The sequence below is a fragment of the Crotalus tigris genome, unplaced genomic scaffold (assembly GCF_016545835.1).
Source record: "Crotalus tigris isolate CLP2741 ecotype Arizona unplaced genomic scaffold, ASM1654583v1 scf7180000017591.2836849, whole genome shotgun sequence".
NCBI classification, from domain to species: domain Eukaryota; kingdom Metazoa; phylum Chordata; class Lepidosauria; order Squamata; family Viperidae; genus Crotalus; species Crotalus tigris.
Window position 1 is genome coordinate 1,218,093 of NW_024096497.1, and position 144,179 is coordinate 1,362,271.

The following is a 144,179-nucleotide window of genomic DNA, read 5'->3' on the forward strand; positions in this document are numbered from 1 at the left end:
CTTCACAATTACAAATTCACTCACTTACAAACCCCAGCTTGTAGCAGGGTGCACACAGTGTTATTAAAGTTGATAAGATAGACTGTCTTGAGGCCAGCCCTGCTTTTTTATAAACCAGTTTCAAAGGGACTTTCACTCTAAAGCTTCATTTGCCATCGTGCCAAATTTGTCCTAATACTGCGTATGCTGAAGAATTGCTTCACACACACATTAAGTTGTAATATTAGTATGGTTTTCCTTAGTATGTTGTATGAACATGGTCACTGAATTCTCCAAAGGAATTGGATTGAGCTATCTGAACTCAATCATTTGTAATTTAGACATTAAACCATGTTCAAACTAGCAAGTTTATCATTATGTGTATGAATGGCTGCATCTCTTGCTTTTACTTTCCTTTCTTCCTGCATGGGAGGATCCTGAGATTGCAGATATGACATTCCCATGTTATTTCTCTAGAGAACTGCTAGACCTGCATTTACTCCAGATTATAACTGTGGTTTGTTTTAACCTCAAATTGGTAGCACATTTACATCAGCTGACGTGCAATAAGAGAAGCACCTGCCTGTTAAATCTATAAAGTTCATGCTGGAAAGGTATAATTAGAAAAATGTGTGTCCTATATCTGCTGGTCAATAATTCTCAAATGTGTTGCAAGATGACCAATAAAAATCAGTTTTATTCCCCTTTGCTGGACGCTGTGCAGGAGAAGCAAAACAAATTTTCCACTAAGGACACAGGGATTTCCTCATCTGTCTCTCCCCATTTTTAAATAATTGATTTATATCAAAATATGAACGAATGCTATTAAGCTTTAACTTCACCTGAAAGGGTAGTAGTAATAGCAATAGGTGCCTTGGATACAGTCTCAAAATAACTGGAGCACCATTTGAATCACCATCAGACAATTGCAAAAGGCTGGTTTACTTGGAACAGCTTGTATCCTGGGACAATACAGTACTTTTAATATTATTTAAAACTATATCTCCCTAGCCCAGGGGTAGGCAACCTTGGCTCTTTTATGACTCGTGGACTTCAACTCCCAGAATTCAGCTCAGGAATTCTGGGAGTTGAAGTCCACGAGTCATAAAAGAGCCAAGGTTGCCTACCCTGCCCTAGCCAATGTCCTTAGGAAGGACTGGATAGGTGAATAAAAATGCCAAATTCAATCTGAACATCTGGCTGACTGTGCGATCAACAATACGTAGTATGATTATGCCTCATGTTTTAAATAACTGTCTCCTATTACATTAAGAATTCCTATTTGGCATTAATTAATGTTAATTTTAATTAAATATGATTAATATGGCTACCCCTCCTTCGTGTATTACTAATAATTTTCTTCTTGCATCACATTCTAAATTACAATTTGGCAGTAATTTTTGGAAATGTTCTTTTTGTAGAGGAAGGTGAGCACAATCCAACATGTATTTGTGTGCCTCTGCCTTAAGGTTGCTCCTGTAATTGCTGCGCCCCCCCTCCCCCCCCCCCGCCGCCGCCAAAAACAAATCTTTGAATCAATGTTAATAATAGCTGTGGGGCATCTAATTCCAACTACATGACTTGTGTATTAAGCTAAATGATCCACTGATGGTCAGCACTTAAAAGGGACCTACTCTATGCATTACTTGTCATGCTGAAAAAGAAAAGGGATACCAGGATTCTCCAATAAGATGATGATGGTGATGATGGTGATGATGATGATGATGATGGTGGTGGTGATAATAATAATAATAATAATAATAATAATAATAATAATAATAATAATAATAATAATAAAGTTGGAAGGGATCTTGGAGGTCATCTAGTCCAACCCCCTGCTCAGGCAGGAAACCCTACACCATTTCGGACAAATGGCTGTCCAGTCTCTTCTTAAAAACTTCCAGTGTTGGAGCATTCACCGCTTCTGGAGGCAGGTTGTTCCACTGGTTAATTGTTCTAACTATCAGGAAATTTCTCCTTAGTTCTAGGTTGCTTCTCTCCTTGATTAGTTTCCATCCGTTGCTTCTTGTCCTGCCTTCAGGCGCTTTGGAAAATAGCTTGACTCCCTCTTCTTTGTGGCAGCCCCTGAGATATTGGAACACTGCTATCATGTACCCCCTCGTCCTTCTCTTCATTAAACTAGACATACTCAATTCCAGCAGCCTTTCCTTATATGCTGTAGCCTCCAGTCTCCTAATTATCTTTGATGCTCTTCTCTGGTCAAGTTTAACAGATAACATGACTGGGAGGAAGGAAAGAACCCAGGAAAACATCTGCTTCAAGCACAAAGAGTAGTAGGCCCTTTGGAAAGAGAAAGCTTCCTTTGATTTCAGACTTGTGGATGGACTACGATGGCACAATGGTTAGAATGCAGTATTGCAGGCTAATTCTGCTGACTGCCGACTGCCAGCAGTTCAACAGTTCGAGTCTCATCAGCTCAAAGTTAACTCAGCCTTCCATTCTTCCAAGGTCAGTAAAATGAGGAGTCAGATTGTTGGCGGTAATATGCTGACTCTGTAAGCCACTTAGAGAGGGCTGTAAAGCTCTGTGAAGTGGTATATAAGTCTAAGTGCTATTGCTATGATGTAGATTCGTAGAATCATAGGAAGGAAGAGACCTTGGAGATCTTCTAGTCCAACCCCCAGCACAGGGCAGAAGTCTTTATATCATCCCAAACAAATGGTTGTCTGATCTTTTCTTGAAAACCTCCAGCAAGAGTCAGGAAACAAACTATCCCATTAATTAATTCTCACTGTTAGGAAATTTATCTTAGTTCCAAGTTGTATCTCTATTTAATAGAAGCTTTGGAAAATAAATCCCTTCCTACATCTCTGTGGCAGCCCCTTGTGTACCAGAAGATAGCTCATTCTTCTATTCATTAAGCTAGACCAGGGGTGTCAAACACAATTTCATTGAGGGCCTTATCAGCATTGCAGTTGCCCTCGGGGGTCTGGGTGGGTGTGGCCAGGATGGGTGCGGCCTACTGGGTGGGCATGGTTGGAGTGGGTCTACATCACGTCAAAGGTGCCTGTGTGGGCCTGGGCAGGAGTGGGACAGATCTGAGGTCTCTGGCAGAAGGTGGTGGGACCAGGGCAAGTGCCAAGGCATGGTCCATTTCTTCATTCCTCCCAAAGAAGACACCTCCCCAGCATGCACCTAGGGGGTGGGGCCGACATGGCAGGGACTGGTTCCTTGCTGTTTCTAGACAGACTTGTGGAGCTAAGATTGAATGTGTTTCAGCATAGATGGCAACCACAAAATTGTACATTGGCTCCTGGCCATTCCCTCACTGTTTCCAGGATGGCTTCATGGACCACATGAAACCACTTCACGGGCTGCATCCGGCCCCCGGGCCTTGTGTTTGACACGTCTGGGCTAGACATACATAGTTCCCTTAACAGTCCCTTGTACAATTTATCCTGCAGACCTCTAATCGTCTTAGTTGATTTTCTCTGCACTCTTTCTATGAACTCAACATCTTTTTTTGTGACCAGAACTGGGTGCAGTATTCCAAGTGTGGCCTCACTAGTGCAGTATAAAGCAGTAGTATGACTTCTTGTGATCTTGATGCTATCTCTCTGTTGATGCAGCCTAGGATGCATTAACAGTTTTTGGTAGCTGCAGCACACTGCTAGCTTATAAAGTTATATTTCTCCACAGTCATTATTGTTGAGCCAGGTACTTTCTACACTTTCTACACATATGCACTTTCTACACATATGCAGGTCTTTTATTTTTCCTGCCTACATGCAGGACCTTACTTTTCTCACCACTAAACTGCATCTAGTTAGCTAGGGCCCAATGTTCAGTCTGTCAAAATCTTCTGAATCTTGAGTCTATCCTCCAAAGTTTGAGCAATTATCCCCAACTTGATGTTATCTACAAATTTGAGCTCTCCTTTTATCCTTTCAGCTAGATCATTGATGAAGATGTTGAAGAGAACTGGTCCCAAAAGATAATTCTGGTATGCCAATGCATGCCACTATCAACTGTGAATTTATCTGTCTGTCCCATATTGTTCCATCCTACAAGTAGTTGATTCAATAAGGCATCTACTTCGTCAAATGCCTTACTGAAGTCTCTATACCTGCTACATCCACAGTATTTCCCTGATCCACTAATTTAGCCAGTTTATCAAAGAAGGCATGATCTGTTTTCACAAAATTTCAGAATTTTCCCAGGTATTGATGTCAAGCTGTAGTGTCCTGGATACACTTTTTTCCCTTTTTTGTAAATTGGAATCACAATAACTCTTTTCTAGTCTTCAGACAGTTCCCCTGTGCTTCAGGAACTGTGAAATAGTTTGTTCAGTAGTTCTGAGATCACATCTGCCAGTTCCTTCAGAACCCTGGGATGTAAACCATCCAATCCTGGTGAGAGTGAATAGGTGTTTTCTTACCATTTTCTTGATTATTTTGACCTGCATTCCTGTTCTCCCCTAGTGCTGCTTTTGGTAGTTTAGACTATTTTTCCTTTTGCATGAAGACAGTTCTGGTTTCTCCCTACTACTTGTCAGCTTCTTGCCATCTTCTCCCAGTAGTGGATTAATCATTTGCTTGACTTTTTTCTTGTTCCTTACATATTGAAAGAAACCGTTTTTGGTTATTCTTTTATATTTCTTGTAATCCTTACTTCATTCTGAGCTTTAGCCCTCCTGATTCTGTCTTTGTAGATTCAAGCTATTTGCTGGTTTTCTGATTAGGTTATGTGTCTCTCTTTCCATTTTTTATTCTAAAAATAGTCTAAAACAGGGCTTTTCAACCAGTGGTACGGGTACTACCTGTGGTACATTGGCATCTGGCAAGTGGTACGCAACCATCCTAGAAAAGTCGAGGACTACCTGTACTTCATCACTTTTTTCCTTTTTTGGGGGGGGTCATCAAGTTTTTGACACCTTGTTAGGCGACTGGTGGTACTCAGATATTGCCATATCCTAAAAGTGGTACAATGGGTGAAAAGGTTGAAAAGCCCTGGTCTAAAACACTATTTTAGCCTTTTTTCCTTCTCAGTTTGTTAGAGAGTTCTTCATGCACCCAGGCTGGTTTTGTTTGGAAGCTCTTGTTTGTGGAGATTCTCAATCACCCAGGTCATAATTATCCCAAAGGTGCTTTTTCATGAGGCAACTGGAATTCTTTGTTTTTCTTTGAAGACTTTTGCTTCTCATCCAAGAAGCTTCTTAAGGTCTAGGCTCTTGTTTTTCTTTGAAGATCTTCCACTTCTCATCCAAGAAGTTTCTTCCGCTCTGAGCTCTAAAGAAGCTTCTTGGATGAGAAGTGAAATGTCTTCAAAGAAAAACAAGAAAGTCCAGTTGCCTCTTGAAAAAGCATCTTTGGGATCTGGAGGCACTTATTTCTCTTTCTCTTGTGTCTTATAGATCAATTAGCTGATTGGTCTTTCTGACTCATTCTCCAATGAGTTGCAGGCTATAAGTGCATTTGTTAACTTCTGTTCCCATTGAAGTCTTCTTTAGGATTCCTTTTTATTCTTCCTTAAAATAACAATAATTAAACCAATCTGGAGCTTTTCATAGTTAATTTTCACAGTTAATTTTCCTCTTTTTGCTCTGCTCACCCTTCATGATATCACAAAATACATCTTTTCCATCATTCACCATTTCAAATGTTTGAAGGGTCAAGATCTCCCCAACTTTCCAAACTTAGGACTAATATTCTCTTTTATCTATAAACATTTCTTCCATTGTTTCGTTGGTGCTGGGATTTATTTATTTAATTTTGGGGGTCATATTACTTTGGCTTCTGGGGGCCTATATAGGAGATAGCAAAATTAATGGCTAGGACTTTGGACCAGAAACACAGGCCATAAAATGAGTGAAGTGTGGGGTACGTAGTTCAGAAATCCTGAGCTTGGCATGACCAGAATCTTAAGACTGAATGTAAAATAGGATAAGCTTAACTAGATTTTGTTCCTCTTGGTGCCAGGTAACTTCCACTTTGACAGATGGGAAAAAGTAGGATCTAGAGTAATGGCAGTGAGAGTTCCATAGGTTTATAAGAAAAATAGTACAGGTCGTCCTTGACTTACAACAGTTTGTTTATTGACTTTCAAAGTTACAACGGCACTGAAAAATTGACTTATGGCTATTTTTCACACTTAGGATTATGGCAGCATCCCTATGGTCATGTGATTTACATTTGGATGCTTGACAACTGACTCACATTTATGATGGTTGCAGTATTCCTGGGTCATGTGATTCCCTTTTGCAACCATCTGACAAGCAGTCAAATTAGTGTGACTAGATTATGCAGTGATTCACTTAACAAATGCAGCAAGCAGTCATAAAATGGGGCAAAGCTCACTTAACAAATTTCTCAATTAGCAACATAAAATTTGGGCTTCACTGTGGTCATACGTTGAGGGCTTATATCAAGAAATTATGACTAGAATTTCCATTGCTAAGCTAGTTGGTTGTTAAGTGAGTCACCTTTGATTAGTTTGCAGTTCTTAAGTGAATCACATGGTTGTTAAGTGAATCTGGCGACTCCCATTTACTTTGCTTGCCAGAAACTAACAGGGAAGATCACATGACTGTGAGGCTGCTGTAACCATCGTAAACACATAATGGTTGCCAAGTAGCCAAATTTTGATCACATGATTGTGGGGATGCTGTGATAGTCATAAATGCAAGGACCAGTCCTAAGCTTTTTTCAGTGCCATTTTAACTTCAGTCACTAAATGAATGGTTATAAGTCAAGGAGTACCTGTATTCAAGTGAACAATCAAGAATAATTATAAAGTATTATTTGTCAAAACCAGTCTTGATTTTGTTCCTTTTTGAACAATAATATTGTTGATAGCATACACAGTCAATGAATGAGTGAGCAAATTCCTATTTTCTGGGGAATATTTTCTAGAAGATAGTATTTCTAGAATATTTTCTAGAAAACAATACAGGTAATCCTTGACTTACAGCCATTCTCTTAGCAACTGTTCAAAATTATGACAGACCGCCCAAAAACTACTTATAACCCGGTTCAGCCCATAACAAACAATGGGTTTGCTTAATGACTGTAACATTTGTATAATGACCACTGCAAAAAAAATGGTCATAAAATTTGGGCAATCATGTGATGACCTGCTTTATGACTATCATGACTTATGATCACAATTGGCAGGCTCCACTGCAGTTGTAAGCCAAGGGATACGCTAAGTACTCTTCCTTCTTGAAGCGTTAAAATAGGTGTATTATCACCAGCTGCCTTGAAGCCTAACCCCAACTGTCTGCATCCAGAGGTTCTGCTGGGATAGAAAGAGTTTGCCTCCAAAGCAGACCTGTGAACCTTGCAAAAGATGCTCTTCTTTACACTTCAAAGAAGGAAGTTTCACACTGGCACACTTTTCAGAGCCTCTGTTTCACATCGTCCCATCCCTTCCCCTGAGCTTCAGGTGAAATGTGGGAAGCCAGGGAGGCTAAGACTGCTGAGATGATGATTGAACAAGAAAGACAGAAAAGTCATGTACACACCCTATAATGAAATCTGTGCATGAACTCCACCTATGAGCACTTCATCAACATTTTCTCCCTTTGAAAAGAATTTTTCAGAACAAGCTCTCTTTCAGAAGAATTGGAAGGATAAAAATGTGGAGAATGCATGCATTGCATTAATGATCACAAATTCACAACATTAATAACACAATTCACTGTTTTCTCTGTTAACAACACATCGACATCATGTTTATAATCTTGTGGTTTTATTCAAGATCTCTGACACATAGCCTTTAACGTTGCACAGAATTATAGCCAGGAACATGCTATTGGTTATAGCTAAGAGAGTGGAATAGGGACAGTGATGGTATGATTGAAAGTTACTCATTCCTTGAAGACTTAGAGATCTTTCTGAATTGGCAGATTGTGGCACTAAGGAAAGTTGCAATGGGGTTAGAGGCAAAATTCCTCAACTTGACCAGAGGCTTTTTTAACAAATAGCAATCTGGTCTAGCAAAGCTGAATCCATATAACATTTGGCTTTCATGTATGTTGTAATAATATGTGAATAATACCTGGTTTCTTGTGAGAAGAATATGTATTTGTGCAAGGTATGGGCTGCTGAGTTTAGTGCTGCAAATACTTCCTCAGTAAGTGAGCACTGAAGCCAGATAGTCCTCCTGCTGGGCTGGTTGCCATCTGTTCATTCATCCAGCTCAAACCCTGAGATTACATCATGCAGCTACTCTAGTATTTCAAAGCAAGCAAAGTTCAAAATCAGATCTGGTTTGCCAGAAGGCACATTTGTGTTCAAAGTGGGGATTGGTTTTTGTCTCTTTCTTTTCAGAACTTCTGTTGAAAAAGAGGACTGACTTTATGTAGGATGATACATCAGGTCAACACCTGAAAAGCTGATTTAGATGGCTTTTTGACCCAGGAAACTGTTTTGCCATCAGCTTGCTGATCAAAGCAAAACAGACTTTCTGTACTTTGTTCCATGTAGGATTATTGAATTAAAAAGGTTAGATAATGAGCATGTGAACTCTTGACTTGGAGAAATTTTGGCAAAGGGAATTGTTCTCAGAAGCAAAACAAAGGACACTTATTTATTTATTAAAAAGGTATATCAAAAAATCAAATAGCCATCCAGATTATTGCAGATTACTGCATTTAAATTCAGAACTCAGACTGAATACCAGAAAAACGGAGGAGGGAAGAGGAAGGACAGATGGATGGATGGAAGGAAGGAAGGAAGGAAGGAAGGAAGGAAGGAAGGAAGGAAGGAAGGAAGGAAAATACTATTTTTAGAATCTCATATCAATTGGTCAATTACTGCCAGAGCCATAGTATAAACATAAGGATGTGATGCATCTGTTCAGATCAGTAAAACCAACATCCTGTTCAAAACACTAATAAATGGAAATGTGGTTGCAAACTTCTAAACAACAAAACCTGAAAGTGTCCCTCCTGTCCCTTGTTTTTACTCTCCTTAAAACTAGGAAGCGTCCCTTCTGAGACACTTTCTCCACATCAGGCTCAGATTTCATTTATCAAACCATTGTCGAGACTACAGCGTTTCCTCCTGTCTCCCAAGGTCAATTTCCATTACAAAGGGTCATGCAAGTCAAAGCCAAAAATATTTCTACTTCATTGAAATAAGGTGTCTGCCAATTTCCTGTATATCCAGCTTTGAGAGATAGTCAAACTTCAGAAACAGAAGGCTGAAAGAAAGATGGTTAAATTTTATTATTCAGATATATTTTACATCATTCATCTGAGAACTCACATTCATCTGAGACTCACTGCAGTCCAATTTCATCCTCACAACAATCCTTTCAGGTACAAAGAGATAGCAACTGTCCCACAGTCACCCAGTGAGGTTCCATGATAGTGAATTGAGTTGTAGATCTCCCAGTGGTAGTTCATTAATTTAACCTCTAAGCCAAAGAGAAGACAACCTATCATTAGATTGAATGATATTTATAGACTGAATAGTCACATTAAGTAATAGATCTAGGGCAGATTATGGTAGACCAGCATTTATGGATAAAAGAATTGCTATGCATCTTTATGGAGGAGGAAAGTTTTGTTGCATAGAAAGCAGGTTGTATTAAATGAAGATTTACATGCCAGTCTAGTAGGAGAGACAGTTTGTCCTTCGCCTCAGGCAGCAAACTGTCTTCTCCAGCTTAACTAGGAACATGAATGACAGGACTTGTGAACAGACATAAGTTACATAAGTGTAGATTTCTGCTAAACATTAGGAAGAACATTTAAGAGTAAGGGCAATTACTTCTGGGAAGTCTTCAAGCAGAGCCTGGGAAATCATCTCCTGTTGGGCAAAGCTACATGAGAATTTGTAGCAAAATTTGTAGCCAATTTGTTTGGTTAGTTGGAAGGAAGGAAAGAAGGAAGGAAGGAAGGAAGGAAGGAAGGAAGGAAGGAAGGAAGGAAGGAAGGAAGGAAGGAAGGAAGGAAAGGAAGGAAGGAAGGAAGGAAGGAAGGAAGGAAGGAAGGAAGGAAGGAAGGAAGGAGAAAGTGTGTGTGAGAGAGAGAGAGAGAGAGAGAGAAAGAGAAAGAGAAAGAGAAAGAGAAAGAAAGAAGGAAGGAAGGAAGGAAAGAAAGAAAGAAAGAAAGAAAGAAAGAAAGAAAGAAAGAAAGAAAGAAAGAAAGAAAGAAAGAAAGAAAGAAGGGGAGGTGATGGAGCAAAGGAAGAAAGGAAAAACGATATTATTTTAAGCACCTCTTATGGAAGTATCTGCAGTGTTACTGTCAAGAGATAAGAATAAGACTATAAAACATCTAATCAGATCACTAAACTAACATCCCATTCAAAAACTAATAAATTGTAAAACTAGAAAAATGTTGGAATCACTTAGCAAGGGAAAATATTTCCAAATGTTATGTCACATCCCCAAATCCTGGGCACTTTGTATTTTGGAAATAGCATTTCTAGTTCATCCTTTTTATAAAAATGTATTTTTTCATACTGAAAGATGGAAATGACTTGTAAAGAATACATCCACATTTTTAAAAGTATGTTATTAGTAGTTCCCTCATTTATACTTCCAAAAAGTGGCTGAAATAGCATTGCAGCCAAGAAAGCTTCATGCTATAGGAAATTGCTAATTGCTTGTTGCAAAGCAAGAAAAGGAAAAATCATTGCTATTTTAAATCTAAACAAGCAAAGAAGAAGAAAATCATACACTATAGAGATGTTGCTCTAGTGAACTAAGGATCTTGAAGCTTTTTTTCTGAATTTTTTTTTTCACAAATAATCACTTTGCAAAGAAACAAAATCAACACTCAGAAAATCAAAACCTTTGAACAGATAGGTTCCAGACAGAGGAAATGTGCAGATTTTCATGTAATTCTAACATTATTTAAGTTAGTTTTTTTATTTATCTTCATATCAGCAGCCACACACATCTCCAAAGACTCTCCAAACTGTGGATATGGGTGCTTCTGAGTTTTAGGAAACAAAGGATGTGTATGGATAAGCAATGGTGCCCACAAGATGGGACCCCAAAAGTCAAGATGGTAACCACACAATGGTGAAATCAAGGCTCCACTTGTATTTTATGTGTATCACATAAAAGATGTCTTGGTAGAGATACTAGATATACGTTGCTACACCCAGATGTGATAGACGGGTCCAGCATTCTCAATTACAAGGATTCTAAAAGGGTTTTTTTGTGCATGCAAGAGGAAGGAAGGAAGGAAGGAAGGAAGGAAGGAAGGAAGGAAGGAAGGAGAGAAAGAGAGAGAGAGAGAGAGAGAGAGAGAGAGAGAGAGAGAGAGAGAGAGAGAGAGAGAAAGAAAGAAAGAAAGAAAGAAGCTATTATTACCATATACATTGGCATCTTCATATTATCCGTCTGTCCGTCCGTCTGTCTGTCTGTCTGTCTGTCTGTCTTTCATCAGTTCCATCCATCCAAGCTGTAAGTTCTTGGGTATTTGACATCTGCAAATTTTATGTAAGTAGAAAGAAAAAGAAAATAGGAAAGCTGTACAGAAAGGTAGAAAAATTGAAGTTATTATTACCATGTCTATCAGCATCTGCTAATTATCTACACATATACAGAAATACACAGAAGTGCACACTTATATACATCCTCCAACCAGGGTTTGTATTTATATTTTAACCTATACAATACCCTTTGTATCTAAAAGTAGCAAATCTCTAAAGTCTAGAGGATCACTGAAAGCCAGATGAAATTGCTCTGGAGGATCAGGCCAATTAAAACAACTTTTGCCTATGTCAGAGATGGGATTTAGTGCTGATATAGTTTGAAACACGGCAATTGTTGGTGTGGGGAGGGGAAACCTTCATTCTGCATTTCAGGAACTTGACAGGAGTCTTTGAAGTTTTAAAATTAAAATAGTGAATGCAAAAAAAAAAGTTTACGCCATTCCTCTCTTTTCATTTACTTCTCTGGGCTTTTTTTAAAAAAATTAAGAATCAGTACTTCTTTCTACAGGTTTTCACAAGGAAGATTCTACATTAATTAACTGTAATCTTCAGAGATTGTATTTTCCTCAAAGTTTTAAAAGCTAGCAGGGGGTTGTGTTGAGGCAGAAAGGAGATTATTAAAACTTTAATAATGTGTGTCTTTGAACCCTCCCAAATTCTTTACAGTTTTTCCTCACATCTCTACCCTGGATGTTTGAATTTAAAAAAATACCAATGCCAGCAAATTAAAACTATTTGTTCCTATCTTAAAAGTGGTTGGAAAAAGAGTATCTAGAGTTCATGAGGATCTTGACAACAGTAAGTGCTGCTTCAGACAGCCATGTTACATAGTTATGCACTAGTCTTGAGTTGGCAGAAAAATATGTCAAGATAATTTTGCCACTCCTAATGGCAGAACAGCAACATAGCTGTCCTTATAAGCTGATTGGAGACCAGGTTAAGGGGAAGGATGGATGGGAAAACTTTATTTCTTGTACCATCAAACAAGAACAACTGGCAAGAAAACAACCACAGATCACAGGTGCAAAGAAAGAATTGTGCAGAGCAGGACCTTCAAGTGAATTCCATCCTAATCCATCCTATCACCTTCCATTGTCCTTGTGGCCAGAGAGGTAGGTTATGTTTGACCATGGCTTCTGTTCAGAATAACCCCGTGACAGGTGCAGTGGATGGCACAGAGTGGTGTGGGTGGAACAAATTGAATCTGAGCAAATAACAAAGATACAGACTGGTGTAGACTTTCATGGCTGGTATCTGTTGAGCAGTGTTGGGCTTCAAGATTTAGTGATCATCAGGAAATCCTTTGCTTAGACCCGAGATAGGCAACCTTGGCTCTTTTATGACTCGTGGACTTCAACTCCCAGAATTCCTGAGCCAGCCTACCCCTGGCCTAGACCATGACATCACCGTGAAGTCTAACATTGCCCCAAATAATGAGAATCATCTCTATAGTACATAATATTGCTAAACTAGCATCTCTCCTAAGTAAGCCAAGTAATTGTAATGCATTACACAGATACTCATTTGAACTATAGTGATAGATAGTGGTCCTGGGAGTGTTGGTCAGCAAAAATGGCAGTTATATTGTTTGTGCACAAATCTTCAAACATAAAATTCAAAAACTGAATGAACAGAATTAAAAAAAATATAGCCACATAAAACTTATCAGCATAACTAGCAAAAACCATTATTGCAACCAGTGTTGACAAGAACTGGCAGAACCTGCCTTTTTTTCCTAGCTTATATTGGGTGTAGCACAGCCCTAGCACCTTTTTGAAAGGACTAGATCTGTATTTTAAACATGCCTTTACCACTCTTTTGTGTTTAGAAAACATGTTTGCATGGTGTCCACCTAGGAGTGTAATGGTCAGGTATTATGTATGCAGATAATTATTCAACCAAAATGGTACTGAGCATCTGTGAGTCATCCTAGAGGTGGGTTTTTTTTCCTAAAGACAATGGGACTTTCTTTTCTTTTTTTTTAATTTGAAATATTTTGCTTTTCAGTTTAGAACTGAAGAAGTTTCTTGGATGAAAAGTAAAATGTTTTAAAGACAAAAATTCAAGAAAGTTCAGTTGCTTTTTCAAAAAAAAAAAAAAAAGTGCCGCTTGAACAACCATGACCTGGATGATTGAAGAATCTTCATAGACAACATCTATGGTCTAACAGATCTGGAACACAGGAAAAGAGAGACACATATCTGGGTAGGATCAAATAGTAAAACCATTCTTTGAATTATGAAACTCCCAAGTAAGTTTCCAAAGGAAGTCCCAAAGATGCTTTTCCAAAAGGCAACTGGAATTTCTTGATTTTTCTTCTTGAAAATAAATCAAAACATTTTGAAGGGAGAAAAACCAAGAAAGTCCAGTTGCCTTTTGGAAAAGCACCTTTGGAACAACCATGAACTGGATAATTGAGAATCTCCATAGACATTGGGGATCCTTATATTGTTTGCTTGTATCTAGATTTCTATCTATTTGATAGAATTATTATAATGATTTTATAACTTAATACTTGGAGAGAGAAGAAACATGGAATACCATAAAGAGTCCTAAGTTGTTTGGAATAGGACTACTGTCTTTTCCAAGCCAGCATGCTATTACATCATCTCAGTACCCCATTAAAAAAAGTGATTCACTATCAGAATCACCAGCTTTGGTTTGGCACCTTGCCGGTGTTCCATCATCATTGGGAAAGGGAAGGAGGAATAAATGGGCAATTTATTCTATACTTTTATGGCGGGAAATGAGAGGGGGGGAATTGACAGTTGAGGAAGAACAGAGCTGTTTGGAATCTGGTTCATGCTGGTGCACTGACATCTTCAAGGCCGTTTGCCCTAAATGTGGAATTTCACCAGCCCAAACACCTCAAAGTTTCCCATAATATCATGGTAGTGCTAGATTGGCTACACTCAGATGGATCATGGGGAGAGGCTCAGGGAAACGAGGGTTTTAGTTCTGTATTGGCGTGCAGGAATTTTAGATTCCGCTTGACTCTCCTGCAGTCAGAATCTCTTAGTAAAAGTTCCTTTTCACCTCAAACAGAGTTAAAAGTTTTATTTCCCTAAGAGATTAGACTGGGGCAGGTCTGATACTCACAGTGAGTAGAAAGATCCAAATTTCCATGTGAAATTACAAGGTTATTTCATGAAAACGTGTGAGTTTTTTCCCCCAAGTATTATTTAAAATCACAATTAGTTTGGGAAAGTGTGCTAATTCTTACAAACACTGTGTCTTATGCTCCTATATTGGAAAGTCTGGGTTTAAATCTGCTACCCATGGCCAACTATAATACATTTAATTACATCTCCTGATTTCCAAAAGATAGACAATGCCTCACAAGACATCCAGATCATATGTGTGGTTGCAGAAGGCCTGAAATCTTCCCCTTTTTATTTTTTAAAAAGAAATCTTTAAAGAATCTTTAAAATACCCTATGGCAGCATCCAGAACTGTGCAGTCACTCAAAAGATTGCTGAACCCAGGATTTAGAGCAGGGGTTCTCAACCTTGGCAACTTTAAGACTTGTGGACTTCAATTCCCAGAATTCCTCAGCCAGCTTTGCTGGCTGAGGAATTCTGGGAGTTGAAGTCCACAAGTTTTAAAGTTGCCAAGGTTGAGAACCCCTGATTTAGAGTATGCGATTTCCTTACTTATTTCATAGTTGTGAAAAATTGAAGCTAGGAAAAGAGAAGGCAAGTCACTACAGTTCCCTGAAATATATCAGCCACTGGGACAGCCCATCACAAACATGGGAAACTCTGTTCACATTCAGACAAGGAGAGGGAAAATGATTGACAGCAGGCGTTCTGTGTTTCATCAGATTTGGGGGGAACTAAATACCATTATGAACCATGAAGCCAAACTCCCATAACAGCAAACTTGGGAAAATAATCAGGAGATTTAAAATGCTGGTTCTGGAATGTAATTATAGAGTTGGGTTACCACCCATTCATAATTTTTATGCACAGTTCATATTTTAGGAACTCTGCCCAAAGTAAGTAGAAAACTTCATTATAAACAGAGTTTGTTCTCCCTCCTCTCGTCCCCCTTTTTGTAGGTTTTATAGACAGACAACCATTTTTTGGAGAGCTGGAAGTGGTTTGAGAAACATTTCACTTCCTATGGATTAAGATGCATTTCTTTTAGCTAACTGTGGTCTTTGACCAAGCAGCGTTGGCAGGCTTCTCAAGCAATATCTGCAAAATCTATTTACTCAAGCAAAAATGAGATGAGTAAATATTTTATTGTATGTGCTGTGATCTCTCATACCATCTTCAGTTCAAAATCTGGAGGGGGAAAAAAGCATTTTCTCTTTCCTTCCAAGTAATAACCAGCAGGAAAAGAAAAAAGAAAAAAAGAGGACAAATGGAATTCTCCTTTATTGGAAGAGGACAATGGAAGGAAAAATTTGCATTGCATGATGCTACAAAATTGTCTGTTATATTTGTAATGGGTTGTCACATGTGCCCTAAGATAGTGATGATGTTAGACAGACTTCTCCCTTCTATATTTCCATCAGATCTGCTGGCTATTAAGTTCCATAATTGTAGCCAACCTGGAGAAATTATGACAATTTAAACACATAAGTCAGCAGTTCTCAACCTTTTTAATGCCGCGACCCACAACCGGTCGTAAGTCGAGGACTACCCAACCAGTCATAAGTCAAGGACTTTCCCTGCCTGGGAGTGCCGCGCATGCGTGGTGCCGCCCCCTGCGCCGGCCAAGGCATAGCTGGCAAGCGGCAGAGACGGAGCAGGCCGACCACTGGCTGGGACACCAGCTGGCCCAGCCCGAGGGAGGTAAGGCACCTGCCGGGCCCCACGCGTGCCAGCAACCCTCCCTGCGCCTGCTAGCCTCCCACCTCCCAGCCCTGGCCCTCTTTTACTTACATTTTTAGTAGTTGCTCAGCAGGGAGGGGTAGAAGCTTCCAGACAGCTCGCCTTCGCTGCAGACAACTTGCAGCACCATTTGCAGAATGGGACTTTTGGCGGGCTCAGCAGGGCAGAGACAGCCTGGACAATTCCTATTGGCTTTTGAAAGCCAATAGAATTAGACTCTATTCAAGAGAGTCTATTCTATTGGCTTTCAAAAGCCAATAGAATAAAAGGGAGTAGCACAGCTAAGGAAAAGGGGGAAAAAATGGCGGACTGCGTTGTTTGGCGACCCCTGTGAATTGGTCATTCGACCCCAAATGGGGTCCCGACTCACAGGTTGAGAACCACTGTCATAGGTTGTGAAAAACTGCATGAAACTTTAGCAGCTAGTCTTCTAGTACCAATTACATAATCATCTCGATAATATTTGGCATCAATATAGCATTCAACACTGTATGCATTATCATACAGCACTCCTTGTAACAGCCCAGGAAAGAGCAAATTTAATCAGCCTGTTTGCAGGTGTATGAGTCAGATTACCTTAGGTTACAAACAAGTTCTTAAAAAGAAAACGGGGGTGTGTGTCTTTCTATATAGTTTAGATGAGATTTCAGTTTTTGCTCCCTTTATTCAATACCTACTTGAGATGTACATTGTCTACTCACTATGGCTGACTCAGACCTATTAAAAAAATAGGTACTTTTCATTAACATCCCAGCTCTTCTGTTTCTCCTAAAACCTGCTTCTCAGTATTTGTCTCATCACTGAATAAATTTAACAATCACATTGCCAAAATGTTGATTTGCATTGCTAATGCATTACTTCCTGTATCTCTTCTAAGCCTTATAGAAGACTTATGCAATAGGTTGATAAAATATAAACAAGCTCGTAAAAACAATCAGATTGAAATCACACAAATAAATAAATATAGCCAGCAGTCTTTTCCTATAATAACCACTATGACTATGGGAATATACCAACAGATAAGATTCAGTAAAAAATTTTCTCCCACTCATCTTGTTCAGCAAGCATTGCTCAGAGATATTTTGCTTTTGATTCTGGATGCAATGTATAGCCATCACGATTAGTATTGATTGATGCCCAGAGTTATGCTGCCCAGTGAGGTGGGCAGCATATAAATTAAATAAATAAATAAATAGTCATAAAATTTTCTATTCCGTTTTTAATATCATCCAAAGTTGGTGCCCATCATTATATTTGGGGTAGTTACTTCCATAATTTAGACAGAACACAGAAGTGAGAATTTCCCACCATTCCTGATTCTCAGTGCAAATTCATGGGAGGGGGAGGAGAGAGGAGGGAGTTTGGGAGTTCTAAGTACAGTAGTCCTATCAAACACAGAAATAAATTCCAAATTCATTGCAAAATTGATTGAAAAGCTAAGGAACCTAAAGGTCACCTGTACTGAGAATGTGAGAAACTGAAACGAGTATTTTGTGTTTAAAAAAAAAAAAAAAAAACAGAAGGCAGAAAAAACAAAAGCTTTAGGACAAAAGCTGCCTTGACTTTAATTTTCCTCCAACTGCCTCTAAGATACATGTGTCATTCCATCAGAGAGGAGAGATCTTTAATAAAAGAAATTCTATAGACAACTTTTCTTTGGTCTAGCTGCCAGCAGTCTCCTGGAGGGAATAAATAGGAAGGAAATTAAGACTGATTTCACACTGTTGGAGAGGAATGATCAAACACAGTAGTGTTCCATTGGTGTGAGCATTGCTTCCTAAATAATTCTTTTGATCCAAAAGTCTCCAAAGAAATGGGAGGATTTTTTGGGACTTCCACATGTAGAAGAATCCATCCAAATATGGTTCTATATTTCAAAGGATCAGATAGATCAATAATTGTAACCTAAGGCAAAAAAAATCCTCTTACCTAATTAAGACATAATCCCTAAGGTTATTCCAAATATAAAGGGTTGTGTGGATTAGGGGTTTTTATACTATGGATTTTTAATATTGTAAGCTGCCTAGAGACCTTATGTGAGAGCACCCATTTAAATTAGTTTAATAAATAAATAAGAGATTTCTTACACAATTCTTGTTTACTGGGTTATTGATTTCAAGGGACAATAAAAATGGAAGAGAAAATACCAATAATAAATTGTAGAAAGAAAGAAAAAAGGTTACTCTTCCCAAGTCTGTTAGGATTTCAAAAGGTCAGACCTGATCCCCTAAGTCGGGCCTAAGAGAAAGCCAAAATTGAGCATTAGGGATTTAATATATTCCTTAATGGCAGCACCAATTCCCATAAAGATGGTGGTTTTGTCTAGTTCAAAAATGCAAGATGGAGGTGATGCTCCTGTCATGATAACTCAGTCAAAGGCTGCTCTATCATCTTTTCACTGGAAGGAAGGAATTTGAGATCTTGGTTTTGTGCAAAATACAGAATGCAAGGGTACCACACAGATTCCAATTCTTAAACTCTTTCTAACTCTTCCTTTCATGTTAATTCACAGTTGTGTGGGGGTGGGGGTGGGGGGGGCCGAACTTGACTACAGTAATTAAAGGGGAAAACACAACAAACCCAGCTCAAAGATATCAATAAAAGCAATACATTTTCATTCTAATTGATGCCCATAGAGGCTTCTAGACCCCTCCTATAACACTCTGCTGGTGTGTTATTTCATTAAATGAATAGCTGACTTGCACAATAATTACAACCTTTCCCTTGCTCAAATTTTCTTTCAAGTTTACCACCTCCCTGAGATGATAGGCTTGTAACCTCTCTCCCTCTCAGCCACTCGTCTCCACATTTCCAATCAAAGAATGCCATTAAAAACATAGTCTGATGTTATCATGCTCTGAATGGGGGTAATTTGGTACAGAATTAGTAGCTGTGCCTGTCAATTTGAGCTTTATTTCATCTTCCAATCCAGGTGGCAATCTTGATTCCTTAATTTTATGGAAGAAACACACTCCAAAGGATGAGATGTGAAGTTTCTAATGAATTTTGTTTAAGGAAGAGAAATTAAGCCACCTAAGAAAACTACAATTAATGGTGTAGCAAATACCAAATGCTATATTTACCTAAAGTCTGTAGACATCATTGCTAAGGATGCCTTTGGAGGATTAGCCTCCCAGCCAATTTGAAAGAAACAGGATTGTCCCTGCTGCTAGTAAATGTTAACAATTTTCAAAGGCATAAATCTTATTCTTTTTTTGGCTGCTCTGACCATTGACCTCTTCACATGGCTTCTTCTCCACCCAATTTTGCTTTCCCCTTTCTCTTTTTACCCTTCTAGTGAAGCCTTCCTTACCCACTGGAACATTTCTCCTTCTGTTTTTCCTTCTTTCTGCCATTTCTACTGGAAGAATAGACGCCGAAAGAGGAAATGCCAAACCAAAACAATATCAATTGTGTTTCAGGGATGAGAACAACTATTTTATTTTCTCATGCTGAAGCAAGAGAAGAAGATGCTGAAAGTTACCACCACACCTCAAATCAAGTTAATGAAACATTTACAGCAGCTAGAGTCACGTATCTGTATATAGTGTACTCAACAGCATGCATGGGAAGAGGTGTAAGAAATCAAGAATGATAAAAGCATCACGAGGCAAGTCACATCATAGTCTACATATAAAAGAAAAACTTGCAGCCCAATTCCACAAAACCTTTTTTTCTCCTTCAGATGAAAGCAACAATTTTGTGCAGAAGTCCACATATGCCTGGCTAAAAGTTCTGTCTATTTCCTATATAAGTTCCTGGAGTCCATTTAAGTTCACACCTACTGCTTCAAGTTCCTATCCCATATGGCAGTGTTTCTAACCTTGGTCACTTTAAAACATGTGGACTTCAATTCCCAGAAATCCCCAGATCGCCTTGTGGCTAGAGAATTTTGGGAGGTAGGGTCCACATACCTTAAAGTTGTCACAGTTGAAAAACACTGCAATAGGGTCTCATCTAATCTGTTTTTGATTGTAACATCATAAATCCCAAACGAGCATAGCTGGGGCTATAAATGCTATTCCTGAAATATTAGCTTTCAACAAGTAGAGTGGGTTTTCTTAATATTAAGAAAAGACTATCTGATTGATTGATTGATTGATTGACTGATTGATTTTTGCCAAGAACATTTGAATGTACATTCCAAACTCTGTGAAAAATCAATAGCACATGATTCTCTGCCATTTTTGAGATTCACTATCAAGCTGTGTTTTTAGTCTGGATCCAATGGCTTCTGAATCTTGTTAATATTGCACAGAAAGAAAAGAAATATTTTGCAATGGAATGAGTTTTTGAGGCAATGTAGTAGGTTAATGTAATTTACAGATGCAGGAAATACCAAACCAATACACACCCACACGCTCACATGTCTATATATATCACATTGTTTCAGAAATGAAAAAGTCTATGTTATTTTCTAGTACTGGAGCAAAAGAAGGAGATGCTGAAACACATATACACACCAACTCAAGGTGATGCAACAGTTGTAGAAAAAATAAAGGAGAGTGCTGGGAAAAATTTAAACCCAAATTATTATTTTTCTGCTTGAACTAACCACTCGCTTCTTTCTAAAACAGTTTCACTTCTGCTGTCATCACTCCCTGCCGCTAATTAACTTGCATCTGTTTTGCAGTTTGAAATTTACAACACTTGCCTGCTCTAGCTATGGTAGTTTGCATCTAGCACTAAACATGTGTTTGTGTTTACTGCAGACAAGGTCTGAATGCTTTTGACTTCTAACAGCATGTCTTTCATGTCCCCAGCAAGAGAACATTTATGAGAAAAAGACTGGGTTTGTTAAAAATGGTGGAAAGTGGATCCACTTAGATGCCATTCCATGACTGCAGCTTAGTTACATGTGAGCAACTAACAGCAATATCTGACTGTTTCATTGCCACTGGAAAGCAAGTCTGTAGGACAGTGGTGGCGAACCTATGGTGTCTAAAAGGTTCGCCATCACTGCTGTAGGAGATTCTGCAAAATATTTTCTGGAAAAATTACAAGAACAAATGATCAAAGTGAGATATTAAATTCAGAGTCAACACTAGATAAAATAGCCTTGCTCCAAAGGAGTGCTCCTTCACCATTGCTGGAAATGAAGGAGGTACGGTCTGGAGGGTACATGGTTGGGAAACGTTGATGTAAGAAAATACAGCCCATTTTTTTGGGACAGCTATTGTTATCAATGTTGTTGGTATTAATATTATATGTCTATGGCAAATTATTGTTTTGCTTTACCAATTACTTAGGACATAGGTCTCCTGATAGAAATACGTATCTAAAATATCAGAGGCAGATTATATGGGGAGATTTAGCCACAGTTTTTCCAATCTTAATCATATAAATGACAATGTTTTAGGTCGGTGGGTACAAATTTTTCTATTATTCTCCCTCCCATTGTAAATAAACTGATATTCAGCCTATATAATTTTGTTAAATTAACACTGAATTAAAATTAACATATTTGGAAGTCAGGTTAGCATGTTATATATAATTCATGCCTTGTAACTAAGTCCATCATTATTTAAAACATGCTTCAATAATTTAATAAGTTGTAGTGGGTTTTTTTAAAGAGATGAACATGTAAATGTAGGCTCCTTCAAATAAAACCAAACTCCTAGTAATCTCATTGAAATATTTGTGTTAGTCAGCAATGCCTTCTTCTAGAATTTGGATGTCTTGGTCTAACCCACAATCCTGGATTCCTGGAAAGCTCCCACCCAAGTGCTCATCTGCCCCAATCCTGCTTATCTTTTCAAAGTCAGCAAGGATGACTACATCCCTCCTCATAACAAACAAATAATAGTCATAATTTGTGTCTGTGTGTACCTATCTAAATCAGTCCTTGAGTTCCAACACATTTCAGGATAACTGAGTGGTAGCTTTTGCTTTAAAAAAAATGTTATTTCTACAAAGGTAAGCTCCTTCTATATTTTAGATTTTGGAAGCAGGTTACTTTCTCCAAATCCATCTCCAAATTTCAGGAGATTCAGAAATCAATAGGAAAGTGAGAAGGCTGTTTGTCTTGGGTGGGGCACTTGCTCTCTTTCTTTCCTTGTGGAGTTGCCCCCATCAAGTTCACAGTCAAACTATACATATGGTAGATACGTTGTGAAATATGCCATGGTGTCACTTCATTATATCTGAATGAGAGCCAGTTTAGTCTAGTGGTTAAGGCACCAGGCTAAAAAGCAGAAGATTCAAGTTCCACGTTAGTTATGAAAAGCCAGCTGGGTGACATTGGGCCAGTAGTGTTCCAATATCTCAGGGGTTGCCACAGAGAAGAGGGAGTAAAGCTATTCTATAAAGCGCCTGAAGGCAGGACAAGAAGCAACAGGTGGAAACTAATCAAGGAGAGAAGCAACCTAGAACTAAGGAGAAACTTCCTGACAATTAGAACAATTAACCAGTGGAACAACCTACCTCCAGAAGTGGTGAATGCTCCAACACTGGAAGTTTTTAAGAAGAGACTGGACAGCCATTTGTCCGAAATGCTATAAGGTTTCCTGCCTGAGCAGGGAGTTGGGCTAGATGACCTCCAAGGTCCCTTCTAACTCTGTTATCAGGTATTTATTCTGTAACTCAGCCCACCTCATCTGCCAGGATTGTTGTGTGAAAATAGCAGGAAGGTGTGTTGAATATGTTGAACATATTAGAAAGAACACCTTGAATTATCTGTAAAAATAATAAAGGCAGGATGCAAACAAACAAACAAAATTTATGGGTAATGTTTTCCCCCACCAGCCCAGAGAAAAAAACCTGCAACAGGTTGTCCCTCCAGGAAATCCCTCCAAGGAGACCAAAGGTTCATTTAACTACAGAAGACAGGCTGCTTGTGTGAATAAGATTATCTGCTGTGGATAGAAGCTCTTGGAACTAAGTTATTTAATGTGTGAATAATTTATTACATGCAGCAAAACCTTTTGCCCTTTATTTGACTGTGGTCTTTTGCTTGGTTCTATTTTCAGTTGCCCTCCATCCTTAATGAGTGAATGCCTGGATCCCCCCCCCCCTTTTTTTTTTTTTTTTGGTAGACAAAGAACAGAAATACTCTCAGCAAGAATTGCTGATGTGTCTCTTCAGCTTCCTGTTCTCTCTCTCATTATCCTGTATTTACTTTTTCCATGTTGCTTTATAGAAGCATATTCATTTTCATAATTGCCTTGCCATGCCATTTTTCTCCTCTTTTCCTTAAATAAACATGCAATATTTCATTTTCCTGAAATGATGCTTAACATTTTTAGGAATCTACTTCTAATTTACTTACAACACAGGTTTGGCCAGATACAGAGCAGGGTGGATATGCCTTTTGAATTATAGAATAGCATTGTTATTTAATCTTCTCAAACATCTTTCTTCTTCATATGAATTTAATGGATTGATTAAATGTGCATGTTTTGTTTATGAACAAAGCAGAAACAACTTTTCTTGGGAAGTTGTTCTCTTCCTTTAAAGTTTTTGCTAGTAGATGGGACATCCATGGGAGAGGGTCAAAATCTGCACAATGACAGATGTGATGTTGTGGTTGAAGTCCTGTCCCTGCAATCCATGCTGAACTTCTATCCAGGTAGAACTTCATTCACCATGCTGTGCCTGCCATCTGGCAGATTTTGGCCCCTCCATGGACATCTCTGTAGAAGATACTGAATATATTAAAATTTTAATTTGCAAAATGTTACCTAATTATGAAGAAATATGTTCTCATTGGTCAAAAATATTTATATAGGAAAGAATATGGGAAGTTGACATGAACTAGAAGAAACTCAATCTACTTGGTGACTTAAGTATATGTTTGCTATATAAATACACATTATTGGAAGTGATCTCTTGTTAACAAAGTGTGCTGTGATATATTCTTTACATTCAGCATGAAGGAACTTCATTTTGCCCAGCTAAATTCTTCCATTCATTCTCCATTCTTGAAAAGATCAGTATTGTAGTGCACTGAATTTACTTTTAAACAATAAAGTTATGCCACTCAGGGATTTTCCATGACAAGAAATATGGGGTTTCCAATGCTCATGTTTGGACCCTACTTGGCTAGTCTATGGATCACACCAAATCATATTAGGCTGAGCTCCAAATGATCAAATCAGGATCCAGAGAATATTCTAGATACACTACACACCTCTCTTATGGTATCTGTCCTGATTCACAAAAGTGCAGTACAACTGCAATAGGACATTTGCTACTAGTCCCCTTTAAATGTTAAAATTATCATTGAGGAAAGTGCTTTCAGGTCAGTCCTGACTCTTGACAACTGCATGGATAAGTCCTTGCACTTTTCTGGCAATATTTTCAGAATTAGCTGCTTTTGCCTTTGTGTTCTGGTGGCTGAGAAAGGTGGCTGGCCCAAGGTTACCATCATTTGGTTTTGATTCTAAAGCAGGATTAGCATTTGCACCCTCCCGGTTTCTAGCATAGAGCCCTTAACCTAGTGGTTCTTAAACTGGTGGTCATTACCCCCAAGAGGTAATTTAGGCTTATCATAGGGTTAATGGAACAAGTTGTAATTATTTGTCTGTGAGTGCACCAACAAGCCTGAGACTTCAGCTGCTGGTTATAACTACAGAAAATGGGGTAATGATGTTATTCAAGACTGGGTAAAAGGTGTAAATATGTGGTCATTAATATGTAAGCAGTTATGTTTTGATCCTTAATCACCATGGAATAACCTAATTCTGAAAATAGCAGGAGGAAATGGTTTACTAAAATGGTTGGACTAAACAGGAGGCCAATGCTTTAGATTGATTGGTATTTAATGATTGTTTTAATGCCTTTGAAAAATTGCACACTGATGTTACCCTCCTACAGTTTGCATTTTACAATATACATCACTGAAATACGTACTATTCAAACGATATGGAACAGATGCTTTTGCATCCCCAGAGGGACTCGTAATGTTAGGATCCTTAAGACCTGTGGTGCTTGAACAGGTACCAATAATTCAATTTTACATTATTATTATTATGTGCCACTGTGTATTGCTCCTAGCAACACATAGCTTTCCCCTAATCTGTTCTTTCAGGTCCTGAGTCCTAAGTCTGTATCTGAGTCCATTCACCTGGTTGTCCTCTTCTTCTCTTTCCTTTTACATTTTCCAGCATTAGAGCTTGGATTTCATATGGTAGTTAAATGATGGTTAGTATTAATTACATCTCTGTGAATTCTAGAATGAAAATTTGGAGTATCCAGGCATGAGGAAACAATGAGTTGGGCATTAAGAACTGTGAAATAACTTAAAATTTTAAAATGAAATTATTTCATCTGGAAATATTCTGTTTACCTCCTCCCCAAATAATGTTTAAAAAGGAATGGAGATTGGATTTTTTTTTCTGTGTCGGCATTATAAAAAGTGTGAAAATTTCTGCAATTCATATGATCTAGTCTTGTCCCAGGTTTAGTCAAGTCATGGAGGATGCTGGCATGCCATCCAAACTGATCAGTACAATAAGGTTTTGCCTACTTGTGTTGGAAAGCCCATACACTAATCATGAGTGTATCAGGAGTAATTAAAAAAATCAAAATGGCAGTCAAAATTTATTAATCGAAGCTCTGCCTGTTTCTTATCTTTATTGCACTTATGGTGCCCCATTGAACTGCTCTGATTTCTTGCACCATCCATTTGATTATCTGTGGGGTCCTTTGTGCTCTCTGAGCTTGACTGTTTTCTTGCAAACATTTCATTACCCAACTAGCACTGACATTACCTAGTTGGGTAGTGAGATGTCTGCAAGAAAATGAAGCGCAGAGAGCATCAAAGTCACCACAGTTTAATCCTTAGCTACAGATATTCTCTTGGTAATTGTCTGCTTACCTTACAGAGATCTTCAGCTGGCACTTATTCTGTAGCAGAGGTATTTGTTTATTTATTAATCAAATTTATACACCACCCATCTCACTGTCTAAAGGAGGCAAATTCCAGGCAATTTACAATCAAAAATCTAAAAAATCCACCTTATGGTCCACACAAAAATAAACAAAGTTAAAAAGACAGAGAAAATGCTAGTTTGGTATGTTACAATCTTTGTGCGCCAATGGGAAGCATATACTGGCTAGTTCAATGGGCACAGAGTAATCCACTTTGAATGATTGAGGCAGGAATTGGACACTAGTATTATACACCTCTGTTTGTGAAACATGTTTTGGTTCATTAAAAACATAAGGAGCCTGTTGAGTGGCAATAAATTCACTGCTGAAAGCCATGGAAAATAGCCAGTAAATCAAAGTTATATAAATCTTAGGAAGGGCTCTGTGGAAAAGTATACCACTCCACAGATGGTACTAAGCAAAGTAGCTATTTCAGAGGAAGTTTCCTGCATTGTGTGAAATACATTCAGAGGGGAAAAGACAACTGACAGGATAGCTGAACTATTAGCTATGTTAGGTATTTCTTGTTATTCGCAGTGGAGATGAGAAAGAGGGTTCCACATGCTTGCTGGGACCACATTTAAAGAAAGCTATTAAAATAAGTATTCCAATAGCAATAGATATATAGATATCCAATAGATAGATAGATAGATAGATAGATAGATAGATAGATAGATAGATAGATATCCGTGTACAGCTCCTATCATTTCATAAGAGAAGACAAATACAGGCAATCCTCATTTAACAGTCATAATTGAGAACAATTTGGTCATTAAGTGAAGCAACCTCTAAATGAAACTGAAACAGTATGTATTTTAATTTTTCTTATTTTATAGGGCTGAATCCTGAAGTTCAATTGGAGAAAACCACTGACTGCTATTCTTCAACATGAGTTTCAGGACATGAATGTTGGGTTTGGACTATTTTATCAAAGACAATTCTAAGTATTGTCTAATTGTTCTAGTCTTGAGTTTGGTTTTCCAAACTGACAGCTTTACCCACTTCCTCCTAAACAGCACTTGTTTCTAAATGTTTATATATAAAATGATTGTAAGGTGTTTTTTTAAAAAAACCATTTTTATTAGTCCACACAATGCACAGGTGACACTTCATCTGCTCTTATATCTCTATCCTCTTTAATTTGTCCTTCCTTCCTTTCTTCCTTCCTTCCTTCCCTTCCTGTTAGCTTACAGCAGATAGTTAAATATGTACATAGTCTCTATTTACAGTGCCTACACTACTCTAGCACTAGAGCCTGTAAACATTCTCTCCCCTTTTTTCTGTGTGTTTGTACACTCATACTTGGAGCATAAGTTACCTTGAAATGTTTTATTTTGAATAGCAAGTATAAATACTTAAAATAAAATTTTACCACTAATAATAATCCTGGAAGATTTAGCTAACAAAATGCCTTTCAGTCTAGTTTTGGAGAACAAAGGTTTTGTGTTCAATAGCCTGCAACAAGGGGAGAGAAAAAAACTTAAGCTGGGGTGGGGGCAGCTCTCACTCCTTTGTCCTAAAACAAGGAAAAACAGAAACTCCACCTTGAAGCTTTCATGCACTGATGCTGATCCTTTACAAGAGAATTAATCTGGACTGAATTTATTGGCTTTGGCAGCTGTAAACACTGGAATACCAAGAGCCAGCCAGCCCCAGATTCGCCACCCAGATAAGTCTGCCCAGCGCCCCAGCTACCAAAGGAGGCTGGTTATTTTCAAGCTCCTTGCTCAGCTTGTAATCACTCAGTGTTGTATTGAAACCAGATTTACTGGCCTTTTTGAGGAGGGGAGCTTTGTGATTTCCACAGCAGACACAGTTGGAATTTTCAGAAGGTCAACCCACCCCCACCTCACCCCACAACATACACAGGATAGGGACTTTTTAGCAGAACCAGTTAGGCAGGAGTGAAGAAGAGACAGACAATTGCTGAGGAATCTGGAATTGGAAGACACAAGTTATTGTTGCTTTGGAAAAGAAAAACACAAAAATGAAAACAAGAGGTAGAATTGAGAAAGGGCCACTAAGAAGACATGCAGTTATGCTCATTTGCAAGCAAGTCACAAGAAGCTCGATAGGGCAAAAAAATGTTTTTCAAGCCCTGGAATTTAGTTTCTTTGCTGAGATACCCAGCTCATGGACATGAAAATTCACTCATTGTATGCAATGTCTAGCACTATTTTATATCAGTTCAGCTTAACTGAGGAAACTATGTAAGAGGGCAATCTAATAGATTAGATCGAACTCATGATTACCTCCCATTTTATGCCAAGCACTCAGTCTGTATTTAAGAAAAGATTTGCTCTGTTTTAGACCATAGGACATCTTGTTTGATCTTAGCTTTCCTATGGTAAATTTTTAAAATGATTACAAATCAGCTTCCACGCCTTCTCTGGATCTGCAGAACCCATGGATACAATTATTGTCCAAACCACACAATTTGCTTTTTAAGGCCAATGAAAAGCCAGGGAAGCATATAGTATCATTTCCCACCAACCTCTTCTTCATATTGTGATGCAGTCCTTGTGCATAACAGCATAGCTTTTTCAAGCTTCTTTTGATCTAAATGCAGAAACGGGCATTTAGAGGTTCCTGTGAGGGAACTTTGAAGGACTCAGGCAAAAATCTGATGGGAAGAATTGCCCAAGATCTGGAAATCTGTGACACTAACAATGTAAACTTCATGGTACCATATTTTTTAAAATTTTCCAAAACCTTTAAAATTACTTAATGTGGTCTGTATGTACTTTGGGATTTTTAATAGGTTGATTCAACTCATTTTAATGTTGATTTATGTTGATTTTACCCATGCTTTTGTATAGTACCTTTCTTTTAAATATTATATTTTAAGCATATACTAATAAAGTAAAATAAAAATAAAAATCCACCTCCAGTTCCCAAATTTAATTATTTGCTCCACAGCTGGCAGTTCTACTCCATAAGAGGAATTGTAGCAAACCAAAATGATGAAGGCAAAGACATCACCATGTAAACTGCCGCCATTACCTGTCTGGGACAGCTAGGTAAGCCCTGGTATTTGGATTGTGAATATTATCATATAATGATGTATGATTCTCCTCCCCCTCACTTTCCCATACACGCTTATAGGGGATGGGGAATCTGCAGCCCTCCAAGTGTTGCTAAAGTGGGACTCCCAACAGCTCTAATTAGCTCAGCCAAGGAACCCTTTTCAGGATTATCCATTCTCATGGCTGGAAACGGAGTCCCGCGGCTAATTCTAGAGCAGTGGTTCTCAACCTGTGGGTCGGGACCCCATTTGGGGTCGAACGACCATTTCACGGGGGTCGCCAAACAAGGCTGTCCGCCATTTTTCCCCCCCTTTTCTTTGGCCATGCCCCTGGCACCCGGTGATGTATAAGTGGTTGGGGGTCACCACAACATGGGGAACTGTATTATGGGGTCGCGGCATTAGAAAGGTTGAGAACCACTGTTCTAGGGCTTTCTCTCTATGTTCAAAAGATGCAAGATTGTTTGCGTTTCCAGACTACACAGTGACATGATGTTCCAAAAGGCACCTTATTTTGTATTCAGTTTTCTACAGGTACTATTGCTAGTGACAAAACTACAAAAAGGAAGACTGCAATAATCTACCGACCCATCTAAAAGGAAAAGCCAGTGAAATAGATGGCAAGCCTGCCCTACTCAAAGCAAAAGATTCTCCTGAGGCCATGAAGCTCACATAATTTGTCCTATTCTGTCCAAAGCAAAGTAGGCTTTGATCCACTTCTACCTATAAACATAGTCAGACCATAAAACCCAGGTTGTATTGTCCTAAAACCAAGCAATAAAGCTGTTCCAAGATACAATCCGGAGCAATTATCTCTTGTTCTGGGGGTATGAAAAATCCATGAACAAGCCTAATTTTCTTCCTGACTTACAGACTTTTAATAGACTTTTTATATACCGTAAGTCTTGACTGATGGCTTGCAAGCCAGATCCTGTCATAGAAATGCTTTTAATAAGTGTTCTTGCATTACAGTTAATTGTGTCATCTGTAGTCTGGAAAGAAGGAATCCTACTCATCTTTCTCTGAACAATTCTTATTTCAGTTTTGGCCCATAATTTATTTAAGAAAGATTATTCATGCAGCAGCTAGGTGCACACAACCATTTTAACGTAAAATGGAGTTATGCAGTTTGTGGTTTAGCATGCTATGCAAACTAGGTTAGGTTATATATTTGGGTTGGTGAATAGAGTGGTTGGAAAGGCTGAGCGCCAAAGAATTGAGGCCTTTGAACTATGGTGCTGGAGAAGACTCCTGCGAGTCCCTTGGACTGCAAGGGGTTCAAACCGGTCAGTCCTAGAAGAGATCAACCCCGACTGCTCTTTAGAAGGTCAGATCCTGAAGTTGAAACTCAAATACTTTGGCCACCTAATGAGAAGGAAGGACTCACTGGAGAAGGGCCTAATGCTGGGAAAGATTGAGGGCAATAGAAGAAAGGGACGACAGAGAATGAGGTGGCTGGATGGAATCACTGAAGCAGTAGGTGTGAACTTAAATGGACTCCAGAAGATGGTAGAGGACAGGAAGACCTGGAGGAATGTTGTCCATGGGGTCGCGATGTGTCGGACACGACTTCGCAATCAACAACAACAACAACCAACCTAAATTGTTTCATTGTTGTCTGTGTTAATGCATGTATGTGGGGGAGGGGGGAAGGAGAAGCTGTATTAGCTTAGTCTTGATCTTACCCCACAAGTTACTATTTAACCATATAGTTATATGCAACTAATCACGAGCATTTTTTCCAATATCCATTAACCTTTCCTGACAAGCAATGCCAAAGATCCAAGACTGTTCAATAACTTGGATTTTTTTTGGGGGGGGGGAGTAGAATCTATCCAATTTAATCAAAATATTCTGTGCTAGAAATCTTAGGAATTATATTTCTTCAACATTAGAATGTGTACTCAGTATGATGCAGAAATTGTAATATTTATCTTTCAAGCTATACCCCCCCTTCTATACATAGTAGAATGAATTCATCCATCTTTATCGCCAGAAAATCAGTGACTGACAGAAGAAAACTCTTTTGATCATTTGAAAAAGAGGATGCACATTAATTTATATGGGCTTACCAAGTTGAATAGTTGAGTTTATCTGCCACAAACCATATCAAAGATGAGTGGGAAATCTACATGGAAACTGTTAGCTCAAGTTCTTGTTCCCTAGTGCGATATTTCATCCACAATACTACAAAATAAGTTTCAGGCAAAATATATATCTATATATTTGTGTGGTTTTTAAAAAAATCTTTACATCAGAATGTGCATACCATTTAATAGTATAATTATTCCCCCATTTCCCTACAGCTCAGACAACTGTGGTAACAGCACGTACAAGTTCTCAAATTGGCTTTCATAATGTTAAAACAAACAATACATCAGGTGTATTTACTCTGTGCAAATAAGATCTTTTGGAATCCTTCAAAAGACAAATCCAATGTTCCATCTGCAGACGTCCTTTTCTTCTTCTTCTTTTGACTAATGACTGTAGGCTTCCCTGCCAACCCTATATAAAGTGCTCCTGTCCAGCAGAACCCAACAGCCTTTGAAAAAAAAATCCTAGTAATTTTAAGGACAACATTTATATATATATATAAAGCAAAAAAGAAGTGATCACACAAATTCCAGCTTTCCATGCCCTCCATACATGCCCCAGTGGACTAGTGAAAGTATTCTGTCATTACTGAGATCCGGCTGTCGCATCTTCTCACAGGTCATGCAACAGTTCTCAAGACCAGTGACAGGCACCATGCATTCCAAGTCTAGCTTGGCCATTTGTCCTTTTTTGGAATGATGTCCATGGAAGCTGTAGTGTAATCTTGAGAGCATCTGTTGCCGCTGGTCCTGCAGTTGTTTGTTTTCGCTTCTGAGCATACGCAATGCTAACATGATGAGGAGCACCAAGATCAGTCCACCTGCGATGGGGACAGCAATGACAGCAGCCCTGAACCACAATTCCTTTGAGGAGGTAAGCTCCTGAACTTTAGTGAGGAGGTTTCGGCTGTTGTCATGTTGGTATCTGCTCCCTTGTCCTGCAAAGAAAGAGGAGGAAAAAAAGGAAGGATGGCAAATTTAAAAACTAGTAAGCCACATCTTCAATAAATATTCTAGAAAAAAATCCATTGTTACTCCCCATCATTTGAAATTAACATAGATATTACAGAAGATCCTTGATTTATGACAGCAAGGAAGCCTACTCAAGCTTTAAAGTGGCAGTTGTTAAATGAATCACTGTGTTTGTTAGACAAATGTTGTGATCATTAAGTGAACCCATTGCTCTCTATGGGGCATTCTTGCATTTAAAAAAAAATCATAAACTGCAGTCCCATGAATAAATATGGGCCAGCTATCAAGAAAATGCAGTCACATAACCACAGGGACATTTTGGAATGTGTGAGTATTTTGGGGAAGGGGGCCCATCATAACTTCCACTGGTTAACTACCTATAAAGGTTTCCCTCTATAATTTGAGTACTAACCAGAACTTGATGAACCTAAAGCTTTATTTTTATTGTATGGCTCCAGAAATACTAGGGAGGGGTGCTGCATCCCCGTTGTCCTATTTGAACAACAATGCACCTCTGTAAGTAGAATTATAGCAAATTGAAACAAGAGGGGATTCCAGTTCCATCTTCTCCAATAAATTATAGATATACCTTACTGAAATGCAAACAAATTATATACCTAAAACAAATGTGCTCATTAGAGATGCAACAACTAGCTGGAGCAACTTGATCTCTTCTGCACAAGCAAGAATCCCAACATAGTTTAGTGAGTCTGTAAGTTACTGTCTCAGCCTGATTCGATTAGAATGATAAATTAAACATGTGAAATGCTTTGCAAATTAAGAATGCTTTAGATCGTATTTTAGAAGAATTTGAACATGACACTACAAAGTATTTTAGCAGTGATTCTTTAACTATAAATAATTACATACAGCATAAAAGCACAAAAGGAATTGAAAATCCCTAGAATTATTTGTTTGGAGCTTATAGTGAAGCTTTATAGTAGATTATTAAATTTATTTTCTATAAATTAGCACAAGTATAGATTTGTGTCTCTTCAAAATTATAAGGCTCCGCATTTTCCTAATTAAATTAAGCTTTTGTTTTATCAGCCCAAAGACAACCAATTATGACTACAGGTATTAAGATGTTTTTAAAACAAAAATGACAGTTTCTATATGATTTATATAGTTCAGGACTGAAATAAAATTAAAGCAGATCTAATTGTCACAGAGAATATCTACAATATTTGGTTCCTAAGTTGACACCAATTTGATGATAGATGAGATTTTGCTGAACACAGCAGCTCATAGCTACAATATTCAATTCAGTAATATCAAAATTACAGTTTCACACTCTTTTCCCAACTTAATTTGTGATTTTCTTCATGATATAAAGTAAAACATCATAATGTAACCCATATGAAAATCCAGATATTTAGAGAACAGAATATGCAATTGAGGAAAATAATCACTAAATTTGAAACAATTAAGAGGCATCCTTGAGGACTGCAGTTTAACTAATGTATTCTTCCATTAATCAAAACATCGCTTATGATGCTGGGGATACAGAATCAATTAAATGAACTTCCTCAATCTGTAAAGCATCAACAGAGTTGCATTGCAAGGTTTGTTGAGTCAAAGGAATTATTTGTGTATTGTTTTTCCTATCTCTGATCCTGTTTCAGCACTGATTAGGTACAAGGAACTGAGATCCATTGTTATAAAATTAAAACTTCCTTTTCATTAACATTTACACATACTGTAATTAATTTTAGTCTAATAGTTTATTTTACCCAGTCTATAATGCACCACATTGTGATGAAAGCAAGCACTCCACCCAAGACATGGATCCTCTGGCAACATGTCAGGTAAGATACAAATAAAAAAGCAAAGCTTTGTGTCTGATGCAAATGCAGATGTAAAAGCTTTTTGGAAAAGCTTTTTTCTGCCACATGCTTCCTTCTCCACCTTTGCTTAAGCCTAAAATCATTAGTAGGCTAACAAGATCTTGTCTGTTGCCAATATAGGATAAGAATGTGACTTACCCAATGGGTCACCTCTGGAAGTAGACAGAACATCATAGAGGCCTCTGTAATTGCACATATCCTCATGGCAACACTCCAGCGTGGGTATGGCAGTGCCAGAGTGGTTTTGGGCTATGTCAACTTGACAAATATCCAGGGTGCTTGCAAAGGAGTCCAAGCAACCATGAGTCAGTGGAGAATGGCTGTTTTGTGGGTCAAGCAGTCTAGAGAAACAAGCACTGAGCTCCGATTTGCACATATAGCCTGTTGCAACACAATGTGCAGCATCACAGTAGCATCTGATTTCACCTGTTACAAAATAAAAAGCAAAGCTCTTTAGCCAACAGGTATTCAAAAAGTACTTGCTTTTATAAAAATCTTTGCCAGGGATTGAGATACTTATCAATGTATACAGCAATAGAGTTGCATAATTTGATCATTATGAGCCATCAATCCTAGGACCACATGGATAATGGCAATCTATTCCTAACCAGTTGTTTCAAGTATCCCAAGGTGAAAGTAGCATAACTGTCCTCTTTGAAACATTTCTAGGTCAATTTATACAAGCTTGGTACTTTCATGATACATTGACTACAGTTCTCAGAATTCTTGGTCAACAAAATTAATGGTTCTGAGAGTTGTAATCCCAGAGCAACTAAAGGGGAAGACTTGACTTGTGTGGTATGAGCAGGATGTTAGAACTTCAAGATATCATAACTGGATTTCAGTTTTTCCACCACAAATAAGCCATCTATTATTGGCACACCAGCATGAATTAATGATGGTCAACAATTAGACCATCTGCTAATGGCTACCAAGTATTTGAGACTGATACTAATGTGAAATAAGTATAATGTACAAATACTAGACAAAGTATAAAGAAGCCGATGTATCAATAGTATTTGCTATTTCCAAACAACAGAATCTGTGACATACCACCCAATCAAACAATGGAACAAAGAACTCTGACACAAATAGTGTCAGAATAATGAGGGGCTTTATGAAAAGAATTTAAGGGTTTCTAATAACACTAGAAATATACACATATACTCCAGCTGTTGAACACCAGTAGCAGCTTAAGCTCTCATAGCAATTACATACAGAGACCAAGTTACTCACAGTATGTCTTACAAAGCAGGTCAAAAATCTGTTAAGCAGGCCATTTACGTATTAACACTCAGTATTTCTACCTGAGCATAGGATTTGCATTCCCTGACTATTATCGCTCTGCTATATGGTAGATGTTCCATAGCATCCAGCATTAATTCTAAGATCCATCAGATTAATTTCAAAGTTAACAAAATATGACAATATTTTATTACTGAAGGCACCAGGCTAGAAGACCAGTACTCCTGCCTTAAGCATAAAAGCCATTTGGGGCCAGTCACTTTCTCTTTACCCATCCCACATCACAGGGTGGTGGTTGTTGTTGTTGTGGAAAAAACAGGAAAAGGAAAGAATATTAGTTATGTTCTCCACCTTGAGTTATTTATAAAAATAACAAAGGTGGGATTAAAAAATTACATACACACAATGGACACTGCATTCCTCACAACTATATATCAGTGCATAACAAATGAAAAAATTCTAAAACAGAGACAAAACCTACGATCATCTTTCTGAACTTAACTGAGAACTTTGCCCCTAAGGAGATATTGAGAAATTTATCTATAGGACAAAAAGAGAAGCATTAGATTCAGCAGAGAATCTTGTTTCAAAGAGGAATTTCTCATGTAGAAGTGCTTTTTACTCCATTTTAAAACAGGAAATTTTATTTACAAGTGTAGTTTTCCACTTGCCAAAATCAACTTCCTTCGATGGAAGGAAGGATGCAAGGGTAAAATTAAACTTTCCTCTACCGCTACCAGCTCCTCATTCACTCAATCCACCATGTGGTCAAAAAAGGTAAACACTTAACCTGAAAACCCTCTGCTCTTAGACTAAAAGAAAAACGCACAGGAAACCACAAAGATTTCTAAAGGAAGTTGAAAAAAAAGTTCCCTTCATAAAATCATCTTCGTTTCGTAGTCTTTAAAAATGAGAATCATTTTATTATACACAGAAACTGTTACTCTTTTTAAAATATATTAGTTTAAATCTGAAAAAAAGTATGAAAGGAAGTTGGAAGAAAAGTGGTTTATTCTCAGCTTTGAGAAATTATCATCATAGCAAGAACTATATGTTTTTCTTAACCTTCTTTAAAATCAACCATAAAGACACCGAATATATTTTATTCAATAAAAAGGCTTTAGAATTCTATTTTCCAAAGCAGTTTAGAAATTACAATGCACACATCCATGCACATCTTACTAGAGAGAAAGAAAATACTTCAGCAGACCTATTCTTTTAGGAGTAGATGTAATATCAAGTCCACTGAGTTTTAAGCATCGTGTACACTTGTGTGTATCATGCTCCAAAGTCTCTGCCTATTGAATTTATGAAGTTTAAAAACAACTAACATTTGGAGAGCTATTTTAACAGAAAACATTTCACCTCTCCTTTGCCTGGAAATGTTCATTTGGTAAGCAAAACAACCATTAAGATTCTTCAGTCAAATGGATAACTGTGACAAGAAAAAAAAGAAATTAAAAATAGAAGGTTGTATACAACACGGGTGATATAGTTAAAATTATCAGTATCAGATCTTATTCCTGATGTTCTAATGATAGTTAAAATTATCAGATCTTATTCCTGATGTTCTGATGCTAAAGTCCAATTTTCCTAAACTTATCTTGATCTTTTCTCTTTCCCTCAGAGTTTTATCCCAATTTTGCATTTCCCCCTAAAGGTCATTTAAGCAAATGTTATCTAACAAACAGATTCAAACAACTGAACATCTTACACTGACAATTCATGGATAAATATAAAAACACTTAAGAGAGAAATTCTACAAGAGCTCTTTTCCACAAGCTGTCTCAGAAAGTAACATGCAGAGAAGAAACAAACCATAAGACCTTGTTTCTGTTTTAACAGCTCATATGATCTTGTTTGAAAATCTTGTCTCTTCTCTGATCCAAAATTGGCTCTTAAACAAAACCTGATAGAGCAGTCATCAAGTTATTACAGTTCCTTTTAATTACTCAGGTTATCACATTTTTTAAAAAACCTTAAAACCTTTCCAATGGAAAAGAGCAAGAGTTTTGTAATATTGTATTTGGGTGGGTGGGGGGATAGTTATTACTTTCGGAACTATGCAAAAGGCCAGAAAGGGTATTTAATATTTTCAACAGTGAACAATGCCCTTTCTGTTCACCTCTTCTTTCTTATTACTGTATGTAGCTATTAAAGAAAAATGTCTGCTTTTAGTCAAGGTGGCTTCAGGAGAGACTGCAGACTTCTCTTAAAGCGTTTGAAGTTGACAGCAGCCAGAAGTCTGTGATCCCCTAATTATATCATTATCAGGCACATAGTTTCAGTATCTGCAACTGTACATTATTCCCAGTCACTCCATTCTTAGTCTCTCTTTGATGGGGCCAGAAAACTTCCCTCTGCTGGCTTCAAGGGCTGTTATTTGGGGTTAATTACACCCTTCTTTCCAAAATAAATAAATACTATAGCACATCAACCCTGTGCTTGCTTATCCTTTAACCTCCTCTCCATGAAACATGGCAATTATGGGACACGTCAACTTTCCCATTCTCTCCTCTCCCCTGCCTTGAACGGTACCTTTTATTTCTAAAAAGGGAGGAGGAAAAAAAAACATTTTATGCTGACTGTAGTAGGAACACCTCAAAAGTCTGAACTTTTGCGATTTGCCTGAGAAACAATTTGCCCTTAAATGCTATCAGCCTCACAAAATCGCTGAGTGGTGTGCAGTTAATTTATTTCAAGTTAAGCCTCTGGCTAGCCAACATCAAGGAAACTGGTAAGGGATGGTAGTCTGGAAAAGGCTGGATCTGCACATTGTACTGCTTTGTGGTTGTGCCATAAACAACCATTTATGGCATAAATCCTTGGCAGGCAGGTTTTCCCCTAAGCCAAAAACAAAGCAAATTATGTCTGACTACAAGCCTGGATCTAGGTGGTTTTTAGATGGATCTGCCCTTGCCCCCCCCCTCCCCCTTCCAGAGAAGCCCTGAAAGAGAAAAGAGTGCAGGATCCTCCTCAACGACAGGAATCTCTTGCTCAGCCTGATTTGGGAGGTGGAAATGGGTGAGAAAGTGACTCGCTTCTCAGCTCCAAAGAGCTAAAAAAGTTCCAAAGCGCATCAAAGATGGCCTAAGCCAGGGGTAGGCAACCTTGGCTCTTTTATGCTCTGGACTTCAAGTGGCTCAGGAATTCTGGGAGTTGAAGTCCACGAGTCATAAAAGAACCAAGGTTGCCTACTCCTGGCCTAAACAAAACATTTTGACAACCGCTTGCCCCGAAGGTTGCTTCGCATCAATGAAGGGGAGGGGGCGAGGAGGGAGGAAGCTACGCGGGAGGCGGAGAGGGAGCGTAGGAAATCCAAGCCTCGCCACCACTTCCAAGAACAGGCGAGCTTGTTCTGGCCTGCGCGCCTCGGCCCGGGAAGAAACCCGACACCCGCACAAAGCCTTGGCAGCACTCTTCAAAGGCCGCGCTGGGCCCAGCACATGCAACTCGCCAGCCGGGGAGGGAGAGGCCGAACAAGAGAGGCCAGGCCGGCCAAGGGGAGGGGAACAGCCCCGGGGAAGTGGCGAGGTTGAACGGCTGGCGGGATGCTACTGGGCTTATCCGCTGCGAAGGCGGCCGCTGCCATACTGGCAACCCCGACTGGCCCGGCAGGAGCCACTGACGGGCTGCAACGTACAGCGCAGTCCCTTTCCGAAGACCCTTCTCCAGAGCGACTTCTCGCCCTCAAAGTTTGTGGCCTGCGAAGGGGAGAGGCGGGAGGCCGGATTCTCCGGATTTTCCGTTCCTCGGAGCTTTTCAAGTCGCCGCACTGCTCCGCTCGCCTCTTAGCAGGACTTCTCGCCAGGGAGCCCGGCTGGGTTCGTCGGGTCCCGCTAGACAAGGCGGCAGTTCTGCGGCCTTGGGGGATCCCGTGGGGATGTCCGTGGCGCTACAGGGTTGCGCGCTTCGTCGCATCCATCCTTGACAGCAAGTCCTGTTGCCCAGAATTGCAAGGTAAGGCCGCAGCCTTGGAAGCCCTTGGCTGGCATTAAAAGCCCCCCCAAGGTTGAACAGGTCTACACAGGAGGCAAGACCTTCCCGCACTTAAATTACAACCCGGAGGTGCGGGTGAAGCCTGATTTCAGATCCTCGGGGCTCCTCTCCCTCTGCCCTACCTATCAGCGTGGCCAGTTTCTCGGGGCCGCCTCTTTGATCGTACTCAAAATGCCCGCCACCTCCCCAGTCAACTCCCCTATGATTTTCCCAGCCGCTTTTTAAAGTTCTTCTGTGGAAGCGACCGTCGGGTTGAGAGTTGCCCAGAGGAAAGCGCATCCTAAGCGTTCGGTGTACATTTCCTTTTTTCTCCAGGGGTTGCCCTAGGTCTGGGCGCCTTTTGCAGTCTTGCCGCTTTATCTGTCATGTGGGCGCGTGCAGAGAGCTTGAAAGCCCCCAGTGTTGGGCAAGTTCGTCGGACTAAGGCACCACCACTGCTTTGGCACGCAGGATCCTGGTTACCTTCACTCATCACAATTAATCCAATTCTCAGGATTCGCACCGCGCACCAAACTAAATACGAACCATACCGATTGTGTTCCCACCATGCGCTGAACGATGAAAAACCTTAAGTTAAAAACAAGTTGGGCATGGTGGGAAACGCAGACTCTACCCTGGACCGCGATTCACCCGCTGGTCGGCGAGCCTCGCACCGCCCCTAAAGACCGAGTGGTACATCGGTCCTCAAAAACCCACTTCTCTCACTCAGCACCCACTCCGCAAGCGCGTTTCTTTCCCCCTGTTCTTTTCGCTCCAAGACCGGCCCCGCCACGAACCCTCCACGCTCCAAACCTTGAACCAGACTAGGAAAAAGCGGCATCTCCACCCCCGCGCGATCGTGGGAGGTTCCCCGGAATGCCTCGTCCTTCCGAAGTACCCCGGCGCTGGCGCTCACCTTTAGTCAATAGGATGGCTATGGCGCACAGCTCCAGTTGTAGCCAGATGAAGAAGAAACTGGAGTGACGCTCCATTGAGGACCCTCCTGTCTGGCTTTTTTTGCTGCCGGACGTACCGAGATCGCTTCACCTTGCGACACCGCAAGGAAGGGCTCCGATCGGACAACGCATCGACCCTTCCTAAGAACGAACCGTCTTCTCGTGTCGGCCGTCCTGCAGTCCCAGATTCCAGCAGGGCCCGCCGGACCCTGGAAATGCAGGATTGGCAAGGAAGCCCCTTCAGCTGCAACCACACCGGGCGTACGGAGAACCGATCCTCCGGCCGCTGCAGCGCTCTGCCCGCGCAGACCTTGTTCCTCGCCACTTTCCTAAAGCCAGCGCGCAGGGGAGACAGTACGGCGTCCCCACTCCCCTTTACGCCCGATTCTTGCTCTGTAAATAATGCGTCCGCCCCGCCGCCTGACCCCACCTCGGTCCGCCCCTCGCCCCGCCCATAGCCATTGTAGTAGGCGGGCCGAGGTGGCGCTCAAACTAGCGGAGTTTGGCAAGCGAAGGGTGGAGAGGCTGACCCTGGAAGAAGGTCCGTTCTTACTCGCTTTCTTCTGGGTTTTTAGGGTCAGAATTTAGGATCGTGCAAATGGGCAGCGACGATTAGTTCAACGAACGCCGCGTTGTGGGAAAGGCATGCTCTGTCCTTTTTTTGGTTTGTATTGTTTTAACTTGGGGGGGGGGGTTCAGAATCACCCTGCGCGCCAAGTTCTGTGCCAGGAATGCCTGCTTCCGACGAAATAAAGCTCGCGGATAGGTTTTTATGGCCTAGAAACCCATAAAATGAAATGAGAGATCACAAGGCAGGTGGGGCTATGTGGCCAAGAGAACTAAAGGGGAGTGGGAGGTGGGATGAAGAAGAGGTTTGGCGGGGAGCAGCTCCCTTGGGAAGTTCCACCGGTGCCTTCCCTTCCCTGGAAAAGCGACGGGAGCTTCCCCTCCGTGCGTCCTTCGCTTAGGATCAATAAATCCTCGTCAGACGGACGGTTTGACCAGCAGGAGCCTGACCACTCCTTCGGATAGCTGCTCCGGGAGTAGCCGGCAGAAGACAGTTACTGAAAATTAGCAAATGCAAAAGCAGCAGGCGCCAGCAGGGCGACGCAGACAGAGACTGACACTCAATTATACCCCCAACAGCCCCAGCACACACGCAGCCTGGGCCTGATCAATATCAGCCCCAAAGCGATCTTCTTACTGAGTTGCTAATTCATTTATTAGAGAACTCTCATGAAACAGGCAGGCGAGAATTTCGGTCTTTCTTTGTGCAATTTGTTTCTCTTAACAATTTTCGATTTGCAATGTTGCATTGTCCATCCTTAATTGTGTATAGGCAAGCAAATGTACGCAAGCACATATAATTCTGATTAAAAAAACATTAAAATTCTATATGTCTTTGACAAGGGAGAGTGAGACCCACTCACTTCATCGCGCTTGCCATTTTTTTATCTTTAGGTTTTATTGATTTAATTGCAATTTCTTTGATTATTGCGAACTGGGCAAAACCATTTGGTCAGCATACAAATTTAAATGATTATTATTACGTCTACTGCAATTCTCAGATTTCCCTGAGTTTTACTCCAGAAATGTATTTACCAAGTCTTGGGAATCTCTTTGGGATACTGTGTGATAGTTATATTTTTATTTATTAAATGTATATGCTGCCATCTTGGTATCAAAGTAATAGGTGGCTTACAAGACAATAAAAACAAAAATATACCAACATTAAAACATTAAAATTAGTAGGCATTGGATCAAACTAGGAACTGGTACACGAGAAGTATGGCGATGAGATCTCCTCATTTCATCAAAACAAGACCCTTCTCATTACAATTACAATGATGGAAGGATCAGTGAACAGATTAATAGAGCATGTAGCTATGTATGTGCTTCCCAGTCAGTTTTTGACTCTTGGCAATTGCCTGGATGAGCCCCTGCAGTTTTCTTGGCAAGTGATTAGCCATTGCCTCCTTCATTAGAATTGGGAGAAAGTGACTGGCCCATGTTCATCCAGCTGTCTTCATGTCCAGGAAACCTGGTTCTTGTTGTCTAACCTAGTGTCTTAACCATTACACCAGATCGGTTCTTTCATGATACACAAAAGGGAAACGGGTGCTTAGATAGCATGACTGTGACCACCATCTTGATTTTAAATCTGTGTGGAGGCACCTGCCATTCATCCCTTCCCTGCAACCCTCTTATATTCAAAGAGACAGAAGTCTTTTTATTTATTTATGCAATTTATCTGAATGTAGGATGGATTTTAGGTGGCTGACATATTGGTATTGCATCGAACATTGTCATAGATGCTTTGGAATATAAGCATTTTGGCGGTGCTTCAAATAAGTTTCTGATGCCTCCTTGATTTCTGATAGAATACAGTCAAAGGAAACCATATGCAAATATTCACTGAGTTAGTGCAATAAAATCTTTGAAAGAGGCTTCTTCAACCTTTTTTTAAAACAACATCTAAGCTGAGATTACAATTGTCTATAAAACTATGTTGAACAGATCTTAATGCCTACAATGAATCTTATAATCAGTTTCAGGATAAAAGGAAATAAATGTGACATGTCACTGGTACAAGATGGATTTTCTCTCCACAATATGGACACCCACCAAAAAGATTCTTTTTTATAAGAAAAGTTTACATTTTTCAGGTTATATTACACTTCACATACATTTTGTCACTTGGGCTCATTTCAGTGTTCTGTCAGCTAATCTAGAAGAAAGATACAGGAGATTCCCTTAATGCAAGGGTGTCAAACTCAATTTCACTAAGGGCCGCATCAGCATTGCGGTTGCCCTTGGGGGGCTGGGTGGGTGTGGCCAGAGTGGATGCAGCCTACTGGGTGGACGTGGATGAAGTGGGTGCAGCCTACTGGGTGGGCATGGCCAGTTCTACATCATTTGGGTCAAGGGTGCCTGTAGTGGCCTGGACAGGAATGGGAGAGATCTGAGGGTCTCTGGCAGAAGGGGGTGGGACCGGGGCAAGTGCCAAGATGGCCACCACAAAATTGTACATTGGCTCCCGGCTGGCCTGGGCCAGGGCCAAGGCAGCGGGGGCTGTTCCCTCACTGTTTCCAGGATGGCTTCGCGGGTCTCATGAAACCACTTCGCGGGCTGCATCCAGCCCCCGGGGCCTTGTGTTTGACATGTCTGCCTTAATGGACCATTGATGTCTCTGTAAGGGTGGCCAAGAATAATTATTTAACTCGTTGCCATCCATTATGCATCTTAGAGAGACATTTGTTGTACGCTGATGCATCTATTACTATTCATTATTATTGTTACCATTCATTATTTCTGGGCAATGACTCTTCCATAGGTTATAATGGAGCCCAAGTATGCGGGCAAGCGGTAAGTTGACTAGAAATATTTAATATTTTTATTTTTAATCTTATTCTCAGATACCTGAATTGGCTGTTCAAAGCCTTTTTAAGCAATATATATTAATTGCTTTAATTTGATTAGATATTATGATAGGGCTCAGATTAGGAAACAAATTAGTTTAATTTCCTTTATTAATTTTGCACATACCTTTTGACGTCATCACTCAATATTTAAGAATATTGACATTCAATCCATGAGAATATCCCTCAAATCTCTCTTCCTTTGAAATAATTTCTTCAGTGAATTCTTTTTCATCAATTGTTTTTTAACCTGGCATTAAATCTGATCCATACCCAGAGAAGATCTTGCTGGGGAGATCTGTGCAGAATAGAATTGACAGCACCTGGCCTCTAATCACATGCCACGTTATTACAGCCCATATTATTGCAGCCCATTCATACTCCCCTTTAAAAATAGAAATCCCTTAAAATCTGTCTTGCTTCTACCTGAGGAACAGGTAGAAGATGAAAGAGTAGACCGTTTTATCAACCTTTCTTGAAGTTGGTTTAGCACTAGGAGACCACAAGTGAAAACTGGAAATCGGCCATGGGACTTCCACTTAACTGAAATTTTGAGTCTACAATATTCTCTTGTACTAGAAGTTCATACCAGCTTCAAAGGGAAAATGAGTATCTGACATTGAAAGAGGTATTACATTCTTTGCATTGCCGATAGCCTCTTTCCTTTGTTTTAACCTCGCTGTACATTGTATTGCAACATCACACTCAGATTGTATCAACTATTGTATCTAGTTGATTCAAATTAGATTTTGAAAACCATCCAGTCAACAAATGATATCCCTTCCACTCTCTGTCCTGAAATTACATTTCTGGAGCCTGTATATTAGATTTAGCATAGATAGATGAACAGTTGATAGATAAGAAAAAGCATTCCATACCATTCTTTCTAATCCTTGTTAGCCAAACCAGTTTAAAACAATTATCTCCTATAGAATCTCCCCAGTTGATCTAATCTGATAGGGAAGACATTCTCTGGGTCCAATTAAGCAATGCCATCTCTCAGGACCCCTGAAGCACACACACACACACATACACACACAAACACACCTCCCCTCCAGAACTGTGAAGACCTGACTTTTCATCCAGGCCTTTGGTGAGGGAGAGTAAGATCTCGTTTCATTCTATCTTGTTTTATTTTTTTTCCCTCTTTTATCAGTTTATTGTAATTTCTTTGTTTTGAGTTTCGATTATTGTGAGGCCCTCTAAGGATTTTTAGTACTTTCCCCAAAAGTGTGTTATGATATAACATATAAAAAACAGGTGAAACTTGACTACACCAATGTGGTTGTCATCTTGAATGTTTTGATCACATCCTACTGATGTCCACACATATCTCAGAGAACTTCAAAGGTTATCTAAAGTTTATTATACTTTTTTCTCCTCCTCCAGGGCTTTGCAAAGTGCCTTACAAGGAACCAGAATTGCATCTAGAATTTTAGCATGTGAGAATATACTTGCAAATTTCGTCCTCCTAAAATCTTTGCAAGCAGATGGATGTGTAGGCATATACACAGATGCATTTAGATATTTATTTTATCTATGCCTCCTACAACTGAATAATACTGAATCATCTATAAGTTGGTGGCAAAACATTTTGATCCACCCATCTTACATCCATCTCCATTCTGCTTTGGTGGAGCATCTGGGTTTGGGTTAGGTAGTACTTCCCACTGCCACAAGCCCCTGACTATGGCTTCTCCTTCTTATTGTAGTGGGAAGAGACATGGATTCTCCCAGCGTGAACAATTTATTTAGCAGTAAACTGAGCCTTATGATAAGATCAGCAATAGATCCATTTATCTACATGTTGCCCGAAGACATTCCTTTCTATGATTCCTCCCAGCAATTTAGCTTCTTTTTTTTAATTCACAGATCTATAAAAGTGTTGCCTTAACCATTGATGTGATCCAGGTAAGCTTCCAGGCAAATTCCTGGGTTAGGTTGCCTAGAGCAATGTTTCTCAATTTAAGCAATTTTAACAGGTGTTGATTTAAATTCCCAGACTTCCCCAGCTAGAGTGCTATGGAATTCTGGGAGTTGAAGTGCACACATTTTAAAGTTTCCAAAGTTGGGAAAGAGTGCCCTAGATCAGTGTTTCCCAAACTTGACAATTTTAAGGCATGTGAACTTCAACTGAAGTTGAAGTCCTCATGCCTTAAAATTGTCAAGTTTGGGAAACACTGCCCTAGATAATCTTCAAGGCTTCATCAAGTCTTTACATCCTATAACCTTATGACAGTGGTTCTCAACCTGTGGGTCGGGACCCCATTTGGGGTCGAACGACCATTTCACGGGGGTCGCCAAACAATGCAGTCCGCCATTTTTTTTCCCTTTTCCTTAACTGTGCTACTCCCTCTTATTCTATTGGCTTTTGAAAGCCAATAGAATAGACTCTCTTGAATAGAGTCTAATTCTATTGGCTTTCAAAAGCCAATAGGAATTGTCCAGGCTGTCTCTGCCCTGCTGAGCCCGCCAAAAGTCCCATTCTGCAAACAGTGCTGCACCAGTTAAGTAGTCCTCGACTTACGACCGGTTGGGGGTCGTGGCATTAAAAAGGTTGAGAACCACTGTCTTATGACTATGGCAGCAGTCTCCAAACTTTCAGGTTCTGTGGCCTGGTGGCAGAGGTGGCATGGGAGAGAGGGAATGGTTTCACGTGAACACATTGCTTGTGCAAATGCAGGTTCGCATGCTCTTGTGCTTGCCCACTGCTTACATGACACAGTTCCCAACAGGCCGTGTCCCGGCTCCAGGCTTTGGCCTGGGGGTTGGGGACCTCTGGACTATAGAATGAAGCAAATATATTTGTATTTGTAGAAATGGAATGAAACAACTTTTAAATATTAACTTTTTTCTTAGCATTTGTTTTTCTGATAAGCATCTCCAAGCTTACAAAATACACTGAGCTGCTTTATATATGATAACTAATGCTAGAATAATCTATACTTATTCAATCTTTTCATTAAAGTTTTGGGAAGGTATGCTTAGGAAATATGCATCAGTGTCAAAATTAACTCCCTATCTAAAAAAAGTAAGTCTGATTCTAATTTTAACTTAATTTGGAAACCATTTACTTCATAGACATAAATATCTTTCTCAAAGGTACTTTTTCAAAAGGCAACTGGACTACGGTACATTCAACCCAACATTCAGGTTTCTTTGAATATAAGACTTTAAATTCCAAATTTTGTCTGACTAGTCATAGAGTTAAGGAGGAATATTTCAAATTAAAGAGACATTCTTGTTAATTCCTATTATTTTGACTAATAGTTCTTTTCATTGTGGATGTTTTGTGTACCTCTGACTTAACAATATTAGCATTAATTCTTAAAATGCCAAATAGATATGTGGTTGTATTTCTTCCCATTTAACACTGCTAGTAACAATAATAGAAGAATGTTTTTCCTTCTTTTAACATTATGCAAATTAAGATGACCAATCATCCTCCTTTAGGGAGGACAGTCCTCCTTTTGTAAGTTCTGTCCTCTCTCGAAAAGTGTCCTCCTACATGTCCTCCTTTTCAATATTTGAAGACTAATCTGTAAATATCTGTATTTGATCGATGCCGATCCGATCCATTGCGTGTGATATGACATATGTATTTGACATGACGATTCGTCAAGGCTCAGTACAGTGTGGCGAGACGCGATTATGAGACACATGCACTCCGCACAGGAGAATTGCTTTGAGAGAGTACGCCGCACGCAAGTGGCTTTGTTTACTTCTTACGGAAACATGACATGGCACACACACACGCATTAGACTTACTTTTTTTTCTTTCAATTTATTTGTGTCCTCCTCATCGTAAAAAAGTTGGTCACCTTATGCAAATTATTGTGCAATTTTGTACAACTTTAATATATTCTCTTTTCATTTTTCCTCTCTTCCCTTCTACTTCTTTTTCTCTTTTATTCTTTTGTTTTTAGTAGTTTAAAATGCAAACATAAAAAGAGGCCCACTTAGATTTATGGGAAACAAATTTGAGTTTCGGCCCAGGAATGTTGATAGACCAAACTCAAGGTGCACAAAAGGCAGAATTCGATACAGCCATTTAAAAAGGCACAAATACAAGATAATATGGGCATCTATGTGCCCTTATCCCAGATACATCACAAGCACCAAACTGGAGATGGAGTATAAACAGAGATAATGAGCACTCTGGCCCTGTTCACCACCTCTCAAAGAAGGCAAATTTCAAGAAGATCCCTGAATGAGCAGGTCTCACCTGGCTGTTCTGTTCTTCCAGCTGAGCTGAGTGTACCCAGAGGCTCTTTGTAGCCACCTGCTCAGCCAGCCTCAGAGCAACAAAGCCCTCACCTCACCTTCTTGTTTTTGTCCTTTGAAATCTATTGCAGGGAGGATTTGCTCACTGTTTTATTATGACTGCTATTATGCACTCCCATTCTGCAGCCAGCCCATGGATGTAGAAGATAGCAATCAAGTTTATAAACTATTATAAGGACAGCAAATGATTGCTGCTGACCCCATCCAGTGCAGCATTCTCTGGCACACCCAGGCCAAACAGAGGCCTCTGGGCACCATGCTCTGATTCCCCAGTTGGTATTTAAGACACATTGCCCACAATTCAGTGAGTCACAGATAACCATCAAGACTAGTTACTATTGATAGCCCCATCTTCCCTTGCATTTGTCTAATCTTCTTCTAAAACGTTCACAGTGTCTGGTGGTAGCAAATCCCACAGTTAAATATGCATTGTGTAAAGATGTTTATCAGATCACTTCTGTCTAGCTGCTGAAAAGGACCATTCAGACTTCCCCTGCAGTGAGGACAGATGCCAATAATCGATCAAACTTTTCTGCAGTTTCTTTGTCTTTCCTGAGTACATGTTTAATGTCCTGTACTTCAACAATCTGAATATCTCCTTGCCTAGCCGGTTTCTAAAGCGTCTTTTTTTTTTCTTTTTGTCAAATGCTCCTGTGTCTTTCTACATATTTTACTGTATGCTCTTGTTTCTTTTGTTAGCTTCTGTATGCTTTTTTAAAAAAAATATTTTTCTGGTTTGTGCAAAGCTTCCAACTTTGAGGGAGGCTGCCCTGTCTCTAATTCAGGTAGTTTTCGACTTATCACCACATTTCCATTACTAAGCAAGGCAGTTGTTAACTGAGTTGCTTCTGATTTTAAGACCTTTTATGCCATGGTTTGTAAGCAAATCATTGCAGCTGTTAAGTGAATATGTGATTGTTCAGTAAACCGACTTTCGTCATTGACTTTATTTGTCAGAAACTGACAGGTAAAGTTGCAAATGATAATCATGACCCCAGTGGACTGCAACTGCCATAAATATATGCTAAATGCCTGAATTTTTACCCTCTGATGGTAGAGTTGCTATGATAGCCATAAGTATAAGAACTGGTCCCTGTCACTTTTTTAAGTACTGTGTAATTTTAAAAAATCACTAAACAGATGGTTGTAAGTTTAGGACTTCCCATACAATGTTTCTCAATGTTTGGCAGCTTGAAGATGTGTGGCATTCAACTCCCATTCAAATCCTAGCAGGATTTCTGGGTGTTAAAAGTTCATGCACTTTTAAGTTGTCAAGGTTGAGAGACGCTGCTCTCTAATAGTTTCCCTCTGACCCTGTTCTCTCTTTTTTAGCGAGGAAATTACACAAAGACATAAGAATGAAAAGGGGCTGATAGATCCATGTTCAAAGCCAATAATCTTTTTAAAGACGATTCTGACAAAACTTTAAAAATGGACATGTTCATTTGATATAGTGTGCTTATAAATGTATGTATAGTCTCAGACAAGACAAAGTCTGTAAATCATTTTCTCCATATTGTCACCAAAATACATATCCATAGTTGTCTTGTTATTCCACATTGATTAAGGGAAGGGAAGAAATAACACTAACATGATCAAAGCCTACCGTACTCTTTGTATATGAGGGTGACAACACTTACACAAAACAGGCAGGGCTTCAATTTGCTGTCCTTTGCCATTTTTAGAACAGGGACTCCCCTTAACAGAAGATTCACACCCAAATCGTACATCTTTTCCCTAAAAAGCATCTCTTCATTTGGGATCATTGTTGTCATCAGAATTTCTTATTTTACTTTTGTTCCCAAGACAGTAGCTTTATCTCCTCCTAGATCTTATTTTAAACCTGCTTGCTTTTCGTGCTGCAAAACACCAATGACTTGAACAACTAAAAAAAAAAAAAAACTAGGGCACCCCACAGTTATTCTTTCTATCATAACCCAAGCCAGGTGGCACCTTAGGGCAGTAAACTGGAATGAACCAGGGCTGGAGGCGGGATTAGGGAGAAGGAAAAAATGTCTTGGAAAAGATAATGGCAAACTATCTCCACATTGTTGCTAAGAAAACTACAAAAAAACTACCCCAAAAAATATTCCACTCAATATGAAGATTTTACTTTGATGATATATTTAACAGACATCACTGACAGTTGTCACCACATTTTCCCATCTTTCAATGAAAATTATAATAGCAAGATCAACAGACAAAAATAAGGAAAAAGAGAGCCAGCTTGGCTTAGTGGTTAAGGCACCAAGCCTTAACCACTAAGCCAAAAGAGGCTCTGAGTTCAAGTTCTTCCTTAAGCCAGGAGTAGATCTCTCTGGACCCAACTCACCTTAAGGGTTGTTGTGGGGAAAATAGGAGGAGGAAAGTGTGTTGGATATGTTTGCCACCTTGAGTTATTTGTAAAAATAATAAAGGTGAGAAATAGATCAAATATAAAAAAATGTTCCCTTTTTTTTAAGATCATAAGAACACCTTATGACAATTTGCTCATAAGCTACTTCTGAATGCTGCCAATCACCATGTCAGAATTGTGAACACAGATATTTCCTTGCAGTGTTGGTCAAGTATGGGGCTTACTTATTATTTAATTATTATTTATTTTGATTTAGAAGCCACTGAACTCCATTGTTTTATTATTCATAAATCTCTCTGGCTTGACACTATTCCAGCACCAATCTATTAACAGGGATACTTCTAGGGGACTTTTCAAAGAGCCCTAAACTTCCAGAAGGTGCTAGAGAGACCATATCCTGACTGGCCCACAGGCACAGAGCACCTCAATTCGGGAAGGAATTCAATGAGTGGAGTGGCCCAATCTCAGACACCAGTCAGGCCTCAAAAACAACCTACTTTGAAGGAACCTGGGCAAAGTTTGACTTGAGCATGTACCAACTAACACAACCCTAGTGCAGTGTTACCAAGTTACCCCATGCACCCAGAAACCCAGTATATTATTTTTCTGTAGCCTTCAATATTTCATCCCATAACTGGGGGAAAAGATTAGGGCTTTTTCATTGCTCCTCCAGGCAGCCTCCAGAGAAAAAACAAAGGAGGATGAGTTTCCAGAAACTTTTTTTAAGGGAGGGGGAAGATCTTATTCAACAGGTAATCAGGTAGATAACGGGAATCTGACTGAAGGACTGAATATGCTTAAGCAGAATGATTAAAATATATGAATATAAGTAAAGCGATTTTTCCGTGGGGAATCTGCCTCACACAGCAACATTCTTTGTTACTTCGGAACATCTACAGAAACCCTTGTAAAGGAAGAAAGAAAGGAATAAATGTCTGTGGAGTCAACGAAGGAAGGATTATAGTTCTTCAAGAAGAGAAATGAAAATATCTGGTGCACTATCGCCATCTAGTGGATTCTAGAAAAAGGGGAACTGATGGCAATGAGACCGCAAACTGCTGTAAGAGCTTGTCCAGTAACATTTCTCTTGTTTTAAATACTAGCCCATTTTTCACACACGCAGTTTTATTTCTAACATTACAGCCTTCTGTTACTGGTTAGAGCCTTCAACGTATAGAAAAAGTAAGAAAATCTCTGGGACATCACTAATCAGCACTGTCCACATTCTGTACCACCTTGCATCCCATGAAAAAGCCAAAAGTTTATAGCTATCTATAGATGAATTCACTTCTAAAAATATTAGCCTATCAATATAACCTGCTCTCAGCTAAGGCAATACAGGTCATCCTCCACCATTTGAGGTTACAACGGCACTGGAAAAAGTGACTTATGACCAGTGCTTTTTTTGTAATAATAAAAAAAAAAGTGCCAGAACTCACACACATCATACAACCTGCCTTGCCTACCCTACAAGATTCCATCCCAAAAAGGTGCCGGAACTCCGCTCTGGGCATTCTATGAGAAAAAAAGCCTTGCTTATGACCATTTTCAAACTTACAACTGTTGCAGCATCTCCGTGATCAGGTTATCCCCTTTTGCAACCTTCTGACATGCAAAGTCAATGGGGAAGCCATAGCTTAACATGTTACTAATTTAACAACTGCAGTGATTCACTTAACTAATAGGCTAAGAAAAGTCGTAAAATGGGGCAAAACTCCCTTAACAAATTTCTCATTTAGCAAAATAAATATTGGGCTAAATTGTGGTCATAAGTTGAGGACTTACCTGTATTAAAGAAAGAGCTTTGGCCATTAATGTCTAAACCAACACTGAGTCTCTTGCAAACATCAAATTGTTGAAATGGCTGGGCAAGAATATATTTTTAAACAGAAAAATACCTGACAGGTTTGACTTAGGACCATTGGGTAGCCTTTACCTGTGCAAAATTTGAGCAGCTGTATTTTATGGTTAAATGTGAAGTGCCCTACCTCAAGAGAATGTGTGCATGTAGAGCACGGTATAGAAGATACATATCTGATTCAACTGCCAGTTATGTCCCAACAAGGGCCCAATATTTATGGACACTTTTTTTATTACAGCTGATGCTCATTGTTTTTTCATATAGTCAACTGAATAATCAATAAAACTATATTGTATGATAGCAATGCTTTTAACAGACTTCTTCTAATGACTTAGATTAGTTGTGATCATTGATAGACATAGGAATTATTAGATATATAGTTCATCTTTTATTCAGGAATGCAAAGTGATATACATAGCTCTTCCTTCTATTTTTTTTCCCACACAGTCCTATACTGTACTTACATGTTATGAACGTCCGTACTATTGCCTTGGAAACTCCACTACAGGCCCATCTCTCTGTTGTGTTACATGCAAAATCATGCAATCAATTATAAACCAACTGATTATTCGCCTTTTGAAAGAAAGTAACTTGTTACCCAAATTTACAACTTTTTTCATTGTAAAAATATTTGGACTGCATGAACAAAAGTAATTGTGTGTCCTCTTTGCTGATTATGTACTGTAAAATTGTTTAATTGCTAAAAACTTGTTTTGCAAAATAACACTGACAATGTCTTCGAATGGTCATCCATTTGGCAATTCCAGGTTTCAGTTAAGAAAAGTTCAGTTTTGCATATTGGAAAACAAAATCAGAATTAAGTTAGGTGGTATTGATCTAATACAGTGTCCGTGGACTGGTACCGGTCTGCAGCCCATTGGGAACCAGGCCACACAAGTGGCGGGAGAGCATGCGAATCTTCATTTGCACATGTACAGAACTATGTTGCATGCATGAAACTATCTCCTCCCCCCCCCCCGACTGCTGCTATGGCTGCAACTGCCAGTCCATGCAGCCAGAAAGGTTAGGCACCACTCATCTAATAGATAATCCTTCCCTTAAGAACCTGAGTGTACTCATCCCCAACCATTTGTGTTCTAAAGTTTATTGTTAACAGCATTGCTTAAAAAGCATTAAAATTGTGGACTTAATTCTATGAATTTTTTTTTACTGGAAATATTGTATTGCTTATTAGAGCTTATAAAACATACATTAGGCCAATCCTAGAATACTGTTCAAATGTCTGGAATCCTTACCATATATTGGACGTTAATACAATCAAGCGAATTCATAAGTACTTTACAAGAGAAGTCTTGGATACTTTATGTTTCTAGGCTTGAAATTCTTAGTTTGTATAGTTTAGAACTGACACTTGCAGTAAGACTTAGGTATTGTGTACAAATTTGTACATAACGCTTTACCTGGAAATGACTTTTAGTTTTAATCATATAACACATGTGAACCACTTTTAAACTTCAATTTTTGCAACAGAATTGTCAGTCTAGATTAGAATATTTTACCTGATTCACTTGTATCAGCCATTGATTTTAATCCTAAATTAAGTTCTGTGGACCTCACTCCATATTTAAGAGGTCCCTAAGGGAGCGTATGTAAGTGCACTGGCATGTATATCATCGCTGTCACGTTTTGATTTTGTTTGAATTTGTAATTTTTGCTTGACGAATAAAACAACTACGCCTGGCAATTCCTGGGATTTGCAGATAGTATCAGCTTTCCTTTTGCTAGGTTACAACTTTCCATCTAGTATAGTTAAGTTTATGTTAGAAAGGCAGATCATGATTCCTTTGATAGGAAGCTGGTACCTTGTATTACTGGCCATTAATTTTAGTGATAATTAATACAATGGTATGCAAAAATGACCTAGGGCAGGGGTAGACAACCTTGGCTCTTTTATGAATCCTGGACTTCAACTCCCAGAATTCCTGAGCCAGCCATCCTGGCTCAGGAATTCTGGGAGTTGAAGTCCAAGAGTCATAAAAGAGCCAAGGTTGCCTACCCCTGACTTAGGGAGACAGGAGGAAGAAGCTGTTAGATAAAGGGGTAACTGAGCCTGCAGAAAAAATAGGGGCATGACAGAGGAACGGAGCTGGAAGGGACCTTGGAGATCTCCTGCTCAAGCACTCAGAAGGCCCCCCTCTCTAGTTTCTTGGGTGATAAAGGGGAAAGGGAAGAGATGCACTTTCAGATTTCTGTTAATGTAATTTTACAATAAGGATAGAGATAGTAATTTGGGGTGTGCTTCTTGTCTAGATTATCTTGCAAGGCTGACATTAAAGTAATAAAATAAAAATAAATGAAATGAAGCACTACATAATAAAGGACAAGAGGCTGTCCCACCGAAACTGATGCAGCTGGGAAACTAATTTTAGCTTAAAGAGCAGCTGGACAAAAATTCAATTCTACATTTTTATCTGAAATTTGTCAATTCTTTCATCTTGAGCATGCCTATGCAAGGACCCAGAAAATTGAAACAGAATCTTGCCTTCAAAATCAATGCTTAACAGCTTGTGACATTTTACTGCTTACAAAATGATCGTGTGCTATCAAGTGGCTGACTGTTAGTAACTACATAGATTTTCTCCATGACAATCTGTCCCTAGCCTGCTTATTCAGGTATTCCGATGGTGCATCCATCCCTACTGTAACCTTTCTTTAGATTGTCATCTTCTTTCCTTTTACCATTCCCAGCATTATAGGCTTCCCCAGGAAGGTCTGTATTGAAAGGTAAAGGTATCCCGTCCAGTTGGATCCAACTCTACAGGGCAGTGCTCAACTCAAGTTTCTTAGCTGAGGGAGCCAGCCTTGTCCAAAGACAATTTCCATGGTCATGTGGCCAGGATGGCTGTATGTCAAGACACACGGAACACTACTAGGTAGTTACAAAATATATAATTATAATAAGATAATGGAGGGGCTTCCTTTGATTGGGCAAGTATGGTGTCTTAAGGACAATTGAGGGGGCTGGGACTGTTGGGCTAGCTAAATAGGAATTGGTCAAATATCACTGACAATATCAAAAACTTTTGAAAGTTGACAGATACATTTTCTAATCTAAGATGAAATCCACAAGACCAACATTAAATAAAAAATAAATAATTGTAACCTGAAATGCCAATTGTCAGGAAATTTTATCATCACCTGAAATTATATGAGATTTTGGACAGGAACACAAATTTGTGATATTAAGTGATTGCTTGAGATTTTGAACATTTTTAAATATTAAAAAGGTATTTGTACAACTAGCTAGTGCAAGGCATGCAATCTGAATCAGTCAGAGAGCTAGTTTTTGTTTGGCAGTTCACTTACCAAAAATCATAATCACAATACAACACTAAAATTTAAGGAAATAAAAAGTGCTGTTTAACAAACAGAGGAAAGAAATTCCCAATTTGTGATTGTGGAAATCTGAAGGGATTAAAAAAAAAAATCTCTTTTTCCTCCTTAAAATATTTTAAATTAGTATTTTTTTAGAAAAAACAAAGATGGAATAGAGCAGTTTTACTGAACATGACGTATTCCTGCCTCTTGATGGACTGCTTCTTTCAGAATGAAAAATTACAATTTTTCTAGTTAATATCAATTACCAAAGACAATTTTGATTGGCATGCTTGTTCAAGAGAACAGAACAAATCAACAAAACTTTAGAATGGGAAAACTCCTCTTTGCCCTGTGAATCTACTCAAGATCCACAAAGATCAGAACAGCACAAAGAAGCTGACCCATAAACACTGTACACTTCTTTATTGAAACACCAGAATTCAGTGTATTAAACTCTATTTTAACTACATTAATATTTCCATAACTTATATAAATTATTTCTTACTAATCTGTTATACTGTTGCATTATCACCCACCTAGACGCACTTTTAATTTTATAAATCAACCACTTTCAATTTTCATAAAGCAAACATGATTTTATGAACAGATCAGGTTATACATAATACATTTTAAGCTCTTAAAATAAGAAAGTGATTGCAGATTAGTAAACAGTGCTAAAAATAAGTTTGTTTCTTTGTTTTACAAAAATAGCTTTTTTCTTTTCTGGCTTTAAAACTTTTGGAAATATTACATCTTCTTTGAGGTCTCTATCAAGAGAAATCATTTTATAGAGTGTTTTCATTTTACAGTGTTTTATCAATAAGACAAAAAGGTAAGACAACAGATTTACAAGCAAACAAGGAGGCATACATAAATAAGCAGGATTCTGTTTTTCTGAGATAGATGCATCTGTGAATGAATTTTAAGTCAATACATCAGCAGTGGCACAGCTGGTTTGCAAGTTGGCCATTTTTCCGCATGACTTAAAGTTCTAAAGAGACAGATAGGAATGTATGAAGACTTAAACAACAGTTATTAATTTTTTTTTTTGGAAATAAAAAACCCAAATTTATTTTGTAGTAGCAATAGTTTCTTTTTTATTTTTTTAATATACTTTAGGAAACAATATACAAAGCTGAGCTTTCCCACCATTTTCAAACAGTGAGACACTCCAATTACACAAAGTCAGCGTTTTGTGATGGCTAAGAACAGCAGTCAGCACCAGACTTGAACAGTTAGCTACAACACAAACATCCTTTCAAATGAAAAGTCATAATAGCAAGACAGGTAAAAACCAGGAGTTAACATATGACAACTGTTGGGAGTGTCACTGATCCTTGTTGAATGTCATTAAATATTTTATACACAATTACAATTTTTTTAAAACAAAACCTCCTGTGAGGACTTATTTTTAATTAAGTAAAAAAGTATTCAACAAGAACAGCTTTGATGAAGAATCTCCAAACAGTCTAAATTGTAATATGTTATCGATCAAGGAAAAGAAAACCAGTGGTTTTTTGTTTGTTTCTTTGTTTGAAAACATGTTTATTACAACAGATACAATTCACATCTGACTAGCTTTTTCCTTCTTTCCCTCCCACAACTATGTTGACATGTTCATCGGGCTATTTCCTTATAATCTGAGAAAGGGATGTACCTTCAAACACATATGCCCAGTAGTAGTATCAGTCCATTCTTTCAGGGTGCAAATGGAAATACATTTCAATAATTTATACAAATAAGTGGGTTATGCTCAATCACTGCAATTTTAAGCTACTGTACAGGAATGAAAAGATTATAGAAAAGTGCCATAGCAACAGTGCCTTATGAAAGGAAGAAATTAGAAGAATTTTTTAAAAAAAACTAATAAAATCAGATCTAGGAATTTAAAAGGAAAATGAACACAGAAAATTAAAAACACTGCTCTGTAAAACAGAAATGGAAAAGCACTGCTGTTGATTAGGTGCAAGTGTGGAAACAGTTGTTTCATGATATTTTGTACATTACCCTAACTGTTTCAAACTGTTGCAGCTTTGAGACATAGATCACCTGGTGCTTGCATTGTATTTCAGGAAATGCAAGATTTCAGAACGATAAATTAACTAAAAAAGAGAGCTAATTTTGCAGATAGGTTTACATGTAAAAGGCTAGGTATTTAGCCATCTCAGCATTGATTAGTTTTGGATGTCTAAGCTCTGATACACATGGCTTCCCATGGCTTCACTCTACAAAACATATTTACAACGTGAAGAATACATCTACAAGAAATCTACATTTCAAGGGTTTTACAAATCACCTTGTATTTTAACCCCGAATGACTTCCTTCCTTTCTCCTTTCCCATGTTATTTTGTATTGCCCAACTCAACGGTCCAAAGTCTACGCAAATGCAGCTGAAAAAAGTTAAGACTGGGCAACTAGTTTTACAGTCTTGTACTTAAAACCCATGTGCAATTATTCAATATTTCACACCATGAAGGAATTCTGATTCTTTAGTTTTTCAAGTTCTTTAATTTGTTGTCTCAAAAAGAGTATCCTATAAAAGAAAATAATATAATTAGCATCTGAGATACCAAATTGATTCTTCAGTAAGCAGTTATTCTGTGATAAACTTGTTTATATGATTTTTTTAAACTTTTTTAAAAAAGGATAAAATTCTTGGGCCTGGAAATGATTGACATACCTTAATGGTACACATAATGGACTAAATTATTGTTCAAGATCCGGAGCACACAAGGGTACCTTCAGTAGTTCAATGGCTGTGGAGGGAGGTATTATGCCTGTTTCAGTCAGCATCATCCTGGTGTTAAATTTTAACAGTTCCTAGCCCTTGACTGTGCACTAGGGAATCATCCTCCTACATTTATGTAAAAGTTGTACAAACAAACATAACTGAAAATTTAGCAAATCAAAAAAATGCATCCAAAATGAATAATTACCTTTGCTCACGCAAAGTTGCTTGAATTTCACATACTCGAACTAAAGATCTTAAGTTTTTTAATTCAGTACAAGTTTCAGACATATGGACACTTCCTGTATTATGAGCTTCTTCACGTAATCTTGATGCCTAAAAAATTAAAAGCAACTATTCAGAAATTTATTTCATTTCTATACAATGCTGAATGAGAACTAGAATCCCAAAAATAAGAGCAATACAAAGCCCTAAACTGCTGTGTTAAAGTTAATTATACAACCATATTGTGATACTACTCTGACCTGCCAATTGGGATAGACTTTGGGATAATTACAAATATGATTAACATAAAGCAATCACAATAATATTCCTATCACCCAACATGTTCTTCAATGTTAATAAATAAACAAAATGTAAGTTTGCTGCAATCACTGTTTGTTTTATTACATTTATTTGGCTGACATGAAGTAATCTTAAATTCTCAAACTTTGAACTGAACAGGCAAGAGCCAAGGCAAGGCACTGGAGGGAAGACTGCAAAGCCAGACTCAGAAAAGAAATGAAGCCAAGCTGTGTAATTTTGGGATAGGCATTCTATCTCAGAGCTTCACTTGTTCAAAATAAAAGGACGATTCAAATAAAAAGAAAATATGCACAAAAAGTCAAATATGTGGTATTTATAATCAAGTATATATAGAATATATAATCAAGTATATATAAAATATATAATACTCAAACCCCTAGGACTAATGATAGGACAACTACATACTGCAAAGAAAGATCTGAACCCAATAACCTACCTTGCCTTTTTCCGAATGAACCACCTTCATAACTGCCAAGTTGTACTGCTAGAAAGAATAAAATCTCTCTTCCTATCCCCTTCTGAATTCAAGCAAGCCTCTCATGACATAAAATTTTCAATTCTTTGTAAGTTTGGGATTATCACAGAGAATTTAGTCCATTCAATCCAATCCCCTGATCAGTCAATAAATCCAAATTAAAGTATTAGAGACAGATCACTGTCCATCCTCTCAGTATATTCAGGAAAGGTTCCTTACCTCCTTCCTGAGTGTTAAAATGCTCTTAAAGAAAACTTAGATAGGAAGTTCTTAAGAAATGAGAAACTAAAATTTGGGATAAAATCATGTATGTCCTCAGAATCTATTTTCTTCTAGAAGATAGCAATTTGAGCTTTCCGGATGTAATCCACATATTTCCAAAAGTAAACTTTTCAGAATAGTAAGTAATTTGCTATGATCCAGGAATGTTCTGGTTCCATGGTATAACAAATTAATCTCAGAACTTCCAAATCAATGTTTCCTGGAATATTCTGGCAGATGTATACACATCTAAGTAAAAAGCACAGTTGTAAACTATTCTAGTTGAGAGGAAGAAGAAAAAACAGAAAAAGAACATGGTGCTTATTGAAAAACCTAAAAGCTTACTAAACATAAAAACAAAACAAGACAATATTCATGCAATAAGGAAAAGGGGGTTAAACTAGGTCAGCAAGAAAGAGCAAAGGCACACCCATCTACCCAAACTAGATAACATCATCAGTTTTGTTTGTTTCTGTCTTATGAAAGTTTAGCCAATTATTATTTAATTAATCTTAATTAAGTAAATTATAGCTTAGCATTACAAATGAGCCCAGCAATTATATGATTCTATATCAGTGGCCCAGTATGGCTCTAAGATTAACCAGATTTTATTTTATATCTGGATTATTCCAACCGACCTGCTGTGCTGACATATGCTGCTCATTCAATTCTGCTTGGTTTCTCCTGCCAGTGCAAGATTCCCAAATCATACACGGACTGCTTAGCATTAGGTCCATGTGAAATTACAGATTGGTTATCAAGATCAATCTTCCCCTACAGCCTCACAATATGAAGCAGAGGACCATTGACAGAAGACCTGGAAATACACTAGTGTTACCTGGATCACCTGCATCACATATAATTTAATAAATATTTATATAAACAGAATTAGAATGAAAACAACAGTTAACAACTCTAGGTTATATAGTATTTTTTATATATATAAAAAAAAAACTACTTCTGCTGCTTCTATAGCCTGTTTCTTCCCATCCAAAGAAGTTATTCTAATCTCTCTCCATTTCTAAAATGGAAAGTAGAAAATTATGAAAAAATATTAACAAAGAATGCTTACTAAATATTATCAGATACAGGTAGTCCTTGACTTACAACAGTTTATTTAGTGAACATTCAAAGTTACAACGCCACTGAAAAAAATAATTTATGATCATTTTTCGTACTTTTGATCATGGTCATTTGATCAAAATTAAGATGCTTGGCAACTGATTCATATTTATGATGTTTGCAGTGCCCTGGGGTCATGTGATCACCTTTTATGACCTTCTGACAAGCAAAGTCAAAGGGGAAGCCAGATTCATTTAACTACCATGTTAATAACTGAACTGTGGTGATTCACTTAATAACCGTGGCCAGAAAGGTCTTAAAATGGAGCAAAACCCATTTAACAATTGTTTTGCTTAGTAACAGAAATTTTGGGCTCACTTGTGGTTGTAAGCCGACAACTACTTGTACACAAAAGTTCTAATAGAACTGATCTACAACACACAAGAAAACCATTGGATGTATAATCACCTGTTTTTCTGCATGATCTGCAGGCCATCCTTGCACATGCTTTATAAGATTCTCATTGAAATGGCCTGCCAGTGTAGGAGTTAATGAACATGTAGGCCGTCCAGATGCATTCTGTGGTGCTGTTGCATTTGAAGCACTTGTATTGGAGGTATGATTTGGACCAGGAGATGGACTACTATAAGAAAAAGAATGAACTGTGTCACTGTCACATTAATTCATACAATTTTCAAATCTTCTATGTCTAATATATTTTCCTACTACTTTGCCAGCCACTAATGGACATGCATTTATTTATATTATATTTTAATTACCCAAACCTTTTTTTAAATTTATGCAGGTTATACTGAATTATTTCAATAATCACTGTCAAAATTTTAGTAATTGTTGATTTTAAACACTGACTATCCTTACAGAATCATCAAAGAAATAAAAGTTATTTGATTACAGGTGTATTTTATACATTGCTTTCCATAAATCTTTCATTTGAATAGTTGAAGAATAGTTTTTTTATTTATTCCATTTAGCGCTTTTTGAATTGGAGTGGCATAGCAATAGCAATCACAATAATCCTCAGATTTATATACTGCTCCATAATGCTTTACACCCCTCTCTAAGTGGTTTACAAAGTCAGTATATTGCTCCCAACAATCTGGACCCTTATTTTACTGACTCTGGAAGGATGGAAGGCTGAGTCAAACTTGAGTCGGTCAGGATCAAACTCCTGGCTGTGAGCAGAATTAGCCTGCAATACTGCATTCTATCCACTGAGCCACCACGATATAGAAATATTGATAATAAAAAAAACAGAAACAGCAGCCAAAAAAAAGCAGTTTTAGAAAACTATCTGGACTTACTTTTACATATAAGAAAAAAACAATATTACCATCTATCAAATTGCTGTTTCTCTGAAGGGTACATATTTACTATTGTTAACTCCAGCATCCACCTTCTTCCTCTGAGAAAGAGTTGGGAGAAGGTAAAACATGTGGCTTAGTAAGACGTGTAGTTTCTTTGAAATGTATTTAAGTCAAATTGTCTCTTAGGTTGTACAACAAAGTTTGTGTCCTGAGTTACTTTAGACCCAGTTTACTATAGAATGAAGATGTTGGGAATTATTTTCATAAAAATCAAGGGAATTTTTGGGAAAAACCTTTCTCTATAATGTTTTAAAAATCTTACATATAGCTCTCTGATATGTTCAGCTATTTAGTTGTTCAAATAAAAGTGGAATCTGAACATTTATTCTACTGCTTAGAAACAAATGAAATGGTTTTTATAAATTTGATAATTCAGCATACTTTCATTCTGTATTTTACAATTAGCAATATTTGGGCTCAGAGCGGAAAATGTTTCTGATTCTGATTCAAATGTTTAATATAAGACTGCGCAAAGCACTTAGACAAATTCGTTTGTTTAGGTCCAGCTTACTGGACCTCCTTGTATTTTTCCAGCCAACTTATGTCATGTAAGAAAAACATTAACAGATATTGGTGGTTAAATTGCAAATTTAGTAATATGATTAGTAGTCTGCAGGAGAGATATTTCTTCTAAGAAACAGAATAATCTAATAAAATAAGAAAATATAACATCTACAATTATTATATTAGCAATGCATAATTCAAACTTTAATTTAAAAACCCTGAGTAAAATGTGTAGATGAGAAAATATGCCATCAAAATGAGTATATAATATAATCAACATTTCTAGTACAATGCACAATGAAATCAATGCCTAATTAATTTAAATTTACCTTGAACGCTGAAGACTTCGAGGAGAAGCAGGTTCATGACATTGTGGTTTATCAGCAATCACAGGTTGCTGAGATGTTGACTGTAAAACTGGTCCTTGCTTAATACCTGAAGTAGTAACCTGAAGTTCAAAACTTGATTAGATACCCACATTTGTTCAAACAGCTATAATCAACAGACTGTCCTTCATCAATATTTATGCCAGAATAAAATAAGCCCTACTGTTATATAATATTGGGACTCTTGTTAAATTAATAACAAAATAAAACTTGCCCTGAGATGTTCTGGCTCCTTCTGATAAAAGCAATCCTGATAAATGAAGCTAGAGCTGAATGTTTAATACTATGATTTTTTGGTTGCTATAGTAAGGCATCTATTTAGCTCCCTTTGGCGGTATACTGGGAATACAAGAGCCTTAGGAACTTGTGAACATTCAATCACCAATTAAGATCCATTTGGTATGAATAATTACTGATTTAATATCACCTAGAGAAGCTACATGAGCTGGACTCTATATAACAATCTTGCCACAGTTCACCTATTCAAATGCCAGACACAAGACTGCATCTTTTGTTGCTCATGTTAAAAATCAACACATAAATAGGAACACACTAAAAATAAATAAAGCTAGATTTTTCATCCTTTAGAAACCAATTCATACAGTTAAGATTAGCTGGCAAAATATCTTAAAATATTTCAGTCTTTTATTTTATACAACAAATATTACAATATAGAAGGCACTAAAATATCATTGAGAACATTTAAAATCTGCAGATGACATTATGGTAAAACTTTTAAGAAGAGAGAGATTTTAAGATCTGGACACAATGGGCTGAAATTAGGATGAAATTTAATAGAGGGAAATATAAAGTCCTGCACTGGGGTAAGAAGTATTAAATTCATATGCATACAATGTGGAAGACCAACTTACCAACTTTTTAAAAAAAAGTTTTGAGTGTCCTTGTCAACTACAAGTATAAACCACCATGTGATGATTTATAATTCTATGAACATACTGGAGACTAACCATAATAGAGTTTTATTCTTACAACATTAAAGCTTACCTTTGGCTGTGATGATACAGGAGGTGTACTAATCAAAGGTTTCAAAGGAACTGTGTTAGTCTGAGGCGTGCTTATTCTTGGAGATACATATGATCTTGGTGATGAAGCATCGGATGTTAAAGACATTGGGGACTGATTAGATGGTTGAGCTGTGAATAAAATCATAACAGTGATTTATTGCTTATTGACTATTTTTAAAGAAACAGTATTTTATGACAGTTAAGTCAGGCAATCCTATAAATAAATTTGCTGCTGTCATTAACATAAATAAAGTCAAAGCAGGCATTACTGCATCAATCAATCAACCTTTATTATAGTCACAGTCCAGCAAATTTACTGCATCAAAGAATGAAAATCTTACATTAGCATGACATACACAACTATTTGTGCTGCAACAATAAGTAGGATTTAGGAAAAAACTAGGCAACTCATGCCCTGTTCAGTCATTCTTCCAGATATATTTTCTTAACTAAGCAAAGAAACAGAATGCTCATGGGTGGGCAAAAAAGCAGTGGGAGAGATTTTCTGTCGGCTCCCCTTGTGAGGAAGCTGGCAGGGAGCATCAGAAACCTTCCTTCCTTCCTTCTCCCTTGAATTCCTACTGGTTCTTTTATTTTGTTTGTGGAAAGCTTGCAAGGAGAAGGTCAGTAGAGAAGCCAGCATGAAGTTGCAAGGCTGCTGCTGGATGGGAAGAAATGAGGACTGGGAAACTGTCTCAGAACACTGAAAATGAAGATCACGTGATCAGCAGCCTATAGCACTGAAGCAGCCACAACCTTCCCAAAGGCTATTCCCTCAGAAGTCATGTATCCCAGATTTTATAAGTTAAGTTAGTCCATTTGGGATATCTCAGCTAAAAAATTATTATCCTATGATGCATTGTTTCAATCGGTTTAAAAGTCATGACAACAAATGCTTTAGTAGTATATAGGTAATTTGTTTTCAACAGACTTTTTGGAAACAAGAAGTACATAAATTGCAGCAAATGAATAAGCAAACAAATGCATGCACTGATCTACAGTTAGCTTTTTATGAGAGCAATCTCCATAACTTTAACCTAAAACACTAAGAACCACACACAATGAATAAAAATCAAATTTCTCCTTGCATATTAACCATATTTAGAAAATACAGCTACAAAAAACATTCTGTGCCCAAAAACATTGAGCCATAGGCAGTCTGTACCAAGATTAAAAATCTGGGCACAAACCTGAAATACAGGTAGTCCTTGATTTATGATGACAATTAAACTCAAAATTCCTACTGTTAAGCAAGACAATTGTTAAGTGAGTTTTGCCCCATTTTACAACTTTTCTTGCCACAGTTACTAAATAAATCACTAGAGTTGTTAAGTTAATAACACAGTTAAGTGAATCTGGCTTTTCCACTGACTTTGCTTGTAAGAAAATCATAAAAGGTGATCACATGACCCAGAGACAATGCAACCATCATAAATATGAGCCAATTGCCAAGAGTCCAAATTTTGATTATGTGACCATGGAAATGCTGCAACAGTTATAAGTGTGAAAAACAGTCATCAGTCACTTTTTTAAGAGCCGTTGTAACTTTGAATAATCATTAGGTTGTAAATTGAGGATTGTTAAAAGAAGGGCTTCAGATTATCTTCTGCCTCCTCTGCTTATCTTGATCTAAGACCCTTAACTGGTAAATTTGAATTTCTCTCTAGTTTTGATACAACTCAAGCATTACAACTGAATATTTGGGATAAGATAAACATGATTTGGGCTTTACTTCAGTTATTATTTGGCCTATTGAAATCCTGGCAATTATTGAGATTTCTGTACTTAATGCTACAAGATATGTATGTAGGTATGTAAAATAACAACCCATTTATTTATGAAAATCTTAACAATATTGGACAATCCTGGTTTAACGATAATGGATACTTTTAATGGAGAGATTAAGATGAGTCTCCTATATTTTTATTGCTAAGCATCAACTCAGCCCTATAAAAAATATTTTAATATTCTTTTCAAACTGAACAAATCTGAAATATTTCTCAAGTGCTTCTTGGAAATTTGTTGAGCTAAAGTATTAATTATTTAGTTGAGCTGGTGCAGATATTATTATTGCCAGTTCTGTTTCACAATAGTTTTAGTACTGAAGAAATTCTAAAATGAAATCTTTTAAAGAAAATAAATAAATCTGATAATAATTGTAAGATCTGGGGAATAATGAACTTAAATTTTCTGGTAAACCTGTGGAGAAATCACTTTAATAATTAATTCTCTATTATTTTAAAATGAGATTGATACAAAGAAAATTTCTTAACATAACATAAATTAGATACAATCTTTTATATATGCTGGTATAATTGTCTAAAAAATGAACATCTATATAGAAATAGTAATTCACATGGCTGAACCAGCTATAACTGCCAGCTCAGGACTGAAATAAATAGGGTAGATAAGGCTTTAAATCAATTTTTCTGTGTTAAGGATAGCTATATTCCTCGTATTTGATATCTATAAAAATATGCAGAAATATGGATTTCTAGGGCATAAAGATTGACTAATATAGTAGTCATACAAAATTGGGAGGATAAATCTACAACTGATTTGCAGCAACAGATCACTTTTGTGTCCACATTTAGGTTTTGGGGCGGAATGGGGTGCATCTGCTTTTTTTGCCAAAATGGCAAGGTGCAAACTTTTCATTGATAAAAGTAAAAATATTTTCAAATTATTCTGTTTACAATGTGACTTTCTAGGACTCTTTATTCTTTAATATCATGGTTACTAATCTTGAAACTATATTGATAATACTGTTGTGTATACTTTATATATACAAGTAGTCCTCAGTTATTAACTTCTCATTCAGTGACCATTGAAAATTATGATTGTGCTGAATAAGTGGTATTTATTATTGGCCTTCCATGTTTTAACTGCTGCTTTGCTCCCATTGTCACTTGGTCATGATCCAGGCATTTGGCAACCAGTTAATAGTTACAATGGTCACAGTATTCCATGGTCATGTCATCACCATTTGTGACCTTCCCTGCCAACTTCCCACAAGCAAAGTCAATCTGGAAATTGGCAAGGAAGGTTATAAATTATTCCTGTTTTTTCTTCTGAGGAACCCCACTATAGAGTATGACATCCCAGAGAGATCTTTCTCCGTAGCACACATTCATTCTGCAGCACCCTTGGCACTTACGCAGCACAGCAGCAACCCCTCCTGAAATACACTCACTACAGCAATCCCGCATCTCAATCTATTTGTACTCACCTACCAATAAGTCTGCTTGCCAGCTCCCTAGGCCAGTGATGGCAAAACTTTTAGAGACCGAGTGCCCAAATTGCAACCCAAAACCCACTTACGCATCGTCAGGTGCGGGTGGGTATGGCCCATTGGGTGGGCGTGGCTGCGGTGGTAATGACAGACTGGGTGGGATTAAAAAGTTCAATCAATCAATTCCAACTTTGCAAGATCTTTTTTTTCCCGTGAGAAGTTGAAATTGATTGATTGAACCTTTTTTTTTTTTTTGCACACGGCGGCAGAAGCCTAAAGCGAAAATGTTTTATAAAACCCAGCTGAAGGCCTAGGACTGGGGCGACGGCACGTGTGCCCACAGAGAGGGCTCTGAGTGCCGCCTCTGGCACCCGTGCCATAGGTTCACCACCACTGCCCTAGGACTTGCAACTTCCTGTCAGCTTTTCTATTAGCTTTGCTTGTGGGAAGGCAGCAGTTAGTCACAAATTATAGTCATATAAGGTTCCCACTTAACAACTCACAACCCTCACTTAACTGTTGGCAACAGGGATGGCTGCAATTGACATTGCTAAGCATGATACAACAGCATCATTTAAAACAAATTCCAGTCCCAATTATTGTCATTAAGCAAATGCTACCTGCATGTTGTTTTCTATTAATTAGATTAATATAATAAAAACTACCCAATCCAAAGTACTAGAAGCATCTGAAAATATAAATGCAGTGCTTTTTTTGTCACAGAACACACAGAACAGCATTCCGGCACCTTTTTTTGAAGGGAAGAACCGGCTCCTTCTAAACTGCCAGCACGAGTAAAGCTCTGGCTCGGTGAAAGGAAGCTGCCCGGGGAAATCGGAAGCATCAAAGATCGACCCGGAAACACTTCTGTGGCCCTGAAAGCAGACCCTCTTCTCTGCCTTGGTTCATGGTCCTCCCCCCGCCGCCGCTGCCTGTCCTCACCCCAATGTTGGCCACAAGGGACTAAGACTGACTCCTAGAGCGAATCTCTTCAAGTGACCAGGTGCGCTCCTAAAGCAGTAGCATCACTGCCGCCTTGGTCACTCTGGGCTCCGGATGAAGCCTCTGTGTCGAGGAGGAGGACAAGGTGGCAGAAGACATGCCAGCTTCAAACAAGCACCCTCTCAAAAGCCGCAGCAATGGCATCCGTCAGCTGACGCTGCTCATATGACCTGTACCTCAGAAGCTCCCTAAAGCGGTTCTCTTCCCACCCCCCGTAAAGGGTTTTCGACTGGAGCCAGAGCTGTGCGTGAGTTCTGGCACTTTTCTTTTTCAAAAAAAGCACTGTATAATGCATTTTTTCTACTGCATAAATAGTAACTTTATTTTAAACTGAATTACCATGTTGCATAGACCACTGAACAGATATATTTTTCATATACCACCAGCCCTTTGAGGTAATCTAAACCTCAAGATTATGAATATTAGTACCATTTGTATTATGATGTTAGAGTAACAGAACCTTGCAGGCATCTCTCTTTTTACATTCCAGGGAACTAGAGTGGGACAACTTTAGTTCTCTGACCGCTGTCTGGGCTGAGCTCTTCCTCCTGCCTCTCAAGGTTACTCACACAGCACATTACATGTACAGAGCAAGCCTTGGTCTGAATGTTGAAGAGGATTTCTAATGATAACCAAGAATTCACCTATAACGCAGACCCAAGACGGGATACACATCTTCACAAGCAGGGTGTGGCTGTTGCATACACAGAGATTACCCAACTGCTCCTTCTTAGAAAAAATCTGGTACATTTAAAACTAGAGGCAGAACTTCAGAAGTTATGAATTGAGGCTCAGAAAAGCAGATGCCAAGAAGTTCACATATAACATTTGCGAATTTTCAAGAAGTTGGAATAGTCCAGTTAACTGAAGTGAAGGGAACCCGTTTCCAGAGTATATTTTATTTCTGGTAGAAATGGGTACAGCACATAACTAAGAAATTGCCATGAAGATTAATTTTGTTTCTATGTTGCACTAAGACAAAATTTTAAGTCTAATATTCTTATTCCTATTTAAAGTTAAACATTTTCTTATTTGTGAATGAAGTATATAGGAAATGTCTTCTCTAGAAATTATGTTGTATTTGGTAATGTTAATTTGAAATACCTAGTAACTCTCTTTAAGGTTGCACGGGCACTAAGTATGAGGCATTTATAACCAATTAGGGCCATCTAGTGGCCTCCTCTGTTCTTTGAATTATTTTATCCCTAATTGTTAATCATTCAACAAGATTAATAGGATGTTACATGAAACTCAAAGTACTTTAGTACAAAGCAGAAATCTAATCTTAAAAAAAAAAAAACTTTGCATGCCTTTGAGTCAGTCTTGATTCTTGCCAATTGCCTGCAAAAGTCCATGAAGTTTTCTTGCCAATGTTTTCGAAAGTGGTTTGCCACTACTTTCTTCCTAGGCTGAGAATATTTGACTAGCTCAAAATCACTCAGATGGCTTTGTGCATAAGGTAGAACCAGAATTCACAATTCCCTGGTTTCTAGCCTGGGCCTTTACATTAAAATGACTCTGCTCTTTGTTACTTTTAAGTGTCCCCTGTCAAAATACTATATGAAACAAAAAAAGTAATAAATAATATAATCACAAATGCAAATCAAGCCAAACAATGGTAATTTAGCTGTCAGTGGCTAATCAGCAAGACAATCGTTAGGTAAAATTATTACACAAATATCTTTGTTATCTTTTCTATTACTGAATATGGATGTTATAAGAGCATTGATCAATTCACACAATTTGCCTCAGATAAACATACACACATACAAACAGGATTTCTTTTCATTATTTTGGTAATTATAGTTCATTGGTCAAGCTCACATGAAATACAAGACAGCTTCAGAAACACAGCAACAAGAAGTGTCCAAATTACCTTGTGTAGAAAGCTGTGTTGCTTGAGTAATCAGAGAACTTATATTAAAAGATGGTCCAGCAGTGAGAATTTTATGAAGAATAGACTGCAGAGAAGCTTGTGTCACAGCAGCTGTAAGAACTAACATACAAAGATTATCAAATTGTTGTTTCCTAAACCAAATTAAAGTGTTTTATACATTTGTGAAAAACTTAGCAACTGAATATATAAACACAATGGTTTTCCCTCTCCTTCTGAAAGCTTCAGTATACATGCCACTATGTGAAAATGTCAGATTGGTTTCTCAAGTCAGTAAAAGAATTTGGTTCCCCCTCTGGTGATCTTCACAGTAGCATGGTACAGTCAGATCCAGAAATATTGGGACATCGACACAATTCGAACATCTTTGGCTCTATACACTACCACAATGGAGTTGGAATGAAACAAACACAATGTGCTTTAACTGCAGACTGTCAGCTTTAATTTGAGGGTATGTACATCCAACTCAAGTGAACGGGGTAGGACTTACAGCAGTTTGCATATGTGCCTCCCACTTGTTAAGGGACCAAAGGTAATGGGACAATTGGCTTCTCAGCTGTTTCATGGCCAGGTGTGTGATATTCCCTCATTACCCCAATTACAATGTGCAAATAAAAGGCCCAGAGTTCATTTCAAGTGTGCTATTTGCATTTGGAATCGGTTGCTGGCAACTCTCAAGATGAGATCCAAAGAGCTGTCACTATCAGTGAAGCAAGCCATCATTAGGCTGAAGAAACAAAACAAACCCATCAGAGAGATAGCAAGAACATTAGGTGTGGCCCAAACAAGTGTTTGGAACATTCTCAAAAAGAAAGAACACACCGGTGAGCTCAGCAACACCAAAAGACCTGGGAGATCACAGAAAACAGCTGTGGTGGATGACCGAAGAATTCTTTCCCTGGTGAAGAAAACACCCTTCACAAAAGTTGGCCAGATCAAGAACACTCTCCAGGAGGTAGGTGTATGCGTGTCAAAGTCAACAATCAAGAGAAGACTTCACCAGAGTGAATAGAGAAGAGTTCACAAGATGTAAACCATTGGTGAGCCTCAAAAGCAGGAAGGCCAGATTAGAGTTTGCCAAACAACATCTAACAAAGCCTTCACAGTTCTGGAACAAGATCCTATGGACAGATGAGACCAAGATCAACTTGTACCAGAGTGATGGAAAGAGAAGAGTATGGAGAAGGAAAGGAAATGCTCATGATCCTAAGCATACCAACTCATCAGTGAAGTATGGTGGTGGTAGTGTCATGGCGTGGGCATGTATGGCTGCCAATGGAACTGGTTCTCTTGTATTTACTGATGATGTGACTGCTGACAAAAGCAGCAGGATGAATTCTGAAGTGTTTCAGGCAATATTATCTGCTCACATTCAGCCAAATGCTGTAGAACTCATTGGACGGCGCTTCACAGTGCAGATGGATAATGACCCAAAGCATACTGCAAAAGCAACCAAAGAGTTTGTGAAGGGACAGAAGTGGAATGTTATGCAATGGCCAAGTCAATCACCTGACCTGAATCCCATTGAGCATGCATTTCACTTGCTGAAGACAAAACTGAAGGGAAAAAGCCCCAAGAACAAGCAGGCACTGAAGACAGTTGCAGTAGAGGCCTGGCAGAGCATCACCAGGGATGAAACCCAGCGTCTGGTGATGTCTATGCATTCCAGACTTCAGACTGTGATTGACTGCAAAGGATTTGCAACCAAGTATTAAGAAGGGAAAGTTTGATTTATGATTATTATTCTGTCCCATTACCTTTGGTCCCTTAACAAGTGGGAGGTACATATGCAAACTGCTGTAAGTCCTACCCCGTTCACCTGAGTTGGATGTACATACCCTCAAATTAAAGCTGACAGTCTGCAGTTAAAGCACATTGTGTTTGTTTCATTCCAACTCCATTGTGGTGGTGTATAGAGCCAAAGATGTTCGAATTGTGTCAATGTCCCAATATTTCTGGACCTGACTGTATATCTGCCTCTTTACTCTTTGTTATTCCCCAAAATTAGACATTCATTATTATTAAGATTCATTAATTTCTAGAAGGATGCAAACATGGGTAATCTTTGGTTAATGGCTGCTTGTTCAGTGACTGTTCAAAGATATGAAAGCACTGAACAAGTGGTATTTATCATCAATTCTCAAAGTTATGGCCATTGCAGCATCTCTGCAGTTATGTGATTGTGATTCAGGTATTTGGCAACTGGTGTACAATTTTGATGATTGCAGCATCCCAGTCATGAGTTCAAATTATGATTGTAAACCAAAGACTATCTATTTCTATATTTAGAAATAAGCCCTACTGAATTCAATGGTATTTACTCCCAGGTAAATAACTCCAATCTCTTCATTTATGAAATAAAAATACTAGTATCAGACATTCCTTATCTAAAATGCTATTTTATGACCAAGTTTTCTATTAAACTGATTTCAAACAATCCACTATACCAGTGGTTCTCAATCTTCCTAATGCCGCGACCATTTAATACAGTTCCTCATGTTGTGGTGATCCCCAACCCCTCATCCAGCTAGCCAGGGAGGGGGGGCAGGAAGGTCGCTCTGCCGGCTCCGCCCAGCCTGGTTGGAGAAGCGCCCAGGCGGGGAGAGGGAGGAGAGCCAAGAGGGCGACAGCATCAGCAGAGCTTAGTTCAACCTCCTCCGTGGAAAGGACAGGGGTAGGCAACCCAAAACACTCAAAGAGCCATTTGGACACGTTTCCCACTGAAAACAAAACACTGGGAGCCGCAAAACCCTTTTGATATCTAAAATGAAGATAATACTGCATATATCCTTTTTTACCTTTAATGCATGTATGCATGTATGCATGTATGTATGTATCTGTGTTTGTGTGTGTATAAATAAAATAAAGGTAAAAAAGGATATATGCAGTGTTATCTTCATTTTAGATGTCAAAACCATCTCTCTCTCTCTCTCTCTTTCCTTCCTTTCCTCTCTCCCCTCCCTCTTACCTCTCTTTCCTCTCCCTTTCCTTTTTTCTCTTTCCTTTCTTTCCTTTCTCTTTCATCTCCCTTTCTTTCCCTTTCCTCTCCCCATTCTCTTTCCTCTCCCCTTCTTTCTTTTTCCTCTTTCTCTCTTTCCTCTCCATCTTTCTCTTTCCTCTTTCTCTTTCCTCTCTTCTCGCTCCTTTCCTCTTTCCTCTCCCCTTTTCTTTCCTCTCTTTCTCCCTTTCCTCTTTCCTCTCTTCTCTTTCCTTTCTCCTCTCGTTTCCTGTTTCTCTTTCCTTTCTCTTTCTTCTCTTCTTTCTCTTTCCTCTCTCTCCCTTTCCTCTTTCCTTCTTTCCTCTCTTTTTCTCTTTCCTCCCCCCCTTTTCTCTTTCCTCTCCCTCTCTTTCTCTTTCCTCTTTCTCTTTCCTCTCTCTTTTCCTGTTTCTCTTTCCTCTCTCACTTATGGCAGCATCGTTGGGAGTCCACGCTGTCCCCAGCCCGGCCTCTGCCGCATCCTCAGCCAAACGGGGGGGGGGGGGGGCAGCAGGAGGAAGAAGGAGAGGAGAGCAAGGAAGCAGCCACCCCAGCCGGGCTCCGCACTGCCCAACCTCGCCCTCCGCCCATCAATAGAGCCGCGGTGGGGGCTGGTGCCATGTGGCCCCTGCCAGCCCGTCCGCCAGCTCGGCTGCTCTCCCCAGGCACCCCTCTTGTCCCAGCACCCACCCGAGCCACTGGGGGGACAGCAGGAGGAAGAAGGGGAGGAGGAAGAGGAGGGCAAAGAGATAGAGGAGCGGTGTCTCAGTTCCTAAGACCATTAGAAATATGTGTTTTCCGATAGTCTTAGGCGACCCCTGTGAAAGGGTCGTTCGACCCCCAAAGGGGTCGCGACCCACAGGTTGAGAACCGCTGCACTATACGAAGAAAATGTACATAGAGCATTCTACAACTCAAAAGTTAAAAAACCTGTCCTGGTTTTAGCAATGATAGCAAATGCACACATAAGAAACACAAGGCTCCTATCCCAATATCAGTGAAGGAATAGGGATTTTTTAAAGAGAGCAAATAATATATAGGTAATATTTCTACAATTCCTGATCCTCAGTTGCAAATGCTGCTCTCTGCACTATTTTAAAGTCATATGCTCCCAGTCATTCTCTGAATGAAAAAGTCATTTAACAAAATGATCCCAACATCTTCTCAATGATGAAAAAAGTGTAAGGATCTTTTTAGGAAGAAAGGCCATTAAGCAAATAGAATAATAACAGAATAACAAACTTGAAGATCTTCTAGTACAGTGGTTCTCAACCTGTGGGTCGGGACCCCATTTGGGGTCAACTGACCATTTCACGGGGGTCACCAAACCACACTGTCCGCCATTTTTTTCCCTTTTCCCTAGCTGTCCTACTCCCTCTTATTGGTGGCCACACCCACTTGGGGGTCACCACAACACGGGGAACTGTATTATGGGGTCACGGCATTAGAAAGGTTGAGAACCACTGTTCTAGTACAACCTTTTGCTTGAGCAGGAAACCCTATACCACTTCAGACAAATGGTTGCCCAATCTCTTCTTAAAAACGTCCAGTGTTGGAACTCCCACAACTTCTGGAAGCAAGTCATCCCACTGATCTAATTGTCAGGAAAATTTCCTTAGCTCTAGGTTGATTTCTCCTTTTTTAGTTTCCATCATTGTTTCTTGTCCTGCCCTCAGATGCTTTAGAGCAGTGGTTCTTAACCTGGACGATATTGCCCCCAGGGGGCGATTTCATTTTTCAGGGGGGCAATGGAACAAAAAGGGGCGACGTTGGGGCGAAGGAACAAAAAGGGGGCGACGGAGCGAGAAGTTTTGGGGACACTTTTGAGACTTTGAGACAGTGAATCGCTGTATATCTGTCATACAAAAACATCAGATTGCTCGCTATTAGTGGATTGAATTGTGTTTTCAAATGTTCCTCCAGCTAGCTTCAGTACAGAACACCGTACATATGTGAATACACATTGCTTTTCATGCGCGTTGCGCAGCAGCCTCTACCCTTTTTATATTTCTTTTTGCATCTTAAATTTCACTTGTAATTCAATCATTAAATATTACTGTTTTTCTTTTCGGGCATTTCACTTTCTTGCAATTGAATTTTGTTTTCAAAGTGGTCATTACATTTAAGTGTCTTGAATAAATAAGATAATAATGAAATATATATATCACAAAGTTTGGGAATAAAGTGACGGGTGGCACCAAAATTTTTCACACAGTTGACATATGGGGAAAAGATTGGAAATAAATTATTTGCATCAATAGGTCCTGATGACAATTTTAAAGAAAATAAAACAAGTGTTTGCATAAATTGAAGAATTATTTCCTATGTTGTGATTGAGAGGTTATGTTGGTGGAGGGGGGCGATGACAACTTCCTCATTGGCTCAAGGGAGCAATTCGTTCAAAAAGGTTAAGAACCACTGTTTTAGAGAATAGCTTGGCTCCTTCTTTGTGGCAGCCCCTGAGATATTGGAACACTATCATATTACCCCTAGTCCTTCTTTTCATTAAAATAGACATAACCAATTCCTGCAACCATTCTTTGTACGTTTTAGCCTCCAGTCCCTAATCATCTTTGTTGCTTTTCTCAGCACTTTCTAGAGTCTCAACATCTTTTTTATATCATGCTGACCAAAACTGAATGCAGTATTCCAAATATAGTCTTACCAAGGTATTATAAAGTGGTATTAACACTTCATGTGATCTTGATTCTATCCCTCCGTTAATGCAGCTTAGGATTGCATTGGCTTTTTTGACAGGTACAGAACAGCGCTGGGTCATATTTAAGTGATTGTCCATTAGGACTCCAAGATCCCCCTTATAGTTACTACTATTGAGTCAGATACCACCTATTCTATACCTTCTATATTTTTCTTGCCTAAAGATAAAACCATATTTTTCTCACCACTGAATTTCATTTTGTTAGATAGGGCCCAGTATTCAAGACTATCAAGACCCTTCTGTATCTTGAACTTATCTTCTGGAGTATTGATTATTCCTGCCAGCTTGGCGGTTTGCAAATTTGATGAATTCCTCTTCTATTCCCTCACTGAAATCATTTATAAAGATACTGAAAAGTACTGAGCCTAGGGCAGGGCCTTGTGGTACCCCACTTACTTCCCTCCATGTAGATGCAGTTCCATTAAAAATTACTGTTACGAATCCATCTAGTGGTGATGCTGTCTAGCTAACATGATGCTGTTTAACCAGCATGATCTATTTGGCTTCTGGTTGTGACTTTGTTTACTTCTCGATGTTAACAGATTTATTGCTTATCTTTTCTAGAATCTTTCCAGGTATTGATGTCAGGCTGATAAATGTGTAGTTTCCTGGATCATTCCCCCCCTTTTTTTCAAGATAGGAACTACCTCAGCCCTTTTCCAGTCATCTGGTAGTTTCCCGGTATTCCAGAATCTTTTGAAAGATATGGTCCAGTTGTTCTGACATCACTTCTGCTAATTCTTCAGAACCTTGGGCTGTAATCTATCTAGTCCTGGTGATTTGAACATCTAGAGCATTCTCTTACAATTTTCTTGCTTGCTTTGACTTGCATTTTGCAGCTGTGTGATAGTTTTCCCTTTTGTGTAAATAAACTAAAGCTTGCAACAAAAGTCAAAAATAACAACAACAACAAAAAAAGCTTCTTTCAATATGTAAAAACAAAGAAAAAAGTCAAGGAAATGATTGGTCTGTGAGGGAGAAAATGGCAAGGTGACAAGCAGGGAGAAAGCAGAACTGCTTAACTAAGTTTTTTTTTTTTTTGAAAGATGAAAAAAATGAGTTAAGCAGTTCTGCTTTCTCCCTGCTGCTCATCACCTTTTTGCCATTTTCTCCCTCACAGACCAATGATTTCCTTGACTTTTTTCTTATTTTGACATGTTGAAAGAAGCTTTTTTTGTTGTTATTTTTGACTTTTGTTGCAAGCCTTAGTTCATTTTTAGCCTTAGTTTTCCTGAGTTTATATTTGCAGGTTTGGGCTATTTGCTGATATTCTGCCTTAGTCATGCTCCCCTCTTTCCATTTTTTATACTTGTCTTTTTGTCTTTCAATTTATCAGAGAATTGTTTGTGCAGCCATGCTGATTTCTTTTAAGATCTTGTATTTTTCTTCTTCACTGGAATTGTACTAGATTAGAATAGAATCAAAATGGATAGGAAGAATTTTTTTTCTCATAAAACAAAAAACTGGGACTAGGTTCATCCAATGACACTGACAGAAGGATATGCAAAGCAGACAAAATTAATGTACAGGACATTAAGTACACAATGTATTTCTTAATCTACTGAATTCATCAACATATACTGTAAGGGTTACTAGTTTGGATACTTTAAAAAGATATTGAATAATTCATAGACAACAGACTTATCAAAAAGCTACTAATCTTGAAGATATAGTTAGCAGTAAAGTAAAATAATGGCTATATATAGATCATTGGCTGTTTCTAATGTTCTAAGATAGACACTAAATCTTTAAGAGGCAAAGAATAGGAAGATGTATTTTCTGAAAGTTAATCAAAAATAGGATTCAACTTTTAAGCTTCTGCTTCCTTTCACACAATTCCTCTGGAAATATTTGATTCAAAATCTGTTTCCAGATACTATAGACCACTATCTTAAGAAATACACAATATAATTAACCAGAAATTACTGTCTACAAATTTCTAATAATATACTAATCTTATTCCATTTTTAATATTGTATCTTCTTATAAAAGTAGAATTCCTCAATCAATACATTTGGATAATTTATAAAAATTGTAAAACCAACCTACCTTCATTTATTTTGGATATATCTACGCTAGAATTATTAAGCTGCAAGGTGGCTTGAAGAGCAGGCAGTAACTGTCGAAGGAGATTGGGATCCTGAAGTAACGGAGGAATTGGTGATTGTGAGACAGGTGAAACAGGGACAGTAGAAGCAGATGAAGCTGGTGTAGAAGGTAGATTTAATCCAGAAGCAGATGATGTAGAAGGAGTTGTACAGGTATGGGATAGAGACTTGTCCAAAGATTCTGAAAATCAAAAAAGAAGTTGTTTTTTCCCAAAACACTGCTCTCACCTATCATATATCAGTTATAGGAAACTGAATCCCCACCCCTTCACAAAACATAATCAGGAGATGGGTTTTAAGGAAATAAAGCTGTGTCCCCCAAAACATGACTTCTTGTCATCATTTGTGCCTCTTCTGCTCCCTAAGTGCTCTAGAGAGAGGTGTATAAAATATTTCGACACATTAACAATTTGTCCATTATTATTCTAAAATTATCATATAACTGAATTTTAATTTCCCAAAGTAGTTGATTGAAGAAAATAATGCTATGGAGTAAAGTTTAACATAAAACACCCATTGGATGACAGTAAAGCAGTAACAATCTAAGCAGAAAGCAGTAACAATCTAATTTGAATGGTAGCATTAAGGAACACCAACATCTATATAAAATCATTGACTGAATCAAAACAGAAGCTCATTTGATAAGACAGGACCAAAGCTTTTAGAATACATAAAATATGAGATTTTTATTTTATCAAATATTTTGCTCTTTTGCCTTATAAAAGTTTATAAATCTCTTGGTTTCAATAAGATGAGTGGCATGGTGGCCTAGTGGTGAAGATGCTCGCCTTCCACTTGGAAAGTTGAGAGTTCAATCCTAGGTAGAGGCAGATTTTTCTCTCCTAGGGCAGAAAGAAAGGTCTTTCTTTCAAGGTCTGAGAGCCAAAACGTAACAGGAAAAATTAGAGGAACTAAAGGACAGAAAGGAAAGGGGAACATGACTGAAACCTTTAAATAAATTATTAAGGCTGTGAATAAGGTTCTAGAAAGCAGTATTTTTAATACTAAAAAAAAATCAATAACATGTGGTCACAACCTCAAACTAATAGGAGCTAAAGTTAGATAAGAGTGCTGGAAGATACTATTATAAATTTATGGTGTTAACGCAACATGCTTTACTTATGGGCATATCCAATATTTGAAGGATTTGCTATTGTCTGATGTATTTCTGTGTGTAACCCAACTATCAAGTCAGAGTTATTTAGTTTTACTGGATGTTTGAATCACTACATCATAACTCAGCTCTGGATTGTTGAAACAGATATGTAACTTGGAATCAAACACTACAAAAATATTTAAAAACCACTAAAATGCTAATTTTCCATGCAGGACTATGAACTTGCTTTAAAATAAATTCTCACCTGTAACTTTGAATGTGTAGAGGTTCGTGTCATTATAGGGCATTGACCCCCAACCTTTTGGGCACCAGGGACCAGTTCTATAGATGAGTTTTTCTGCAAACTGGGAGGGGGCGTGGTTTTGCGTGCTGCCTTGATCCCACATGTGCACAGATGGGCTTCGCTTGCTTGCACAGCCCGGTTCCTAGTGGGCTGCAGATCACCGCCAGTTTGTGGTCCGGAGGTTGGGGACCCTTGTTATAGGGCATTGATCTCTTATTACACAGGCACTTTATTTTATAAGACTATAATTGACTGTAACAAACTGTTGTATCAACTGATTTATGCAATATTTGTACTACGGTAAATTACAAGCATAGAATAAATAAATTACTACCATCATAAGCCAGGGATAGGCAATCTTGGCTCTTTTATGACTCGTGGACTTCAACTCCCAGAATTTCTGAGCCAGCATGGCCAAGGTTGCCTACCCCTGCCATAGGCTGTTCATACTTCATCACATACAATTGTCTGTTAACTGGGTGGTGTAGAGAGGGACTATACAGAAGAATGCTCACCAATGGTTCATCAAAATAAAAAAGATCCAGCAGGGCTTCACATACTCCATTGCTGGGCCCTGTATGCTTTTACATATTATTAATGGCTAAGTCAAATAAACACTTAACAAATATGATGACAAGATAAAATGGAGTGCAAGAGGACTGAAATAACAATACAATAAAACTATAGAAATATAACTGAAAGTTATTCAATATGTTAGTGAAACAACATAGCTAAAATCTGACAGAAATAAATATTATGCACTTAGAAAGCAAAAACACCAATGCACAGGTGGGGGCTCTCTAGTTTGAGAATATTACTTCTGAAAAGGTTTTAGTTGATTATTAATAATGTGGTTCCTTAAACAGGAAATGCAATTTTAATTTGCATCAGTAGAAATATAGTTCACAAATCTCAAAAGCTAATACAGGTAGTCCTTGCTTTATTACCACAATTGAGCCCAAATTTTCTATTGCTAAATGAGACATTTGTTAACTGAATTTTGCCCCATTTTATGACCTTTCTTGCCAGTTTCTTTGCATCATTGCAGTTATTAAATTAATATCATGGGTGTTAAGTGTATCTGGCTTCCCCATTGACTTTGCTTGTTAGAAGATTGCAAAAGGTGATCTTATGATTCCAGGATAACCATCATAAATATGAGTCAAGTTGCCAAGTATCCAAACCTTGATCACATGACCATTAGAGATGCTGCACCAGTTATAAGTGTGAAAAATGGCTTATAAGTCACTTTTTTCAATACTGTTATAACTTCAAATAGTCACTAACAAACTTTTTTAAGTCAATGAATTCTTGTAATTATGTGTTGTTTTCCATTGGTCCGAGTTCCTTAAATACTACATCCAATTTTGGTCACATAACTGCCCACCTAGTACTGAGCTTCAAAAAATAATAATAATCAGTAAGTAGTTGACTAGTACACATCTTTAACTATAAAACACCTAACATTATAAACCAATTATAGAAAAGTATAGACAAAAACGTGACATATGAATGAACATCTTTCTTCATTTAGCCACCTCATTTCCACTAAGTGGCACCCATTCATTTATCAAAAAAGGCATTGTTAACTAATTTCCTGCTACAAAGATAAAAATAAGATTAATGGCTTCTGAACAAGGCCAGATATAAAGCCAATCATTAACAATGGCTTCGTATCTTGATATATTCAAGAACTAGTAAATCTAAACTCTTTGTTCTCAGATTTTATCTACTGGAAAACAACCTGCTGTATTTGTATGCTAATGTAAAAGTACTATCATTAGAAATGGCTGAAAATTCAGCACATTTATAGATGTCAAAACTTAGAGCAACTTCCATAAACTAGAATCAACTAACACACTTAAAAATATGATTTCAAAATAAAACAACAAAGATGATACATAAGACAAATTTCTAAATTATGAACATAAAGGTCATAAGCAAAACCAAAATATTTTTGGCTTTGAAGATAGGAATTCCCCAGTTTTTTCAAATCAGACTATTAAATCGATTTAGCTTTGTAATAAAGAGAAAAAAAGCTGAGGAGAACAAACTTGTTGATCTTTCTCCTTCCCCATTAAGTCCTGAAACCAAATTCTCCATTTCTGCCCTCCAATTTTGATCCATTTTAACCATCTCATTTGCCAAATTTACTATATATCTTACCATGATGAGTGACTGCCAGGTTGAAGAGTAGAGGAAATGAAGGAAGCAAGCAAAGAAAAGTTTTCTCTGATCAACCAGAGCACATTTCCTTTAAACTGCCAGCAGGAACAGAAGGTGGGTCTCAGGGACTCAACTGCTGCGGTAGGCCCGTGTTGTTCTCTAGCCAGCTGAACTTTTATTTTTTTGTTACTACTTTTCAGCAGAAGCTAAGTCCTTGGAAAGCATTTTGCTGCTGACTGACTCCCTTTAGGACCCAGCTAGGACTCTTCCTATCAGACCAACAGCAAAAAGCTTTCCAAGGACCCAGCTTTTCAAGGACCCAGCTTCTGTTTCAGCTGGCATTTATAGTGAATGTTGTGCTCTAGCTGACCAGAGGTTGCTTGCTTCCTTTCCTCTATTCTCCAGCCTGGCAATCATTCATTGAGGTAAGTAACTCACAGATTTTGTCACCTTCTTTCCATGTTGGTTAAAATCAAAATTGGAGGGTAGAAACAGAAAGTTTAGTTTCAGTATCTAAGGGGGGGGGGGGGGAGGGAGAGAAAGATCTACTTTCTCTCCAGATTGTTTCTATATTCTTTATTAAGAAATGTGGGCTTCTTGGAGAGGGAAGGGGTTAAATAAGGAAACTATTCTGGGAAGATTGTCCTGAAGCTGTCATTTTTACATGCAGGCAGCTGGCTTCCCGAAAGCTAGCAAGAACCAGGAGACATTTGCAGTCTCCAAACAGATCAAGGAGGCTCAGCCCACAAGCATGGCTTGTTTGGAAGCCTCTCTGGCATTGAAATATTGCACTAGGCCCTAAGCTAGCTGGGTTCTTCTTTCCTGCTGGGCTGCTTTTGGCTTTGTAAAGCTTTTTGTTGCTTGTCCACCTCCTTTATGAGCTCCCCCCACCATGAGGCACCCCATACTCCTCTTAACAACTCATGTTTGTGTTAACAGGGGCATTTGGGAGAACAAAGGGTGGGAGTTGTTAAGTGAGGCTATCTCATGTCATTGCCATCCACACTTGTGACTATAATGGGGAAGCTCCAGAATATGCAGAGAGCATATTCTGTATTATTGAGCTATTGCGCTTTTTTCACAAGTTTAAGGTTCAGAAGTAGGGATAAATTTCCAGAAATGTTGAAATCAAAGAGAATGAAAAGACAAAAATTGGGAACTGTAATATGACCAATGGAGAAAATAAAATTCATAATAGCAAACTCAAAATATTATCTAGAAACAGAGATTTTTACTCATGTGGATTTTTCCTACCCACCCTTCCATGAAACTCTGTGTTATACTTAAAAATGTGTCTTGAAAATGAAGGGATGTCCTTTGAAACGTATCACATGATCTGTGTATCATATCACATCACATGCATATGAGCAGACTGAAGAAATGAGGAATGCCAAGAAGTCTTTTGCTCATACAGAATACCTCTAATATTGAAATTCCTAGAAATTAATGAATTCAATATGGTATATGAGTTTTACTACTATGTACTAAAATGCACACACCCAAAAACAGAATTTGTAGTTAATGGAAAACTTCAGGTTTCCTATTAAAACAGAGCAGACTATTGTTTTAAGGATACATGTTTTAGTCCCCATATTCAACACAAAATAGATTAATACACACCTGTCAAACTTTTTCTCTCTGTTTTTTGTGAAGGGATGGAAGAGGTGGGTGTAGGCAGTTTTGATAAAGAAGATGCCCCATTTGCATCAAATGATTTCTTTGGCTGATGATCTGACTGTAGAGAAAATGGACTAGGAGGAACAGAACTTGGCGTAGTAGAAGGGTGAACCACTGTTTTGATGGGATGTTGTACTGGGGTAGAACTACTGTGAGTTTCTGTCCTTGGCAGTCTGTAGTCTCTATCATTGTGTCTACTTGTCTGAGACAAAATATTCTGTGGAAGCATATTAGCGGCATCACTGGAATGCTTCTCTTCCACTTTTATCATTCACAAAGTTGAAATGAGAAACAGAAAACACCAAGTTAGTTCTTTATTAACATATTGCATTTACTATTGTTTTTTCTATTCCAGCAGCAACAGATATTAGTACACAATACTTTTTTTAAAAAGAAGTACTTATACATTGCTTAAACCAAAATGAAGTTCTGCAACATTCCCATTATCAAAAAATACTAAAGAAGTTTGAATATTTCAGCAGAAGGCTAGATATCTATGAATATTTTTAAGAACTTGAAATTTGTTGAGTTGTTGAGGTTGAGTTTTAAAAATCTACAGGTAGTCCTCAACATACAACCACAATCAGGACTAGAATTTCTGTCACTAAGTGTGGTTGTAAAGGATATACAGCTAGTTGTTGGGTGACTGCATCAACTGATGATTGCTATCCTGCTTTCCCTGTTGTGGTTAGTAAATGTAAATCACTGGTGAAGTGAGTACCAACCCCAATCCGAGCCATTCTGGGCTTCAAGCTTTCGTAAGGCAACGGATTATCCCCAATTCCAAAGTTTTCAAAGACAGCACAATTTTAGCTACCTTGGAAAGGGGGGGGGAGGTTTGTGGGGACAGCACAGTTTTAGCCACTTTGAAAAGCTGTGCTGTCTTCAGAAGCTTCCCTCTGCAATATCCAAACTAACTAAAGCTGTGTTGTCTTTGCAGGCCTTTCCTCACCCCCCATTTACGAAGTGGCTAAAGCTAGGCTATCTTTGCAGATCTTTCTGAAAACAGTGCATTTTAAGAAATGTTTTCCAAAAGCTGGGTCCAAAAAGTAGACACCAAAAGCAGAGAGGCCCAGGGTGCAAAAGGCATAAGGTTGTTGTAGGGAACTGGGAAAGAAGGCAGTTGGGCAAACGAATGCTTGTTGGCACTTGCTGGGAGCAAAGGAATCCTTGCTGGCTTCTTTGCTGGGGTGCATCACATGGGGCTGGGAAGAGATGGAAGCTGGGCAAATAAATGTTTGCTGGTGCTTGCTGAGGCTTCCTGGGGTAGGGTAAGCAGTGCAGAGCCATGCGTTTCAGGGCTGCTTGCCTCCTTGAAATCCAGGGTTCAGACCAACCAAAAGTATAGAGATGGGGGGGGGAGAGACAGGCAAGGCAGAGCTGAAACACCCGTGGCTAAAAGTTCAGGAAAGCTGCTAAACACCTGCACTTCGATTAAGTGACTGCAGGGCTGCTGCAAAGGCTGTAACCTCAGGACCCATTTTTTTCAGCACCATTGTAATTTCAAACAGTTGCTGAATGAATGGTCGTAAGTCAAGGACTATCCATATATAATTTGTATTGTCATTACTATCACAGCACAGTAATACAAACAAAAGAAAAAAACTTTATTTTCTTCTATTGATATACAATGTATAGTTTTCAATAACCATATCAGATAACTAAATGTTAAGGGAGAAAGAAAGACATAAATTAAAGCATGACAAATCTATAAAATGTGGTCAATTGAAAAAAAAAAGAATTTCAAAAAGAGCATGCACAGGAATAGTATTGTGTTAAAATAGACATACTTCCACTAGCAAACCCACTAGCAGCAGTCGCTTGCATCACCTCTCTTCTGTAATCTCTATCTTTTGGGAAACTGTTGATAGACATTTTGCTTGCTTCTTTTTGTCTCTGCTCTCTGGTGAAAAAAAGAAATTAATTAATTAAAATGAAACAATCTGGTAAATTTACTATTCTACAATTTATGTCTATATCAATTATTTACCTTTCAAGCCATTCTTTTGGTTTTTCCCACTGTGAAACTTCTGTTCGGCAGTTATAGTAATATTTTTTGCCAGAAGAACTAATGTGCTCAGACCAGTCATCTGCAGAATCAAAAGACTTAAAAAAAAAACAATGCAATCAACCTGATGGATTTCAGAAATATCAACTTCTCAGTTTTGAACATTAACACCCATTTCATTGAAAATATTCCTTTCAGAAAAATATCAGTAAAACACAAAGCAAGAGCCATGGTAGCACAGTAGTTAGAATGCAGTATTGCAGGCTAATTGTGTTGACTGCAGGCTGCCATGAATTTGGCAACGGCTCCATCCTTCTGAGGTCGGTAAAATGAGGACCCAGATTGTTGAGGGCAATATGGTGACTCTGTAAACCGCTTAAAGAGGGTTGAAAAGCACTGAGAAGTGGTATATAAGTCTAAGTGCTATTGCTATTTTATACTATAATTTCTAATAGGCCTCAGCTCAACCCAAGCAAGATGAAGTTGCTTTGGATATTTGGATTTTCCAGTATGGGTAATCTTCCATTTGTTGGCCTTGAATGAAGTGGCTTTGCCTTAGACAGATCTAGTGCATGATTTGGGAATTACAGATCCTGCTCAAAGAACAGGTAGCAGCTGTAGCTAGGAGGGCTTTTGCATACTTACAGGTTATGTGTCAGTTCAGCCTATTCCTGGACTGGGGGAGTGGGGCTTCTCACTGTCACTTATGCCCTCATTACTTCTCACTTAGATTACTGCAATGTACTCTACTGTCAGTGCTTCTGGGTGCAGTTCAAGGTGCCAGATGTCACCTTTAAAGCCGTTCTGACTTTGGGCTGGTTACTTGAGAAACTCTTTCACAAATTATTTTACTGATACAATCCAATCTGGCAGGATGGGCATGCTTCAGATTCCATTGGCCAAAGAATGTCAGTTTACAGGACCTAAAAGCTTTTTCTGCCTTAGCGCCCAGCTTATGGAACATTCTATCTCTGAAGTTCAGGATAGTCCTGACACTGCTGGCCTTTCATAAGACCTTGAAGATTTGGTTCTGCACCTAGGCCTGAGGTGCTGAAGATGTGCAGGGACTAGATTCTTGGTTAGGCTAGTAATTTCAGTTGATTCTGCTTGGCTGCTATGCATATTTTTGTAATGTTTATAATTTTTTATTTTATTTTAACTTATTGAGATGGGCAGCCCTATAAAGTGAGTGGATGTGTGGATAAGCAGATTAATTTAGAAACCATAACTGGTTTAACAATGTAATTCAACAGCTTTCAAATAGTAACAGAGAATTTAGTTTCACTTAAAAGTATTAAACTAGTGGTAATACAATGACATCAAAAATTCTATTTTTAAACTTTGCATGTGTTTTGAACTGAAATACTGAATTTATCTAGAACAGAAATTGTTTAGAAGATAGTATATGTAATTTTGTTTGCTTCATTTCTATTAACTGTAATTATCCAGAATTTCTTGAAAAGTGAAGCAAATTGTATGCAAAATATAATAACACAACTTGGTTGAGCAAATTCAATATAAGTACTTACTGCATCAGATGTTTTGCTTGGATTATTACTAGGATTAGAATGTGAATTTGAGCTATGAAGAGCACTGTGGTTATGAGAGTTTTCTTGTGGAGAATAACTGGTCCCTAGAAAACAATGGTTTATGTTATTTCTCAGTTATATAAATTCAACATATTTTAATTTACCTTGGTGCAGAAAGACCAACCATCATATCTCTTTCATACACACACACATACATACACAAATATACCGTAAATGCCGGCGTATAAGACGACTTCCGCGAGCGCTGAAATCGGCGCCAAAGACGGGGGTCGTCTTATACACCAAGTCGTCTTATACGCCGGAAATACTGGTAGTTTCCGGCGTATAAGACGACGTTCTAGGAATGCAGCCCGGCTATAAAGACGGGGGTCGTCTTATACGCCGGGTCGCCTTGTACGCCGGCATTTACGGTACTCTGTTCTGTATCAATTTGCCACTGAAAAAATATAGCTATTAATATTTTCTAAAGAAAGTTTTTGAACTGAAATATAAAATACAAAAAAATATTATGTTATATATGTAAAAATCAGTAATAAAACTGCCCCAGAAAAAAGTTCAATCAGAACAGAATTTAAAATTTCCACAACCAGAGTTAAACAAACTTTCTAAAATATTACTTGAATAATATGCTAAAGTATAACCATGAAATTCACAATGAAAGTTTCTACCATCCATCTATCCTTCCATCCTTCCTTCCATCCATCCAACCATCCACCCACTCACCCATCCATCCATCCACCCAAACAATACCTCCAAATTCCCAGCACTCAAGAGGCAGTTCAGGAAGGTACCATGTTCAGTGCTATTGGTATTTGCAGAGCATCAATTAAGATTAGGAGATTATATTCCACCCATGCCAAGTCCTGAGGACAATAATCTACTTGAGTGACCAATGCCATTTCATCCTGTGTGATTTTAATTTAATTCTTGACTGGCAGAGATCTCAATGTGTGTTCTGGCAGTCTCTGAACTTGAATCACCATCCCTTTCTCAACAATACAGGTAGTCTTTGATTTATAACAACTGGTCACTTAATGAATGTTTGAGGTTATAACAGTTACCTCAAAAGGTACTTACAACCCAGCCCCAAAATTACGTCCACTGAAGCACCCTTGCCCTTATGACCAATCACAGTGATGCTGCAGCGCTCCATGCCTATTCCCCCCTCCCCCCCGGGTTTCCACAGGCAATAGGCCTACTTGGTCAGGGCTTTTCAACCTTTTCAGAGTTGTACCACTTTTAGGACATGACAATATTCAAGTACCACCAGTGCTTAGCGAGGGGTCAAAAACTTGATGACTAAAAAAAAGGGGGAGGATTTTGGGTTTTACTCTTAGATTTATTTGTTGTTATAGAAATGACTAGTTTATAATATGGAAAAGTACAAAGTTGAGTTCAATATTAATGTTTCCTTCTACTGCAACAGAGAAAGTCGGAAGTCAATGCCTTTTCTTTTTCCCTTCTCCCCCTCACTTTTTTCCTTTTTTCTTTCACCCTTTGCTCGCAAAAGCCCCTTGCTCGCTTCTCTCACTCACACACACTTTTCCCAGAAAGCGTCTTCCCCTTCCCTCTCTTTCTCCTCACCACTTCTCTAACAAAAACCTTTTCTCTTCTGTCTCTTTCTCTGGAATCGTTTTTTTCTCTACCTCTCCAGCCAAAACTGCCTCCTTTTATAGCCTGTCCTGTCTCCGCCCCGCCCTCTCCTCCTTTTTCTCCCGGGTCTGCCGGAAGTGCTGATCCTGGGGCCTTTGTCTTGGTCCAGCAGCCCTGCAGCTCCTGAGGACTCTCTCACGGCAAGTCCTGCGCTGCACTGCTTTAGCTCGTTCCCTCCCCCGCTACTTTTGTCTAGGCTAGGCAGGCTCACGTACCACCTGCCAGGTGCCAATGTACCACCGGTGGTACACGTACCACTGGTTGAAAAGCCCTGCCCTAAAGTCACCAGGTGCTGAAACAGGCCTTCACTCTGAAGCTGCTGCCAGGCCTGCCAGAGGGAAGAGATAGCCAATATGGACGTTGACAACAGGACAGCCACTCCCTCCCCGACCCTCAGGCGCTCTACCTGTCATTTTTGCCCTGGGTTGCCGCCTCCCTGCTCACCTCTCGGACAGGCCAGGCAAGACCAAGTCAATAAGGCAGCTCCCCAGCATCCCAGCGGCAAAGGACCCCCCACTCCACCCAGAAGAGCATCGGCCTGGCTGCCCCTCACTCGGCACCCTTCCTGCCACCACTCAGGACAGCCACCCCGCAACTACAAGAGCTGGCCTGGCACGGGAAGGGCATGCGTGCCTCCCCGCCCCCCAAACTGTCATACGGTACCTTATTTATTTGGTTCGCCACCACACTCCAAGGTTGCCCCATCGACGCCGCAATGCATCTCCACCCTATGTGCAGGCCCCGCCCCCGCACGCTTGCCAGGGCTAAGACCTACCCCCAAAATAAACCCTAGTGCTTATTTCAGAGCCCAAAAGAAAATAAGACCAGGTCTTATTTTCAGGGAAACATGGTAAGCAATAATCCTAACTGATCCCATGAGCCTAGTTTCAGAAACAGGGTCTCACAATTAGAGGCTTGGGGAGCAAGATCCTGAAGCCAAACAAGACTTTCTGATGACCACTAAAACCCTACCCACCCTGCCTGAGCTCTCAGTTCGAGCCAATCCTAAACCTGACTGGATACATCTTCTGAGAAGAACCGCCCCCTTGGGGGTCAGCAAGGTCTCAGTGATGCAGGCCAGGTTGGCTCGTTCCTCCTCAATTAGATCTTGAATAAGGGGAGCTTTGATGTTAACTAACCTGGCACTCATCAGCAGCAGGCGAAGCTCTGGGCCACCATGGGTATGCTGTCTAGGGACTAGGAATGAGCTCAGAGGGCCAGAACACACCACTAATATTACACATGTACTAAAAGTAGCAAAGAACAATACATTTTTCTGAATCTTTCATTGTTTTAAATTTTATTAAGGTTACAGTGCTGCTATTTGATATTATATATCATGCATAGCATACATAAGAATTAATCCTGTTTTATTTCCTCAAATTACTAAGTATAGTTCACTTATAGCTGCTAATATAAAGATCAAAATTTTATTATTTTAATATTTATTTATAGTTTTAATTAATTTTGTTTCTGATTAGATCTGATCCCATTCCTCTTCAGAAATCTTATTATGTGTTATCATTAGATAATCCTGTATGCAATTTTACAAGTCTTCTTAACAAATAATTCTGAAATCAATCATTCTATGACAAGCATCAACTTTTTTGAACAGGTATATTAAGCAAGACTTAACCCTGCTTAATAGCAACACTCTATTTAAACATGTTGAATATAATTCAATATATTTCAGTAATAATTATACTGAATATAATTTGTTATTAATATGAATTATGCGCCTCAATATTTAAATCTTGTAATGGACATTACTCTCCATCAAGTATATTGTTCTCTAGCATTGTTATTATTTAGGTATATACTTATTGATACAATTTTTGTAGCTGCCCATCTCATGGCAATGAATCTGGGTGGTAATCAAGAATTTAAACCAACAAGTGAAATCAATAATCCAAACAAGAAGTATCTAAGGTTGCACAAAAAAAATCAACTATAGGAAAAGAATAAAGAGCAAATAAGCAGCAGGGTCTAAATGTCTTGAGGAGCAATGGCATCGCTAAAGTCTAACACAGGCCCATTCAGATTTTTTGAATATTCTGATTCACAGAGCAGGATTGCACACAGAAGGCGTGACTCCTAGATCCAGCAAGATGACACTGTTTGAAACAAGGGCCCAGAGAATCCCCTCCATGTTAGCTCTGATGGGGAAGCAGAGGCAAGCAGTCCTCAAGGTAGCTTGATCCTATCCTACATATGGGCTTTACAGGTGAAAAACAGCACCCTGAATTGTACCCAGAAGCCCAGAGGAGCTAAGACAACTCAACAGAGCAGCAGTGTTACATGAGCATAGCTTGGAGTCCATGTTACTGTGTTCCAAATCAGCTACAGCTTCCAAAAGTTCTTCAAGGGCAATCTCATGTAAAATGCTTTAGAGTAATACAGACAGAAGGTGACTAAAGCGTAAATCACTATGAGAAAAGCCTCTTGGTTCAGGAACGGGACACAAGTGCTACATAAGACAAATCTATGCAAATCTACTTGCTCTTTCAGCAGGAACTGAGAATCCCCAAAGTGTGCATTGACTCTGTCTGGGGAAACATAATCTCATGCTGAGTAAAGATTCTTCAGATCTTTTATTTTTTAATGTGGGAGGGAGGTAAACCACCACCACTTAATTTTGCAGGGTTGAGCTGAAGCCTGTTATCTCCCATCCAAACATCACAGCTTCCAGACATTAAGAATTTTGTCAGTTCTATTCATTTAAATATTCAAAAACCACTACTACAGAACACTGCTTCATATGCATTAAAGTTGCTTTGTAAAATTTCATCAGGTATCAAATTTTTTCATTTAACCTCTTCTTTGGAGCATAAAATCCAAAAACGTGGACAAGAACAGCCTTTATGTAAACAGTTACCACACTTTTACCTGAAAAGTATATACCGTATATGCCGGCGTATTAGGCGACCCGGCGTATAAGACGACCCTCGTTTTTATAGCCGGGCCGCATTCGTAGAACGTCGTCTTATACACCGGAAACTACCAGTATTTCCGGCGTATAAGACAACTCGGCGTATAAGATGACCCCCGTCTTTGGCGCCGATTTCAGCGCTCGCGGAAGTCATCTTATACGCCGGCATTTACGGTAGGTAGTCCTCGACTTATGACAATTGAACCCCAAATTTATGTTTCTAATTGAGACAGTTAAATGACTTTTGCCCCATTTTACAAGCTTTTTGCCATATTTATTAAGTGAATCTGGCTTCCCCATTGACTCTGCTTGTCAGGTTGCAAAAAGTGATCACATGGCCTCCAGAGGGACCTCCAGGGAGGTCATGCAACTATCATACATATGAACCAGTTGCCAATCGTCTGAATTTTGATCATGTAGCCGTGGGAAAGCTGTCATAAATGTGAAAAATTGTAACAAGTCACTTTTTGTGTCCTTGTAGCTTTGAATGGTCACTAAACAAATGACGTTAAGTCGAGGATTATCTGTACTGTATGCTCAAAATGCCAGTATTCAAGAAAAAGCAATATAACCCCAGAATGTAATGTCTATAAATGCTCATTCAAACAACGTACTTCAGAATCATTTTATGCAGGCATAAAAGTTCGATTACAGGCAGACTTCATCTCAAACAACTTCTCTACTAATATAACTTGCTCTAAAACCACCACCAGATGGATCCGTAGCTGGCTGACCAGCCGTACTCAGCGAGTGGTCCTCAATGGAACTGCATCTATATGGAGGGAAGTGTGTAGTGGGGTGCCCCAGGGCTCTGTTCTGGACCCAGTACTCTTCAACATCTTCATCAACGATTTGGACGAAGGGATAGATGGGGAACTCATCAAATTTGCAGACGACACCAAGCTGGCAGGAATAGCCAACACTCCAGGCTTAAGATACAGAGGGATCTGGACAGACTTGAACACTGGGCACTAACAAAATGAAATTCAATGGTGAAAAAAGCAAGGTTCTACATTTAGGCAAGAAAAACCAAATGCACAAGTACAGCATAGGTGGCACCATGCTCAATAGTAGTAACTGTGAGAGGGACCTAGGAGTCCTAGTAGACAATCACCTAAATATGAGCCAGCAGTGTGCTGCAGCTGCCAAAAAGGCCAACACGGTGCTAGGCTGCATTAACAGAGGGATAGAATCAAGATCACGTGAAGTATTAATACCACTCTTCAATGCCTTGGTAAGGCCACACTTGGAATACTGCATCCAGTTTTGGTCACCACGATGTAAAAAAGATGTTAAGACTCTAGAAAGAGTACAGAGAAGAGCAACAAAGATGATTAGGGAACTGGAGGCTAAAACATATAAGGAACGGTTGCTAGAACTGGGTATGTCTAGTTTAACGAAGAGAAGGACAAGGGGGGACATGATAGCAGTATTCCAATATCTCAGGGGCTGCCATAAAGAAGAGGGAATTAAGCTATTTTCCAAAGCACCTGAAGGCAAGACAAGAAGCAACGGGTGGAAACTAATCAAGGAGAGAAGCAACCTAGAACTAAGGAGAAACTTCCTGACAGTTAGAACAATTAATCAGTGGAACAGCCTGCCTCCAGAAGCAGTAAATGTTCCAACATTGGAAGTTTTTAAGAAGAGACTGGACAGCCATTTGTCCGAAATGGTGTAGGGTTTCCTGCCCGAGCAGGGGGTTGGACTAGATGACCTCCAAGGTCTCTTCCAACTTTACTATTATTATTATTATAAAACTTCCAAGTGGTTTTTGTTTTGTTTTTTCAAAAATGAAGATTTGCATTATTTTATTCACAAGGCTGTTTGCATCAACTCTGAAATGTAAGCAAAATCTTATATTAATCACTAACACAGTTTTTAACGTAAAAAACAGCTATATCATAAACACTGGAATTATTATTAACACTGAAAAACACTACCAACTTCTTTAGCCAATGACTATAGGAGCAATAGAGAGTAATGTCATTAATATGTCACTGACACCTCACTATAAAAATCTTGATGGCTCAACCCAATGATTTCATATAATTAACAAATGTTAAGAGACAGAACAGATATAGATGAAAGATTACTGCCTAAATGTATTGGTTAACACTCAGCTGGATGAACTTCTCATATAGCCTGGATATTTTTGATCTTGTTATATCTGCTTGCTGGTACAATCCAACAGAACAAATATAATGCCACATCTGCCACATTCTTACAAAGCAGGCCAGATAAATACAGTAGTGGCCAAAATTGTGGAAACCTTTTGGGGAAAGTGTACAGTAGAAATGCCACCTTTGGTTAAGTTTCCACCAATTTTTCTTCTAATTTTTTTTATAACTATAGCCTTGTTCACTTAATAATACTATTTTACATCGCTTTCTGGGCAACCAGTCAACTCTTTGTTCCGTTACTTTAATTTTATTACATTTTACAAGCTCACAAAATGAAAGAACACAAAAAAACCCAACCAACTTGAAGCGATCACATAACACACTGACAAATGTCCTCCTCTCAGCTTCAATATATGACATCAATAACTGAATCCTACTGTGATCTGATTGGCTCATTGCCAAAACAAGATGACACCCAATTGGCTCTCTAAATACTCATGCTCATTGGCTACAATCAGATGAAGCAAAGCTACCTGATATCAACCTAAGCAAGTTGTGCTTCCTTTTTCTGAATTATTTGGCTATAACTTTTCATAGAATACAGTGCAGATAATTGAACAAACTTTGTTGCATTACGTTCTTGATTAAATTATCTTTCCATTGATATATAGTTTTATGGTACTACTCTAAAAAAAGTGGTGTTATTAGCCATCAAACCTCAAAAATACACTTTTCCCAAAAGGTTTCCACAATTTTGGCCACTATTGTACCATAGTTAATGTTTTCAAAAGCAGTCAAGTAATCCAAACAACTAAAATATTATCATCCAATTTTTAATGCTGATTAGCTAATACAACTCAGGCTCATATTCCAATTATGGCTATTTACATTTATAGGCATATAGTATATATTGTGCTTCTTTTAACAAGGCTCTCCAGCAGCAAAAAAATTGTAGGCTCATATAATTATTAGCATTTTTAGCAATAAGTGTTTTTAATTAAGGCATATACATTACCTTTCTTGGACATAATGCTATAGTATAGTGGAAACGTAACTTCTATACTAGGTGAAGAAAAAGTAGGAAAGGTGAAGAAAAGATGACCAGCAGGCAAGTAGATGGATTCAGTTATAGTATTAATAACTGCATTTCAAAGATCTGAAGGATGTTAGGGATAAATCATAACAGAAAATCTATGAGATTGTCAAAAGCCAACAATTACTTGATGACATGTAATCAATCAAACTGCACTTTTATTACTTATGCAGCAATAGCAGCACCATCTTCTCTTGTAGGGCTATTAATACCTCAATGTCTAGGTTTTTCAATCAACCCACCCCCCATCATGTGTCTCAAAAAGCTGGTACCAGAGTAATGAATGAATGTGAGAGGAGCTATACTATGCTGTAATAATACAATCTGGTACCATCCAGATGCATACACCACATGAAACTCAAAACACTATACTCAGTGTTATTTGCAATCAGGACAGCAATGATTACTATGGATTTTTTTCTTTTTTCACTGTTACTGTCATAAACATATCAACAAATCATGGCTAAGAGAGAATCTAGCCGAAATTCTGTCATTTGCATTTTAGCTACCAGCCTTCTCATTCCATCACTTTCAAAGCCCAAGAATTTAAAGAGGTTCTATCATAAAAGAGTGTCCAAGAACACCCTCATATGGATAGTCAGTCATTTGCTTATCTCCTATAGATCCAATTTCCAATAGATATTTACTTAAATCTTCACAGAATTGAACCTGAACAAATGTTTTTCCATTCTGTGTCTGAATTTTAATTAGTGCATAATGACATGCAATTTAAATGCATTTAAGAGAAGCCAAGGAGAATGATTTCTAAGTAGTCATATAGTTTTATGCTCCTTATATTCCATGTGATACACTGGAATTAGGAACCACACATATATGCTGCATTACAGTTGTTTTTATATATTTCAGATTAACCACTTCTGCAATTAAATGTATCAAGATACAATTTTCTGCAATTTATTATAGCTCAATCTCCATCTTTATTTGTTAAATTTATTTGCCCCTATCTCGCAATAAGGATACTCTATGTGGCTTACAATAAAAAGGGAGAAATGAAAAGAAGTGTAAACATAAAAGTGAATAAGCATAAACAATGAAACAATAAACAATAGAATAAACCATGAAAAAGAAAACAATGAGAAAACAGTGGTTAGAATAAAAGATGGGCAGACGGGGGAGCAGGAGAGGGTGCTATTAATCTAGCAGCCACCTTCAGTGTGATACTCTCCTATTGGGTCCCCAGGCCAACTGGCAGAACCAGACATTCAGGCTTTTATAGAAGGAGATGAGGGTGAAAACTGATCTCACATTGGAGGGTAGGATGTTCCAAAGGACAAATGCTATAGCAGAAAAGGCTCTTCTGAATGCCAGTAGTTGGAATTCTTTGACCAACAGGATCCAAAGTAGTTCCTCTCTGCCAACCATTTATATAGGCCATTTATCTTTCACAGGGTTTTTTTTACTGCCAATCAGAACTGAGCAGTCCACTTATTCTTCTCAATTATTAAGTTACAAAAGACATGAATAGGAGATCTCCCAATCTAGTTGTCACTATAAATTCTGGCTAGGTTAAATCAGTGTTACAGACATGCAAAAGAAATCCATGACTCTGAGAGATGTTTTCTCTTTTTGTAATTTTTTATCTGAATCTGTCATGAGCCAAAATTAATGTCAGAGATCAAAAACGATGCATTTACAGCCCAAACTAGTGGGGAATATTTATTTAATGCCACATTTAAAGCATATAACGGTCCCATTCCCCTGACCCAGCACTAAAATCTAATACAATGGGAATAGGACAAGAAGATCTTCAAGGTCCTTTCAAGAACACTATATGATTCAATTGATTCCAAAAAAGTCCAAGATAAAAAAGAGATTCTTAAGCACTAAAACAGGTAATGATCATTTTAGAGAAACTCTTCAAACAGCAAACCTGGTCTTTCAAGGGGAATATAATTTCACTGAGAACCAAAAGACTAATCTTAATCAGCTAGTTTTTCAGTCCAAAGCATTGTTGTATGATTTTAATTTTTATTAATCTCCAAATCACCTCTGGATATCTATTTAAAAATTCAGTATACTTAAAATTGTTTCTATTTAGAAAACAAAGAAATGGCCTGGGACACATTTCCTCAGCCCCCAGGCTGTGGTCCACTACCAGGCTGCAGCCTGGGCCACATGAGTGATGGGTAAGCGTGAATGTGCGAAGCTCCACTTGCGTGACTGAGGGCCCTTGCACTCACACGCAAAGCTCCACTTGCACAAGAAGGCACTTGAGTGGAGGGCAACTGTGCTCATGTGTGAAATTACACTCGCGTGAGCGGAGGGCACTTACTTGCAAACCTCCATTTGTGTGAATGGAGCTTTGTGCGCAAGCACAAACACCCTTCGCTGAATTGCCCTCTGCTTGCGCAAGTGGAGTTTCATGCATGAGTGCAAGGCTCACCACTCATGCGTGAAGCTCCATTTGCACAAGCAGAGTATACATGCACACCGCTCACACCAATGGACCTGTGTACACTTGTGCACCTGCCAGTCACACACCAGGCCACCAAGGTGGAAACATTGAGGACCGGTGGTCTGCGGCATTCACTATGGTAAAACTGTGGTATAAATCTCCATATAACTTCCCCCAGTGTTCAGTAATTGCTAAACAATATTGGAGAAAAACTGATATCTGAAAGCATCTTTCAAACACCAAAACGCGACACGAAAAGTGATCAACACTTGTGAACCAATCCTGCCAGGCCTGCAACAGAAGGCTTTTAAGCCATATCTGATTAAGAGATCCAGAATTACACTATTGTACCATTTCAATGAGAGTACAAAAGTTGGCTTGAAACTTAAAAAGTTAGCTACAAAAACTAAGATCATGGTATCATCACTTCCTGACAAATAGAAGGGGAAGAAAGAGAAGCAGTTAACAATTTTATTTTCTTGGGCACCAAGATCACAGTGACTGCAGTCATGGAATTAAAAGACACTTGTTCCTTGGTAGGAAAGATATTGCAAACCTAGAAAACATTAAAAAGCAGAGACATCAAGTTGCCAACAAAGGTCTTCATCGTCAAAGCTATAGTTTTCCCAGTAGTAATGTATGGCTATGAGAGCTGGACCATAAGAAAGGCTGAGCTTTGAAGAACTGATGCTTTCAAATTGTGGTGCTGGAGTAGACTCATAGGGACTGCAAGAAGACCAAATCAGTCAATCCTAAAGGAAATCAATCTGACTGTTTCTTGAAAGGACAACTGCTGAAGCTAAACTCAAAACGCTTTGGCCACCTAATAAGAAGACAGGACTCATTGGAAAAGACTTTAAAGTTAGGAAAGATTGAGGGCAAAAGGAGAAGGGGACAGCAGAGAATGAGATGGTTAAGTGGTCTCATTGATGCAATGAACATGAGACAATGGAGGACAGGGGAGCCTGGCATGCTATAGTCTATGGGGTCGCGAAGAGTCAGACACGACTTAGCAATTGAATAAAATTATTTCAATCTAGAAGAGTTCAACTCAAGAATAAATGCTTTCCACTCCAATCTTCCTCCAGTAATATTACATAACTTTTCCAAGAACAATAAGTATGTGAGTTTCTGCTTGCTGAATATTAACCTCAAGAGAGTCATTTTGAAGGTGTATATTTTCTTTTTACTTTTCTCAATATCCAAGTTTCACAGCTGTATATTACCACTGGGAAAATTATTTTGATTTTTTTCTTGCAATTGAATATCATGTTATTTTTTATATTGTGTTTGAATTTGTCATTGTCCTCTTCTATTTTATTAACTTTTATTTTTGTAGCCCATTGTCCACCTCTATTCACGAAGCCCTGAAAACATAGCATGTCCATTAGGACTATACTCCCACAATCACCTCTCTAATTTCAGTCATCTACTACAATATTCCAAAGCACTTATTTCCTAAAGTCAGATCAAAATGTGAATTATAATGTATCAAAATACCAATTTCTAAAGCTATTGTCTAAAATTGGAATACTTTGTTTAGAATGTTTCTCCAAAGCAAAATTATAGTAAATTTTATAGCACATTTATAGGATTGTAGTATTGATCTTTAAAATCCTCAATGACTTCATCAAGCAAACCTAAATAACTGTTTTTTCCCAATATAACATCTTTTAAGTGAAAACTTCATACAATCTACCTTTATCAAGTCAACCCTGAATTACTAAAATAGCCTTGTCAAAGTTACTACTGGAGAGATATGAATTAGACTTATCCCAGCAATTAAGAGCATATTAACATACTATTGAATTCTAGCATATCTGGAGGATCCCAGTTTTTAAGATGTCATTCTAGAGGATATAATTTATTTTTAAAAATTACTAAGCATTTACTACTATTTTAAATGAATATATATACTCTATATTAATGACTACAGCAAATGTTATAACACTGAATATATTCAGTTCTATAAATAAAATTGTTTAATTTCAAAACAGAGTAGAAACTTCTTACTATAGAAGATTATAAAGGAATTGAGGTATAAATAAATTTATTTATTAAATTTCCATACTGCCCACCTCCCTTACAAGATGACTCTTAGGTGGCTTAAAATTACAGAAACAAATGAAAAATAGTTAAAATACTAAAATGAACCAATATTAAAATATTAAAAACTGTGCAAAAACCATGTCCACAAGAGACAGATGGGACTGGGATAAGAACTTCTTACCCTGTCAGCAACTTCCAGTGTTTTGAAACCATTCGAAAAGCCAAAAGAGAGGGGGCAGTTCTCACCTTCAGTGGAAGAATGCTCCACAATATTAGATAACATTTGGACTAAATTAATCTCCCATATAATTAGATTTCTATATGTATCTGTCTCTATCATTATCCTGTACAGTAATGACTGGGAAAGACTGAAGAGAAAAAAAAAAAATAAGAGCATTCCCCATCCCTAGTATCCCTGGTTCAATCCAATGAATCAGCCATGCCCATTATGTAGCCCCCAAAAGGTTTTCTGGGAGAATACAATTTTAACAGCTAAAACTTTGAAGAAAAATATGCTCCTTCCCATTAAGGTAAATGGTAAAGGAAAACAGAAAATATTCTTATGGTTAGATGAACTGACAAGTTAGTCATTTTATTTTTTTTAAAAGTCTCACTGTGAACATTAATAAAAGTTTGGACTTATTGGTAAATAAATTGTATGGTTTTCTTCTGAAATAAAAACCTTTATTGATTCAAAAACTAGAAGCAAAATATAACACAATATACCCACATTATTTACATAAAGAAAATATTAACAGCATTAACTTTGATAATATAATATAATATAAATATTAATATTTGCAACCTAGATGCTAGATTTATAGGTACCAAACTAACTTTTTATTCTGGCTCTGATGAGCAAATGAAAAGACCCCTAACAATGAAATTAAGTTACACTTGTATCTGAGCAAGTATATTGGCTCACATATGATATTTACAGAGAATCAGTAAAAATAAAAGAAATTGAAGTACTGCTCAGAGGGAGATAATTTTACTTTGTTTATTTTAATCTCCTTCACAAGATTTTGGGTACAGTTTTAAAGTTATTCTTTAAATTGAGCTGTATTATAAATATACAAAATATAGTATTAGTTTAGAAATTGAATTTCAAGTATGAAAAACTAATTAAAAACTCAGTCCTAAATAATTTAAAGTTCCTTTACTATTCAATTATACAATACATTCTAGTGTTGCTTGGAATTATTATAAAGTTTCAGCTAAAGAACATGTCAATTAAAAATATTCTGATTTCTTATTTAAACAATTACATTTAATATAATATTTAGAACTTAGAACACTGGAAGGAATGCTTTTATTAAAATAATTAAGTTATGAAAAGTTATACAAAAATCCTTAATTTTTTTCCCCACTTGTAGCACTTTACATTTGATGATACCCATAGGCAATATTGACACATTTATTTTTTTCTTTATAGACAGCCAGTATGGTTAAGTCATAAACCATTTTCAGGGTCTTCAGAAAAAAATGGGCAGAATTACTTGCCAGATTGCTTTTACCCAATTCACGTAACAACGAACTATTGATGTATTCAAACCCTAACGAGTATGTTCAAAATATATTTTTTAGGATGGAAAAATTAATAAGGTTGACAGAGATAGCAAAACAGTTGTAATTAAAGAAAAGAAGACAGTTTTGTTTCCATTTGGAAATCACCTATGGAGTTTATGTTTAAAACAGAAAAAAAGAAACTTTGATTTTAGATTTCGACAATTAAATTTGTTTTTATAAAAATCACTAATAATAATCGCTAATAATAATAAATACCTAAAGCAAAAAGTTGAAGATGTAACTGTATTCTGTAGTCTACTGCACCCAAAAAGTTGGAAATTACTGTTTTTTCTTTCTTTTGCTTTGCACCCCTCCTTTATCTTTCCCTATTCCCTTATCACCCTCTCTTGTATATCTTTAATCAAAATGTATTTTTTAAATCACAGATTACAATCTTTGCAAATTATTTCCACTACAAATAATGAAATATCCCTTACCTGAATATATGTAGAATATATTCATCAAACCCAATTGTAAAAGACCTCTTACTATTAAATTATATCTAAAACTTTATGTAACATAAACAAAGGGTTCATGGAAATATTTCTGAATTTGTAAAGCGCAACGCCAACAAGCCAATGTGTAAAATTGTTTTAATGTATAACACTAACAACTCTGATTTAATTTATCCAATTGATAAAAACCCACTATACAGCATGTGACAATATAACACTACTCTTAATTTTTCTATAACCCTGAATATTTGAATATAGATGAGAAAAAAATCCTTCAGAGTTGAACGAAGGATCTAATGCTAAGACTTACAAGTTACAATATTCAGTCAACTACATCACTGAATGTCCAGGTCCATAAGAAGACATAATTTCCTGGAAACTATGAAATACCATATTAATATTTATCTGTTTTTAATATTTGCAAGCTGCTCAGAGTTATATCTAGACAAGATGGGCAGTACACAATTCAAATAAATAAATAAATATCTCCGGGTAGGAATCTTTCACAAGTATGATTTTATTTATACTTCTAAGGTAAACAGAAATAAAACTTATTTTATTTACTTCAAGGAAGACTGCCATAGAAAAATATCTAGTGTTATGCCACTGAAAGCATATTCAAGTTTCTAAATTCTAAAATCTTTTAAAATTCTTACCTATAACTCATTTAAAATCATTATGCACATTTCCTTTTTATTTTTTCACTCTTGTGTTTTACTGCTTTCCATACCCTAAGGAATAAATCTCTATTCTGGGAGAAAAAAATCCAGTAGTTTACACAAACAAGAAAAATTGTGTAAATTGCTTGAGCAGATTCACCTTAGCTTAAGTGATCCACTACTAGTGGAAAGCCACTAATTTACAGAATCCCAAGCTAAGCCTACCCTCTTATTTAACTCAGAATTGCTGGCTTACATGATATTTTTACAATAATCTTAAATAGGAACTGAGACATATTTGAAAATATTTCAGATATAACCATTTCTAAGAATAAATTAGCAAAAGCTTATATTGCCAATACGAATTATATTATAAAATGAAGTATATGTACAATATTTCTAATTTTTGGATTAACAGTAATGAGCTGCCTTTCTTGACATACATATAAACAACTTGAATTAAATATTGCTTAAACATAAAACACCATAATGCTTTAATAAAGCAACAAGGTTTAAAAATAACAATTAATAGTTCTATTGAAGAATTCAGAAAATCTTAATAACAAAAACCCTTATCTAGATCACTGCATACAATACAGAATGCTGCCATGTATCTACACATTAAACCAAGCCTAATGATTAAAAGGGCTCTGTAAAGTTTTCTTTACTTCCAAAGCATTAAAACAGCAGGCTGAACCAATAAGAGCCCATGTAATGGACTTAGTATATTTCTCTCAGGTAACACACCTTCATATACCAAGCTATCAGTAACTCTGTAGCCTGCTTTCATATTAAAAATTATGGGGTCCTTTGTGCTCTCTTGAGCTTGGTTGTTTTCTTGCAGACATTTGCTAGTACTAATTTGGTAATGAAACATCTGCAAAAGAACAGCCAAGCTCAGAGAGCAACAAGAACCCTATAGTTCTACCCTGAGCTTCAAATATTCTCTTCTATTGATAGTAAAAAATATCCAAAGTGTCCCCAAATAATGGTTAGCATGCTTTTTGAACTGTCTATATTTTATAAAAAGCTTTTCAGATAGCCAGTGCTATTTTTATATATTGGCTAGTATTAGCTGTAATGTGCTAATCTATCTTGCTACTGGGTTTAGCTAATTGTCAAAGGAATTCTATAAAAATAGTAATTTAAAAATACTAAACATAAATGCACAAAAATAAGATGATTTCAAAGAAAACACTTCAACTTGCCTGGCCATATGTTTCTTATATATAAAAAGCCAATAATCTTGTTATGATAAAGGTGAAGAAAATACCATGAAAAGAACTATTAAAAATCTATTTCATTGTTATACAGTGTATATGTATTTTATGTAGTATTGTGCCAAGCTGAAATAATGATGAGGCAAAATTATTTAAATATTAAAATCATAGTTGAATCAAAGGTTAAAGGAAACTCACCACCATCCCTCTCTCTAACTCTATGAGTATGAATGGTTTTAGCTTTATTGTGTCCACTATTGTCACTGTATTTGTTTTCAGGACTATCGGATCGCCGCAACATTTTATTTGGCGGTGAAGGGTCTGTGGCGTCTCGCATCTTGTCATGCCGGTGATCACCACCACTGGGGTGACTCTTTGATGTGTACTTAAGAGCCTGTAAGAAATTTTAAAAAAATTAAGCTGTGGCATTATACCTAGAATTTACAACGGACACTTTTATTATCTAGATTTTTAATGTACTATCTGACATTTAAAGTATATACGTAAGCATATTTCAAATTAGTATTATTCTTGGATACAATCTCTATGTTATATCACCAAATTTTTCAAACAACTCAATTCAAAACAATTGAAAAATAGTTTGCATTGCAGCTGACCAAAGCTATTTGCAGGTGTACTTAACAAGTTATCCAGAATGTGACCCAATACAAATTCTGGATGTTTGATTTTTATTTTGTTAATGACCTCTAACACTGATCAGTGAAATCTACTCAAAATAATGCATTTAAAATCCTGATTCTTAATCAAAACAGTGATCTGTACATCACTAACTTTAACACACTGTAACATATTGGAGAATATGTTCATACATCTAGCTATTTAAGACAGCAAACTTTTCAAACATGGATGTAATATAGTCATGATCTTTCCTTTAAAACACAAACTACAGTTTAACAATTAACTGTTCATTTTTAATTCCTAGATGATACCGCACTAAGAGGCATTTCATGATGATACTTTCTCTATCAAAAGCTTATTTTTATAGTTTATCCAAGTATTTAAGTATTTCTGCTTAATTTTAATCAATAAGATCTCATTTATGAAGACAGCAATTATGTATTTCCAGAAACATAATTTCTTCAGAAACTATAGATTCAATAAATTCTCAAAGACTACCTGTAGGTACATAGCAACTGCTGCACCTGTACTTTCCTAGCAAAACCACTTTATGCTGTATTGAGTGCAGCCTAGAAAGTAGCTTTAGTTAGCAGCTCTTCATCTCAATAGTTTTGAAGCACAGGTGTTTTGCCTAGTGGATGTTTACACAGGTTAGGTTGTTATCTAGCACAGCCTCCAAATATTAAACTCTGCTTGATACCTCACAGTACTTTAAGAGTAAAGTAATTATTTTCATTTCATTCTTCCCATTCTTTGGTAGTGGTGGAGCAAAAGGGAAGGGAGAAAAGCAAAATACAAGCCAAAGTTGTGGCACACTCTCCCAGGAGTCTCCAACATCTGCCCAAATACCTCCATCACCCCCAATTTACAAGGTCTTTATGAATAGGAAGATTGAAGAACTAGAATTCCCTACGGCCTTTTTTCGCTACGGGTCAGAGGCCCAGGGTCCTTTATTGTCTTAGGGGAGAGTTCCTATAAGCAGCTGCCCTTGTTAGACTCCAGCGGAGCGGCCTTAGCGCTATCCCATCGGTTTCCTTCGGAGAAAAAAACAATGCCGTCTTCCCCGCCCCGCACTGGGCCTAGGCTTCGTTTCCCGGGCCCGCCAGGCCCCTAACGCTGCCTCCCTCAGACGCACCGCCTTGGCGAAGGAAACCAGCCGCAGCCGCCCCCTCCTCCCCCGGCCGGCCAGCCGGCCGCGCACAGAACGAAGCTAAGGGAAAGGGAAGGGGCGGCTCGTGCGCGGCCTGCAGCGGCGGCTGAGGCCTGCGCTCGAGTAGTTTAGCTCGCCCTCCCACACTTTAGTTGTTGCCGCCGCAGGGCCTCTCAGTGTGGGGATTGCGGCGGGCGAAGAAATCGGTACCTGATAGGGCTGCGAGTCCCCCTTGCGGTCGTGACAGCTGGAAGAGAAAAAGAGAGAGACGGACAGAAACGTAACGTTAGCGAGCGACCGTTACTGGCGGTTGGCATCGAGGAGCGGGGGGGGGGGAGAGCGACATAGGCGCAGTCGGGGAGGGCGGGACGCGAAAGGGGTATTTACCCATCATTGAGTCTTTGCTGTTTCCTCGCATACATTACCATCAATGCCCGGCCTGTGTGAGAGAGACTGAGGGGATCAGGAGGGCGCGGCCGGGCCACGGGCGCCGCCGAGGGGGGAAGGGGAAGCAGCACTCCGACCGGGGACGGGGAAGAGGAGGGGAAGGGAGGGAGGAGGGGCGGCTCAGGCAGCTCGGCTGTGGGAGGAAGCGGCGCTCACGGGCCCATCTCCTCTCCACACCCGCGAGGAGGAGAGGCAACGCCGCAGATCACGCACACAGAGGAGCGCGGAAGACGACGACGTCCCCGCCGCCCCCGCGGTCCGCTTCGCTCGCCCGCCGCTGCCTCCTCCCCCCCTCCCTCAGCCACTGCTCCCAACACTACCGCCGTCCGATTACATCCGGGAAACTAGGACGCCACCGCCTTCGCTTACCGTCGGCTGTGGTCGGCTCTTTCCGACCAAACTCCTCCCCTATGATTTTTTTTTTTAATAACAACCTTCCTCTTTCTTAGGCCTAAGCCCCGCCTACCTCCCCTCTCAGATTCTGAGAGCCTCTCTTCCGAGAAGCATCGGCCATTTCCGTTCAATGTCGGAAATCCCTTGCTGTGAAAGATAAAGCCTGCGCGCTCGCTCTCGGCTCCCGATTCAGAATCGGCGCCTTCGGAAAATATCGTAGATTTCCGTCAAGCCGACAGCCCTCGCTTTGATGCGACCTCGGGTTTTCCCGACGCTAGATGTTTCCGACTTGGTCCCCATGTCTGCTGTTACTTCGGTTATTTCCGTAAATAAAACGAAGAATGTGTCCGATCGGCACTTTTCGTGACTTCTGAAAGCAACTCCCGAGAACGTTCCAAGTGCCGCGAGCAATCCCTGGCCACTGATTGGCTGAGGCCTTTTCTCTGGTTCGCTCCCTAACTTTAAACGCGTTGCCTGCGGGAAGAGACGCAGCGCTTTTACTACGCATGCAAGGCGGAACTTAACGAGGTCGGGGATAGTTGCTGCTTGGCTGAGACTGGTCTTTACCAGTAACGCCTTTGGTAGGAGTTTGGTTTTATTTTCTCATTCTAACCCAGGACTTTTCTCTGCGGTCTGTTCTCTCGAAGCCTTTTGTAGCCTCTGGGAAATCCGCCTGGAACGAGATTGAAAAGGAGTCTGGAACGCAGTCGTGTTGAAAAGTAGGTGCTGTGGATTGCAGTAATATTATTTGTGGGAGAGCAGGCATAACTTTGCGTTGGACTGCAACTCGCATCATCCTGAGCCACCTTGATGCCTCTGCAAGGCGGGAGTTGTAATCCAAGAAGTTTTGGATGCACGAATATTTCAAGCACCGGAGCTCCTGAATTTTGGCGAGGTTCCTGGCGACACGCTCCTAAAGAGGCGCTGAACGCCGGCCGCCCCGCGCATAAAACGCGGGGAGGATAAACCGTGCACTTGGTTGGGTCCCAGGTGGGAAGTTTGCTTTGGGAAAGGGCGCGCAAGCAGAAGCTCGCGGCGTCCTTAACTTCAGCAGTGCGCAGGCGCGGAAATGAAGTTTCTCATCTGCGCCTGGCGCAGGAGCTCGTGCGAGGTTTCTCCCGGCTCCTCCGAGGTGCACGGTGGCCATTTCGCGAAACGCTACTGCAGCGGCCGAGGCTGGCAACCAAGCTATTCTGGAAGGCCGGCGGGGTGTTCTGGGTCCCAGAGGCGAAGAGGGAGGCTCGACCTTGTCGGTGTTTGCAGCTGACGGCAAACAAAGACCCTTCTTGTCTTTTGCTCTCTTGACAGGAAAATTGGAGGCTATAGGGAAAAGGGCAATTGTGGACCCGTCCTTATTTATGTCAGTGGCCACAAAAGGAGGAACGCTACATTTATGGCTCCTGAACTTGCCAAAATGATTACACCTTCCAAACCAAATCATTTTTTTTCCTGTTTGCTTCACCTTGCTCAAAAGTAGTCAGAATAATAGGCAAAATTAAAAGTGGACGGAAGATTCAGTAACACCATGGCAAAAACATACAGGTAGTCATCAGCTTAACAACAGTTCATTTAGTGTCAGTTTAAAGTTACAACAGCACTGAAAAAGATGACTTATTATAGTTTTTAACACAATTGTTTTACCATCCCCAGAGTCATGTGATGCAATCATCTGACAAGCAGAATCAATGGGGAGGCTTCACTTAACAACCGTGTTACTAACTTAACTGCAGTGATTCACTTAACAAATGTGGCAAGAAACATTTTAAAATGGGGCAAAAGTCGCTTAACAAATTTCTCATTCTGGGCTCAGTTGTGGTCATAAATCAAAGGCTACCTGTATTACCAGCAACTTCAACCAGTGTCGGATGATGGGACACCATTGCCGCAGTATCTGGAGGTCATTGGTTTACTTAGATAGCAACAGATCTGTGCGCAACTTCAAGGTCCTCCTACACTCACAGCTCGTGCTCAAAGAGTAGATGGTAATAGCATTTGCCCAATTATGGATTGTGTGCCTGTTGCGCCTTTCCTAAATTATGAGGCCCTGTGCTCAGTTCCTCACGTCATGGTCCTCTTGCGCTTGTAGTATGACAATGCATTCTGCATGGGACTACTCTTGAAAAGCATTCAGGAGCTACAGCTGGCACACAGTGCAGCAGCACAAACATATTTAGCGGCCCCTAGAATGGCTCATGTTTCACTACTGTTCTGCAAATTGTATTGTTACTAGTTTGCCTCAGATACAGTTTAAGGTATTTAGTTATCACCTTTAAAGTCCTGCATGGCATGAGTTCACGTTACCTGAAAAATCCTCTCACCCTATTTGGGTATCAGGGGCATTCTCCAGAGCCCATCAGCCAAAGAATTGCAGTTGGCAGGATCCAGGAAAAGAGCCTTTTCTGCTGTGGCGCCTCCTCCCCCTTTGGAATATCATGCCCCGTAAGGTAAGATCCACTCCCATCCTCTTGGCCTTCCAAAAAAGCTTGAAAACCTGGCTTTGTTAACTGGGTTGGGGCCCTGATGGGGGTGACCCACTTTGGAAGTGGATAGTACACTAGTATAAGATCTCACCTTCACCCCATCTACACGTTGGTTTTTAACCTGTTTACAAATTGTTAAAAACATTTTTAAAAAGGAGTTACACAAAAAATAAAAACAACCAAAGAAACAAAGAGGGCAGAGAAATCAACTGAGACATTTAATTCACTCACACCAAGGCTTATGAAACACTAGTGGGTCATTTGATTTTCAGGAAGGAGGTTATTGGTCAGCCATATCAATCATCTAGAGAATACTTGATACTTGATAGGAAAGGATTGAAGGATTCCTCAGACACTTATAGATGTGCACAAATTGAGGGAAATTGTTTAATTCCAGAATAAATCACTTTCTTTGGGACATTCTGCCATAACGTTTCAGAATGAATCTGCTTTGGGGTTTGGATGATAGAAAAGCCAATCAGTCTCAAGTAGGATGAGATAGTATGCATCTCTAACCTCTTCCCCTTAACATCTACCAGCATGTAATGTCTTATCCCCCCAAGGGCTACCTATGGTCCACAGTCTCAGACACACACACACACACACACACACACACACACACAGGCTTCAAACAATATCTGTTTTCCAGAGATTTGAGGGTATAGTTGTATTTAATAGCCAGCATAAAGCTATTGAAAATACCATTTTCTTGAGCACAGGTTCTCCTCAGAGCTGCGTCCTAAGTCCGCTGTTGTGCTAGGTTTGCCACCAACCATATTGTGAAGTTCGCAGATGATACAACAGTAGTGGGCCTTATTCAGGATGACAAGGTAGAAGCTTACCGCAAGGAGGTTGAGGGGTTGGTGAACTGGTGTAAAGAAAACAGCCTAATTTAAATACCAGAAAAACCAAAGAGATCGTTGTCGATTTCAGAAAAGGCAGGCACAGCCACACTTCTCTGTGTAGCAATGATTCACCTGTGGAGATGGTTACCAGCATCAAATTCCTGGGTGTGCATCTAACGAATAGGCTGGCTTGGTTGCTCAACAGCGAGACACTGGTGAAGCGGGCACAGCAGCGCCTGCATTTTCTGCATTGCATGAGAAAAGCACATCTTCCTTCTCCTATCCTTACTACTTACTACAGGGGGACGATCAAGAGCATCCTGTCATACAGCATCACAGTCTGGTTTGGAAGCATCACTGCTTCAAACAGGAAGGCGGTGCAGAGAGTGGTGAGGAAAGATCATTGGCAGTTCCCTCCCTCCCATCCAGGACATAGCACAGAAGCGTTGCTTGAGCAGGATCTGTAAGATTATCTGGGACACTACACACCCTCTTCACCACCTGTTTTCCTTGTTACTTTCCAGGAGGCTTCGTGGTATCCGAAGCAGAACATCCAAATTCAGCCATAATTTCATTCCATACAGCATTAACCTTGTGAATTCTCAAGCTTCCTCCTTCCGTTATATATTTAAGATGGACAATATTTAATATTTATTTGTTATATATATGTAGGGGTGTGGGTCTATACATATGTTGTATATAGTATGTTTAGGTGTGTGTCATGCATGTGTTTCACTTTGAGAGCAGGCAATTAAATTTCATTTTTGATGTATGCCATTGTGCCCACAGTAAAAAAATGACAATAAAGGTTATCTTAGAACAGTTCAGTGACTATTAATATGCAAATATGGTGATTCCATAAAAACTCACAAGGGCTTTATTGGGCAAGAGAATAAGTAATGGGAGAAAATGTTTCTTCTCACTGCTTTGCTTGTTTACATTATTTTCTGTTTATCATATGTCAAGAAGCACTTAATTGCATTCTTATACTCATGCAGAATCGGTTACATTGGTAATAGTTCAGATTGCAGACTTAATATGAATTGCTAAATTAATGTGGAAACACCTTGGACATCAGATTTAAAGCAGAAATGGGATTCCTGGAAATTTTTAAAATTGGTTTCATCCATCACCTTTTAATTCAGTTTGTCTTCACATTAAACTATATGTGTACAATGTAGAATTGCAAATATAACCTTTTTTCTTTCTTTTCTTGCTCAAATGAATTTAGGAAATTGGTGAGCCAATATAGCCACCAATAGAAGAAAGGACACTTGTCTCCCAAGTAGGATAAAGTTAGCAGGATGACAAAGCAGGGAGCTGTTCTCCAGGGCTGCAATAATGAACTTGTGAAGTATATGGAAGACTTATGCATTCAGAAAAAAGAAGTAGACCAGCAAATTGGAAAACTGGTAGAAGACAAGACTAAAATTCAGTATGAAATTGAGGTGTTAACCAAACAACTGGAAAATGTCTGTGAAAGTTTAATTTGGAAAAATACCATACAAAAGAAGCTTGATAACGTTCTTGCTGAAGCAGTATTCACATATGACAAGATCTTGGACAGTTCTAGAATTTTGCTAAATGTTTTGAAAAAAGAAATAGAAAATTTAGACAAAAATGATAGCATTGAAAAAGCAATTCAATGACTCACCAAGACATATTTGGACTCTAACCAAATCAATGTTAATACTGGCAAACAAATTATTTAAGAAATGCCATTTTCTGTTTTTCTGTTATTTGCTTTACTGAGTGTTCTACTAATGGATATGGAAAGTAGTTCTCAAATAATAATAAGTAGAAATAAAGCATCTGAAAATTCTCTAAGGACAAGTTACTGAAAATGAAAGACTATTCAAGTCCTAGAATTTATTATTTGTCAAAGAAAAGTGGTGAATCAAATGTTTTTATTTTAGTTAAAATAAGATACAATTCAGATGCTGATACTATGGATTAGTGCATTAAAGAAAAGTAGTTTGGGGGGAACATATTACCAGCTATGATCAGAGCAATATCCAACCCAAGTTTTGGAAGTGAAAGCAACATGTAGTATATAAATGCTTGTAGTTCTCATAGAATTGGTTTTGCGGGATGACATCACTGCTAGAAGTCTTCCTCTATTATTCCTCTAGAAGTGGCAAGGCATTTAACCATACCTCCTTAATAATTATCCTATAAGTCTTATACCCAGTATATACCTATAAGTTTTGTTCCCAATAAATATGCAGAGGTGTAAATTGAGAATGTAAAGTGGAAGAGCAGTCCGTTTTTCTCTTTCCACATTTGATTTATCTTATCCTGGTGGACCATTGTTGACTTTTTGTTCTGTGAAGAAGGATATGCCCAAATGTTGGCTAGCTCACTAGAGAAGGCTTCGCAAAGTGGGAGGATTGCGAAATAACTTTCTTAGTTTGATTAATGCTTTGCTTAGGGTGTGATCTAGATGTTTGGTTTTGTTTGGTATGAGGTGTGAACCAAGTTGTTAAGATTTGTAAGCCATGGTTTACTGCAATATGGGAATATAGCCAATGCCTGGATGTGCAACAGTTTAATAAATAAACTGTTTTATTTATTAAATTTATATCTAATCTTTATTTTGTACAACTCCTACTCAGCTGGCTTTTGTGTCTACTACTGGACTAAAACAATCACCCTGTTTCTAATCCAGTAAACCCCCACATTATGTTGGCCTTTTTGCTTTCAGAACATCACTATATAGATTAAATGAAGCAATTTAATAACTGTTGGTTTTCCATTTCTAAAACTCTTCTTACAATAAAATGCTAATAACATAAGGAAAAGCCTGTGATGCCAATCTGAAAATGCTTGATTGAGCTGAGTTTTAGGATAGTATTAAAGCACTGAGTCTTTAGGATTTAAATTTGTCATTTTTGCTCACTGTATTTTATAAAACTAATGTGATAATTCCTGGTATTATTTGAAAAAAGGTACAAACATTTATAAGCCAAATTTATTCACTCTGTAAACACACTCTGAATACACAGCTTACATAAATAAGTGTAATAATAAAATGTCCTTATTCATAAGTATTCTGGTATTCACTCCTGGAAGTTTGAAAAATTAGGCTAACAAAACAAAATTATATAAAAGTTGCTGCATTTGATTATGGTAGCTGTTAAACATCTATTGAACTCCAGTTTTCTAATTTCTTGAAAAGTATAGCTTATAAATGCGTATGTCCCATCACAGCTGTATATGTTTAATTGGCCATAGAGTCGCCAGATTAAAGAAAAAGATCATTTGAGCAGAGGTGATTGGCAGCTGTTCTACTGTTCATTTCTTGGGGTGATGTATGCATAGCGTTCAGTGAAGACTACTTTTATATTGGAAAGGATTACATAGTAGTCATGGATTGTACCTGAAAATACTTTTTTTCTTTCGCAGTCCTTTCCTTTGTATATAAGAATCTGCATTTGTATATAACATTTGTATGTAGGAGATTTATGTGCACTTTCTGGTGGAAAAAATAGACTGCAATTTAGATTTAAAACAACATTGGCACAAATAATTATAAAATAAAAACAGTATTGTAAGAGACAGCTGGAATCAGCTTTGGAAATAGCTACTGTATGTTAGCCTGCAAAAGAAGCAGGTGTTTTAATAGTCCAAACAGAGGTACTTTCATAGTCGCACAGATTACAAAAGACCACTTTTTGTGCAGAACTGGTACATTCCATGGCCTGTGAATTATACAGGATAAAGCTCTTTCCCTCGGTCAGATCTTGGTGAGCAGGAGTATTTGCGGAAAAGCTTTTTCTACAGATCTTAAAAGTAGATTCTTTTTAGTGTGTGTGTGTTTGTGTGTGTGTGTGTGTGTGTGTGTGTGTAGACAGACAGACAGACAGATAGATAGATAGATAGATAGATAGATAGATAGATAGATAGATAGATAGATAGATAGATCGATCACTGGAAACAATTCTACATGCCTGCTTCTTACACATCCATATACTATTGTTGCATCTAATTGCTTCAACCATTTTTAATATCCAGAAAACCAAGTAATTCTGAAAGTGTTATATGATTTTCCTGCAAATTTCTATGTAGCATGTGAGAATTTTTTAAAAATAAAAATCTACTTTAATGTGGTCTCTTCGGAAACTTTCTTTAGACATAAATACAGATTGGCTCTATTCTTTTTAAATTGTTATCACATTTTCCCAAGTATATATTCGTTTTTGTAGTTTTCTTGCTTAATAATTAACAGGCTTTTTCTCACTTCCTTATGTGCGGGACTAATGTGGATTATGGAACTTCAAAGAGGCCTTTTTAAAAAGTGCTAGCCTCAATCTTTGTATTATAAAATTTGCTAGGATATGAAAAAAAAGTGTAGCAGAGGGAACTACAATGTGCTGAAATGCATAAGAACTTGAAAAATGAAGGAGCTGTTTAGTTTGAATAATGGTTGTCCAACAGAAAGATGATAAATCAAATTACCTTCCTAATATCAACTTTTCTGAAAGAATCCAGAATGATTAAGATTTTTTGTGGATGAACAGCTCCAGTCGTACAGATTTTAATGTCCCACATTATTTCAATGTTTGTGTCTATGCTATGAACCGGAAAAAGATCAGGTGGTACAGTCCTATTTAAGATAAAAAATGAGGGCTTCTGTAGGGTAGCTAGAGGAGGAGATGGAAGGCCCTAAATTTATTCCCAGTGGGAGAGAAATAACTGCCATGGTGAACTGTAGGTATGTTAGAAAGTTCTTTGCTGATCTTCAAAAAAAATGATTAGTACTTGGATGGGAGACCATCAGAAAATCCCTTTATTTTAACCATATGGGGAAATTATCAGCAAAAGGCAGTGGTAACACATTTTGAGTCAAAACCCCCATGTTTTCATCTTCCTGAAATCACCAGAAATTGAGCCCCTTATAAAGGAAGCCAAACTTCCTTTTCAAACCTGGCAATTTTGGATGGGTGGACTTCAACTTCCAGAATTCCCCAGCCAGCATGCTAGACTTTTGGCTATCCCCTGGAATGCCCTGTTTTGCTCTCCAATGTTAATGGGACATGTACCAAAGCTATAGCCCAGTGATGGCAAACCTTTTAGAGACCGAGTGCTCAAAAACTGGTCCCGCTCCACCTCCCTGCTCCGCCCCCGTTCTGCCCCCCCATCCCCCACCCCTCCTGCCCACAGGACCACTCACTGCCTCCAGGGCCCGCCACAGATCGCCCAGGTAGCCCAGAAGCACTATGGCGGCCACACCCTCTGTCCACGTCCTGCAGCTTCAACTGCGTGATGGGGTGTGAGGGCAAAGTCTTGTCTACGTTGCCTGGCTGCCATGTCCTTGGCTGTGCTGCTCCATGTGGGCCACGCTCAAGGGCAACTCTCCTTCGGGGGGGCTGCTGGAGAGGAGGGGATCGTGGGGGGAGGCAAGTCTGGGGCAACAGCACGTGTGCCCACAGAGAGGGCTCCAAGTGCCGCCTCTGGCACCTATGCCATAGGTTCGCCACCACTGCTATAGCCTGTATAGGGAGAGGACTTCAACAAAGTTGTTCTTTCAGTGTATCTTTTCCTCAGCTGAAGAAGAAAACAGTGAGGCTAAAGAGATAGATAGTAGGATCAGTAGAAGGCGAGGTGCCTAGAAAAAAAGAAATTTCTGAATCTGGTAGCCGGGATGTCCAACTTAGCCCAGTCAGCCTCCAGAGGTCCATTAATGCCAGCTAATGATTGCATAATGTTGACTGGGAATTATAGCAGTTGCAATCTTGAGATGGAATCTTATGTTAGAATTTTATATATATATATATATATATATATATATATATATATATATATATATATATATATATATATATATATATATATATATATAAAAATAGAGCATCTGTGGCACTGATGCCCTGTATACATCTCAGTCACTGATAATATGTCCTTTCTGGCTATGCTGAACCTCACAGTCCTGTTTATTTATTTACATTCTGCCTTTATTATTTTTATAAATAAAAGTGGCAAACACACATATTGTGATTCTGTTTCCTTCCTTCAGATCCTTGTCTATAAGCCAGTTAAAATCTGAACTGCAGCAACCATCAGAGGAATTAGTTTGATAGATGAGAAAAAGAAGCAGTACTCCTCCTATTTTCAACATGTTATTGGATACAGTTAAGCAATAATCAGTACTAATTTAGGATGGGAGTAGTAACTATTCAATACCCGTTACCTTGTTAGGCAGGATGAAAGAAGAGACCAGGGAGACGTTCTTTTCCAGTTTAAACAAGAGAGACTTGACCTTAACATTTTCCCAATGAAATGAACAAATGCTTAATAAGACAGGGATGATCCTTCCAGCATTTTGCACCCTGTAGTGCTATCTCAGAATCAACAGGAAGGCAGGTTCATTATGAAATCCTGATCTGTCTCCTCAAAGCTGACACTTGTGTGAGGTCAGCTCATAGGCTCCAAAGCTCAGCACTGCAGAAGTGTACTGCTTCTTTTTCTCATCTATCAAACTAATTCCTCTGATGGTTGCTGCAGTTCAGATTTTAACTGACTTGTAGACAAGGATCTGAAGGAAGGAAACAGAATCACTGGAAATCCTTCTCTGAAAAAGAGAAGAGGCAGAAAAAAAAATCACACCCATATCATACTATTGGAGTTTCACATTTTAAGAGATTGTGATTGGGCACTGGGATATTGTTCAATTAATTTACCAATGTTAAAATGTGGAAGAGAGGTTAGAAGACATGTGAGACCTAGTTAGGGAGAGATTGCCATGGAGAAAAGCTAGCTGTGTGCTCACTAAGTGTCAATACAATACAGATAGTCCTTGACTTACAACGCTTTGGTGACCATTCAAAGTTACAAAAGCACTGAAAAAAAGTGACTTATGACCATTTTTCTCACTTATGACCCTAGTAGCATCCCCATGACCACGTGGCAAAATTCAGATGCTTGACAACTGACTCATATTTATGACAGTTGCCGTGTCCTAGGATCATGTGATCATCTTTTGTGACTTTCTGATAAAATCAATGGGGAATCCAACAACCATCTCACTAACTTAATAACTGCAGTGATTCACTTAACAACTATGGCAAGAAAGGTCATAAAATGGAGCAAAATTCATTTAACAAATGTCTCACTTAGCAACAGAAATGTTGGGCTCAATTGTGGTTGTAAGTTGGGGACTTCCTGTATTTTCCTCCATTCTAGTCTCTTCCAGAAATGTTGGTCTACAATTCTCAGCCGTTCCTACCAACTACATTTGTCCTAAGCAATAATTAACTTGTATGCAGATAACATGCTAAGCCAAAAGGCATGTGGATAGCAGCCTCGGTTTTGGACTTGCAAAAGCAAGAGATAAAATCTATGTCAAGAGCAGGTTTGTACATATTCAAAATTGTGATCACTTCAGATGACACCTTAGTTTTCAGAGGAATTTCCAACACTGATTAATAGGCTGGAGGTTATGAGCAAAAAAATACATTGGTGCCTGCATTCTCCTTAATGTTTTCCTGTGGTTTAATCTTTTCATGTAATGCTGAACCCGACATGAATATTATTATTATTCTGTTGTTTTGCATATATACTGAGTGCTTCTCTACCGGAGACAAGTTCCTTGTGTGTCAAATCACACTTGGCCAAATAAAGTTCAGTTCAACAGTCCAAGTGAGCATTTTACTATGGTTCCTGGAATGAGGGAGAATGAGGAACAATAGGGAGCTGGATAATGGGGGAAGTAAAAGATGGGAAATCATACATGTGCTTTCACAATACAGGAAGAAAAAAAAAACCATTGCTCTGAAAAATAGAGGAAGGTGGCAAGGCACAATAGCATCCCGTGGGAGGAAATTCAGGTTATAGGAAATTACTGACTCTTCAGCTTGAGAAGAATCATAGAATGGAAGAGTTAGAACAGTGGTTCTCAACCTGTGGATCGGGACCCCATTTGGGGTCGAACGACCATTTCACGGGAGTCGCCAAACAACGCAGTCCGCCATTTCCCCCCCCCCCTTTTCCTTAGCTGTGCTACTCCCTTTTATTCTATTGGCTTTTGATAGCCAATAGAATAGACTCTCTTGAATAGAGTCTAATTCTATTGGCTTTCAAAAGCCAATAGGAATTGTCCAGGCTGTCTCTGCCCTGCTGAGCCCGCCAAAAGTCTCATTCTGCAAACGGTGCTGCACCAGTTGAGTAGTCCTCGACTTACGACCGGTTGAGTAGTCCTCGACTTAACGACCGGTTGGGGATCGCGGCATTAAAAAGGTTGAGAACCACTTAGTTAGAAGATCATTGAGGCCAGCTGCTTAGTGCAACATCCCTGACGAAGGTGTTGGTTAAATGCATCCAATAAAGGAGAGTCCCTCTGAGGGAATCTAGATTAGGATTTTTTCCTGATGTCCAGCTGTAGTCTATTTCCTGGTCATTTAAACATGGTCTGTCTTCTGGAAACTATGATCTATTCTGCCCCATCTTCTATTTGAGAACCCTTCAGATATTTAAAAAGATCTACCAAGTCTTTTTAAGTTTTTGTAATCTTCTCTAAACATATCCAATTCTTTCAACCATTCTGTGTTATATTTTTTCTTCTTCTAAGTCCTTTATTTCCTTGGTTGGCTTCTTCTGGATACAGTTCTCTTAATCCATTCCTTAAAACATAGTGCTTGTAACTGGACACAATATTCTGGCCTGACTGAAGCATTGTGTGGAAATGAATAATGACTGCTCTTGTTCCTGATGCTACAGAAACAACCAGGATTGCATCTTCTATTTTTGTAGCATCATCTTATGGTTCAAATTCATCTTGAGATACATCAAGACACAGGTTCTTTCTGCAAATACTGCTGCAGAACCAGAAGGTTTCAATATCTCTTAAATATTGTATTTATACCATTTCCACTGGAGCAGAAGCAGCAGGTTAACTGCCTTAGCTTGGGAATACCTCTGGTAGCCTCATAACATCATAGGGAAATGATGGTTATCCCAGATTGAGGCACCTATTTTGCGTGGATGGGGCCTCAGGGAGACAGATGAAAATTCTATCCATTTTTTCCATTCCGTGCAAAATTACATATATATATATATATATATATATATATATATATATATATATATATATATATATATATATATATATAGTATGATATGCCCCACTCTCAATTTATAATGGGAACAGCAAGACTGACAGTTGCCCCAGTCTTCTAGTTGGTAGCATAAATGTTTATAAAGATTCATAGTCAAATTTGCAATTTGCATAAAGATATTTCGTCCCCCTTTAAAGAAATCATCTACCTGTCCTCATTCTGTGTGTTGCAAGCTTGACCTCAAAACTTCCTTGAGATTTCTGATTTCCCACACATTTCTGTCAATGCTTCTTGTTCAGTGCCAACTCCCTGAGCTGGTCTAATTTACAAGCAACCACTTTCTTTGGGCTAAAAAGAGATAGGCTTTTAAAATGTAACAATTGTATGAATGATTCATGCTGTGCTTGCTTCAAATTGGTAGATAGTTTTGCTTTTCCTTATTGAACTTCCTCACCATGACCTTTCTGAACAACGGGTACAAAACAAATAGCTGCAGCTGCCTTCCAAAAACTTTCTTGAGGCCTAACCTCTTCTTCAATCAGGGTCACAGCCACACTTCATTTTTTACATTTGATTTTCTACAAAATCAAACCCAGATTTCCTCCTGAAAGCTTAACTCTTCTCTCTCTGGATTCTTCACCATCTCTTAACTACATGAGTCCACAGTTTGGTATTTCTCCTCTCCTGACAGTGCATAAGGTATTGAGAAATGCCAGAGAATAAGAATGCTGTATAAATAAAGAGAGGTGACTATCATTTTAATGAAGATGATGGAGGTGGTATGGTAGATTCATCCTTGTCTGCAGGATATTCATCCATTTCTTTTGTTATTCCATTATTGTCAAATCCCAAACACATAGTAATTCTTTCAAACTGAGTCTTTATTGTTTCACGCTTTTAAACAAAATCTTGTGTTGAAAGAAATGTCTTAATCATGGTTCAGTCCAAGCCAGGAATAAACAACATGGCAACTTCTTTAAAAAGAAGGTTGCAGTTTATTGGAGAGGAGAGCCAGACAGGAAGATGGCTCTGGAAGAAAAGAAAGAGTGAGCACATGTAGGGAGTGAGTTTTTATACCCCCTGGAGCCTTTTGTTTGGAGTTGTTCCTGTGGCATGAACTTTGGCCTGAGCCTGAGTATGCCCTTTGGTATCTGTGGGTTAATCCTATTATGTCCTGTCTTAGAGTTTGGGTGGGGTATGTAGATTTTAGGTGTCTTTGTCTTCTTAATCTTCTAGCTGGGGGCCTCCAACTTTCCTGGATTATTTACATCTGCATTTATACAGAGCTTGTTTCTGCTTGGAGGAGGGAGACTTGGGGCTATTAAGAAAACTGGGCATGCTTTTCTGCCTCTTTAAGATATTTTGAGAAAATATATTTTTCTGCCCTCTTAATATTTCCTTCTCTGGGGGGCTGACTTCCCATACTTGCCATACTGAAGACTCTAATATTTGCATCTACAATATACTCTGAACCATTAGGGAAGGGCTGTTTTCACGCCTTTCTCTCACACATAATATCCTGGCTGAGATGCATCTAATTCCTCTAGAATGCCATCTCCCCTCTTCCTGGGGATCCATCTCCTCACCACACTCAATCACATCTATTTTATTGTTTCTGGAGACAAAATGGGATTCATCTGGAATCACTAAAGGATTCAGGTTTTTATAGACCTGTAATCATAGACTAATAATAAGTGGGATACTGGAAGAAGTTGTGTGAAACAGATAGGGCTTATGTATATCCACCAAATACGTTGTTCTCAAAACGGTCGTTTTTAAACTGAAAGAAAATAAGGACTACTTACATGACTAAAAAGTAATCATGTTAACTATAATCATTTTTAATGAAATGCAATTAATTGGCCTTTACTCAATGGCCAAATCTAATCTCTGACTTTGCAAATCTGCCCACACCAGCGTACAATATATTGTATGAGGGACAGTTTTATAATCTGTAGTAGCCAAAAAGTAGAAATTGTTGTTGGTTGGGAAAAGTGCTTCCTGATTGCTTCTGATTTTTGACACTCCTGCATTAAATGGAACGGATAAAAACAGCTCAGGAACAGCAATGATTGCAGCAATTAATCACATTGAGAAACTAGCAGTTTAATGGCACAGTTCTTAGAAATGGTGCATCCCTGTGGCCTTTTCCTGCATGTAGCTCTCCATTATTTTTTCAATATAAAAATCACCCCTTAGAAGAGAGCCACGACTCTTCTGAAATAGGTTTGTTATGGCTTGGGTTTTTTTCCCCCCTCATGTGCCAGGTTTGATCCTTCGCATCTCAAACTTAACTTGAAAAAAAACCTGACTGAATCCTGGGAAACTTGATGTATGTCTTTCAGTGCTTTTTTAAAAAAATACCTTGTACATTTGACCTATATTTTGGGATTAGTAGAGAGTGCCTGAGGAGGGAATACAAGTAGGAAACGTCTAGAGCAGTGATGGCGAACTTTTTAGAGACTGAGTGCCCAAAACCCGCCCTCCCCGCTCTGCCCCCCCACTCCATCCCTGTCCCGCCCACCTGCAGGACCACCCACCGCCTCCGTGGCCCTCCACAGCAGATCGCCCAGGTGGTCCCACAACACCATGGTGGCCACGCCCTCTGCCCACACCCCGCAGCATGATTTGCATGCAATGAGGCACAAGGGTGGAGTCTTGTCCCTACTGCCCAGCTGCCATGTCCTTGGCTGCGCTGCTCTGCGCAGGCCACGCCCAGGGGCGACTCTCCTCTGGGGGGGCTGCTGGTGAGGTGGTGCGAGGGGAGGCAGGAATGGGGTGATGATTTGCATGCCCACAGAGAGGGCTCTGAGTGCCTCTTCTGGCACGCGTGCCACAGGTTCGTCACCACTTGTCTGGCCCACTTCCAGGGTTGCAATTCAGCAACAGAAAGAATTTCAGTAGCACAATTTCAGTTTGTTTGTGGGTTGGCTAGAAATTCTATCTTTCTGCTGCTGAATTGCTCCCATCTGTGAAGTTTGATATGATTTATCCTTCTACAGGTAATCCTCGCTTACCAACTGCCTCACTCAGTGACCATTCTAAGCTATAACTCTGCTAAATAAATAACTGCAAGCAATCATCACAAATACAGCTGTTGCAGCATCCCTCAATCACACAATCATCATTTATTTACTTCACAACTAGTGTGCAATTTTCACTTGCAGGATTACGGTAATACTGTACAGTATGGAAGGCAGAAGTAAAATCATACACTGTGTTAATGTGATTATTTAAATTAGCAACCATGTCACTTTGCTTAAAATTGAACAGAAGTAAGATCATAAACCCAGTTGTGATCATGTGATTTCCACTTAGTCTACCATGGCACTTAGAAACCAAATTGCCAGCCTCAATTGCAGTTGCTAAATGACGATTATATCCAGTGGTGGGATTCAGCCAGTTCGAACCAGTTCGGCAGAACTGGTAGCTAATTTTTTGTTGCCCAGGCCCAGAATGGACTTCCGGAAGTGGCATCCACACAGAGAACCTGTTGTTCACACATTTGAATCCCACCACTGACTATATTTGTATTTGTATATAGTGTCTATCGCGTGTGATGTTTTCGGTTGCAATGATTACCAGTACGTGGCTAGTTTATCTTTACTGAAAATCATCAGATGCTCCTAGACGGATTTGCCCTACTTTTTCAACTGCTACTTGAATCCAGGGACTAGTGCACCTTTAATGACTAAATGCATTAGCTTTAGGAGCTATCCAGATACTGGTGCTTGCAGGGTGGGATACAGGTAGTCCTTGCTTAACAAGGGCTATCTGTATGCTTGTTGTAACTGTTACCGTTGTGACTATAACTGTAACAATAGTTGAACAAGTGACTACTTGTTCAGCGACGGTTCAAAGTTGTGAACATTTACAATGGCTGTAGTGTCCCTGTGATCATGTTATTGCCACTTGTGACCTTTCTTTCTGGCTTCTCACAAGCAAAGTCAGTAGGGAAGCTGTCAGGGAAGGTCACAAGTCATTCTGGTAAGTTCTGTCACCTTCCTGCACAACGCGCCATTTCCTTCTTTAGTCCCTGCAGGGTGCTCTTCTTCCGTCAGCCGCCATGCACTCATAACACACTGCGGCACTCCACTCTGCAAACCCTGCATTGGGCCTCCTCTTTACCCCCTGTGGTACCCCTGTTATCTTTATTTGGAAATCCTGCTTAATAACCTGTGCATTTTGGGTTTATAGTAACAATGGGGAATGCCTGGGTTGCCATCGCTAAGCCATACATTCATGTGACATTGTGTTTTACAATTGTATCACTTAGTGGCTGCAAACCTACCTGTGGTTGTAACCCAAGGACTACCTGTGCAGGGGAGAGGGGTCTTTTAGATGCAAAGAATGTCAAGGTTAAGAAAAGAGTTGAGCATGTGTTGTTCTCATCCATTGTTCTTGAGGCAATCTTTGCACACATAGCATACCGAAACCTCATCTGCAGATAGGTGAAGCTTTCTGCTCCCCTTTTATTGAGAAACCCTACTACCCATGAAGCAATGTCACTTCATCCTCAGATAAAACATCAGGGTAGAAGACCCACTGAAGCAGGAGAGTCTCCCCTTTCGCTTTTCTGGATTTTTCTATCCTATATGATCAATGATCTGCTAAACAGAGGAGGTGACACTGGTTGAAGAGGTGTGTCAGCAGCCGTGTGGGCAGATGGCTCCTAGGATGGAGGTGTTGACACCTCAACCGGTGCTTCCCCCTGCCACTTGCCATGCCTGCCAACAAACCGTGCCATCCTGCACATAAACCCTCTCAGAGCATGTGTGAATCTGCAGAGCTGTACCACGAAAGTCTGTGGGCTACTATTGCACAGAGTAATATCACAATACTTTGATCATCAAAAACCATTTTCAAATTCTTAATAGCCTGTCATAGATAGCAGTACTGTTCTTACATCATAAAAGAAATCTATTCTATATAGTAAAATCATCCTTAATGGTGACATCTTTAAATAGTTCAGATCTTTTGTCTTATCTCTTATTTGTGTAACCAATGTGATATGGTGCTTAAGATACTAGAACAGGAGCAGGAAATTGTTAGTCTGCCTCAAATATAGAAGCCACCTTGGTGACTTTGGGCTGGTCATACTTTCTTACTCCTTGGAAGACAAAGGCAAGGGTGAACCACTTCCAAAAGCCTTGTCAAGAAAACTACAGGTCCGGTGAAGGCATTTGCAAGGAGTCGAGACACACCTGAAGGTGTGCATGCACACATGCGCACGCACACACACACACACACACAGGTATTCCATATCAGTATAATGTGGTTAGTAGATTGAATAGTTAATTTGAACGAAATGACTATCTTATATTTCTTTGCCAATACAACTAGTCTTCAACTTAAAACAATTCGTTTAGCAACTGCTTGAAGATACAATGGCACTGAAAAAGTGACTTACAGCTAATCTTCACAGTTATTACCATTATAGCAGGGCTTTTCAACCTTTTCACCCATTGTACCACTTTTCGGACAAGGCCATATCCGAGTACCACCACTCGCCCAGCAAGGTATCAGAAACTTGACCCCCCCCCCAAAAAAGGAAAAAAATGAGAAAGTACAAGTAGTCCTCGACTTACAACAATTTGCTTAGTGACTGTTTGAAGTTACAAGTGAATTATGACCAATTTTCACACTTTTGACTGTTGCAGCATCCCTAGGGTCTTGTGATTTACATTCGGATGCTTGGAAACTGATTCATACTTATGACATTCACAGTGTCCCAGGGTCATGTGATCAATGGCCGGGGGGCATGGCCAGCTGATCACTCAGGTTGCAGGGTGCCTGTGTGAGGGAATCCGTGGGTCTCTGGTGGAGAGGGATGGGACTGGGGTGGGTGCTTGCCTTCCTTCCCTCCCTTCTCTCCCATTGTCCCTTCCTTCCTTCTTTCCTTCCTTCCTTCCTTTCCTTCACCTCCCTTTGTCCCTTCCTCCTTCCCTCCCTCTCTCCCATTGTCCCTTCCTTCTTTCCTTCCTTCCTTCCCTTCACCTCCCTTTGTCCCTTCCTCCTTCCCTCCCTCTTTCCCATTGTCCCTTCCTTCTTTCCTTCCTTCCCTTCACCTCCCTTTGTCCCTTCCTCCTTCCCTCCCTCTTTCCCATTGTCCCTTCCTTCTTTCCTTCCTTCCCTTCACCTCCCTTTGTCCCTTCCTCCTTCCCTCCCTCTTTCCCATTGTCCCTTCCTTCTTTCCTTCCTTCCCTTCACCTCCCTTTGTTCCTTCCTCCTTCCCTCCCTCTTTCCCATTGTCCCTTCCTTCCTTTCCTTCACCTCCCTCTTTGTCTCTTCCTCCTTCCCTCCCTTCCACTGTCCCTCCCTCCCTCATTGTCCCTTCCTTCCTTCCTTTCTTCCTTCCCTCCCTCCCTCCCTTCCATTGTCCCTCTCTCCCTCATTGTCCTTCCTTCTTTCCTTCCTTCCTTCCTTCCTTCCTTCCTTCCTTCCCTCTTTGTCCCTTCCTTCCCTCCCTCCCTCCCTCCCTTCCATTGTTCCTTCCTTCCTTCCCTCTCTCATTGTCCCTTACTTCCCTCTCTTTGTCCCTTCCTTCCTCCCCCCCTCCATAACCAGAAAGGGACAAGGGGAGAGGGACAGGCTGCCAGCAACATGCCAAACCTGCCTGTGCATGCGCAGAGGCAGAGGCAGAGGACAGCTCTGTCCAGCTCACTTGCTGGCGCTTTGTTGGAAAACTTGCCCTTGCTAATTTAGCAGAAGCGCCAAGGTCAGCTCTGGGCTACAGCTGATTCGCGCTTCTGCTAAATTAGCAAGCGGCTGTTGAGCTCCGTGGGCCCAACATTCATGGGCAGATGGAGACCCGTCTGCTGAGCCACCGCCTCCCTCCCGCCTTCCACCCCAGCCGGTGGCATCGCCAGACAACCAGGCAGCCGCCTTCCCTCTCTGGCACCCTCCACGCCAATCAGAGCCGCCAGCGGAAAGCCCAGCTGGTAGGCACGAGTCCGGGGGTCGCCAGCTGATGCGCACAGGAATGTGGCGCTGCAGTGGCCTCCCCTTCACCCTCCTCACCAGTCCGAACAGTTGCCAGGCAATTCAGCTGATGGGCGCAGGAGTTCGACACTGCAGTGGCCTCCTGGCCGACTGCCTCCTCAGCTGGAGCCATTGCCAGGGCCTGCACATCCGCCGGAGAGAAGCACGTTGGCGGCCAATAAGGACCATGCCAACGGTCCATACCTCAGAGGCATTGGAACATGGAGGCATGGAACGCAAAGCTGTGCGGTGCCACAGGAGGTGGCAGAACAGGGGGGAGGGGTTACCTAAGTCTGGACACCTGCCTGTAAGCCAGCCGGAATATGAAAAAGAAGCAACGTCCCGGCTGATTGCTTTTTGAACTATGCAGGCCGGATGGTGGCTTGTGGGCTGGGGGGTGGGGCTTGCACGTGGAGAGACCATGTAAAGCGCTGGGAGCAGTTCACTCCCGGCACTAACTTTTTTTCCACGGACTAAAAGCCATTTGTCAACCATCCCTACTTGCTGGCTTCTTTTCCCGGGCTCCGGGGAGGACGTCTTGACAGCGGCATGTTTTCCAGCAAAGCGCCAGCAAGTGAGCTGGGCGGGAGCCCAGGAAAGCAGCTATAGCTGATCTGCGTTTCTGAGCTGCTTTGCAGAAGTGCGGATCAGCTGTAGCTGTGTGCCCTGATCCTGGGCTCCTGCCCAGCTCATGCTTCGCCAGAAAACATGCCACTTGCTAAGTTAGCAGAGGTGCCAGAATCAGCACCGGGCTACAGCTGATTCGGGCTTCTGTCAGACTAGCGATTGTTGTGAAGTAAGAAGAGAGAGAGGAAGGGAAATATGGATCCTGCTGACCTGCATGCACAAGAAGAAGTCAATCCGGTTGCTGCACAATGAGTCCCTGGAAAGAGCAGGCCCTTGCTCTGCACTTGCGCTCACGTGCCTCCTGCAGGGCACATTCAGTAGAGTTCGTGCAGGTTGACGCCAAGCAGCATATTTTCCACAAATAAGTGAGGTGGGAAGGAACGGGGGGGGGAGGAAGGCAACGCCGCATACCACCAGCCAGGTGGTCGTGTACCATCAGTGGTACGCGTACCACCGGTTGAAAAGTCCTGCATTATAGCATCCCCACAATCATGTGATCAAAATTCAAGTGTATGTATTTATGACAATTACAGCATTCTGAGGTCTGGTGATCACCATCTGTGACCTTCGCAGGCAGCTTCTGATGCACAAAGTCAGTGGGGGAAACCAAATTCACTTAGCAACCATGTGATTCACTTAACACCTGCAGTGTTTTGCTTAACCGCAATATCACAAAAGGTTGCAAAATCAGGCATGTCTCACTTAACAACTGCCATATACATACATATACATATATATACATATACATACATATATATACACATACACACACACGTGTGTGTGTGTGTGTGTGTGTGTGTGTGTGTGTGGTGGTAGTGGTATCATTATTATTTTTTATTATTGACATTTTGATTGGTTCACTGAGCAGAACATCTATTTCTTAAACAGGATATTTTCAAGCAACCATCTGTGTTAAATCTAATTAGACCAGAGGGATAATTTCTTTTTCACTGCAATGTATTGTTTTCTGTAGCAAAATATGCCTAATTAGAGTAAATACAATAATGTCTGCAGTAAATTAAGTTCCACGTTTGGAAGCACAGATGGAATTGTTTGCACTTCTCCCTTCACCAAAAATTGCTGAATTTTCCATAGTGAAAGCAGAGAAACTGAACACTTGGTTTATTTTGAGGTATTTATTCAGCATGCAGCATTGCTAATTTGCAAGCAAGGCAACTCTGATTGGAGAGTTCACTTGCAATCAGGAGAGTACGAACCGAGGTTTGTTTGTAATGATTCTACTAATTCATTTTATAAATTTATACTTCTGCAATAGAATTTATAGAAATGCTTTTTGAGGCAATATACAAATAGCATTTGACTTATAACTGGTCACTTAGGGGAGATGATACAGTTGAATAGATGTTTTTTAATCAGGCACATGATTTTTCTAGCTTGTCTATCGGATTGTCCTATTGTTGTGTTATTATTATTGCCATTAGCCATCCAGAATTGTGTTTCACAAGATGGGTGGCCATGTAAATATTTCAAATTAATAAAATAAATATTATATTTTATTCATGAATTTATTAGAAGTCTTCTATCCCATTCTATGTCTCTGCAGAACTATGTGAACTTTCCCTTTCTCAGACTAAAGCAGGCTTTGAATGTGGGACTTTTGGATGTTGGTTCTTCGGTCCAAAGCCCCTTTCATTGCTTAAACTATACACATTCCAAAAGGAAAAGTAGAGGAGAATTCTACAGACGGTCTCTATTTGTATGATCATCATCCTTAACACTACAATCTCTGGCTTACACCTACACTCTTCTCTAGGTGCATAATGGAAGAGTAAACATTTGGTGGTTTGATAGCCCCATTTTGGTGGCTGAGACATGTTGGAGGTAAAACACAGATGTAATGTGCTCATGGTACTAGATTTATCTTGGACTATACATATTTTTTAAAAAAAAACTACTGTCATTCAGCCAAACACAATCATTTACTTCATCTGTTGCTCTAAACTAAGGGTCTTCAAACTCGGCCCTTTTATGACTCATGGACTTCAATTCCCAGAATTCTTCAGCCAGCATGCCTGGCTGAGGAATTCTGGGAGTTGAAGTCCATGAGTCATAAAAGGGCCGAGTTTGAAGAGCCCTGCTCTAAACCAAGAGTCATTTTCTATGGGTTATTGAATAAACCAAAACTGGGCACAAACAATACCCAAACATCCATGTTTCCATTTAATGTGTTTCATGAAATTTGCCATTCAGATTTGAGACTTTCTATCTACGTCATGGAGGTTGGAAATGGATTCCAGAGGAAGAGAGAATATTAATGCGCAGCAACTACATGTTTTTTGCCCTCTGTATCTTATTTTATTTGTAGAGCAAGCATGTCAAACTGCAGGCTGGATGCGTCATGCCGAAACCCGTTGCCAGCAATGGGGAAAAAGTTGCGATACATCGTGCGACTTCACGTTACGTAAAGAGTTTGACATGTCTGCTCTAGAGGTACTTTCTATTCTCTACCTTTAGTATTCTTAAAAGGGAAATGCCAAGACAACTCATAAGGAATTGATATCCCCAATTCCTATTGTTATACATTAGAATCACTAGCTTTCTCAGTAGTTATTATCTCTGAATAATAGTCAAATTGTTGAATAAGTTATAGTGGTTTAAGTCAAAGATAAATAAATCATGGAATCGCACCTTTGAGGATCAGGTGCTGGAGGCAATGGAGGATGAACACAGAACATAGAATAGTAAGATTGGAAGAGACCTTGGAAATCTTCTAATCCAACCCCCTGCTCAAGTAGGAAAGAAAGTTATTTTATTTATTAATCAAATTTGAATACTACTCATCTCACTCTCAGAGTGACCGTGGGCAGTTCACAGAAAGAAAATAGTATGGTCTGACTGAGATTTAAAAACATTTGACTTATTATAATTGGAGACTGAAGATCTGTAATGGTGTGTGAGAATAAAACTGGGAGAGTGGTGCCAGAGAAAACTACCTAAGGCAGCGGTCCCTAACCTTTCCAGTGTGGCGGACTAGCAAGGGGGAGAAAGGGGGCAGTTCTGTGTGAGCAGCAAGTGTACGCATCAGTGCCCGCCGCTCACACAAATGGAACTGTGTGCCCTTCCCCACTTGCCTGCCTCTTGCATGGCCCAATTCTGAATGGGCCACAGCCCTTAGTGGGCTGCAGCCCAGGGATTGGAGATCCCTGGTCGAAGGAACAGTCAGATAGGAGAGAGCATAGTCTTTAGTTCAATAATGGATGGGGAAAGAAACTCAAAAGAGATGGGGAGAATTGTACTTTTAGCCTTGAAAGATTCTGTTAATATAACCTTGCAATAAGTAGAATTAGCTAATCTGATCCTGTTTTCTATCCAGTCTCCCTGGTGAGGCTGACAATGATGGTGTCAAGCCCCTGGGCTTGATATGAGCCGGTGGGGGACAGGGAAGGAGCAGCCAGTGGCCAGCCAACATCCGCATGCCGCCCCGGGGTGCCGCCCGACCTCCGTGGACCAGCTGGGAGTCGGCGAGGCCGCCATACACCGCCCGGCTCCCGAGGACCAGCTGAGCGTCAGCAAGGCCACCATGCACTGCGGCCACCTCTCTCCATTGCTACAGACACCAGGGAATTCCCTACCGCCAGCAGGGCGTCAGGGCCATGCCAGCTGGACGCCAGAGGAACTGCCTCCCTCCACAGCTGCCTCTCCTTCTTGCCGGGTGCCAGGGGGAATCCCCGTAAGCCAGCTGGGCGGCAGAGATGACCAGCTGGACGTCAGGGGAGGTTGTCTATCATCGCCGCTGCCCCTCCTGTGTTACCGGTGGTCAGGGGAAGAGCATGGAGTTGCCTGTTGTGGAGCCACGCCGGCAGCGGGGGAGGAGCTGGACATTGGCTGGCTGCCAGAGAGGACAGCTGGAGCTGCGAAGGCTGCGCTGATGCGTCTGGAGGGGGAAAGGCGGAAATTGAACTACAGCTTTTATCTATACGGACTGGATGCTGGCTTGCTGATTGGGGTAGGGTTGGAGGGTGGGGCACATCTATGTAAGACACTGGGAGCAATTCCACTCCCAGTGCTGACTTTTTCTTTGCATTAAAGTTTGCTGGTCACCTGTTCCTTCTGTGTCTGGAGTTTGTCGGCAGCTGACAGAGGACAGTTGACAGATGGACCCTTATGTGACTTAGCGAGCTGCAGTCTTAACTAATACTTCCCACAATGCTCTGAAAAGAGATCTCATTTGCCTGTGATGCAAAGCTTGCAAAGTCAGGGTTAAAAAAAATACAGAAGATGCAAATTCTCTTTCAAGCATGCTCACTTTACATCTTTCCCTGACAGATTGAATTATTAATCCCTCTCTTCTCCAATGCAAACTCATTTTAATGAGTGTAGTTATGGAATGGAATGTGCCTAAGAATAATCCTGTAAGGATACAGCCAGTGGTGACCCTCTGGAGCAATAGTTCTATCACCTGGAATTGCATTTTGTTCTGTTTGTGAGGAAAAGATGTTATTAAGGCTGAGTTTACCTAACAGTAACATGCTAATGGTATTTAATGTTAACCATGATTTGATTGTGTTTGTTTACTTCTTTACTTTTTCATGGCTGAACCTACTGCACATTTCATTAGCTTATTGGACAACTTATTGTGTGAAACCCCCAAATGGATTAACTAGATAACAAGGGCAAGCTTTTAAGTGAAAAGAGCCCAACATAAAGAAAAAAGCCATGGCAATTTTTAACTTGTAACAACGTCACTGAGTAAAACAGCAGGTGGCGCTAAAATATCTTGAATCTGCTTGGGTACATGTGGGAAAAAAAACCCCAGTCACTTCTCTTACTGGATTTGAAGGAACTTTATGATTTCAACATAGTTTTCCTTATCTTCAAACTGTAGCTATTTCTTAGGTTGCTCAAAAGTTACACTTCTTCAGGACCAATAGCACACATATCAAAGATGTGTGATTAAAGTCACCATACTACAAAAAAGATGTTGAGACTTTGGAAAAAGAGAATTCCACCAAATTTATTGGAGAATTCAGGGAGCTGAAGTGCACACATCTTAAAACTGCTGCAGTTTAGAAACGCTGTTCTAGGATGTCAGATTGTTCATCCTATTCTAAAACCCAGTTTCCCATGTTGTCATTGTGTTTCTGGAGGAGACCATGTCGATGAAACCTGCTGAGCAGGTCAAACAGAGCAAGATTTAAACCAGTAGGTTTTAGAAACAGATGTGCTACAGGAAACTACTTGCTTCCTTAAATAAATGTAACACTATGCAATCATGTGCTACTCTGAAGGAATAGAAGGAATATTGCTCACCTTTAAAGAAATATTTTATTGGGAGTTCTTGCTTAATATCCAGCTGCTTAGTGACTGTTCAGAATTACAACAGATCTCCCTAGAGGTACTTATGACACGGTTTTGAAGTTCCAATGGCTGCCCTTTATAGTAGGGGTCCTCAAACTTGGCCACTTTAAGACTTGTAGACTTCTATTAATTTCAGTAGAAAACATTTAAATAATTAGTTCATTGAGCCACTAAAATTTGAACATTTAAAACTCTAACTGGCTGAATTATATTCTTGCTATTCAAGGGACAGCAAATCAATATATAAAATGAAAACATTATTCATTTGGGTATTTAAACAATACCCAATAGATAGTCATATCTTCCAATGCCAGGGTATTGTATCAATTAAGTAAATATACCTGAACATCCCAGTGAAATTGTCAAGCACTGGGGAAATCAGGAGATTCAAGCATTTCAAATGAGTATTTGAAATACTCATTTATTGCAAGCTTAAGCTCTCTACAAGAATCTGAGTTACTAAAGGTCAAGGGAAATTAGTGGGAGTTAAGAATAGAAAGGGATTCAAGATGGGCTGAACTTAGATCTCTTGTGGGCATGCAGGGACTCATGACAGATAACACATTTGACTCCTTCTTCAGGCTCAGTTTCAGCCACTTTTTTAAAAAGTTTTTCCAATTTAAAGAAAAATATAGATGTGATCATCCAACACATGAAAGCTCATCCAGAATGACTTCAGAACCTTCACCTCCAACAGAATACAAATCAAGTTCAGTGCCACAATCACACTTTGTACTCAAGAAGTTAAATACATGACAAGGACTCTTGCAAATGGCACTGAATTCTAGACCAGTAGCAGCTTTTAGATAGTCTTTAAGGGGAGCCCCACATAATGCACATTGCAGTAATCCAAAAAAGCATCTGGTTAGCATAATGTTTACAAATTAAATATGATTCAGCTGCAAAACAAAAAAGGAGTTTCCCATTTGCCCACATCAGCAGAAATATAGTTTCCGTAACATAATATTTTTACAGGAGACATTTATGTAGACTCTAGGATTTTAGATATATCAGGATCAGAAACCATAAAGATTTTGGGTTACCAGGATCTAAGATTTGCTGGCATTTGGTCTGGACAAAACAAAGCAACACAGAAATCAGGGTGGTAGTCATAGTACATACCGAACTATACACTTCAAAGCCTTTGATTCCAATTGCTCTAGCTAAAAGTGCATAGAAATTAATCATCCTTCGCATGGAAAGGACCTAATAGAATGACATCAGTATGCTATGCTTGAAATAACTATTCTGGTACATTTATCCAATTAATCCTCAAAGACATTTCCCCTTGAGGACTACTGAAAAGAGTCATATAATTCTATTCCTGAAGTTAATAGATCTTAAGATGACCATGGAGTCATCTGACAAAATAAACCTAGAAATTTAGCCTTTTGTCCACAACTGAATATTCTGCCAATTCAGTTTCTCAGTGTGTAGTATTGGCTTGTGATCCAGACCTAATTTCTCTAATACTACTACTACTACTACTACTACTACTACTACTACTACTACTAATAATAATAATAATAATAATAATAATAATAATAATAATAATTCTGAATAACTCAGGACATGGCTATCAAACATCAAAAACATCTGCCAGACTATCCCACCTCCTTTATATGGATGATCTGAAGCTGTATGGAAAAACATCATCTGAAATACAATCGCTGCTCAACACTCCGTAAATATAGCCAAGTTATTACAATGGAGTTTGGCTTGGACAAGTGTGCCACACTTACTATCAAGAAAAATAGTGAAAACTGAAGGAATCAAGATGCCCCACGAAAATACTGTTAAGAGTCTGGATGAGGAAGATTACTACAAATACTTGGGTATCCTTCAACCTGACAACATCAAGCACATTGAAGTCAAGAAAAAGATTAGAGGTGAATACATCAAGAGAGTGAAGAAGATCTTAAAGTCCAAACTCAATGGAGGAAATACCATAAAGGCAATCAACACCTGGGCAATTTCAGTCATTAGACAGACAGCTGGAATAGTGGACTGAACTCAAGCAGAACTAAAAGCAATGGATAGGAAAACCAGAAAAATAATGACAATGAATCATGCCCTTCATCCACGAAGTAACATTGACAGAATTTATCTACCAAGGCAAATAGGTGGGCATGGAATACTGCAAGTACATCAGATGGTTGAAGAAGAAAAAATGACTTTGGAAGAATATCTGAAGGACAATGATGAAGATGCACTGAAATTAGTACATCAGGAAGGCTTACTGACTACTGGAGAGACCAAACTGGCCTACAAGAAAGACCAAATGAAGAACAGTATAGAGACATGGGAAGACAAAGCACTACATGGCCAGTACATTAAAAAAATAGCTGGGAAAGCAGATAATAACAAGACCTGGCAATGGCTAAGAGCAGGAAAATTGAAGAAAGAGACCGAGGGACTAATTCTGGCTGCACAAGACCAAGCCTTAAGGACAAATGCATATAAAGTCAAAATTGAGAAGACAGCAACAGTAAGTGCTGCCTATGCAAAGAAGCTGAAGAAACAGTAGACCACCTGGTAAGCTGCTGCAAGAAGATCGCACAGACTGACTACAAGCAGTGGCATGACAAAGTAGCAACAATGGTGCATTGGAAGTTCTACAAGAAATATAATTTGTCTGTAAGCAAAAACTGGTGGGATCATAAAATAGAGAAAGTCATAGAAAATGATAAAATTATACTGCTCTGGGTCTTCAGAATTCAAACAGACAAGCACCTGAAACATAATACCCCAGACTTTACAATTGTCGATAAGAAAAACAAAAAAGTCTGGATAGTGGATGTGGCAGTGCCTGGAAACAGCAGAATAGACAAGAAAGAACGGGAGAAGATAACAAAATACAAAGACCTACAAATAGAAATAGAAAGACTGTGGCAAAAGCAAGCAAGGGTAGTACCAATAGTAATAGGCACCTTGGATGCAATCCCAAAACAATTGGAGCACCACCATTGGCATTGACAAATTCGCCATTAGTCAATTGCAAAAGGCAGCCTTACTAGGAACTGCTTCCATCCTGCGACGATATCTGTAATACCATCAAACATCCACATGTGCCTATTCCAGGTCCTTGGTAAGGACTCAATAGGTAGACAAAATGCCAAATCCAGTCTGAACATCTGGCTGACTGTGCGATGATCCATAATAAGCATAATCATAATCATAAAGTTGGAAGGGACCTTGGAGGTCATCAGGTCCAACTCCCTGCTCAGGCAGGTAACCCTATACCATTTTGGACAAATGGCTGTCCAGTTTCTTCTTAAAAACTTTCAGTGTTGAAGCATTCACCGCTTCTGGAGGCAGGTTGTTCCATTGATTAATTGTTCTGTCAGGAAGTTTCTCCTTAGTTCTAGGTTGCTTCTTGTCCTGCCTTCAGGTGCTTTGGAAAATAGCTTGACTAGACATACCCAATTCCAGACATACCCAATTCCTTATATGTTTTAGCCTCCAGTCCCCTAATCATCTTTGTTGCTCTTCTCTGTACTCTTTCTAGAGTCTCAATATCTTTTTTACATCGTGGTGACCAAAACTGGATGCAGTATTCCAAGTGTGGCCTTCCCAAGACATTGTAAAGTGGTATTAATACTTCATGTGATCTTGATTCTATCCCTTGTTAATGCAGCCTAGCACTGTGTTGGCTTTTTTGGCAGTTGCAGTACACTGCTGACTCATATTCAAATGATTGTCCACTAGGACTCCGAGATCCCTCTCACAGTTACTACTATTGAGCAAGGTACCCCCTATACTATACCTATACATTTGGTTTTTCTTGCCTAAATGTAGAACCTTACTTTTTTTACCATTGAATTTCATTTTGTTAGATAGCGCCCAGTGTTCAAGTCTGTCAAGATCCTCCTGTATCCTAAGCCTGTCTTCTGGAGTGTTGTCTATTCCTGCCAGCTTGGTGTCATCTGCAAATTTGATGAGTTTCCTATCTATCCCCTCATCCAAATCGTTGATGAAGATGTTGAAGAGCACTGGGCCCAGAACAGAGCCCTGGGGCACCCCACTACACACTTTTCTGCATGTAGATGCGGTTCCATTGAGGACCATACGCTGAATACAGCCGGTCAGCCAGCTACGGATCCATCTGGTGATGATGCTGTCTAACCTGCATTTTTCTATCTTATCAAGTAGTAGGTTGTGATCTACTTTGTCAAATGCCTTACTGAAGTCCAAGTAAATTATATCTACAGCATTCCTCTGGTCCACTAATTTTGTCACTTGGTCAAAGAATGCAATAAGATTTGTCTGGCATGATCTGTTTTTGACAAACCCGTGTTGGCTTTTAGTAATGACTTTGTTTGCCTGTAGGTGTTCGCTGATTCGTTGTTTGATTATCTTTTCCAGAATCTTCCCAGGTATTGAGGTCAGGCTGACAGGTCTGTAATTTCCTGGACCCAATTTTTTTCGATTTTTGAAAATGGGAACTACATCAGCTCTTTTCCAGTCCTCTGGTAGTTCCCCAGTGCTCCAGGATCTTTGAAAAATATGGTTCAGTGGTTCTGAGATCACATCTGCCAGTTCTTGAAAACCTTGGGGTATAATCCATCTGGTCCTGGTGATTTGAACTCGTCTAGGCTGGACAGGTGCTCACCATTTTCTTGCCTATCTTAACTTGTATTTCTATTCTGTTTTTATAGCACTATTTTTGATAGGTTGGTCTGTTTTTTCCCTTTGTGTAAAGACAGATGCAAAAAACGAGTTAAATAGTTCTGCTTTCTCCCTGTTGCTTGTTACCTTCTTGCCACTTTCACCCACTAATGGACCAATCATTTCCTTTACTTTTTTCTTGTTTTTTACATGTTGAAAGAAGGTTTTTTTATTATTTTTGACTTTGGTCGCAAGCCTTAGTTCATTTTGAGCCTTAGCTTTCCTCACTTCATTTTTGCAGGCTGGGGCTATTTGCTGATATTCTGACTTAGTTATATGCCCCTCTTTCCACTTTCTATACTTGTCCTTTTTATCTTTCAATTTGTCAGAGAGTTCTTTATGCAGCCATGCTGGTTTCTTTTGAGAGCTGTTATTTTTCCTCTTTGTTGATATTGTGCTAGACTGGACTTTTATTATCTCACTTTTCAAAATTTCCCAAGCTTCTTGAGTTGTTTTCCCCTGGAGGATTCTCATCCATGGAATCCTTTCCAAACTCTCTCTAAGTTTATTGAAATTGGCTCTCTTAAAAGTCCAAGACTCTAGTTTGACTGTGTTCTATTGCTTGTGCTTCCATAATGTTGAACTCCAATATTGCAATATCACTTCCTCCCAAGGGTCCTATAACTTCAACACCTTCTATCATTTCATCTCTGTTAGTGAGAATTAGATCCAAATGGCTAATCCCCTAGTTCTCTTCTCTAGTTTTTGGGAGACAAAGTTGTCTGCTAGGTTTATCAGGAATCTGTTTGATCTTCCACTTGGTGCAGAGTTTGTCTCCCAGTTGATGTCAGGGTAGTTAAAGTCCCCCGTTACTATTGTGATGTACTTCCTACATACCTTAGTTAGCTGACTAACAAAAAGTTCATCTATTTCCTGTGTTTGGTTGGGTGGCTTATAGTATACACCTATGGCAATGTCGTTCCCCCCCCCCTTTTATATTGACCCAAATGCATTCAAGACATCATTGTTATGCTCTATTTCTGTAGAGATGTAGTTATTTCTTATATAGAGAGCAACTCCACCTCCTCTTTTATTTGGTCTGTTTCTTTTAAATAATTTAAATCCCTCTAGCTGTGTGTTCCATTTGTGAATTTTACCCCACCATGTTTCCGTAATGATTTGCTTTGCTCTCAGTCATCCTGAGCCCTGACAAACAAAAATTAATTTTGTACATAGGACCTTAAATTAATCATCAGTTAATATCATTCACCTTCAACTGTACAGTAGATGTGTGTTTAATTAATTATGCCCATACTTTTCATTACCCTTAGTAATCAATATGAGGTGAAATTCTCCATAAAAGTACTATATCAGATTGCTGTCCAGAGTGGGTTGAACTATAATGATGGAACCTCAAGTTCCATTCTCATTACTAGTTCTGTTCTCATGATTTTCTTATTTGTTTATACAAACAGCTTAGCTACTCATTTTAATTTTACATTATTTCATTTAACAAACAAACTGTTTGCAAGATTTCTGCCCAGAAAAAAGATCCACTTGGCACCCTTTATGGCCTTTGTGTGGTTGTGGCAGCTAGAGAGAGCATAGACTCTTACTTTCAGCTATCTCTGAATGATAAGGCAACATGGACCAAAAATAATTAATTGGAGAGAATGTTAGACCGAAGATCCGAAAGGCCCTATTTCACTCCTTTTAGCAAGGCTGGCTGATTTTATGATTTTACGAGGACAGTAGAAGTTCAGTTTAACACTACATGGTTTCACTGCAAGTGTCCATCCTCCCCATCTTCTCATCTAAAATCATGGACCCAGAAACCCCAGCATTGCTTGTTGTCTTTGAAAGTCTCAAGGACTTTAGAGATCTCTAAAAATTATTACCAAATTGTAATTTTTAATGTGACAGAAAAGGAACAATATACATTACAGGATGGAGAGTTGAATCATAAATCATAAAGTTGGCAGAGACAGGTAAACCATCAAGCTCAACCTGCTATTATGTGCAAGAATCCAAGTTAAATTAAATCTAAATTAAAGAGTTATCCCAGACAGCTGTCTAGCTTCCATCTGAACATATCCAATTAAGGGAGCCCACATACCTAGTAATGGTTCCAGTACTTCAAGGAAGCTTTTTTCTAATATTCTGACAGAATCTATTCTCTGAAACAACACAGAAGATGTTTGTTCTGTCTTCTATGTTATATATCTTCAGATATGTGAAAAATGTGTCCATGCACCTCCTCAGTATTCTCTTCTGTAAGGCAAAATATTGTTAGCTTCCTTAATTTCTCTTCAGAGGACAATTTCTGATACTCTCATCAATCTGCTGGCATTTTCTGAATATGTTCCAGTGTGAATCCATTTTCAAGTGCACTGCCCCAAACTGGACACAATACTTGAGGTAGAAAAATATAGAATAAAGAGTTCAGCATGGTTGCCATCCATAAGGAAGAATATTAGAACATGAATCCCACTCTTCATGTATTTACATGCAATATTTCAGTGCAGATAGCAAAGGACAAAGTTTGCCTCACAACATTACTCTCCACTTATCAATACTAGGGCTGTCCTCAGAAAGGAACAAGTTGTGGTGAGTATCCAAACCTTTTCTAGTATCCTAGAAAAGCAGTTTACTGAGGAAATTTTGATTTTTTTTACAAAGAGGAAAGAGAAAAAGCTTTAAATATAGGTTGATGTTGTATCCTGGAAATGGCAAACAATTCTGGAGTTAACTAACTTGGATGGTAGCCTAGTGATGACCAAAGGTCTGATTGTGTAAGAGATGGAGAAAATGCAGACAAGAGGGATGTTCTGAACCATATTTCAGGAAACAACAAATTTCCTGCCTCTTCTTATAGTTTTTTTTTAACTTCTCATCTCCCCCCCCCCCCGCCCCTGCCCCTGCCTCCCACAACAGCCCTGCTAGTAAAAATGATGGGAGTTGCAGTTCAAGACATCTGGTGAATACTGCACTGGCAAGCTACAACTATTCTCATCCACTCTTCATCCTCCACCAAAAATACCTAAATGCTTTTATTGAAAGCTTCCATGTTTTTTTTATTAAGAATCTAAGAGAGCTAAGAAAAATGGATTTAGAACTACATTCCCACTGATTTCAATGGATTCTGTGTTAATGCTGGTGTGCGTAGAGGTTCCTCTGAAGTTGACTCAATATTTTCCAATGATTAGTAGATTCTCAGGCATTTCAGATAATAAGTATGCAAGCTTGAGAATAATGATTAGACCAGCAGCATATTAAATTTTCTGAAAAGTATTTGGATACTGCATGTCTTCATTTGCATTCATTCATGAGAAATATATCTTGAATTTTGGGAGACATTCTTGCAATGAACAGAAAAAATTATCCAGTAAATCTGTCAAAGCAGAACTTTACCAACAACTTCTTCTGCCAAAACAGTCCTAATTCAAGTCATTTGCATAATACACTTTGTCAAAGGGGCTTGTGTAAATGCAATCAGGTTTCTAGTCTTTTCAGTTGTGCTATCTGTTGAATGTTGGGGATGGAATTTAAAACTAGCTTAGGTACCTCAGGTTACACGTAGCTATCTAACATATCTCTTAACACCAGTCTATAGCAAACATTCTCTGAAATTGTGAAATGAGAAGCAAGATGTGGTACTCATTTGCTTGGTTAAAACATAAGACATTGCTGTTTTTGGTCTTTTATGAGAATCAGTCCATAATGGTCTATTCAACAAAATTTCCTTTCAGTCAAGTTTGACTTCTGGGGACATGTCTGGGTCATTTTCTTGGCAACAATACAGAAGGAGTTGGCTTTGCTATCATGATCATGATTTAATATGAATATAAATACAAGTTGTGAGGAAAAAGTTATTAAAGCAGGAACAGTTCTTTTCATTTCTTGAGATAGAAGAACTTTCATCATAGGTTCAGAAAAGTTGTAGGGAAGTTACTCTGAGCATTGTCATGTCTATCAACACATTCAGAATAAATCTCCAGCACTTTGCTGAACTCAAGATAAAAGTTCTGTAGGTCCAATATGTCACGCAGAAAGGAAAACATGTTAAGTCAATGTTTTTATAACTTCACAAATATAAGCTGTGTGCACTTCAGCCAGTTGAGGAATTCAGGTAGTTGAAATACACGTATCTTAAAATTTTCAGGTTTAAAAAATGCTGTGTTAAGTTACTCACAATAAAACCTAAGAATTTTGACTTATGGAGAAAATTAATAAACGGGCTCTAATTCGTCCCAAGATCTGGGAGAACAAGTAGAGTTTTAATAATTTGCTAAATATTGTAACAATGAAAACTATACAGATCTAGGGAAGAATATTGTTCTGGGGTTAGATGCTGCATCAGAATACGGTCCTGTAAGATGACACTATTTATTTGTCAGGACCTGGAGTGCACCTGCTCTGCCTGAACATACCAGATGGGCAGAATTTGTTGGAGATAATTAGATTCACATATCAGGCTATGGAAAAATGAATTAACGGTTGGTCATAAATGGAAATTAGCTATTCCCCCACCCCCGGCCTTGGAAGCTTCATGTGCTTTCAATATTGTGGGTGGGAACTTACAATAGACCACTTCATTGCTCTACTGAGAGTGAACTTCATAACACTCTGGGTTCTTTTGAGCCACTACTAAAAGCTCTTCCTTTGGGACAGTCTCTGTGCTCAGCATTTGAAGACATCACAGTCCTGTCTTTGAATTTGAGTTCCTTGAGGCTTTGTTGATTTAATCACAGCGGACAATGATAAAATCTAATTTCAGCAACTTGCTCAGAAATGGGAGAGTTGCTACACGTTCATAGGTGGCCACAAAGTGCAGTGTTTAATTGCTGCTGGTTGCTGCAAAGAAGCTCCGGCAGCAATTTTTTTACATAGCTTTTTATAGTGTTTTTTTTCAAGTTGTGGACTGTCATCCAGCTATAGTTGGTGTGATAGGATGCCATAATACTCACTGCTCTATAAAGAAAAGTTATGGTGGGGGAAGATATCGCCATAATTCACAATGTGTTTTATTGGATATATCTGTATGACTCACAATAAATTGTATTCTGTCAGTACTGTCTTAAATTATAACTTGTTCAGTGATGCAAGAACTAGTGAAAGCAAGATAAAATAAATCTAAAGTTGGAATGATTCACATTTACATGTGAACACAAAGACATAACACGTCATATGAAGCTTATTTGCTCCATTCAGACAGGAAATAAATATCAGCTTATCACAATAACATGTGAGAGGCCTTGACCGCTGTTAGTAAACTCATTAACCTCAAGCAAATAAAGCCATGGAGTGAGGGAGGGAGGAATTGGGTGGGTACCCTCTTTGTTCTTGGCAATTCAAGAGGGGTCATTGTCTGTTTAAATAGGAAAACTGCTTTGGTGTTTAAAGGGAACATTGATGTAAAAAAAAAAATGAGTTCATTTAGGGTGTTCCATCTCAATCATCAGAATATACTGAATTCCAAGCTGTTTCCCAGAGAATCCAGTCTTTGGATATGTTGCTTTAGATGTGAATATGTGAAACAGATATACATTAAATCATATTGAGCTGGGCCCCTGTCCATGATGTGGCCTTTAAGCAGTGTTTCTCAACTTATGAACTGTTCAGATGGCGGACTCCGACTCCCAGAATTCTCCAAACAGCAATTATGGGAGTTGAAGTCTACCCATCTTCAAGTTGACGAGGTTGAGAAACATTGCCTTAAGGTTATGAAATTACACAAGCCTGTGCTAACTATCATTTACTGAATAAAAAACAATTGCCAAGTTACATATTAAGCAGCAAGTCAAACAAACAAGATTATGGTTTGACATGCTATGCAAACGTTATGGTCTGTTCAACAATAGTTTTCCCTCACTGGAGGATTCTACTCCTCCTTGTGACTATCAAGTTTTTGAGGAACTGATACATTAATGGAGTAGCCTTATTAATCTTATTTATAATTTATCGTCATAAAGTTGCCCAACTCAGCATATAAAATAAAAATTTTCAACTCCTAAAAATGAACAAAAGTAAACTTAATAATAAATATAATTACAACAGGGAAACTAGCCTACTTTAGCCAAAACAAACATTACCTATCAGATGGGTACACCCTGACCTATCCCAGAGCTTGGGCAAAGGCCAAGTTTTTCAAGACAGTCTCAAGACTGGCAGAAACAAAATGATCTGAGCCTCTGAGGATAAACTATTGCAGAAAACAGATGCCTGGACAGAAAAGGTATACTTCTTAAGTCTAATCAGATGAATTTGGGTGACAGAGGGGATCCAAAGTGTGCCTACACAATGGGCACAAATGATGGAAGAGAGACAGTCCTCATATCGCCAGCCCTTTTGCTATGATGGGCTTTATATATGAGAACCTTGAACTATATCCAGAAAGTCAGTGGTGATTGATGCAGTGCTCAATGTGCAAACTGAAGTGTGCCTATAACTGCTCATGCTGTTGCCTTCAGGATCAGTTGTAGCTTTCAAGTAATCTTCAAAGAAAGCCCCATGTAGAATCCTGTAATTCACATCCAGATTCAAGGCACGAGTTACTATGAAAAGGGAGTCAAGCTATTCTCCAAAGTACCTGAAGGCAAGACAAGAAGCAACGGATGGAAACTAATCAAGAAGAGAAGCAACCTAGAACTAAGGAGAAACTTCCTGACAGTTAGAACAATTAACCAGTGGAACAACCTGCCTCCAGAAGCGGTGAATGCTCCAACACTGGAAGTTTTTAAGAAGAGACTGGACAGCCATTTGTCTGAAATGGTGTAGGGTTTCCTGCCTGAGCAGGGGGCTGGACTCAATAACCTCCAAGGTCCCTTCCAACTTTATTATTTATTATTATTACCGTAAATGCCGGCGTATAAGACGACTTCCGCAAGCGCTGAAATCGTCTTATACGCCGAGTCGTCTTATACGCCGGAAATACTGGTAGTTTCCGGCGTATAAGACGACGTTCTAGGAATGCGGCCCGGCTATAAAGACGGGGGTCGTCTTATACGCCGGGTCGCCTAATACGCCGGCATATACGGTATATATGAGAAGTGCTTGTTGGTTCAGGAATGGGTACAACTGATGAATCAGATGAAACTGGATGAAAGCCTTCCTAGCCACAGATATTGTTTGCTCATGGTGCAGGAGCTGTGACATCCCGAAATCATATTTGTTGTTAGTTGCGAAGTTGTGTCCGACCCATCGCGAATGATATACCAATTCTAAACAGGGGCAAGGAACTCCATTCAAAACCAAAGATGGAGCTCCACAAGAACTCAGTCTTGTAAAGACAGAGTTTTAGCTTGTTCTCCTCCCTCTTTCCCCATACAGACATAACAGCTCCAAGCACTGGGACATGACCTCCACACAGTGATGGGATTCAGATATGTGAACAACCGGTTCTCTATGTGAATGCCACTTCCGGAAGTCCATTCTGGGCCTGGGCAACAAAAAATTAGCTACCGGTTCTGCCGAACTGGTGCAAACCGGCTGAATTCCACCACTGCCTCCACATTATCATTTGGTCACCAGGAATTGAGATATGTAGCTGATGATACTTGAACTCACATAGATCAGGCATGTCAAACTCGCAACATCACGCAACATCATACAACGTATTGCAACTTTTTCTCCATTGCCAGCAATGGGGTGGGTACAGTTTCAGTGTGACTGCAGGCCGGCAGTTTGACATACCTGACATAGATGGACATCTTCATTGAGAAATTTCACGTAGATGTTAAATGGGAAAACCAAAATTGTTGAGTCCACAGGCATCCATAAACCAGCGGCTCTTGTCTTGGACTGTACCTCTTGTCACTTATCAACACTGACAGGAACCAGCCATGGAGAGAGAAGGGGAACCACTACATGTCTTGTTTTTCACCCTGCAAACACTCCAGAACCATACCAAGCCCAGTGCTATTAAAATCTGCTGAGAGAGCAAGAATCAGTATCACTGCATCATTCCTGCCTGGCTTTCCAAAGACCATTAATAAGTGTAATCAAATCTATTTCCATATATGCTCTTCTCTGAAATCCAGTTGAAACTGGTCCATACAATCCATTTCCTCCTGAGTCCTCTGGAGCTACAGTCCAATCAACAACACTTTAGAACTGTAGGAAAAGGACAAAATCCAGCAGGAAATCCTGGTTAGAGATAACGATGTACTTTGTTTGGTATTGTCTTAATGTGCTTTATGGAACCAGCCATGATAGCCCATAAGTCTTAGTTTCTGATTTAGCATTAGGGAATGCAACCACTTTTAATTGTTTAGTAGATAGATAAACAACGGCTTGTAAACTCAGTTTAACAACTGTGCAAGTGTTTTATCTGTTTTAAAATAACCACTGGCTTTAAAAGTATGTTCTTTTGATTGGATGTTCAAATGGATGTCAGAATTCTTGCTATGGTGTATTGTAAATAAGTTAAAGACCAAGTGTCAGAGTATCTGCTGTCGTCCGCAAATGAAGACACAGGAACGCCGGTACACACTGAACTCATCGACTGGTTTATTTTGCAGATGAAAAAAAGTCAGCACTGGGAGTGGCTTTCTCCCGGTGCTCTATAACTGTTTGCCACGCCCTATATCCCCGCGCCCAATCCCAAACCAACATCCACCTAAATCCGATAAATGTCTCATCCTCCCCCTGTGCCTTCCCTTTCACCAACGGAACTCCGCCCCTGCGGCCCTCTGCCCGTGCGACTGGTCCCTGTGTGCTGTCACTGCCACCAAACTCCCTCTGCTCGTCGTCCGACCCGCCTGGTAAGCATCCCCCACCCTTCGCCCAATCCAGACACACCTGTAGGGGCACATAGTCCTCGTAAGTCCCCGCGCCGCTGTGTCCTAATTTGCAGAAGGACGTCTCACTCCAGTCCTGCGCTGGTGC

General features: G+C 39.1%; 3 protein-coding genes across 6 annotated transcripts; 1 reads left to right on the forward strand and 2 right to left on the reverse strand.

Annotated features, from left to right (window-relative positions):
* Positions 1-31,331: 31,331 nt before the first annotated feature.
* On the reverse strand, positions 31,332-40,626 carry BAMBI (BMP and activin membrane bound inhibitor). Of its 2 annotated transcripts, XM_039363838.1 has the most exons (4): positions 40,184-40,626; positions 36,655-36,724; positions 34,183-34,470; positions 31,332-32,163 (listed from the first exon to the last, which is right to left on the reverse strand). In XM_039363838.1, the coding sequence occupies exons 2-4, from the start codon at positions 36,677-36,679 to the stop codon at positions 31,745-31,747; spliced, it is 732 nt and encodes a 243-aa protein (XP_039219772.1). In that variant the 5' UTR covers positions 36,680-36,724; positions 40,184-40,626; the 3' UTR covers positions 31,332-31,744. The 2 variants fall into 2 exon arrangements, with proteins under 2 accessions (XP_039219772.1, XP_039219763.1); XM_039363829.1 differs by lacking the exon at positions 36,655-36,724 and having other exon boundaries at positions 40,184-40,625.
* Positions 40,627-56,521: 15,895 nt separating this feature from the next.
* Positions 56,522-105,442, reverse strand: WAC (WW domain containing adaptor with coiled-coil). Of its 3 annotated transcripts, none has more exons than XM_039363870.1 (14): positions 105,357-105,442; positions 104,751-104,787; positions 102,950-103,145; positions 86,568-86,671; positions 85,021-85,136; positions 84,821-84,933; positions 82,974-83,291; positions 77,729-77,968; positions 69,966-70,085; positions 63,836-63,984; positions 62,774-62,892; positions 61,024-61,198; positions 58,420-58,547; positions 56,522-58,016 (listed from the first exon to the last, which is right to left on the reverse strand). In XM_039363870.1, exons 3-14 carry the CDS (start codon positions 103,086-103,088, stop codon positions 57,947-57,949), a joined length of 1,791 nt encoding a protein of 596 aa, XP_039219804.1. In that variant the 5' UTR covers positions 103,089-103,145; positions 104,751-104,787; positions 105,357-105,442; the 3' UTR covers positions 56,522-57,946. The 3 variants fall into 3 exon arrangements, with proteins under 3 accessions (XP_039219804.1, XP_039219785.1, XP_039219795.1); XM_039363851.1 differs by lacking the exon at positions 105,357-105,442 and adding an exon at positions 104,928-105,307; XM_039363861.1 differs by lacking the exon at positions 105,357-105,442 and adding an exon at positions 104,966-105,306.
* Positions 105,443-110,009: 4,567 nt separating this feature from the next.
* LOC120317276 (Sjoegren syndrome nuclear autoantigen 1 homolog) lies at positions 110,010-110,354 on the forward strand. Its single transcript, XM_039363726.1, has one exon. The coding sequence runs from the start codon at positions 110,010-110,012 to the stop codon at positions 110,352-110,354; it is 345 nt and encodes a 114-aa protein (XP_039219660.1).
* The last annotated feature ends 33,825 nt before the right edge of the window (positions 110,355-144,179 follow it).

Excerpts from the sequence above, each read along its gene's own strand:
- BAMBI (XM_039363829.1), bottom strand. The coding sequence starts at position 40,259 with ATGGAGCGTCACTCCAGTTTCTTCTTCATCTGGCTACAACTGGAGCTG. Across the intron at positions 34,471-40,183 it reads AGCCATCCTATTGACTAAAG|GTGAAATCAGATGCTACTGT; the intron begins GTGAGCGCCAGC and ends ATTTTGTAACAG. Across the intron at positions 32,164-34,182 it reads TTCCAGAGGTGACCCATTGG|GACAAGGGAGCAGATACCAA; the intron begins GTAAGTCACATT and ends CTTTCTTTGCAG.
- WAC (XM_039363851.1), bottom strand. The coding sequence starts at position 104,968 with ATGGTAATGTATGCGAGGAAACAGCAAAGACTCAATGATGG. Across the intron at positions 103,146-104,750 it reads GGGACTCGCAGCCCTATCAG|GCTCTTAAGTACACATCAAA; the intron begins GTACCGATTTCT and ends AATTTCTTACAG. Across the intron at positions 85,137-86,567 it reads CAAGCAAAACATCTGATGCA|TCTTTTGATTCTGCAGATGA; the intron begins GTAAGTACTTAT and ends TTTTTTTTTAAG.
- LOC120317276 (XM_039363726.1), top strand. The coding sequence starts at position 110,010 with ATGACAAAGCAGGGAGCTGTTCTCCAGGGCTGCAATAATGAACTTGTG.